The following is a 108,922-nucleotide window of genomic DNA, read 5'->3' on the forward strand; positions in this document are numbered from 1 at the left end:
CTATGAGGTTGCAGGAACGAGGGCCTGTGGCTTTAGTCATGACAGGTGAGGCCATGGTGCACCAGCTACAGATATGGTGGATTGAAGGGGCTTGCTGGTGCCAAGTAGCCACCAAGACAGGAACAACCTCTCTTCCTAAGATGGTCAACATCTAACCTCTCCCTCAGAAAGGTTTGAATTTCCAGAGACAAAATGTCCTCCTGACCCTCAATTTCATGCCTTCTCCCTGATGAAATTTTCTAATGTTTAAAATGGTTGTTGAGGGCCTATTTGTGTAGAAATCTCCTGAGATTAAGACCTTTTATCACCAAGGAAAGCTCATTAAGATACGGGATGTCAAAAAGGAGGCAAAACAAGAGAATATTCTCATCTGAGGTGAAAGGTCTCAGTAAATCCCTGAAGCTGACCACATCTGCTAGGACACTCCCTCCCCAGACAGCTCGAACCTGCAAGGTCTGCTGAGAGATATTTAGACAAGCTGAGTTGAGACAAGCTCAAACCACTTGAGCTATTTGAAGGAGACAGTCTTCCACGTGTTAAGCTGCCTGCAAATTGTGAGCCATCACCTATGTGGGGGTGGCTTTTTGATGACGTTATCTTTGAGGCATTTTTACTGCTGTAAGTAGCCCCTCACCCATTCTCCTGTAAGTGATCCCAATAAAGCCCACTGGGTCACCAAGTTGGACTATGGTGGTAACCTTACTTTGGTCTGTCACTGTTTTTTTTTTTTTTTTTTTTTAATCTGGGATGAGTAGACATTTGATTACATTCCCCTGGGAATACTGTAGGCCTTGGGTATACCTCAGTCATAGTATCTTTGCCAGGCCTGTGTGAGGGGCTGGGTTGCATTCCCAGCCCTGCAAAAGTAAGGAATAATTGCTTTGCAATAGCCACATCCTAACTGTTCTTCTGAGAGTTCGTAAGCTGAAAGTGCAATACCATGGATTGCATATATTTACTTACAAATTTAAATTGTAGTGAGAAGAAATCATGGAGCTAATGACTGACATTTTGGAGACTAAATTTCATTATTGTTGTCATAGTGCTGGGGCCCAAAGTTGTGTGTAGTTTCTGTGGAAGCTCAAATAGATAAGTTGGTGTACCCATGTGAAATGGCTCATGGATTCACTTTGCACTGTAGTATCACAGAATTCTGTGTTATTTCCATGTAGTATCTCACTTCATGTAATCCTCCCCTATTTAGGAACAGCATCTTGTTTCAATTTGACATGATGCTCTGCATGCCAGAATTGGAGGACAAAATTACAAATTGGATTACATATTATGAAAATGTTTTTATTTTCCTCTCTCTCTCTCTCTCTCTCTCTCTCTCTCTCTCTCTCTCTCTCTCTCTGTGTGTGTGTGTGTGTGTGTGTGTGTGTGTGTGTGTGTGTGTGTGTACCCTCAGCCTCAGGGGACAGAGAGTGTGTTAGAGCCCCTGGAGCTGGAGTTACCGAGAGTTGTGAGCCCCTGATGTGATGTGGTTACTGAGAACTGAATTCTGGTTCCCTGGAAAATCAGCCAGTCCTTAAGTTTATTTGTTTTTAAACAAATGCCTATAGTCATTAAGTGCTGGGCTCGAAAACACTGGTGAAGATGGCTAAAGTTAAGATCCTCATTCAGTTAAATGTTTAGTGGGAAACTGACAAATAAGTTGGTAATTGAAGTTGGAGAAATGCTTACAGCCAAGAGCACCCCGTTCTTCCAGAGGACCATCAACAGCCAACACCCATGTCAGGGGCTTACAACTGTAACTACAGCTCCATGAGGGCCAATGCCTGTGCCTTCTACAGACAATTGCACTCACTTGCATATATAATTAAAAATCAAATCTCTTTAAAAGATCGATTTTAAACAGGCAATGGGAACACTCTAGGAAAGGAGGCTCCTAAACCAAACTGCATGTGTGGTGAGAGGAGGACCACACATTCTCAAAATAAGAAGTGTGTCCACGTTGTGGTAATAATGGACACTTCATAGGAAAGTATTTGGAAGTATGCAGAGGCAAGGCTGAAGCAAAAGTACATTAAAGTATGTGGGCTTTTGTATGTGTGTGTGTGTGTGTTATTGAAGCAAAGCCCTACTACATAGTTCTGATTGGCCTCAAACCCACAGACATCTCCTGGGATTAAATGTGTGCATCACTACACCCAGTCAAACTTGTTTATAAGAGCAACAGAGCCACTGAAAGATTTTCAGTATAGGAGCATCTTAAAGGGCAATTCTTTTTTTTTTTGTTTTGTTTTTTGTTTTGTTTTTTGTTTTTTTTTTTAATTTATTTACTTATTATATGTAAGTACACTGTAGCTGTCTTCAGACACACCAGAAGAGGGAGTCAGATCTCGTTACAGATGGTTGTGAGCCACCATGTGGTTGCTGGGATTTGAACTCTGGACCTTCGGAAGAGCAGTCGGGTGCTCTTACCCACTGAGCCATCTCACCAGCCCCAGGGCAATTCTTTTTAAAAATTATTTATTTATTAATATATGCGACTACACTGTAGCTGTCTTCAGACACACCAGAAGAGGGCATTGGATCACATTCCAGATGGTTATGAGCCTCCATGTGGTTGCTGGGATTTGAACTCAGGGCCTTCAGAAGAACAGTCAGTGTTCCTAACCGCTGAGCCATCTCTCCAGCCCTAAAAGGCAATTCTTTTTCTTTCTTTTTTCTTTTTCTTTTTCTTTTTCTTTTTTTCTTTTTTCTTTTCTTTTTTTTTTTTTTTTTTTTTTTTTGATTTTTTTCGAGACAGGGTTTCTCTGGGTAGCCCTGGCTGTCCTGGAACTCACTCTGTAGACCAGGCTGGCCTCGAACTCAGAAATCCGACTGCCTCTGCCTCCCAAGTGCTGGGATTAAAGGCATGTGCCACCACGCCCGGCTTAAAAGGCAATTTTTAACTGCATTAATCAGAGTGTTTTCTTGTCTGTGAATATTTCCACAAGACTCAGTTGTAATTCAACTGAAGATTTCCAAATGTACTCCAGTTGTAATTAAATGCTATCATGGAATAATGATCTAGTCATGCCACAATTTTATCAGATATTGCTACATAGATTATCTAAAAAATTAGAGGTTTGAAATAACAGTTCCCTGGGGTCAGGATGTTGGGAATGGCTTAACTGATTTCCTCTTGGAGAATTTTGGAGGTAATGAGGGTGCTGAGGCCTTCCATCATGGCTTAGCTATATGGCTGGCAAGTAGGCACAGGCTCTTGGCAGGGGTCTTAGTTCCTTGTCGTGCGTACTTTTTGAAGGGCTGTTGGACTTCTCTGAATGAGTGAGTGACCTGAAAGAGCAAGATGGAAGCCAACGTGTTCTTTTTGATCAAGCCTCAGAAGTCACACACTGTCATTTCTCTAGTACCCCACTGAGAGCTTGAGATCAGCTCTACTCAGTGTGAGACTGTCAATCATCGGATAAGAAGATGAGGAAGGTGAGAATCAGGGAGGGCACTATCCATGCTAGCTAATACTGGATTGGTAATGTTTGTCTTCACTATGAGTTCATCTTACATTTAACTTTGCACTACTCACACTTACAGGAACCCATTCCAAGGAACCACAAGTCAGTGCTCCCTCTCAGTGACCTAAGGACCTCCCACAGGACACCATCTTTAAGAAGATTGTTATGATTATTATAGTATGGAAAGATATGGGGGGGTTGGGAGATGACTCATCTTTAAAATTCTTGTTATGCTTGTTAGTGTGAGGATTCTCTCTTTCCACCTTAACAGAGGGGTCCAGAGATGGAAATCAGACCCTCGGCTTGTGGAGCAACATCTTTACGCACTAAACCATTTTGGCAACTTCTGAAAAGTTTCCTGAATGACACTGCTTTATTTTTACTTTTTAATTATTATCTTTATTTTATGTGTATGGGTGTTGTGATGGCTATTCTTGGTTGTCAACTTGACTATATCTGAAATGAACCACAATCCAGAAGTGGAGGACACACCTGTGAGAGATTCTCTCCTTGGTTTGAAGAGGGTGAATCCACTTCCAGTCTGGACCTTTGAGGTAGGAAAGCATTTGGTCATTTTGTTTGTTTGCTTGGTTTTTTATTTTTATTTTTCAGGACAGGGTTGCTCTGTGTAGCTCTGGCTGTCCTGTAACTTGCTCTGTAGACCATGGCTTTAAACTCAGAGATCACCTGCCTCTGCCTCCCAAGTGCTGGGATTAAAGACGTGCCACCACTGCCCAGCTCACTGGGCTGGGCACAAGCTTTTAAAATTCAGATCTTGAGGCAGGAAGACTCATATCTTTAATCTAAATCTTAGGGCAGGAAGACATATCTTTAATATGGATCATACCTTCTTCTAGATGTCTATATAAAGTCTTTATAGAAGGAGGAAGCTTTTCTTTTTTTCTTTTATTTATTTATTTATTTATTTATTTATTTATTTATTATTTGGTTTTTGGAGACAGGGTTTCTCTTTTAGCCCTGGCTGTCCTGGAACTCACTCTGTAGACCAGGCTGGCCTCGAACTCAGAGATCTGCCTGCCTCTGCTTCCCAAGTGCTGGGATTAAAGGTGTTCCCCACCACCGCCCGGCTCTTTTCTCTTTTTAAGATTTATTTATTTATTTTATGTATATGAGTACACGGTAGCTGTACAGATGATTGTGAGCCACCACGTGGTTGCTGGGAATTGAACTCAGGACCTCTAGAAGAGCAGTCAGTGCTCTTAACTTCTGAGCCCCATCTCTTTAGCCCGAAGCTTTTCCTTTTTTTTTTTTTTTTTTTTTTTTTTTTTGGTTTTTTGAGACAGGGTTTCTCTGTGTAGCTCTGGCTGTCCTGGAACTCACTCTGTAGACCAGGCTGGCCTCGAACTCAGAAATCCGCCTGCCTCTGCCTCCCAAGTGCTGGGATTAAAGGCGTGCACCACCACGTCCAGTTAGCTTTTCCTTTTTAACCAGAATTATAAAGTTAACAAGAAATAAAGTACTTTCATTTTGTTATATTTTGATTTTCTTTTTTGTCCTGTCTTCTAGATTATAAAGACAGTCAAGTCACAAAATGTATAAACCCAGTTGAAATTTCAAAGATAGTTATTGAATGATTACATGTTAGTCAAGATCCCTGAAATATTTGTCAGATACATGTTACAACATGTATATTAAGACATTTTTAAAGATTTTTTTTTGAGACATAGTCTATGTGGTTTTGGCTGGCCTGGAACTTGCTATATAGACCAGATTGGCTTTGAACTCACAGAGGTCAGCATGTCTCAACCTCCCAAGTGCTAGGATTAAAGACATGTACCACCATGGCCAGCAATTGAAGCACTTAAAAACACTGCTCCTCCTAGGCCTACAAGGTGGGAATGCCTGAAGATGATTTATAAGCACCACAAAACTTGTAAGAGAAAGAGTGAGTGGCTGAATTAGTTTGTTGAAGAGGCTTGGCTCAGTGAACTGTGGGTCATATTGCTTGGGAGATAATAATTATGCAGCATGGAAGAAGCTAAACCAAACCAAAGTAAGTGCACATTGTAGGAAACTTCAGCTAGTCCATCCAAAGTCCATCTACAGACACAAAGCAGGCTCGTGCAGTTGGGTCACCTTATACCTGGGTTCTAGGTTGACTCAACCAAAGAAGGAAAATAATTGGAAATAAAATTATACCTATACTAAACATTTATTAATCTAAAGAAATACACATTTGTATTTTGTTAGGTTTTGCATGTATTGATTTAATGTATACTTAAAGATGTATATATCGCCGGGCGGTGGTGGCGCACGCCTTTAATCCCAGCACTTGGGAGGCAGAGGCAGGTGGATTTCTGAGTTCGAGGCCAGCCTGGTCTACAAAGTGAGTTCCAGGACAGCCAGGGCTACACAGAAAAACCCTGTCTTGAAAAAACCAAAACAAACAAACAAACAAACAAAACAAAACAACAAAAAAAGATGTATATATCATGGGAATGGAGAGTCTTGGAACCAATTCCCTACAGAGATCTAGAGACATCTGCAGTGTGAATGTTGGTTCTCAACCTGTGGGCTGGATATCAGATATCCTGCATATCAGATACCTACAGTAACAATATTACAGTTGTGAAGTAGCAATGAAAATAATTTTATGGTTGGGGGGGGTCACCATAATATGATGAGCTGTGTTAAAGCAATGCAGCATTAGGAAGGTTGAGAACCACTGAGTTAGAGAGATTCAATCTGTACACACAGGAAGTGCTTAGCAAGGGTGCCAGGAATTTGGTATTTATGAATATGTTCATAGTCTTGATAGGTAGTGATTTCATGTCCAAGTTTATCAAGTTGTACACTTAAATGTGTCAGTCATTCATCAGTGAATCTGGTGGAATTTTGTGTTTTTTGGGGGTGGGGGGAGTTGTTTTATTGAGACAGCATCTCACTATGTATCTCTGGCAGACCTGGAAGTTGGCCTCCAACTCACAGAGATTCGCCTGCCTCTGCCTTCTGGGATTACAGACATTTGCCACCCTGAACGTTTTTTTTTATACCAGTAGTGGTACATGCCTGTAATCCAGCACTCAGAAAGCTAAGGCAGGAGGATTACAGTAAATTCGAGATTAGCCAGAGTTAAAAGAGGAAAGATAGAGGCAGAACAGCCCTTCAGGCAGAGGAGCCTTAAAACTTGTAAGAAAAAATGTCTCTAGGTCTCTGTAGGGAATTGGTTCCAAGACTCTTCATACCCATAATATACATATAGAAAGATGATGTGTCAAAAGCAGGTTTGGTTTTGTGTTTTTAAGATGGTGTCATTCTAATCCTCAATAGCCTGGAATTTACTGCAGTCCTCTTGCCTTAGCCTTCTGAGTGCTGGGATTACAGGCATGTGCCACTATTCCTGGTCTAAAAAAAAAAAAAAAAAAAAAAAAGAACTTTCAGGATGGCAAAAGCCGGCAATCCCAGCACTGTGGGGTTAAAGGCAGAATCCATAGTTCAAGGTCATTTTAGGCCAGGCGCCTGGGCTACAAAGGGACTCAAATAACACTAAATGTCTGAAATTCCAGTTCTGGAGGATCTAGCGCGGCCTTCTGAGGACACTGCACACATGTGGTACACAGACATACATGAGGCAAAACACACATACACCTAAAATAAGTCACTAATAATCGCAGTGTTGATAAAAAAACGGATTGCACCCTTGATGGGAAAGGATAACGTCCGGGAAGAGATCGCTAATAACCAACATAGACCGATGCGATAGCAAAAGAAACAGACAAGCGTGCGCGACCAGGAGCTAAGTTTTGGCGAAGCCGGGGATCTGGTCATTAAAGCGGAACAAGTTCTCATGGACAGAGGCAGGGGAAGCCGAAGACAGCAACACCACGGAAAGCAGCAGCTCGGCGCTTCCCGGCCGGCGGCTGGGCGGAGCTTAGGGGCAGGCCGCAGTAAGCGCGCCCTTCACGTGACACGCCCTCCGCGCGACGCACTCGACGGCCCCGTCACGTGGCTGCCGCGGCCCCGTCTCCGGCGGAGGCGGGCGCGGGCGCGTCCCTGTGGCCAGTCACCCGGCGGAGCTGGTCGCACAATTATGAAAGACTCGACTTCTGCTGCTAGCGCTGGAGCTGAGTTAGTTCTGAGAAGGTTTCCCGGGGCTGTCCTTGTTCGGTGGCCCGTGCCACCGCCTCCGGAGACGCTTTCCGATAGATGGCTGCAGGCCGCGGAGGTGGAGGAGGAGCCGCTGCCCTTCCGGAGTCCGCCCCGTGAGGAGAATGGTACGGAGCCGGGCCTGGCGCGGGCGGGCCTCGCGGGAGCTTGGGCGGCGCTCCGGGGAGCTCCGTGACCCTCCGGGCGCCACCGCTCGCAGCGGAGCCGTCACGGAAAGGGAGGGAGGGCTGGGGTGGTAGGGAAAGGAGAAGGGCGCGGGTTCCGAGCTGTGACTTGGTGGCTGTGCCGCAGACACTCTACAGGTACATTTTCTACTGTTATTTTGTTTAATAGAACGGGAGCGATTTTGACGGTGTAGACTGCGATGTGGTTCGGGGTTTTCTTTAGCAGGCGACAGGGAAGGGACAATTCCTGGGAGGCTGAGACCGTGCGTTGCCAGGTCTGCGTCGAACTACCTCATCTGTTGTCCCAGACAGTTTGAAGCCAGTGTGCAGACTGGAGGGAGTCGGTGTGTTGCAGCGTTGGCTAGAGCTTTTGTTGTTAAGGCCAGGAACCGGATTTGGAGAGTTCTTACAAAGAAAGCCATTTAGATCTAGGATCTGAACAGGAAAGGCATTCCCGCTCAGTAGTTTAACTTGATAGGCTTTATGCAAACTGGTGTTTCTCTGCCGAAGTCAGACAGGTTTAGTTTTCTGCCTTTTCTTTATTTTTGAGACAAGGTCTCGCTTGTGACCCTGGCTGGCTTGGAACTCACTGTGTAGACAGACCAGGTTGGCCTTAAACTCAGAGATCCGCTTACCTCTACCTCCCAAGATTAAAGACGTGCGCCACCATGTCGGGCTAGGGCTAGGTTTAGAAGTGTCTTACTTATACAGTACATGTGAATAAATACTGCATTTCTCACTTTCGTTTGTAAAGTTATTGAAGACTACTTTTTTTTTTAAGATTTATTTATTTATTATATGTAAGTACACTGCAGCTAGCTGTTTTAAGACACTCCAGAAGAGGGAGTCAGATCTTGTTAGGGATGGTTGTGAGCCACCATGTGGTTGCTGAGATTTGAACTCGGGACTTTCAGAAAAACAGTCGGTGCTCTTAACCGCCGAGCCATCTCTCCAGCCGCTGAAGACTCCTTTTATTTGAGACTGGATTACATACAGCCTAGGCTGGCCTCAAATCCCGAGTCTGTCTGTCATTGAGTTCCGTATCCTCTTGCCTCCGTCTCCTGAGCTCTGGAATTACAGGTGTCTGTCGCCTGGCTTTTCCTAGTTTCTGAAAGGAAAGTTTAAGTCCCACTGTCTCTGCTAAATCATTTCATTTAAATACTTGTGGCTTTGATTTAAGGGACTCTACTGGAGGGTGAGTTGAATCCAAGTGCCTTGCAAGCCGTTAAGCACTGACTATTCAGTGATATATCTAGTTTTTCATTTTAGATGGTAAACAGCATACATTTGAACATACTGGTTAAATATTTTTTTAAAACGTTTTCATTAACAGATGAAAGATCCCCACCTCCCCAAAAAACAATAGCTTTAGTTTTGTAAGTAATTCACCGTATATGGCACATAGTATTGTTTGGACATGCATAAACTTGTTGATTCTGTAAGGAGAACAGTCTCACTTTAGAATTAAAAATGTTAATTTTATTTTTTTCCCTGCTTAATTCCTGATTAATAGTGAGTTGAGTGGTTTATATTACACTATGCGTCTGAGTTATAGTAAAACCTTAGGATAGCTTAAAATGTGTTTTTTAAATTTGTGTTTTGCTTTTCTTCCCTCCCTCTTCCTCCTCCTTCCTCATCGTCATCTTTTTTCCTTTTTTTCTTTTTTCAAGACAAGGCTAACTTCTAACTCAGAGATTTTTCTTAATTCATTCACACAATACTTAGATGATTTTTCCATTAATAATGATAGAATCTTGCTTTCTTTTTAGGAACTTTCAACATTGAGTATGCTGCACATGTGTTTTGTTTTCTCTATTAAAAGTGTTTTAACTTTGATATCTGAAAATAAATTTCAGAGTAGTTAAGATTAGGTTAGAATACAAACATCATGAGGATTTGAGCTCCCCATTTATGTGAGTATATCAAAATTTACATGAATATCACTTTTTAAAAAATTTATTAGTGCAGGTGCCTGCAAAGGCTGAGCTAGAGTCCCCTGAAATTGGAGTTATAGGCAGTTGTGAACTGTCTGATTGGGAATCAATTTTTGACCCTCTGGAAGAACAGTGTGTGTTCTTTACTGCTGAGCCATCCCTCCAGTACCAGGGGTTACTTGTTTTTTAAATGGGATATCACTGAATAAATGTGTAGCCTGGAACTTGCTGTGTAGATCAGACTGGCTTCAAACTGACAGATACTCATCTGCCTCCTGATTGCTGGTACTAAAAAGGGTGCACCACCACACCTGGCTCAGTGTCACCTTTAAATGGTATTTTGCAATTATTAAACTAGTTCTAATGGCTCATGTATACAAGTGAATTGGAGAACGGAACCTTTCTCTTTATTTTCAAAAGATAAAAAGATAATCTAATTTGAAGTAGATTAGTACTTTCAGAGATTTATTCTGGTTTGGTTCAGTTTGGATTTAGAAAATGGTTCTCCATCTATACATCATGTTTTTGGGTAATATGCTCAGTTCTCTGAGGATTTAGATTTTTATTTTGCCTTGTTTTTTGAGACAGGGATTCTTTGTGTAGTCCTGGCTGGCCTGGAACTGGCTCTGTAGTCCAGGCTGGCCTAGAACTCAGAAAGCAGTCTGCTTCTGCCTCCCAAATGGTGAGCTTAAAGGCATGCGCTACCATCTCCCAGCTTTAGAATTTTTAGAAACCATTAAGTGTTGCTGTGGGAAGGTGAGAAGTTCTTCTGGTAGACGTGGCTCTTACTGAATTATCTTTATATGTTTATCTTATATGTTCTTCTTTTTAAGAATGGGTTTAGCTATATTGCCCATACTGGTTTCCTAAGGGCCTAAGGGATGGATCCTCATGTCTCCACCTTCTGGATAACTAACTAGTTGTATGTTGCTTCACCTGGTTTAATGTCATATGATAGCCTGCTATCATTAACTTCTAAAGGTAGATGGTCCTTTTTTTCTATTTGACGTCAGGAGCTATGTTAGGATTAAAGTCTGTGAAGTACTTTTTGTCTCTCCTACCATTATTTAAACACACTAATAACCTAATACCTCAGCTATCTAAATTCCAGACAGCCAGAAACCTCAACCTTTTTCTTTACTCATGGAAAGAAAAAAGCCTCATAAGCCATGCCATATCAAGAACTTAGTAACCTTGACAGAATTTATTTACTGTAAATGTACAGAGTGAAATTGAACAGACTCAGTTACGCACTTTCTTTGGACAGTTTTGTAGTGTGCCGAAAGCGATAGAAGAGAAGGTAGCCAAGAAGTAGTTACTATGAGGAGGAGCTTGGAAAAGCTCTTTTTTTAGAGAGCTTCACCTTATCTTTAGCATGTGAATAAAGTCTTTGTGGTCTTTAAGAATATAAATTTCCTATAACAGACACAGGATATTCTTGTAAGTGTCAAATAGGTTTGAAACAAAATTTGATGATTAGCTAGTAGATATTAGCATTTAGATATGGCTGCCATTCTAAATGTTTTACATATGCTAATTATGTACTGTTCACTCAAAAAACTATGAAGTATACACTTGTCTATTAATTGAACAATCACTTATTAAAGATCCTCAAGTTAAACCTGCTGGTGGTGGCAGCAGCTGCATAAGCCTTTAATCCCTTCACTCAGGAGGTGGAGGCTGAGCCAGGTGGAATCAAGGTTTAAGGCCAGCTGGTGTAGAGTGAGTTCAAGGACAGCCAGGGCTACACAGAGAAACTCAAACTAAACAGAGCATCCCAAAGTTACTAATCGGTAGGTAGATGTTGATCTGCCAAACCAGGCTTGTTATGTAAGGAGATGCATACTTGTCAGCTCTTAGGTGAAATGTGTTAATGTTATAAGGGTTTTTTTGTTGTTGTTGTTTTAAAGTAAAATTGGAAGCTGAAGATGAGCAGAGTATGGCTCCTAGCATCTACATTGGGAGACCCATAACCAACTGTAATTCCAGCTCCAGGGGATCTAACACCCTCTTGGCGTCAGAGAGTATCAACAAGCACATGGCACACACTCACAGACATACACATAATCTTTGTTTTTAAAAATAAAGTCATTTAAAAATTGATAAGAAAATTTTTATTAGAATACTATATTTTCTTCCAGTGACATGAAACTAGTAGAATTTCCTTTATTGCTAAGTTCCTTACATATAGACAGGTTATATGCAACTCCATTTTATGTACTACTTTGACAGAGTATGTGAGGGGGTTCTTGGGAGATTGGAAAAGTTATCTACTAAACCAAATAGATTTCTTTGAGAGGAAATTCTGTATTAAGGACTGAGAAGCATATATGTATTAATAAAGAACTGTTAAAATATTCAGAGACAGTGTATTAATAGCATTTGTTCACAGAGTAAAACCCAGGCTTTCTAGTCCCTAGTACTTCTTTAGGTATCCTCTTTTCAGATTAGTTTCTGTCATATATCCAAATATTATCATTGGCTATAGATGGGTGGGTCCATTTATTTGATGTATCCACTGCATTGTTAGGGAAAAAGTCACTTTATTGAGAGAGTCTACCTCCAAAGCATCTGCTTTGAGTGAGCTGTGAGGGGATTAAAGGCTTATGCAGCTGCTGCCACCACCAGCAGGTTTAACTTGAGGTTTCGGTGGTGCAGCTTTGCTGAAAAAAGTTTATCATTAGGGGTGGGCTTTGGGATGAACAAGTCTAGCCTACTTCCAGTTCTTTCTCTGCTACATAGTTATAGTGAAGGCCCTGAGCTCATGCTGTTTCCCTGCCATGATGGACTCTTAACCCTCTAGAATTCTAAGTCCCAATAAATTCTTGTATAATTTGCCATATTCTTGGAATTTTATCACAGCAACAGGAAGGTAACTAATATAAGCTATATGCACTATTAACTGTAAGCTGTCTCTCAAGCCCAGCGGCTGTCTGGCAAACCTCTATTTCCAAAAATACTTCCATTGTGTATCAGTAGCAAAATTACAGTTATGAAGTAGTAATGAAAATAATTTATGGTTGGGATTCACCACAAATGAAGAGCAACACTAAAGGGTAGCAGCATTAGGAAGGTTGAGAATTACTGTTTTGTGGGGGGTTTTGTTTATTTTGTTTTTGTTTTTGGAGACAGGATTTCTCTATGTAGCCCTAGCTGTCCTGGCACTCATACTGTAGACCCAGCTGGCCTTGACTCAGAGCCACTTGCTTCTGCCTCAAAGTGCTAAACGCTGAGATTAAAGGCACGTACCATCACTGCCTGACACCCTTATAGTTTTTAATATTCTTAAAGTATATGTGTGTGTGTATGACACCCCTCTCAACCTCCTCACCCATATGCTCCAGGGCCACTTGGATTTACTTTGAGCAGCACTGTAGGAATGGATCTGGCTCAGAACTGTGACATTTTTAACCTGACTAAAATACTTGATAGCCAAGAAAGATAGCTAGTTCCTGACGCCCATCCCAGTGTTTCATCCTGGACCCACTGACTCTCACTCTTGTGAGCCTGCCTCAGTTACTGACTCATCTCAAAGCTTCTGTGTTCCTCTTCAGTCTCAGACCTTGTTTGTTGTTCCAGAGCCAATAGGGTGCCAAAAGAGGCACTCTTTATGTTTTCAGCAACCTCACCTTTTCCCATGACCTTCCTCCTTCTGCTACTTGGAATGTTTTAAGACTGGAATTGTGATAGTGGATTAGCAAAAGGAACCTTTAGTTAACTGAGGCCCACCTATCCTTTGGGATTTTTTATTACCTATTGTCACAAAAATTAATGAGTTTCTGATAGCTATAAGAAATGCTACTGATGGGGGCTGGCGAGATGGCTCAGTGGTTAAGAGCACCGACTGCTCTTCCTAAGGTCCAGAGTTCAAATCCTAGCAACACATGGTGGCTCACAACCATCCGTAACGAAATCTGATGCCCTCTTCTGGAATGTCTGAAATTCAGCTACAGTGTACTTACATATAATAAATAAATAAATAAATCTAAACAAACAAACAAACAAACAAAAAATGCTACTGATTTCCTTGTCTAGCTAGCTGTTTTAAGGGTGCTTGTTAGACTTTTTTTTGTTACTAAATGTACTGGCTGATTTTGTGTGTCAACTTGACACAAACTGGAGTTATCACAGAGAAAGGAGCCTCAGGTGAGGAAATGCCTCCATTAGATCCAGCTGTAAGGCATTTTCTCAATTAATGATCAAGTGGGGAGGGCTCCTTGTGGGTGGTACTATCCCTGGGCTGGTAGTCTTGGGTTCTATAAGAAGCAAGCTGAGCAAGCCAGGGGAAGCAAGCCAGTAAGGAACATCCCTCCATGGCCTCTGCATCAGCTCCTGCTTCCTGACCTGCTTGAGTTCCAGTCCTGACTTCCTTTGGTGATGAACTGCAGTGTGGAAGTGTAAGTTGAATAAACCCTTTCCTCCCCAACTTGCTTCTTGATGTTTGTGCAGGAATAGAAAGCCTGACTAAGACACTAAATTTTGTTTTAAGGTAACTAAATATTTCACAAATAACACATGTGAATGTATGTATTGTAGTTAGGGTTTTTATTAACTGAAAGCATGTGGATTCTAAATTGTGAAAAACAGGCATCTAGGACAGTGGTTACCAGGAGTAGGGTGGTAGTGTATCAGAAGAATAGAGACTGGAAGCCCTTTCCTACCTGGTCTTCATACAACAAATGGAAGAAAGATGCTCTAGAAGAGTCTGTGGGGGTAGATAAGCAAGGTAGGTGCTATATGAAGGGTCACATGCTCTGTGTAGCTCAGCAATTTTCGGGCTTTTTCCCTCAGCTCACTATCCCATTTTCTCAGGAGTGCTTTCCCTTTCTGAAGGAAACCATCTGAAAACTGTCTGTTAGTTTTGGTCTACTTCTTTGCTGTGAGGCATAAGAACCTAATACTTAGCAGGAGCCTCTAGACTCAGAGCCACACTTCTACCATTGGGAGAGAAGCAAGGAATAATGGTTAAAGTGTTTAAATTTAGTCATAAGAGCAATACAAACTGAAAACTTAACTGACATGGTGAATAATACTAATGTTTTGTACTTGAAATCTGCTGAAAGTATATTTGGATGATATATTAATCACAATCACTTCACAGAGTGGATAGAAACATCAGATTGTAAACCTTCAAGATACACTATTTTTCTACTGTTTTGAAACTGGATCTAGCTTGCAACCCTGTTAGATTGGAGTTCTCTGTGTAGCACAGTTTCCATTCGTCCTGCTTCCATTTTCAAAGTGCTGGGATTATAGGCATCACCACCAACTCCAGATAATGCATACAGTTCTTATGAGTCAGTTGCAGATCAGTAAAGAAATGGTCCTCCCACTGAGGGCCAAAGACCTCAAAGATCTATTTGCTCTATGGTTGATCTAAGAACAGTCATCAACAAAGAACCGTTGATGCTGACTTGTTGATAATTTGAAACCTTTTTTAAAAATTTCATTTGATTCATTTTATGTAATACATGTTTTGCCTGCATGTATGTGTGCCATGTGTGCGCAGTGATAGTTACGGATAGAAAAGGGACTCAGACTCACTAAAACTGGAGTTCTAGATTGTTGTGAGTCACAGTGTAAGTGCTGGCTATTGAACTTGGGTTCTCTGGAAGAAACATCCAGTGCTTGTAACCAAGGAGCTATCTATCCAGCACTGTCTGGAGTTTTGAACTTTTTATCTTTGGTTGAGTCCAAAAAGATTCCTTGGTAAATGTCGTAGTTATTTTTCTGTTGTGACTTAGGGAGCCAGGGGCTTGGGGGGACTTATAGAGGGAGAGAGCCCATTATGGTGGGGAAGGCCTGACAGCAGGAGCAAGAGGTCTACCTGACAGTCAGGAAGCAGAGAGATCAAATTTTATCTGCACATAGGAAGCAAAGAAAGCACAAGAAGTTGGGCCAGCAAATTATAAAAACTATCCATAGGTATTTTGCATCCAAAACCAATGTAAACTTCAAGGTTTAATATAACTTATAATAGTTCATGGCTATGAGTGGTTTGAATATGTTTGGCCCATGGGAAATGGCACTTGTTGGAATAGGTGTGGCCTTGTTGGAGGATGTGTGTCTCTGTATAGTCAGGCTTTGAGGTTTCCTAGTGCTCAAACTCTGTCCAGTGTGGAAGAGATCCTCCTCCTAGCTGCCTGAAGAAGATAGTCTCCTCTTGGTTGCCTTTGGATCAAAGTGTAGAATTCTAAGTTCCTCCAGCACTATGTCTGCCTGCATTCTGACATGGTTCCTGCCATAATGGTAATGGACTGAACCTCTGAAACTGTAAGCCAGCCCCAATTTGCCTTGGTCATAGTGTCTCTTCAGAGCAGTGTAAACTCTTACTAAGATAGGATACTTCTGATAAATTATATTTTTGTTTAAGTAATTTTGTTTTTTAGTTTTGTAATTTGAAGTTTCATTAGTAACTCTCTTAGTCAGGGGCTGGAGAGATGGCTCGGTGGTTAAGAGCACTGGCTGCTCTTCCAGAGGACCCAGGTTCAATTGCTAGCACCCACATACCATCTCATTGTCTATAACTCAAGTTCCAGGGAATCTTACTTCCATATATATATATATATATATATATATATATATATATATATATATATATGCAAGCAGAACACCAGTGACATAAAATGAAAATAAATAATTTTTTAAAAAAGTATTTTAGTGTTTTTATTGCTATATAAAACACTACTACCAAAAACAACTTGGGAAGAAAGGGCTTTATTCATCTATAAATCAGGTCATACTCCATCATGGAAGAAAGTAATTCAGGGCAGGAACTTGGGAGGAAGGAACTGAAGCAGAGACTTGGGAGCAATGCTGCCTACTGGCTTGCTCCTCGTGACTTGCTCTGCCTTCTTTATACAACTCAGGATCAGCTGCCCAGGGATAACAGTACCCACAGTAAACTGTGGGCTCCAAAGTCAATCATTAATCAAGAAAATGCCTTTTAGACTTGGAATTTGAAGGCATTTTCTGAGATTCCTCTTCCCAGATATGACTCTGGCTTGTATTAAGTTGACATAACAATCAGGACAGCTGACTTCTTGTCAACTTGACACCACTACATTGCTATTAAACTGTAACTCTCATTTTCTTGTTTGAACATTCCAACTTTTAAAAAATTCAATGTTTTTTAAAAATTAAAACACTTTAAAAATTCAAAGTCTAAAATAGCGAAGGTCTGATAACTGGGTTCCTATAAAATATAAAAATAAGTTAAATTCTTTCTTATCTAAAAAGGGAAGAACCAGGACATAGTTATATTCAAATCAAAGCAAAACCAAAGTCCATCAGTAAAGCCGAGAGTCAGACGTGGGATTAACGATCTGGGTTCAAAGGGCATGAGTATGAGAAGCTCCTCTGTCTCTTCACATAGCATGTTTCATAGGCTCAGCCCAGCTTCGTTTTTACAACTGTTGTTGACTTTGATGGTTGTTCCATGATAACTGGCATCTCCAAAATTCTGGAGTCTCTCCTGCAACTAGTCTGCACTTTAACCAGTAGCCTCCCCTGCGCTCCCTATTCTGGGACTCTGACCCTGTCACATGAAGACACATGTCACATGGAAAGCCTCAACTTTCCTCCATGGCCTCTTCATTCCTGAACCTTCTGCAACTGAGGCTGCTCCATTACACTGGCCTCTCATAGTGCCAAGCCCCAGCTGCTCCCCTTGACCATTTCATGCTTTCAGAATCACTCTTACACATGACCAAGTTTGGCTGCCAACTTGAGGTACAGCCTTGATTCCCTCTGGACCACAGCTTCTTGTGTACTGACCCTCAGGGGACACTTCCCAGAAGATTTTGCCTTGGTGATGCTATTTTCTTCCTCCTCTTCATTTTTTTCAAGGTCTGGTCATTTATTACTTTTTTGGGGGGGTGGGGGTAATTGTTTTGTTTTTCAAGATAGGGTTTCTCTGCATAACCCTGGCACTCCTAAAACTCATGCTGTAAAATAAAACAGACTGGCCTTGAATTCAGAGATCCTCTTGCCTCTGCCACACAAGTGCTAGAATTAAAGGGGTAAAGGGGTGTGCCAGCACGCCTGGGTTATTTGTTATGGACTTAGATTTAGAAGTAGAAATTCACAGACAGCCCTATGTCTCTTGGCAATCGGTTTCTGGCATATTTCTTTGGCTTCCTTTATTCTCTTGGCTAAAGTTTGGCATGTTTTGAAATCTTGTTTTTCTTCTTGTTTCTTCAGAGTAATATATTGACATTTGTGTTGTAGGACATGTGGAGTAACAAGATGCACAGTCTTAGGTGCTTTGGTCTTGAGTTCCTTATATTCTTTGTTCAAGGACTATCTGACAGCAAATTGATGGACATCATCATCTTTAAAGATAGAGAACTTTCAGACTCTGAACTCTTTTGGGCCCCGGTGATTGAAACTCAGTTGTATCTATTAGTCCAGGAATAATCTCTCTCATTCTCTGTACCTGTCTCTCTTTCAGTCCCCTCCCCCAACCCCATGCACATGCCCCTCTTTCTCATCTTTCTCTTCCTCTCTCTCTGTCACCCTCACCCTCTCCCCACCCTCTCTTTCTCATAACAGTACCCAAGTTGAGCCTGCTCGGATTGGCATCTAAAATTTCTCCCACAATAGAGTTATGCTTCCTTTCCCCAGTTTCCCTTGGTCTATAACAACCCATACTCAACAGCAGGTGTGCTCTTCTGTGGGTCAAGGCATTTTGCTTCATGGGAAAACCTTGTTTGTTGTTCCCACTGATGATTCTGATCACATAACCCTTCTACTTTTTACTCAGAAGCAGCAGCAGCTACTTCTATGGCCATGCGCTTCTCATAGAAAGTACAAAGCCTACGTTCATTGCCTATACCTACTTCAATGAGTTTCTGACAGCTGATGGCTAGAAAGGATATATTCATCTTGATGTGGCTGACCACTTAAGAGATGACACAAAAAAAGAGCTGTTCATTATTCTTCTACTCCAGCTGACCAGTAGGGTTGTTCTTGCAAAGCAAAGATTTCACTTTTCATGTCACTGGTCTCCTCTTAGTGAAAGCTGATTCTTCTGCACCACCTGACCATAATCACAGATTCTTCATTCAGTATATGGAACTGCCCCCATATAGTCTTTTAAGGGACTCTTAAACTGTCCCTTGAAACTACACAAGCCAGGCCTCTATTATCTGCTTTGTTTTCAGCATTATATTTTGAGTTCCTACAGCAGCTCATGAAGCTCTGAACACCCAATGGGTTTTCCAGCCCATAGTTCTAATATTCTTCCATGGTCACCTCCAAAACATGATCAGTTCTGTCATAGTAACATCCTACAAATCTAAGTACCAATTTCTGTCTTAGGATTTCTATTGTGAAGAAACACCATGACCAAAAGCATCTTGTTTATCTTTTTTTCTCTTTTCTCTTTTCTTTTCTTTTCTTTCTTTCTTTTTTTTTTAAGACAGGGTTTCTCTGTGTAGCCCTGGCTGTCCTGGAACTCACTCTGTAGACCAGGCTGGCTTCAAACTCAGAAAATCATCTGGTTCTGCCTCCCTCCCAAGTTCTGGGATTAAAGGCATGTGCTACCACTGCCAGGCTGACCAAAAGCAAATTGAATAGGAAAGGATTTATTTTAGTGTATAACTTTCAGGTCATACTCTACCATTCACTATGGGAAGTCAGAGCAGGAATTTGCAGGAAGCAGAAATCATGGAGGAAAACCTATTTACTGACTTGGTCCTTATATATAAACCAGGATCTGCTGCACATGGATGGCAGTGGCCCCAGTATATTGGGCCATCCTATATGAAACAATCAAGACATGTATGCACAGTCTTCCCTAGAGGTAATCTGATAGAGGCATTTTAGGTGTAGTTTTCTTTTTTATAATTTTGCTAGGCTTCTGGGCGTGATGGCACTTGATTGGAGTTTCTGCATTTTTGGGAGCTGTGATAATTTCAGTTACTCCAATATTAAGAAAATTAATTTGCCTTTTACTAAGTTGGGCAAAACTGCATAAAGAGTGAGTTCAGTTTTAAGTTTAAAATGACTTTTAGGTATCAGAAGAGCTGAATGCCAAACAGTTGACATGTGACATGATTTTGGGATTGAAATGCAGTTTGTTTTGTTTGTTTTTTTTTTTTTTGAGAGAGATCTTTCAGTAGACTAGGCTGGCCTTAAACTCATTCTCAAGTGTTGGGATTAAAGGTGTGTGCCACCACACCTGGCCTGCAATTTTTTTTTTTCCCCCAATGTTGGGCTGGAATGTAGAAATAGAAATTAGTGAGTTATCCAGTGTATAGTGAGCTAGCTATGAACATAACAGGAAAATAGAGTTGGAAAAAAAAAGAAATCTGATATCTGATTTTTTTAAAAAATGAAGTATACCAGTCTTTAAAAGATTGAGAAGGAAGGTTGGGCATAGGGGTACACCCCTTTAATCCCAAGGGAGCAGAGGCAGGTAGATCTCTGTGAGTTTGAGACCAGCCTGTTCCATCCCAAGTCCCAGGCTATTCAGGTCTACTTAGTGAGAGTTGTCTTTAAAAAAAGAATAAGCAAAAAGAAAAGAAAAACAATCAGAGCAGGGCTCTGGAGGGTGTAGTGGTAGAACATGTCACTAGTTATGGGCATGTTCCTAAATTCTATCAGTAGCAATCCCCCACCCACCCCTGAAATGGGGAAGAGAATGAATCTGCAAGGAATTGAAGAGTGGACCATGCAGTAACAGTCAATAATTATCCAATTTATTGAGTGCTTCTATTTTATAAGTGAGAACAAAGTATGAGAATTAACCTGGAGATCTAAAGAATATCAGTTGGTAGCCTGTCAAACTTATTTCTTTTTTTTTTTTTTTTAAAGATTTATTTATTCATTACATGTAAGTACACTGTAGCTGTCCTCAGACACTCCAGAAGAGGACGCCAGATCTCGTTACGGATGGTTGTGAGCCACCATGTGGTTGCTGGGATTAGAACTCTGGACCTTCGGAAGAGCAGTCGGGTGCTCTTACCCACTGAGCCATCTCACCAGCCCCCAAACTTATTTCACATCTTCAATTTCAGCACTCTAGAATCAGAGGCAGTTGGAATCTGAGTTGGAGGCCAGCCTGATCTTCATAGTTCCAGATCAGCCAGGTCTACACAGGGGAATATCCTGCTTCAATAACAGTGGAGCTTACTTGAGGAGGGTTGACTGGAAAATCTGACCTTTTTTAAAGTAGGTTTTAGAAAGTATTGGAAATGTTGAGAGTTAAAAAAAAAAACCCAACAACATTTTTTCCCCTAGTGTTGTTTGTGCTATTCAGGTCTGGGCAGAAACATGCACTGGGTAGCTTGAGGGAAACATGCACTGGGCAGCTTGAGGGAAACATGCACTGGGTAGCTTGAGGGAAACATGCACTGGGCAGCTTGAGGGAAACATGCACTGGGCAGCTTGAGGGAAACATGCACTGGGTAGCTTGAGGGAAACATGCACTGGGCAGCTTGAGGGAAACATGCACTGGGCAGCTTGAGGGAAACATGCACTGGGCAGCTTGAGGGAAACATGCACTGGGCAGCTTGAGGGAAACATGCACTGGGCAGCTTGAGGGAAACATGCACTGGGCAGCTTGAGGGAAACATGCACTGGGCAGCTTGAGGGAAACATGCACTGGGCAGCTTGAGGGAAACATGCACTGGGCAGCTTGAGGGAAACATGCACTGGGCAGCTTGAGGGAAACATGCACTGGGCAGCTTGAGGGAAACATGCACTGGGCAGCTTGAGGGAAACATGCACTGGGCAGCTTGAGGGAAACATGCACTGGGCAGCTTGAGGGAAACATGCACTGGGCAGCTTGAGGGAAACATGCACTGGGCAGCTTGAGGGAAACATGCACTGGGCAGCTTGAGGGAAACATGCACTGGGCAGCTTGAGGGAAACATGCACTGGGCAGCTTGAGGGAAACATGCACTGGGCAGCTTGAGGGAAACATGCACTGGGCAGCTTGAGGGAAACATGCACTGGGCAGCTTGAGGGAAACATGCACTGGGCAGCTTGAGGGAAACATGCACTGGGCAGCTTGAGGGAAACATGCACTGGGCAGCTTGAGGGAAACATGCACTGGGCAGCTTGAGGGAAACATGCACTGGGCAGCTTGAGGGAAACATGCACTGGGCAGCTTGAGGGAAACATGCACTGGGCAGCTTGAGGGAAACATGCACTGGGCAGCTTGAGGGAAACATGCACTGGGCAGCTTGAGGGAAACATGCACTGGGCAGCTTGAGGGAAACATGCACTGGGCAGCTTGAGGGAAACATGCACTGGGCAGCTTGAGGGAAACATGCACTGGGCAGCTTGAGGGAAACATGCACTGGGCAGCTTGAGGGAAACATGCACTGGGCAGCTTGAGGGAAACATGCACTGGGCAGCTTGAGGGAAACATGCACTGGGCAGCTTGAGGGAAACATGCACTGGGCAGCTTGAGGGAAACATGCACTGGGCAGCTTGAGGGAAACATGCACTGGGCAGCTTGAGGGAAACATGCACTGGGCAGCTTGAGGGAAACATGCACTGGGCAGCTTGAGGGAAACATGCACTGGGCAGCTTGAGGGAAACATGCACTGGGCAGCTTGAGGGAAACATGCACTGGGCAGCTTGAGGGAGAAGTGGGTCCAGAAAGGGTTTGTGTTCTTTCTTTAAAGACTTGGAGAATATTCTGAATTCTCATGGGAATGAGTCAGTTAATATAAGGGAAAAAACTAGAAAATTGGTGAAGAATGTCCCTGATGTAGAACGTATGGACTTAGGGTCCAGTGGTTGTATTTGAATGGTAGCACAGTTGTCAGAAGGAAAAGTGAATATTGATAAGAGTAGGAGTAGCTGTCTTCAGACACACCAGAGAGGGCGGGCTGCAGATCAAGGGTTAGGAGGGTAATTTTGTGGTTTTGGGTTCTTTTGTTTTTGTTGAGACATGGTCTGTGTAGCCCAAGCTGGTCACAAACTCAGTGTTCCTCTGCCTTTTTCCAGGGATTGAACTCAGTTTACTAGGTTTGTGCTACAAGTACTTTTGCTCTCTAAGCTACCTTGAGAGCAGCTCTTACAGGAGTTTGCTGCTGTTTTGTTCTGGTTGCTTCCATTTCTTTTTTCTCAGTAGTGGGATAAGAAACCGAGAATGATAGAGGGTAGTTGAGAAGGAAATGCAGGTATACCTAAGAAGAAGAAAAAACAAAAACAAACAAACAAACAAAAAACCCCAAACTAGCAGAGTTTTAAGTATTATAAAGACTGCCAGGGTAGTGAAGCGACAAGTTTTTTCCTGAGCAATAGAAACATAGTCTTTAGAAAACAACCAGATTTTAGTTTACAAAGAAGGTTCTGGAAGCACTATGCAAACGGGCTTTGTCACGTAAGAAATGTTTATAAAAGGCCCTAAGATCCTTAGGGCCTCACTTGTGACTTTGTTGGCTGAAGATCATGGTGTTCATGGTGTAATTTTTGTCTAAGTAAGCACATTCAAAGGAACTTTTTACTAAGTAAATGGAGATTTTTTAAAAAAGATTTATTTATTTTATGCATATGAGTACACTGTAGCTGTACAGATGTTGTGAGCCATCATGTGGTTGCTGGGAATTGAACTCAGAATCTCTGCTCGCTCCGACCCCTCTAGCTCCAGCCCTAAAATTTATTTAATATTATACATAAGCACACTGTAGCTGTCTTCAGACACACCAGAAGAGGGCGTCAGATCTCATTAAGGATGGTTATGAGCCACCATGTGGTTACTGGGATTTGAACCTCAGGACCTTCAGAAGAAAGTCAGTGCTCTTAGCTGCTGAGCCATCTCTCCAGCCCTGTAAATGGAGATTTTTGAATGAGGTCAGAATGATTGAATTTCAGAAACAGAAATGAGATTAATTAAAATTTATCATTAGAGTGTTTGAACTTCACTCCTAATATTTTCTTATATAGGTTTCCTTTAGAAATGAGTTCTGTGCCATCTACATGTATGTATATATAACTTACTTTTATTATTATTTTATTTATTTATTTTATTTTTTTTTTTGCAGTGAGTGGTGGCACATACCTTTAATCCCGGCACTTGGGAGTTTGAGGCCAGCCTGGTCTACAGAATGAGTTCCAGGATGGCTAGAGACATACAGAGAATTCCTGTCTTGAAATCCCCCACCTCAAAAAAAATTTTTTTTTATGCAGTGTCAGGAATTGAACCCAGATATGACATATGCTAAGAATTACTCTGCTGCTGAGCTATGGTCTCTACAATCCTTAATTACTTAGTATTAGAGAATTCTAACTTAACCTCCTATCCTTGTTCTCCTTCCTGTTGTTTGCACCCATGTGAAGGTCAGAAGATAGCATTTGGGAGTCAGCTCTCTCTTCCCATATGTGGCTTCAGGAATCAGGTTCAAGTTAACTCCTTTACCTTCTGAACTATCAAACTAGCCCATTGTTACTTTTTGTTATTTTGTTTTTTATTTCATTGATTTTGTTTTTAATTTTATTGTTTTCTTTCTTGAAGTGAGAGCATATGTTCTGAAACAGGGTCTTACTTGGTAGCCCAAGCTTGTCTAGATCTCAGTGCTCCATCCTCTTGTCTGCCAAGTACTGGGATTACATGTGTGCTTGGCTTAACAGAAACTGTGACTATTATTATTATTATTTTTTATTTATGTGTATGAGCCAGTGCCACTTGTGCACTGCTGTCATAGGCCAGAAGAGTGCACCAGTTCCTCTGGAGTGGGAATTACGGTCAGTTGTAAACCACCTGATGTGAATGCTGGGAACTGAGCTCAGGTGCTCTTCAAGAAGGCCAAGACTTTCAACTGCAAAGCAATCCCTTAGCCCTCATTATGTTTTTTTTATTTTGGGCATTTAGCTAGTCTTTCATTAGCTTCCCCATTTTTCCCTGCATCCATTCCCTCAGGCTATACTTTCACTTCACACAATTTAGACTATATTTATAGTCTCAGTTGTCAACTTTATACATCTCTGAAAAGGAAACCTCAACTAAATTCCTTTCTTCAGATTGGCCTATGGGCATATCTGTGAGGCATATTCTTAATGGGTACTTAATGCAGGAGGGCCCAGACTACTGTGGATGGTTCTGTGTCCCTAGATGGACCTAGGCTGTATAAGAAAGTAGCTATGCAAAACTGTAAGCAGCATTTCTCTATAATCTCTGCTTCAGTTTCTGCCTTTACTTTCCTCAGTGATGAACTGTGAGTTGGAAGTGTAAGATGAAATAAACCTTTTTTCCTTGAGTTGTTTTTGGTCACTACAAGAAACAAGAAAGCAAACTAGAACAGAATATGTGACACTTTATTCACATCTAAGAACTTTAGATACTTGTGTTTGTTTGCTTGTTTGTTTGTTTGTTTGTTTGGTTTTTCAGGTCAGTATTTTTCTCTGTGTAGCCCTGGCTGTCCTGGAATTCTTATCTGTAGACCGGGTAGGCCTTAAACTCACAGATATCTATCTGCCTGCCTCCCAAGGATTCAAAGGCCCAACTTGATACTTAAGACTTTTTTTTTTAATACATATTTTTAAAGATTTATTTATTATATGTAAGTACACTGTAGCTGTCTTCAGACACTCCAGAAGAGGGCGCCAGATCTCGTTACAGATGGTTGTGAGCCACCATATGGTTGCTGGGATTTGAACTCTGGACCTTTGGAAGAGCAGTCGGGTGCTCTTACCCACTGAGCCATCTCACCAGCCCATTAATATTTTTATTAGGTATTTTCCTCATTTACATTTCCAATGCTATCCCAAAAGTCCCCCATACCCTCCCCCCCACTCCCCTACCCACCCATTCCCACTTTATGGCCCTGGCGTTCCCCTGTACTGGAGCATATAAAGTTTGCAAGTCCAATGGGCCTCTCTTTCCAGCGATGGCCGACTAGGCCATCTTTTGATACATATGCAGCTAGAGTCAAGAGTTCCGGGGTACTGGTTAGTTCATAATGTTGTTCCACCTATAGGGTTGCAGATCCCTTTAGCTCCTTGGGTCCTTTCTCTAGCTCCTCCATTGGGGGCCCTGTGATCCATCCAATAGCTGACTGTGAGCATCCACTTCTGTGTTTGCTAGGCCCTGGCATAGTCTCACAAGAGAGAGCTATATCTGGGTCCTTTCAGCAAAATCTTGCTAGTGTATGCAATGGTGTCAGCGTTTGGAAGCTGATTATGGGATGGATCCCTGCATATGGCAGTCTCTAGATGGTCCATCCTTTCATCACAGCTCCAAAGGAGTTACAGATACTTAAGACTATTATTTTGATTCCCAAGTACTTAAAAGTATGAGGACTAATTTGATTTAGTAGTTACAGTGTTATCAGTCTTATATTTTATAAGTATACATTGAATGTTTGTTGAGTCATCCTTATAGGTAAATATACCACCTCTTTTTGTGAGTTTCCTACCTGTGTCTGAAGAAAGTAAATGCATCTTTTTTTTTTTTTATGTGGGAGCAGAAATGGGTACATATTTATCAAAATGAACTTGTTAATTGTGTTTTAAACTTTTTATATACCTTTCCTTATTAGAGAGAAGTGTGTTTAAACTTATGTGATCTAGAGTTGTTGAAATTTTCCTTATTGAGTTTTTGCTTTTTTTTTTAAACAGTCTGATTGTGGTTGATCATAAGAGTAACACATGAATTTGGTAGATTAGGTGTTTGAAATTATTTAATAATTTACTGTTTCTCCCATCCAGGCACTTAAGAACTCAGCCTTGTTTAGCCTATAGGATCAGATGAGATAGGCTGCTGTCTGTGTGGATCATAAATTGCTCAATTTCTGTTGATGCTTAACAGTTTTTCCTGATATCTTTCCTTTGACTAGAATTTTGCTTGCTGCCCTATGTATCACAGTACCATTAGCCAATATGTGCCTTTAAGCTTTCTAGAAATACCTGATAGCTTAGGCTGGGCTTTCTCTAAGTTAAATGTGGCCGTTACTTTTGACTCTTAAATGGTTCAGGATGGCATTAATTCTTGAGGTTTATGCCTTATTCGGAGACTCTCATGCTTGGTTTTTTTCCTTTGGCACAGCACCATTAAATCATGTTGGATTCGAGTGGAATTATCTTAATGATTTAGGTGTACCTCACTGAGGATAATATATCACACCTACTTAGTAGAATAAAGATAAAATAAATACTACACATGTTCTTGTGTCTCTATTGTAAAATTACTTCCAAAGATTAGCAGGCTGTAAATTTGTAAACTATCTTTGAACTCTGTTTTAGTCCCAGAAATCCTGGATAGAGAGCACTTTGACCAAGAGGGAGTGTGTATATATTATACCAAGCTCCAAAGACCCTCACAGGTAAGCATACATTGATTTCTTCTAAAAATTTTGATATAAATTTATTGTTGTTTATATTTAGCAAATGAATGCACATAATAATTTGAGGTTACTATTTTTCTTTTGAGAATGGGAAAAGAGACTCTCACTGGTACCTTAGCAAGGTACCAGTGCTCTAGAATTTCTTTTCTCAAACTTTCTCTGAACCCTAATTGTCTAAGCTTACATGTAGCAGCCATCCATCTTTTGAAACAATTCACTAAGTGGCCAAGCTGGCTGATCTACAAAGCATTAGGGAGCTGTCTTAGGGTTTTACTGCTGTGAACAGACACCAAGGCCAAGGCAGCTCTTATAAGGAAAACATTTAATTGGGGCTGGCTTACAGGTTCAGATGTTCAGTCCATTATCATCAAGGCATCATCCAGGCAAGCATGGTACAGGAGGAGCTGAGAATTCTACATCTTCACCTGAAGGCTGATAGCAGAATACTGACTTCCAGACCGCTAGGATGAGGGTCTTAAAGCCCACACCCACAGTGACACACCTATTTCAACAAGGCCACACCTCCAAATAGTGCCAGTCCCTGGGCTAAGTATATTCAAACCCTGAAAGGAGCTCTCCCTGTCTGCCCTCCAGGGTTATAGGCACACACTATTCTGTTTAGCCCTTCCTCCTTTCTCATTTGTAGATTTTGATACTGGGAGTCTAGACTCAGGTGTTTATGTGTGAGTGACAAGAAGTATACTCACTGAGGCAACTTCCCAGACCCTGCAAAGGTTTTTAATTCTTTCAGTCATTAGATAGCCTTAATAATGTCCCTGAAATATTTAAATTCTGTGATTTTTTTTTTTTTCTAATATAGCTTACTAAAGATAGGGTTTTTCTGTTACATTACAGGTAACACAATATCGTATTCCTAACACTGGGGTTAATATATAGGGTCCTAGTTCTAAGACATCATTTTCTCCCAGAAAAGCGTGATTTTTTTTTTCTTTATTAAAAACAATAGATTCAGAACCAGGGTTGGTAGCACTTGCCTTTAGCCCCAGCACTCCAGAAGCAGGAGTGGGAGCATCAGGCTAGACTGGTCTACAGAATGAGTTCCAACATAGCCAAGGCTACATGGGGAAACTGAAAAAAAACAAAACAAACAGAAAACCCACCAAAACACCACTATCATCAACAAAATCCAGTAGATGTGATGAGTTGTGGTGATGCAAGCCTTTATTTAATCTTAGCATATGGGAGACAGAGATGTGGGTTTCCAAGTTAGAGGCCAACTTGGTCTATATAATCAGTTTCCAGTCTATCCAAGACGACTACATAATGAGACCCTTTGCCCCAAAACAAAAACAATAGATTGCATTAGTGACGAGGAGTCTGTTTCTTGTGCTTTTGTTAATTTTACTCTGCAGTAGAAATAAGCACTCACCAAACATTAAAGAAACAACCTATTACAAATATTTTAAGTGAAAGTCTTTTTTTCTACCTCCACTCTTTGGCCATAACTTCACAAAATATTCTGGTAGTATTCATTCCTTGACATAACTTCCAGAGAGACCTGGATAAAGTACAGTTCAGCTCTCTAGCATTCATCTAATAGCTAAGTGTGGTATCATGTGCCTGTATTCTTAGTGTTGTGGTATGCAGAAATGGGTACATCCAGGGACCATACTGACCAGCTAGTCTAGCTAAAAAAGCAACCTCCAGGTTCAGTGAAAGAGACCCTGTATCAAAAACAAAACAAAAACCAAACCAACTAGCCAAGCAAACAAAAACAGTGTGGAAGGCTGGAGAGATAGATCCCTGATTAAAAGCACTGACTGCTCTTCTGGAGGATCCAGGTTTAAATTCCAGCTTCCACCTGTCAGCTCACACTGATTTACAACTCCAGTACCAAATGATCTAGTTTCCTTTTCTGGCTTCCAAGGGCGTTATATACATGTGGTCCCCAGACATACATTCAGGCAAAACACCTCTACATATAAAATAAATCTTAAAAATAAGAAGTTGGAGAAGTGATCAGGGAAACCTTTGGCTTTCAATCTTGCATAGTTGTGTGCATATACCTATCCCCCATACCTTCTAGACAGAGTCTTTGCATGTCCAAGCAGGTGTGAGTGTGTGTGTGTGTATGTATGTATGTATGTATGTATGTACACACACACACACATATAAATAAATATCCTTCTCCCCAACTTTAAAGTTCACACTGTTTAATCTGTTATGTATATTATTTATCCTGGAGACCATTGCTTCATTCTTTTTGTCTGTTTTCTTTTTGAGATAGGGTCTTACTGTATAGCCTTCACTGGCCTGACACCTGGTTATGTAGACCAGGCCGACCTAGAACTTACAGGCAACTTTCTGTCTCCCACGTGCACTATCATACCTGCCGCATGCACACACACACACACACACTCTCTCTATACCTTTTTAGTGGTATTAGGGATAGAACTCTTAGCCTTACACATGCTAGGCATGTACTCTACCACTGACCTTTATCTCCAGCTTAGTAATTTATATTCATTTGTTGCATGTTATAAGTTATATGTCTAAATCATTTATGTTAATACAGTAGTATCTTATTGACGTACATTTTAGTTATATTCTGTTTTTCTCTGTTAGAAATGCTATAATGTATTGCCTTATAATTTTCATTTTTTTACATAGACTTCAGATACTTTTGACAGACTTTACCACATACTTTTCAAATGCTGTTTGGTTATCAGTGCTGAGGCGTTGAACCCAGAGTTTTATGCCTTTTAGACAGGTGCTTTATCACTGAGCTACAGACCTGCCCATACTTTTAGAATTTGGATTAGAGTGTGAGGAATTGATACTTTTTAATTATGACAAGTATTATCAAATTGTTGTCCATAAAAATATTAATATATATTTCACCAGCAGGTAAGACTTTCCTGTTTTCACGAAACTATTTAAATACTTTTTTAAATTTTCCTAATTGAGTCTTTCATATATATGTTTTTACTGTGAACTCTTCATATTTTTCCATTTTTATGTTGGATTTTAACATTGATTTGAGGAAACTAATAGGGAAACCAACTTTTAAAAGATTTATTTATTTATTATTTTATGTACATAAAATAATACACAGTAGATGAACAGATGGTTGTGAGCCTTCAGGTGGTTGTTGGAAATTGAATTTTTAGGACCTTTGCTCACTCCGGTCAACCCACTCCCTCTGGCCCAAAGATTTATTTATTATTATACATAAGTACACTGTAGGTGTCTTCAGATGCACCAGAAGAGGGCGTCAGATCTCATTATGGGTGGTTGTAAGCCACCACAAGGTTGCTGGGATTTGAACTCAGGACCTTTGGAAGAGCAGTCTGTGCTCTTATCCGCTGAGCCATCTTACCAGCCCCTAACTTTCTTTTTAAAATTTGTGTTTATGTCTTATTAATTGCAGATTTTTCCTACATGAAAGTGTGATTTTGCATATTTGTCATTTTACTCTGTTGTTTCTTGGTTTATTTCAAAATTAATAATACTTAAAACATAATTCTATGCAAATCTAAAAGGTTAGTTGAATATATAAACCAAGGTGTGCATGATCTATGGTATTTATTTTATATATATATATGTGTGTGTGTGTGTTTCTTATGTTTTATACCTCTTAATGAACTTAATATTATTTACTTTAAAATAAATGTTTTTTCTTTAGCTAATAACTTACCTTTCTATATTTTATAGATGTCTTCCAGGATGTCAGATTTGTCAGCAACTTGTCAGGTGAGTTTATTACATTGCAGAAATTTTGAAAAATAAACTTAACTAATAGATTAGAAACACAAGGTATAGCACAGTGTGATACAATTGATGTTATTATATTTGAAGGACATATTACTCAAATCTTTGACAGTACTGTTTCAGACCTAAAGCTACCAGAGTAGGGTTCTGAGAGTGAGAGTTGGTTGAACAAAGAGGGAAGGGACAAGCAAAACAGGCTATAGGAAGATCTGACAGTTAAAGACCCTGTGGTCCAATCAGGAAACTACAGTGTAAGAAATAGAATGTGGTTGGTAGGCTGGACTACCAGCTTTCAGGAGTCAAAGGCAGGCAGATCTCTATGAGCTCAAGACTAGCCAGTTCACATATTGTGAACTCCCACCAAGCTAGGGTTACACAGTAATTCCTCGTTTCCCCCTTTCTTAAAAAAAAAAAAAGTTAGAAATGAGTAGGGACTATGTCATTTATGCTTTAATATGTAGTATATCTTACTTCTGATTTTCTATTAAAAGGGGTTAGTTGCAAACACGAGAGATGACTCACTGGCTGTTCTTTAAGAGGACCTAACTTTGAGTCCAAGCAGCTGAATGGCAACTTAGTACTGTCTTTAGTTCTAGTTCCAGGGGATCCAGTGTCTGTTCTAGCATTCTTTGCACTGCTTGCATGTGGTGCACATACATAATTCAGATAAACACTCATACACATAAAATTAACGTGCTAGATATTCTTCTCCCCTCTCTTTGCAGCCATCATTCTTTTTCGTGTTTGTTGTCTCAGTTGGAGACAGGATCTCATGTAGTCGATGCTGGCTTAAAACACCTGTACCGAGGCTGATTGTGAGTTCCTACTCTTGCCTCCATTTCCCAAGTGTTGGGGTTACACCTTGCCAGATCTGTCAATTTTTTCTTCTTCTTTTCTTTTTTCTTGGTTAGGTTTTATTCTAGCTTGTTTTAAGACTTCTTTCCTTCATCATTAGCTTTCAGCAGCATCCTAGTTTTGTTTCGAGACAAGTTCTCTTTGTGTATCTCTGGCTATTCCGGAACTCACAGAGATCTGCCTGCCTCTGACTCCTAAGTGTTGGGATTAAAGATATGTACCACCACTCCTGTCGGTAGTATGGTTTTGTTTATGTCTGGTTTATTTGTTGAACTACTGAGATACATGGATTCAAGAATTTTGGAATTCTTTTTCTTCAGTGTGTTTTCTAAGTTTTTATTCCCATTTCTTTTTAACATTTGAATTATATGTGTTGAACTATTTGTTGTTCTAGCTTTTGAGGTGTCTTTCTGTTCTCCTTCCTTGTGTTCACATTTCCTCAACTCTCTGGGGCATATTTTTAATATTTGGACCTTATTTCTAGATTCATTTATTGATTTATTTTATGTATATGAGTGCAGTGTTGCTTTCTTCAACATATCAGAAGAGGACTTGGACCCCATTACAGATGGTTGTGAGCCACCATGTGGTTGCTGGGAATTGAACTGAGGCCCTCTGGAAGAGCAGTCAGTGCTTTTAACTGCTGAGCAATCGCTCCAGCCCCTGAACTTTATTTCTAATACTTGTTTTATATTATCTGTCATTTTGGATTTTATTTAATGACATTTATTTCCTTTAATAATACTTTTTACTTCATTACATGCCTAGTATAAACATTTTTTTCAGTTTTGTTGCTGTTTATTTTTGTTTTTGTTTTTGTTTTTTTCTTGGTTTTTCAAGACACAGGGTTTCCCTGTGTAGTCCTGGATGTCCCGGAACTCACTTTGTAGACCAGGCTGGCCTCGAACTCAGAAATCTGCCTGCCTCTGCCTCCCGAGTGCTGGGATTAAAGGCGTGTGCCACCATGCCCGGCTGTTGCTGTTTATTTTATGATCGGTTTTATTGCATATACCCTACCTCAAACATGATCATCTTTCCTTATTCTCCCAAGTACTTGTGGGTCAGCATGTGTGGCTTCATGCTGATCAATTTTGATGAGTACTGTACATAGTGAATTTTAAGATTTGAAGGGTTTACATTTTGTTGTATTACATTGTAGAATTTTGGACTTAAATTAAGTAGCAGTTGGTGAAATTTGGTTCAGGTTGGTCCTTTGAAGTTTTGTTCTTCATTTTAGGACTTGTACTATCTAAGTGTAATTTAGGTTCATTAGACAGAATTCTTCTGACAAGCCTGCATTAGGACTTATGTATCAGAAGGCTGTTTGTTCATTCTAGGTATGCAAACTGTTCTGTGCCCTAGAATTTCAGGATTGTTCTACACAGATGGTCCGTCTGCAGGCATTTAGAACTCTTCCTGGGATCACCTTCCTGTTATTGCTTCATCAGTTTTAAACTCTTGTGGTTTTCATATTCTGTCAGATCAGTTGAACTGAACAGTTCTGGTTTTTTTGTTTCTTGGAATTATGGTCCAATAGGTACTTTTATGTTACACACCATCACTCTTTGTACTCCTAGCCTCAGGCAGTGATTTGTCACTCTTTGGTGACTCAGTAGGTTAGTTTGTGTTTTCTTGAATTCTGTAATTCTGGAGTCATTGTGGTGTTTGGTGTAGGACACAGACAACATGAGTTTCATCTGTTACTGTGTCTACTCAAATTTCATCTCATTCTGTAGCTGAACACTACTTCTCTTATGTAGGTGTGCCACATTTTACTGATGGCTTGCATTACAGTTTTCATTATTACACACCAATGTATGTAGTCTATTCCAAACTCTGCCAAAGTATTGACTTTTAGATACCCTAAAATCAAAATGTCAAGCTGTTTTTATGTTCATTCATTTTAATTCAATTTTCAATAACTTAATTTTAAAATTTACTTTCAAATTAGCTTACAAATTAGCAAGTTTCCTTGCAGCATTGACATTCACCCATAGTTTGGATTGAGCCCCTCTCCCCCCATCCTCCTCTTCTTACATCCCTGTTTCCCATTCCTCCCGGCTTGAAGCCCTTTTGTTGCAGTCTTTCCTTGTTAGTTTTTCCCTGTTACTTTCACATCACAGGTGTTCTATTACCCTTCCTACCTACTTTCCTTTCACTCTTAATTTTTTTTAAAGATCTCTATAAACTCTTGCTTTTTCCCTTTAGATGTTTCTGTGGTCGTTTGGTCAAGCAACATGCATGCTTTACTGCAAGTCTTGCCATGAAATACTCAGATGTGAAATTGGGTGAACACTTTAACCAGGCAATAGAAGAATGGTCTGTGGAAAAGCACACGGAGCAGAGCCCAACAGATGCTTATGGAGTCATCAATTTTCAAGGGGGTTCTCATTCCTACAGAGCTAAGGTATGCCACTTATTACATTCATTTTTTATTTCATTTATTTCGTAATATATGTAGTATCAAAACAGAGTAAGGTACAGTGCAGAAACTAAAGTTCTTAACGTGGGTTGACATAAATACAGAATTATTGTATTTTTGTGGATCATATCATCTTTATAAAAAGTCTTAATTTTATGTTTATTGTCAGAATCTGTTTTCTGAAAGGAATGTTATATCTCCTTTCCTTTCTTTTTTAACATTTTCTAAAGGTAAAAGGCCTCATTTTTTTTAGGCATTGTGACATATGCCTGACATTCCAGCTACTTGAGAAGCCTAAGTACAAGGATTATTTGAACCCCACTTTTGGGATCAGGCTATGTAGTATGGGAAACCTTGTGTGCTAAAGAAAATCAAATCCCCCAAAGAATCCTTTTAGTGGCCTGGATGGACGTCCTTTTAAAGGCCAGTGTTTGCATTTGAGTTTAAGTTCAACCATTGTAGTATTAGCTATCTACTTGTCTTCCTTTTTTTTCTGTATTCACTTGTCTTATATTATTTTGATTGGCTTCCTTTTATTCACATATTATTCTTCTTTAGTGTGATCTAGTAATAAAATACAGTTTTAAACAAAATAAAATAAAATACAGTGTTAAAATTTATCTTCCTCATTTTTATTACTCAACAGTGTAAGAACTTTTAGAACATCTATAAGTCTGTTATTTCTCTTGTGATGTATGTGCATTTGTTGGCAAACATTTAAATTCTGTGCATTTTAAAGTTCTGTAATGTAATTGTTAATCATTTTATAACCTTTGCATCTTCCTCCTTGTCTTCAGGCATCATGCTCATTTCCAAGTTTTCTTATGTTTATAAGTTCTTACTGCTTATGTACCTAACTGATTCCAAGAAACACATGCTATTTGTCCTAACTCCTCCTACTCTTGGTGTATTCATAGTTTAACAGGGCAATAAATGTTATGAATGAGTTAATTGATAATTGAGTATAAATAGGCAAATTGAGACATGTATCCTTATTTTGGTGAGTACTATAATGTATGCTAGTACTATAAATATAAGAATTTTTCCAAATTATAAAGCCATTTGCTATTTTATATTTCTAGGAGTGTAAATATTTTGAAAATGGCCCATGAAAACTTTTTTTTACATGATCTAACAAGTATTTTTTTTTATTATTAGATAATGTTGCATTATTAAATCTGCGAACATAGTTATTTTGGCCCTTTGTTTGTTTTAGTATGTGAGACTATCATATGATACCAAACCTGAAATCATTCTGCAACTTCTGCTTAAAGAATGGCAAATGGAGTTACCCAAACTTGTTATTTCTGTACATGGAGGCATGCAGAAATTTGAACTTCATCCAAGAATCAAGCAGTTGCTTGGAAAGGGTCTTATTAAAGCTGCAGTTACAACCGGAGCTTGGATTTTAACCGGAGGAGTCAATACAGGTAATATGAACACTTACCAGTTTTATTTAATGTTTGCCAATCTTTCATATCTGTTTGGCATTTGAAATAATAAATTAGTTTAAATATTTGATTTTTCTGTTAATCTATAATCTTTGGTAATTTAATTGATAAAAATAACTTAATCTTTTTGGTTGTCATTTAGGCCTTTAAAATATACACTTTAAGTTCACAGAGTTGACCTGTATGCCAGATCCATTAGGTAGTTTTTATACTTAGGAATAAAGATTAATTTGAACATAGCCACATTCATTTGTCTATACTTGTAGCAAAGACTAGTAAGTACATACTGTACACAGCCCAATTGTTAATGCTTGTCTAAAACATTTGCTGACTCAACTGTAAGGTATTGTCAGTTCTGACTACTGATAAACTGGTACAAGAGTAGTAGTCTGCTCCTTTGAGAGTGGCAAAGGCCTGGCCTTTGGGGACTAGAGAGATGGCTCAGCAGAGAAGAGCACTGGCTGTTCCCGTAGAGGACATGAGTTTTGTTTCCAACATTGACATGGTATCTCACAACTATCTGTAACTCCAGTTCCAGGAAACCTGATACTTTTTTCTGGCTGTCTCAGGCCTTAAGGACATATGTGATTCACATACATGCAGACATGTATACACATAAAAATAAAATTGTAAAAAAGAAAAGTGGCCAGGCTGTGGTGGCCCACGTCATCTTTAAATCCCAGCACTTGGGAGGCAGAGGCAGGTGGATTTCTGAGTTCAAGACCAGCCTGGTCTACAAAGTGAGTTCCAGGACACCCAAGGCTACACAGAGAAACCCTGTCTCGAAAAACAAAAAACAAAACAAAAACAAAAACAAAAAATGATATGTTACAAGAAGCAAATTATACATCAGTTTGTCAGTACTAGACTTACCAGTGTGATAGGACTCAGTTTACATGGGTTTTGGACAGTTGCAATGGGTTTGATACTGTGTGGTTTTGTTAATCTGCTTGGTTATCTTACAGTTTTTATAAGCTTGGCTTTGGATCCTACAGCCTTAGAATCTTTTTTTAAACAAATGTCATAAATTGTAATGTTAGAAACTACTGGGTTTTTCTAATGGTAATTAAATTTTGTATAAACAGGTGTGGCAAAACATGTTGGTGATGCCCTCAAAGAACATGCTTCCAGATCGTCTCGAAAAATTTGCACTATTGGAATAGCTCCATGGGGAGTGATAGAAAACAGAAATGATCTTGTTGGAAGAGATGTAAGAAAGGTTTTTTTCTAATGTCTTAGATTTGAGCTTGTATATAAACAGAAATAACGCTAGCCAATTTGATAGACTATATCATACTTTCACACTAAGTTTAAAACAAAATTTCCAGTGGTCTTTTTTGATCCTTTGGAAAATGTCTATCAATATAAATGCTTATAATAGTGTTGGTCCTTTTGTTTTCTATCTTTAATGTAGAATGTTATTTTAACATGTTTTCCATATTAGTATTTGTAATTGATTCTTTTCTTTTCTTTTCTTTTCTTTTCTTTGTTTTTGTTTTTGTTTTTTCAAGACAGAGTTTGTCTGTGTAACTGTTGCTGTTCTGGAACTTGCTCTATAGACCAAGGCCAGGCTAGCCTTGAACTCAGAGATCGAACTGGTTATTATGTTAGGGATTAATCTTGTCACCAAGAGTTGGAATCAAATGCTAGTGCTTTATTCGAATAGATTGAAGATGTGAACCTGTTTATGAATATTCATCAGGAGCCTATTAAAGAAAAACTGACTGGGCATGATGGTGCAGTGGGGACTTACCTGCCTGAGGGTCTTAGGTTCACTGCTGATAGGGCACCTGCAGAAGAGATGAGTCACCAAAGGAAGGGAGTCACTCAATGGTCAGGGGAATTTAGCAGCTCTGACTCTCAAGTACTTCTTTATACAAGTTTCACAGAACAAAGACAAACTAATGATTATCTCAAGTGGTACAGGATATATTTTGATTTTTCATTACATGTCCATGGTTATAAGTTTAGTTACAATTAGAAAATACAAACATTTTTTTATTAGCTCTATAACTCCCATTTAAAGAATATAAAGAATGTCTCGCCTGAAGCAAACACATTTATTATATGACAGCCTGCTTTTAGACACTCTAGGCAAACAGAAAATATCTGAACCACTCTTTTTATGAATAGCAAATACTAATACCTAACTATGTGTTTCATCATTTACACTGTAAAGTAGGAAAAGTTTATTTTAGTCAATCTATCTTATTTACTGAATTGTATTCCTTCAGATATATACACTGTACAACCTCCTATCTTCATATTTTCAGAGAGCTCTAAGCCTTTAATAAAAAGAGAACTTGTATCTGTAACCTATTCTCCTGGCTAGTCAGTTTGTCAGTTGACTCTGTTTACCCTGTACCAGTTATGCTGTTTGAAGTTGCTCAGGGGCAGAGACCCCAAGAACATATCTGGAGTAATGGCCTCATCTAGCCATATGCACATCTGTACTTAATGATGTCCAGGGCTTAAGGAAAACTTGCACATAGTGGCCAGATAAAGTTAATTTTAAGATTTTCCTAAAAAACTAAGATATAATTTTTCTCAGTAAAAGAAATAAAATTAATCATAATGCAGAAAGTCCCCAAAAATATAACACAGAGAGACCAAAACCTAAAAGTTAGAGGTAGAAGCACAGAAGTTGTAACAATGTGCTCAGCTTTGCTGGAGCTCTATCAAGCAACTGTGCTGGCGCTGTGACTCTCGGTGTTCCCAGTGGATATTGCTGTGCCATTGCAGGCCTTTAATTCCAGCACGCAGCACATAGAGGCAGAAGCAGACCAGTTTCTGCGTTTCAGTCAAAGCCAGCTTGATCTACATAGCAAAGTTCCAGGCTACTGGGGCTATATAATGCAATCCTGTCTTTAAAAAGTAACCAAAAGGAAAAAAAAAATCTAAATTGTGGCAATCATTTTCAAATGGTACTGAATTTCTAATCTCTGTTTTAAAAGGCTATATTTATGCTTTGGAAAAAAACACATTCACATTTTGCTGCTTTTTTATTATCTTCTGAATTGGACTTTACTCATTTCAATAAATTTATAATTAGCACTGTATATTTTACTGTTCCTTTTGTATGCAATGATAAAAAACATAGCTCAATTTATTATTGATCTTCAAATATTTAAAAGCTTATTCTTTTTCTTTAAATATGAATGAAAATAGAATTGTACCTTTTATCCCTGGATGGCTTCAGGATTTATCTTACACTATGTTACATTCAGCTCCCTTCCATTGACTCTTGTTTTGGTTATTGTTTAGGTGGTTGCTCCTTATCAAACACTATTGAATCCCTTGAGCAAACTGAATGTTCTGAATAATCTACACTCCCATTTCATCTTGGTGGATGATGGCACTGTTGGAAAGTATGGGGCAGAAGTAAGACTGAGAAGAGAACTTGAAAAAACCATTAATCAGCAAAGAATTCATGCTAGTAAGGGAGTTCATAGATTTTTTTTTTTTACTATTAAATTATTCAAAGGTGTATTAATAGCCAGCAGCATGCTTGAAAAGTAGCATGTTCTTTGAAGTAAGTACACTTCTTTACTTACCAAGAGAACCTACAAAGCAACCAAAAATGGCCAATCTTAAACAAAATATTAAGACCTAGGAAAAGACATCCTAAGCCAAGTTCCATATTTATGTTTCCAATCCAAGTCCAAAAAGAAAAGAGTTTTGTTGCTGTTTCATTGTGTTTCAAACAAAACAAAAAAAACTATGATATTGTAAACCACTGTAGTTCAAGGTACTTATTAACAGTCGTGATGTTTGTAGTCATTCTAATACCTGACTTTGACAGTCAAGATAGTGTTACAAAAGGAGCAGCATCACTTTGTTAAGAATGAGCTTCCTTAAACTTTATAATGTAAGTCTGTATTGCTGTTGGCAAGTGGGTTTTAAAAGTTAATGTTCTTGGAACAGATTTTTCTTTCCAACTGTGGCTGAACTTTATCCTTCAACATCTATATTTTGTTACAATCTGAAGTAATTCTGTAACCCAGTATACTGAGAAGGTGAACTCTGATGAAGTGATATGGAAATATAAAATAACAGAAGAGCACACATAATAGTCACACTGTTTGTGAAATTGAGTAGTTTAAAGAAATATATTTGGGGGCTGGAGAAATGACACAGTGGCTGCGTGTGCTTGTTACTCTTGCAGAGGTTTTGCGTTCAGTTCCCAGCACCCATTCAGTGTCTCACACCATTTGCATTTCTATTCCTGGGGGAGACAGTGTATTCTTCTGATTTCCCTTTCTAAGATTTATCTTTATTTATATAAATACCGTAGTTGTCTTCACACACCAGAAGAGGGCGTCTGATCCCGTTACAGATGGTAGTGAGCCATCATGTGGTTTCTGGGAACCTCTGGAAGAGCAGTCAGTGCTTTTAACCACTGAGCCATCTCTCCAGCCCAAGACTTTAAATAATATCACAGCTCTTAAGGGGCCGAGACTAGAGGCATCCTTGGGTTATACATATAAGACTTTCAAAAAGAAGAAAAAGCAAAAGCTAGACATACTAAGCCACAAATTAATCCTAACATATCTTGTCAGAAAGTCAATTAGTAAATACACAAAGGTTTATCTTCGGTTAATATGCACATTCTAGTTGAAATTCACTGAAATATATTTCAGTGAATAAATGTTGAGAGCTCTTGTTATTGGTGCTCGGTTTTTTTATAAATATACTGGCTATTGCTAACATTCAGTGTTCAAGGTAAAGCCAACTGTCTCACATGTAATTTTATTTTAATTTTTTTATTTAAAGTAAGATTAATTTACTGAGTTTTCTCATATTTACTAATTAAACTTTTACCCTTTTCAGGAATTGGGCAAGGAGTTCCTGTGGTGGCTTTGATATTTGAAGGCGGGCCAAATGTCATCCTTACAGTTCTGGAGTACCTTCAGGAAAGCCCCCCAGTTCCAGTTGTTGTGTGTGAAGGGACAGGCAGAGCTGCAGATTTACTAGCGTATATCCATAAACAGACAGAGGAAGGAGGGTGAGTGTAGAGTATAGCAGACTTTACAATATAGAGTGTTATAGCTTATCCAGTACTGAATTCCTTTGTTTATTTAATGAGAATGAAAATCTCAGATTCAATAAAATGCTTTGTTCAGACTTAAGGCAGTAGCTTGTCTCATACATTATTGGAATGAAAGTATAATCATCTTTTTTATTTTTTTTTTATTCAAAAGATTATTTTGATCAAAACATACCTTTGACCTGATAGTTTAATTTCACATAATAGTTTCTACAAGTAAATACTTGTATAAAGTTTTTGTTGTAGGGTTATTTGTACAAGATAAAGACATAGAACATCTACCAAAAGAGGTCTAAATAAGTTATGGCATGTCTATACAGTGGAATGATTGAGGCTCAGGAAGGATGGGACCTGTGTATTAAGTCACTCTACTCCCCTGTGGCAGCACACACACACACACACACACACACACACACACACACACACACACGATGCAGAGTAGTGTAGCTCTTTTGCAAGGATGACATGCAAACTTGTGAAGCATTCCTTCCTTGTTTTTTTAAAGATTTATTTACTTATTTTATGCATATGAGTACACTGTAGCTGTACAGATGGTTATGAGCCTTCATGTGGTTGTTGGGAATTGAATTTAGGACCTCTGCTTGCTCCGGTCAACCCCGCTTGCTCTCGTCCAAAGGTTTATTTTTTATTATACATAAGTACACTGTAGCTGTCTTCAGACACACCAGAAGAGGGCGTCAGATCTCATTATGGGTGGTTGTGAGCCACCATGTTGTTGCTGGGATTTGAACTCAGGACCTTTGGAAGAGCAGTCAGTGCTCTTACCCACTTAGCCATCTCGCCAGCCCACATTCCTTACTTTTAAGAAGAGTTAAGAAAATTACTTACATTACTAAACAAGATCTCAGAGCATCATAGAGGCTAACAGTGCTTGCTGGAAAGAGCTGAAGTGTAGAAGGCAAAGAGAATAGGAAAGGAGATTCTGATCATGAACTGCTGCATTGTGATACTCTGATGCATTATCGTGTCCATGTTTAAGATAACTTGGGAATTTATTTTATAAGCCATAGTATAGAATTACCCTTATGATACCTTGTAATATCCGAGTACTAGTACTACATCACTTGCTTTTTTAAAGCATTCACAAAATCATTCAAAATGAAAACACTCTTACTCTTCTTATGCCAAAGATTTAATAGTAGGTATCTCAGAAAATTATTATTGAATAATTGGTACAGAATCTCTAGAAACCTCGCTTGGGTCTACCTGTGTTTCCTTTTCATCTTACGGAGAAGATGAAATGAAGTGAATTGATTTTCTTCTTTTACCAGAAATCTTCCTGATGCAGCAGAGCCTGATATTATATCAACTATCAAGAAAACATTTAACTTTGGCCAGAGTGAAGCAGTTCATTTATTTCAAACAATGATGGAGTGTATGAAAAAGAAAGAGCTTGTGAGTAGATTTCAGCAGAATAAGTCTCTTATTTATTCTAATTTATACATTATTTCATCTTTGTGGGGTTGGTTTGTTTTGGTTTTTTTGGGGTTTTTTTTTTTTTCTTTTTTTTTTTTTTTTTTTTGGTTTTTCGATTTTTCGAGACAGGGTTTCTCTGTGTAGCCCTGGCTGTCATGGAGCTCACTTTGTAGACCAGGCTGGCCTCAAACTCAGAAATCCGCCTGTCTCTGGCTCCCAAGCGCTGGGATTAAAGGCGTGCGCCACCACCGCCCAGCTAAAAAGGCTAATTTTCAAATTGTATTAAGACTATATTCTTTTAAAGGAAGTTTTATAAGTGAATCTGAACTGACTGTGCCTAGTATTTAAGAAGAATGCAAAAAAACAAGCAACATGGCTCCATGGCCACTGGTGCTTGCCACCAAATCTGATGACCTGAGTTTGATCCCTGAAAGTCAACTGGTGTAAGGAGAGAACCAACTCTCACACATTGCCTTTGACTTGTGGATGCTGTGTGCAAATCTCTCTCTGTCTCTGTCTCTCCCTCCATTCCCCACCCCCAACAAGGGGACGGGGTTATAGTTGCTAGTGACTTCCAGTAAAATGTCTGTGAAAGTATTTTAAGACTACAAGATTAAAAGTCTATACTGCTTAATTTTACACGTGTGAACACAGGCTTATGTTTTCAGAGAGAAAATGTACAGCTCTGTCAATACATAGAAACATGGATTTGTTGTCACTCCTTGGCCTTTGTGCCTTGATGAGATGCTGATTTTGACTTTCATTGCAAGCTTTGTCCTCCATGAAATGAAGTTGAACTTTTACTAGTGTAGTGTTCGCCTTTTACTTTCTGAAAAGTACCTAGATAAAAGCTTCCTAAACAGTTTTATATTTCACTTGGTTACACTCCTCAGCACTATGCTGCAAGGTGTAGTGGTGCACACCTGTGCTCTAGTACCTGGAAGCTGAGACTGGAGGGCTGAGTCAACTTCGTAATAATTTTTCTTTAAAAAGGGGTGGGGGGATATATTTATCACTGGAATAAGTGTTCACTCTGTAAAAAGAACAGCAATATTTACTCTAATAGTAATCTTTTGCCTCTACCCACAAATTGATTGTATCAGCAAACAGACATAAGATAGGGTAAAAAGAAGTGACTCTGATATGGTAAAAAGAAGTGACTCTGATATGGAACAAACAAGCCGCATGCCTTTAGTTAGTCTAGGCACACAGGAGGAAGAAGATGGACAGGGCTACTTAGGGAAACCAGTCTCAACATAACAGAACATAAAAGGGAAAAGAAGATACTGGTTTTGGATATGTCTGCTAATGTGTTGTAAGTAATGAAGTCAAAATTTTCTGTTTTGTTTTTAGGGTTGAACTGATATTAGATCAGTTAGGTCTATAGATTTACAGGTCTGTATAATTACAGAGATATGTAAGTGACTACATGTTAAGAAAATCATTTTGCGTGTGTGGTTGTGTGGGCGTGCATGCACAGAGGTCACTTTTTGGAGTCCGTTCTTTCCTTCCACCTTTAATGACTTCTGGAGATTGAACTTGGTTGTCAGGTTTGTGTGGTGTCTTTTTTGTTTGTTTGTTTGTTTGTTTTTGTTTTTTCGAGGCAGGGTTTCTCTGTATAGTCCTGGCTGTCCTGGCACTCACTTTGTAGACCAGGCTGGCCTCGAACTCAGAAATCCGCCTGCCTCTGCCTCCCGAGTGCTGGGATTAAAGGTGTGCGCCACCACGCCCGGCTTTGTGTGGTGTCTTAGTTACTTTTCTGTTGCTGTGAAAAGGCACCATGACCAAGGCAACTTAATAAAAGAGCATTTAATGAGCTCATAATTTCAGAAGTGAGTTCACGATCATCATAGTCCCATGGTAACAGGCAGGCATGGAGCAGTAGCAGTGCTGAGAACTTACAAGACAGGGAAGCTACCTTCTGGAATGAAGACTTTTGAAACCTAGAAGCCCCGTGCCCAGTAACAAACCTTCTCCAATAAGGCGCACTATCTTCTAACCCTTCTCCAGCAGTCATACCAATGGGGATCAAAGCATTCAATCATGTGAGCCTACAGTGGCCATTCTCAGTCAAATTGTAATATATGGCAAATACTCTTACCCACGTTGCCATCTTGCCAGACCTATACATATCTGTTTCTATACAAATCTACATATGAACATTTCTCTTTATGTTGTTTGAAATTGTTATGTAATATCTTAAGCTTTAAAAGTAAAGATATTAATATATTTTTAAATAGATCACTGTTTTTCACATTGGATCAGAGGATCATCAAGATATAGATGTGGCCATACTTACTGCACTGCTAAAAGGTAAGGGTTCTTTAATTTTGTTATGAAGCAGGATCTTTACATAGCCCTGGCAGTCCTGGAACTCACATAGATCCTCCTGCATCTACCTCCTAAGCAATGAGATTAAGGTATGAGCCATAATGCTTAACTAAAAAGCTAAGATTCTAAAAATATGTTATCTTTAAAGTATGTCCTATTTATATAAATAGGAATTTTTTTTGTCAAGGTCAGAGAAGTTGATTTTTAAATAGTTTTTCTTCTTCTTCTTTGGGTTTTTCTGTGTAGCCCTGGCTGTCCTGGAACTCACTCTGTAGACCAGGCTGGCCTCAAACTCAGAAATGTGCCACCACTGCCTGGCTTAAATAGTTTTTCTTTATGAAAGACACAGGTTAATTTTAAGTTGTCAACAAATTAGATATGTAGACTTAGAGTTTGGTGTCTTGTAGATTTAACTGGATGGATGGATTTATTCATTCATTCATTCATTCATTCATTCATTCATGTGTTTTTTACATACACACACATGAAATGGGATGTATTTTAAAAAATGACTTTAAAGATAATCAAGTATTTAGCTGATAGATATAAAAGAGATTACTTAAATATACTAATTTCTTTTGAAGAAAATATGAACTAATGTGGTCTTTCCAAATACTACAGATACCCACTGGTTTAAAAAAATGTCATAGTGCTAAGTATTTTCAAAAACAAGAAATGAAAATTGTGTTCTATTGGGAAGCCACATATTTGGAGATAGGGTAGGAACAAGGGTCTTATTATCCATTAAAGTGTCCCAGATATTAGATTACAACAAATTACCACTATGTTTTTAAACATAATATAATTAAGTATAAATCATCTTGGATCAGGAGATGCTTAAGTGGTCAGGAACCGTAGACATAGTAAGAAAGAGAGATGACATAAATATCACAACATGTCCTTGTTTTATCCTTCCAGTGGTTCTACATGGCCTGTTTTCTTTGTCTTTTCTTCATCTTACAAAGGAAGAGGGATCTAATGAATCAAATGACAAAGTCAAGGAATTTTAAAATCACCTATATTTATAAACCATTAAGATGGCTTCGTGGATCAGACCACTTGCCACATGAGCCTGACAGCTCTAGTTTTGTTCCTGGAATCCATAGTGGAAGGAGAGAATCAATTTGTACACGTTGCCCTCTGAGCTACATGATTGCTGTGTTGTGCACGCACCCAGACAGACAGACAGACACACACACACTAATGTAAAGGCTATAACTTAAAGAAAAATTGAATATCTTATAGAAAAAAAAATGAAAATTTGAAGAATCCAAAATCTTAGATAATGAATTTATATTCCGTTATTATGTAAAAGTAGAAATAAGACATTCTGTGTCCTAGCCTAGTCTAATAAATGTAGCTCTCAATTCTTATCAAAGAAGTTTGTTTTTACATGAGTTAGGAACCTTTACCCAAAGCTACAGCTACTTAAAATGTAGAGACTAACAGACAGTGGGATACCTAATCCCAATTGCTACATTTACAACCTAACCTGTAAAACTAAGACTGAGAACATTTTGAAAGAAGCCAGAGAACTAGGAAGTCATCTGTGATACTGTATCTTCTAGATGAGACAGTGTTACCACATGAAATCTCAGTAATATTGCTATCTAAACAAGATGTAAACAGTGACAACACCATTGACATTTGAATTTTACAAGCCCTACACCTGGATGAAGAGCTACAGGCAGCTAACTACTGCTGAGCCATGGAGACTCAGTCTTCACCAGGAAGAAGTGCCACAGTTGGTTATGCAACACTGGGTAGTCATCCCTAGACACGAATCTCATTTTTTAAAAAATCATAAAGTAGAAATGAATTGTAAATAAGTGCTATTGCCTCCCTTCCCAAACAGAAAATTGCAGATCTTCTGCCTTAGGTAAGTGGTGCAAGCACTGAAGCATGCTTTGGATGTATCAGAAACCTTAAAGTGATATTCTTATATCCTTAAATAATCAAATATGGACTAAAATATACCTGAAAACTTCAGAGTAACCGAAACATCTGTGTATTGAAATGCTAAACTATTTCATGTTTAAAAAAGATTAATACATACAAAATAAAATTTTATATATATTTTTTTTCTATTTTTCTTTTTTGGTTTTTTTTGAGACAGGGTTTCTCTGTGTAGCTATGGCTGTCCTGGAACTCACTCTGTAGACCAGGCTGGCCTCAAACTCAGAAATCTGTCTGCCTCTGCCTCCCAAGTGCTGGGATTAAAGGCTCGCACTGCCACACCCGGCTTAAAATGATATATATATTTTTAAAAGCCATGTATAATAAATAGTCTCATGGCAGCTACTACACTTGTGTTTTTAATCATATTTGCTCTGTAGATTTTACCTGGCTTTAAACTCATGATATTCCTGCTCGTGCAGCCTCCCCAGAGCAAGGACAACAGCTGTTACATATCATGGTCCTCTGTTATCCCACCTCTCTCTCTCTCTCTGTGTCTCTCTCTCTCTCTCTCTCTCTCTCTCTCTCTCTGTGTGTGTGTGTGTGTGTGTGTACGTACAGTGTGCGGCCACACACACTCACACAGGATTCAGCTGCCACCTTTAGTCTCTGAACTTGGAGCTCACAGATCCACTGAGACTGGTTGAGAAGCAAGCTCCAGGAACCCACTTGTCTTTCTCCTTCCTAGCCCCATTCTAAGCCATAGGGTCACAGATATGTCACCGTATCTTCTTGTTTGTTTGTTTTTTAATGCAAATGTGGTGGGGATCTGAACACAGGTTCTCATGTTCTCATAGCAAATCTTTTATCCAATCTGCCATAAGTAACATGAATTTATCTGTGGTGTGTGCACATTTGAGCATGCTGTGATGCATGTGTAGAAGTTGAAAAACAACTTGAGTTGGATTTCTCCTTTCACCATGTGAAACCAGAATATGGAGCTTAAGTTGTTGGGCTTTGGCAGTGGGTGCCTGTACCATCATTAGATCCCACTTAATGCAGAGAATACCCCTTTCTTAATAATTTAAAATATATGGCTATACTTATATATGTGCAGAAAAATACTCAAAAATTTTTTTTTCAAAGTTCTTAAAAGTATTGAGTATTGTGTTTGTGATGGAAACAAATCATCTTTGCTTTCTCAGTTTCTGCATTCTGATTTTCTTTTCTACTGAGGCAAGTTGTTTCCCTCTTTCTGGGGTGTTTGTTTGTTTTTTGAAACAGGGTTAACTTACTCTGTAGACCAAGCTCTTCTCAACCTTCCTCTGCACCTCCTGACTGCTGAGATTAAAGGTGTGCATCACCTTTGGCTAGGCAATATAGTTTTTATACTTACACATAATTTTTAACAGTAACGTCTCATGATGGTGTATACAATCTGTATAAATTTAAGAGTTCTAGGGGGAGTTTGTAAGTGCTTAGAGGTTGATGGAGATACACTTACCAACTGTTTTTTTCTTTATTCAATTAGGTACTAATGCATCTGCATTTGACCAGCTTATCCTTACACTGGCCTGGGACAGAGTTGATATTGCCAAAAATCATGTATTTGTTTATGGACAACAGTGGCTGGTATGTAGATAATCTAAATACACACAGTTTATTTAATGCAGCTAACCACAGTAGACCCTTAATATTAGCCACAGGTTTTATATCCATGGATTTAAATAACCACAGAACGAGTACTCTGTAGTCAAGTCTACTGAACATGTACACGTTTCCTTTCTTATTCAGTAATCAATACAGTTTTAATTGCTCCTATTAAACTTAAGTATCTTGAGTAATCTAGAGGTGGGATATTTGATACCACAGACAGCACATACCATTTTGTTAAAAGTTGAGCATCTGAATTTGGGTCTCTGAAGAGGATCCTTGAAATGGTCCCCACCACAAAAAGGAGTGATTGTAATAAAAAGTATTTATAAGGACTGTGTTTCCACTCATATTTTACTGTCTTACCCAAGTATAAATATTAGTAAGTCATATTTCCTTAACAACTTTGTTTTTTAATAAGGTATGAATATCTGTAAAAATTCAACAGTTGTCTTGGAACTCTTGTTCTGTGTACAGAATTCATTATAACATGCCATGATGTTAGTTTAATTCCTATATAGTCCCTCCTATTTACTATTTATTGATAATTTATCTTTCTGCTCCTAGAAAATTTTGTGAGTTCAAGAGTATTTTTTAATTGTGTGCTGTCCCCCGCCCCTTTACACACACACACACACACACACACACACACACACACACACACACACAGTATGTTTATTGCCTGTAAGATGTCTGGCTAGTTTCTGTTATATGTCTGAATCCCTAGAGAGACAGGGCAAATTTGTAATTTATCAAAGAATCAAAGTAAAAATAACATAGGTTAGAATGTAAATATTATAAGAATAAATAATAGTTTGCATGTGATGAGAGAAAATAATCATATATAAAAATGGGAATAATATCTATAATAAATTATAGGCTATTAATTTGTAGAAAATTCATTCTTTTAAGGTTTTTTTTGAGTGTAACATCAAAATATTTTTCTTGTCAGAGAACACAATAGTGAAAAATATTTTTTTTAAAAAGCATGCTTCTGTCTTAATTTCATCATGTGCAGCTAATATGTGTGGTTACTTGGTAAATACATGTACATTAAAGTCCATACCCTCCTGTAGGTAAGGAAAATAGGATGAATTGGAGATGGTGATATAAGATACTGTAGGGAAATTGTGGAGTTGTATGGCAAACCTCTGGGGACAGAATCAGAATATTTAAATTAGTTATTTACAAAATAATTTTTTGTTACAAAGAGGTTTTCTTTTTTTTAACATCTAATGCTGAAGTATTGGAAGTATAGCTGGGATGTAGTTTAGTATGTCAAGTGTAATAGTTTAGTTTGTCTAGTATGTGGGAAACCCTGAGTTCCATACCCAGCGTGGCATAGACTGGGTGTTGCAAACGCTTCTGTAACTCCAGTACTAGAGGTGGAGGCTGGAAGCAGAGACGTTTACCTTCTGAGCCATCCTGGACCTGATTCTCAGGTTGTTAATTGATGGTGGAACTTTGTAGCTCCTTTCTGCTATGCCTACTTAAACATTTGTTGTCTTACAGATAGAACATTTGTGTAATGGTATTTAGGGAGTGCTGTGAAAGATAGGCCTTTTTCTCTATTCTCTAGTTACTGTAGGTCACTGTTTGCATTGTTCTAATCCTGTTCCCAAATTATTTGAGAATATATAGGTATAAATTATGAGGACTTATATTTAAGTAACTGATAGTTGAAAGATGTGAAATCTCTTTATTAATTTGATAATCTAGGTTGGATCCTTGGAACAGGCTATGCTTGATGCTCTTGTAATGGACAGAGTTTCATTTGTAAAACTTCTTATTGAAAACGGAGTAAGCATGCATAAATTCCTTACCATTCCCAGACTGGAAGAACTTTATAACACTGTAAGTCTCATATTTCTTTTGTTCACTGTTTTATTGTCTTTTAAATGCCATGTTCCCTAAAATGCATATGCTTATTAATAAAGTTTTCAGTGTCTTAGCTGTTATGGGGAGGAGAAATGCTCTATTCTGATAATGGTTATTGTGTGACAGTCTGAAACCACCATCCTGTTTTAGAGGCCCTTCTCTATTAACATATCATACAGTTTGTTTTTGTTTTTGACTCTTGTTTATTGGAAAATGTACACTATATTTTTCTTCTTGTTTCTTTTTTTTAAAAAAGATTTTATTTTATGTATAAGAGTACAGTATCGCTTTCTTCAGACACACTAGAAGAAGGCATCGGATCCCATTACAGATGGTTGTGAACCACCATGTGGTTGTTGGGAATTGAGCTCAAAACCTCTGGTAGAGCAGTCAGTACTCTTAACCACCGAGATATCTCTCTAATCCTTTCTTCTTGTTTCTTAAATTCAGTATTGTTGACCTTCTGGTATTTCTTTTGGTGTGCCATTTTTCACTTTTCTTGTAAAAATTTAATATTTTTATTTCATATTTCATGTCAGTACTACTGAGGAGGGTAAACATTTCATGGTTTTCTTTGGAGCCAGTGTAAATTTAATTGAGCTCTGCTGTGAAGAATACTAAACAAAGCCAAGGTTTATAATTTCTTTAAAAACTATATATTAATTCATCAATCTTTACTGCATTTTTATTCCTGGTATCTTTTTATTTCTACGTGGTCATTTCTGATTGACTTTACTACCACTGTTTTTGTTTGCTTTTTGAGACAAGGTTTCTCTGTGTAGCCCTGGCTGTCCTGAAACTCACTCTGTAGACCAGGCTGGCCTCGAACTCAGAAATCCACCTGCCTCTGCCTCCCAAGTGCTGGGATTAAAGGCGTGCACCACCATTGCCAGCTCTACCACTGTTAAGCATTTTAATTTTTTTATCTATATCTTTTAAATTTCTTTCCTTGATCAAAAATTTTTAATAACATATTTTAATGTCTTTCTGTAGTTTAGAAATCTTTGTGTCTGTACCATATTGCTTGATTGAGGTAGATAATTTGATTATTTTAAAATTCTGAGACAGAGTCTCACTATATAGACATGGCTTGCCTATAACTCTCAATGCAGATCAAGCCTACCTGGAACTCAAAAGTTGGGCTGCTTCTGCCTCTATAGAGTGCTGGGATTAAAGGCCTGTGTCACTATGCTGGATGAATGGTAGCCACATTTATACCCCACCTGTTTTCCTCACTCCATCTTTTTATTCAGTACCTCAATCTCAGAAACTGTTGTGTTCTCAGTATATTTTCTCCTATTTTCTAAACACACAAGCTTTTTAGAAAAACATTGATTACTTGATTATGCTGGCCTGCCTTTTTTTAATCTAGCCTTCATTTATTGAAATTTTATTCTCTGATGATACTGCTATTTTGGTTTTATTTGTTAATACTATCTAGTATAATCTTCCTGATCCTTATATGTGTCCTGTCTCATGTTAACTAATGTAAAAATTAAAAGGATTGCTTACTGTTGATATGGAGTTTTATCTCTGAAATAGAAATCAAATATAAAACAATAAAAACAAAAATTGATCCTTTTAGCAGAGAAGTTCAAGAGGCTCTTTTTAAGTCCCATAATTAACAAAAAGGGAGATTGTTTATTTTAGACTAAATTTAATAGTTTCCTCATGTTTTTCCCTAAAGAAACAAGGTCCAACCAATCCAATGTTGTTCCATCTCATTCGGGATGTCAAGCAGGTAAGAGACTGTCTTTTTATAGTAAAACCTTATCTTTTAGTCTTTTTGTACTTTATTTTTGCTTCCAAAGCACCTAAGTGCATTTTAAAAGTGTCCTTAGAAACAATAGCTTTTTGTACAAGGTAAAATAACTATTTTTGTCATAAGAGCTTTGGGGCTGAAGAGATGGCTCAGGTGAAAGACAGAACCCAGATTCTATTCCCAGCACCCACTGAGAGCTAATAACAGTCTGGTACTCTAGTTTCCCAGGATCTGGTGCCCTCTTCTGGCTTCTGGGTACCAAGCACATGTGTGGTCCACAGACACACATGCACATGAAATAATCATACACATAAATTAAGCAAAAGCTTATGGTTAAAGAAAAAAAGCTTATGAAATTAATACCAATTTCCTAAGTCTCTAGTCATAGCAGATAGAACATGATACATTTTATGATATTAAATGGTCCAGAAAAGGAAGATCAGTGATTGAATATGTCTTCTTTTATCAGAAATATCTTCCTAGACAATTGTCTAACTGTAAAGGAGAGTGAGTGAGTGATAAGGCTGAAATGTGCTGCCCTTCCTTAGCAATAGTCACAGTGGAGTGTGCAGTACCTGAATAGATAAAGGAAGCATGACACCTCTTTTCTCCTCTTGGTGTACTGTGAATTGCTTATTTTAACCATTTCTTAACCAATTTTAGAGTCTTTTAAATTACTGCTGTCAAATACAACTTTTTTCTTTTTGTTTGTGAGATCCACCTGCCTGATTCCCAAGCACAACCACACCAGGCAGTAATTCAAATATTTGAAGATTTCTAAAACCAAAATACTTTGTCTTGTTTTATTTTGGTTTGAGACAAGGTCTTACTCTCTAGCTCTGGCTGTCTTGGAAATCATATAGATCTGCCTGCTTCTGCCTCCTGAGTGCTGGGACTAAAGGCTATGCCACTTTGCCTGGCTTAAAGTACTTTCAAAAATTTATTTTGTAAAAACTTTTATGTATTACTGTGAGTATACTATTAATAAGCCCACCCCTACCTTCCCCTTTTTTTGAGACAGTGTTTCTTTACGTAGACCTAGCTGTCCTGGATCTCACTATGTAGACAAGGATGACCTTGAAATCTCAGAAATATGTCTGCTTTTACCTTATGATTGCTAGGATTCTAGGGGTATGCCACTGCCACCTGGCAATAAACCAAGCCTAGTAAACTTTACATTTTTGTGGCTTTAGGTTTTTTGTGTGTGGTTTTTTTTTTTTTTTTTTTGTAATACAGAACAAACTTAAGAAGTGGGTAGCTTATTATGATTTAGAGAGTTGAGAGTTATGAACTTAAACATTTAAAAAAACATGGTAGGAAAATGATATTGATGTGAAGGCAGAATTAGTTATTAATAAATAGCATTTAGCCAGGAAGTGGTAGCTCATGCCTTTAATCCCAGCACTTGGGAGGCAGAGGCAGGTGAATTTCTGAGTTCGAGGTCAGCCTGGTCTACAGAGTGAGTTCCAGGACAGCCAGGGATATACAGAGAAACCCTGTCTTAGGGAAAGGTGGGGGTGGGGGGGGATAAAAATAAATAAATAGCATTCATCTGGTAGATTTTAATATTTAATAAAAATTTTAAATTCTGTAGTGTGTACCCTACATTTCATAAATGACTTATATTCTAAAAGTTCATTTGTATGTTAATTTATTCTACAAAAATAAAATTGCAAGTGATAGTTAAATCCTGGACAAGGATATAAAAATTTCTGCAGCTATGAGAATGTCTGTTTAAAAAGAGAACGTCTGTTTAAAAAGTGAATATTTCTGGGCTAGTCTAGAAACATAATACATTTTTGTAGAAATTGCAGTTTGTGAGATAATATATTTAGCTTTAATAGTTTATAGCCTCTGTGTGTGGAATCTTGGAAGATAATAATCATATCTAAGATCTCAAAAAAATGTCATCTCCTCATGAATCTTTTCTCTCTCTCTTTTAAAAAAACAAATTCATGTATATGAGCACACTAGCTATCTTCAGACACACCAGAAGAGGGCATCTGATCCCATTACAGGTGGTTGTGAGCTACTATGTGGTTGCTGGGATTTGAATTCAGGACCTCCAGAAGAGCAGTCAGTCCTCTTAACCACTGAGCCACCTCTCCAGCCCCCTTCTTATCTCATATAAGGAGAAACAGTCATTCATTCCTTTTGTAACGATAACTGTTGGCAACACAACTTTTTATAGCAAATAAATACTTGCTAATTTGACAGATTATGTCTATTTCTAGGCATGGCAAAGTAATAATGAGTAATATTATTCTGTCTGTTTATTATTTGTTTCCAGGGTAATCTCCCCCCGGGGTACAAGATCACTTTAATTGATATAGGACTTGTGATTGAGTATCTCATGGGAGGAACCTACAGATGCACATACACACGAAAACGTTTTCGATTGATATATAATAGTCTTGGTGGAAATAACCGGGTATGTATAATTTTGGTGGTTAAATGTTAAGAATTAGTTACAGGAGCTGAGTTTGATGGCATCCCTATAATCTCTGTATTTGAGAGGCAGGCGGTGATGCAGGAGAATGGCTGCCAGCCAGGTTTACATAATGAGTTACAGGTTAGCCAGAACTGCTGGTAAAACCCTGTCTCAAACCAAAATAAAATTAAGGGTATAGAAGTATTTCCAAGGTTGAATGATTCCCTAGTTTGTGTTGGTCAGTCTTTAAATTAGATGCCCAGCATCAACTGGTCTTCAGAGTGACTTCCAGGACAGCCAAGGTTATACAGAGAGACCCTGTCTCAAAAAAAAAAAAAAAACAACAACAACAACAAAAATAAAACAAAAAACAAAATAAAACATAAAGAATAGTGACAGTGATATTGTCTTCAAATGTGAGAGGACCTCTGAGTTCAATGCTAGCCTGGTCCACAAGCCTTTTAGACCAGTCAGGGCTACATAAACTCACTCACGCACACACACCCCTACCTAATCTTTAAAGTAATTAAAAACATTTTGGATTGCAGCATGTACGTGCATGTAATTCCAGTTCCTTTGGTGGTTCAGCTAGGTCAGTTCCTTGAGAATGTCAGTTTAATTACAACCAGGCTTGGCAACATAGAGATCCGTCACAGATAGAAGGAAAAACCACAGCTAGAGACTAGATAGGTGCAGTCATCATGATACATATGAAATCATTGGCCCTTGGTGGCAGAAGCAAGTTCAAGGCCAGCTTGGGCTACAAGTGAGATGATACTTCAAAAGAAAAAGAAAAAAATGCTAGTCATTGACAAAGATTTACAAAGATTTATGAATTAACCTGGAATTTTTTATAATATTTCAGCATATTTTAACTTTAAAAAAAATAATAAGCTCTCATTTTCAGAGGTCAGGTCGAAATACCTCCAGCAGCACCCCTCAGTTGCGAAAGAGTCATGAAACTTTTGGCAATAGAGCTGATAAAAAGGAAAAAATGAGACACAATCATTTCATTAAAACAGCCCAACCCTACAGACCAAAGGTACGTTTTTATTTTGTTAAAAAAAAAAAAAAAGGTTTATTCTGCTTATTAAAGATGGAAATATTATCTTTTCTAAAGTATTTCTATGTGAAAACTTTGATTTAGTGAGAATTGATCTTCTTTTTGTTTGTTTGGTTTGTTTGTTTGTTTGTTTGTTTGTTTGTTTTATAAGACAGGATTTCTTGGTGAAGCCCTGGGTGTCCTAGAACTCTATAGATTAGGCTGGCCAAGTGCTCAAAAGATCTGCCTGCTCCCCCCCCTTAAACCCCCCCCCCAAAAAAAGAATTCTGCCACCACATATGGCTTGAGAATTATCGTTTTGGTTTGGGATATTTTTATATCTTTAATGCTTCATTTTTCCATAAAGAAAGATAATCATAAATTAATGATTCTATCAATGTTGTTCAGTTATAGCCATGATAATAACCAGATTCAAAAATTTTTGACTAGTTTTATTCTGTATAAAAAACAAAAGTATTATCTAAACTTTAAATTTGCATTTTATCAGATATTAGTTCAGCTATTATGGCTATAACTCAGCATTTTTGTTGAAAAGGCATTTTATAAAATGAATAAATTATAATAAAAAGTAATGTTTTTGAAATTTACTTTATCTTGCATTTTAAAGTTAATAGAGGATATTTTTATTAAGAAGTTTATTAATTAATTGTCATAAGGCCTTGTTATTACTGTTACTAGTGGTGTAAGATGCTGGAGGTGAGATCCCAGCCCCTTCACATTACTAAGCAGCCTATGCTGGGCAATCAATGTCTCCAGCCCTCGTATGGCCCTACTGTGAGTCTTACAGTATTTGTTTCCTTTGAAGATGGATGCATCTATGGAAGAAGGAAAGAAGAAAAGAACCAAAGATGAAATTGTAGATATAGATGATCCAGAAACCAAGCGCTTTCCTTATCCTCTTAATGAATTATTAATTTGGGCTTGCCTTATGAAGAGGCAGGTCATGGCCCGCTTTTTATGGCAGCATGGTGAAGAATCAATGGCTAAAGCATTAGTTGCCTGTAAAATCTATCGTTCAATGGCTTATGAGGCAAAGCAGAGTGACCTGGTAGATGATACTTCAGAGGAACTGAAGCAGTATTCCAAGTAAGTGACATTTTAACACATGATAGTGTTTGCCTGGGTATTGTGGTAATGACCTTAAGAGGGCTATGTATCAGGGGTTGGTGGAAGTATAGAGTTTATTGGTGTAACTAAGACATGATGTTTTAGTTTTATTAGGTAATTTTTTAAAATTGGAAAGAAACTGGTTTTGCTTTTTAATATGTTAAGCATTTCAGAAAGCAATAAAGAAATGGGAGAAGTTAAATATAGGAATGAAGTAGCAATTATATTAAGAATTCTGAGCCGGGCGTGGTGGCGCACGCCTTTAATCCCAGCACTTGGGAGGCAGAGGCAGGCGGATTTCTGAGTTCGAGGCCAGCCTGGTCTACAAAGTGAGTGCCAGGACAGCCAGGGCTACACAGAGAAACCCTGTTTCGAAAAACCGAAAAAAAAAAAAAAAAAGAATTCTGTTTGGGGGCTGGAGAGATGGCTCAGTGGTTAAGAGCACTGACTGCTCTTTCCAGAGGTCCTGAGCTCAATTCCCAGCAACCACATGGTGGCTCACAACCATCTGTAATGAGATCTGATGCCCTCTTCTGGTGTATCTGAAGACAGCAACAGTGTACATATATGTGTGTGTGTGTGTGTGTGTGTGTGTGTGTGTGTGTGTGTGTGTGCACACACACCTCTGGAAGAGCAGTCAGCGCTCTTAACCGCTGAACCATCTCTCCAGCCCCTAAAAGAATGTTTTTGAGGTGTGTTTTTAAGTAATAAACTGATTTTAAGCTGGGAGGACATTCTAAGCAATGGAATTACAAATACTAAAGAGTAAAATGGTTCACAGGTTTTATAATTTGCTTAGGGAGATACGGTGTTCATCTTAGTCTGAAGATGTATTTTTTGGAAGTTTTATAATAGGTATTTAGCTCTTCCTTTCTCTTAGCTCTAAGGAAGCCAAATTTGGGAGCGATTTGGTTGTTGCTGAAAGCCACACTGATAAGGATTCAATTTCTGCTCAGTGAGAATGTATAATTTATTTTTCATGAGTAAGTTAGTCCCTGGATACATTGTTCTTGTTTCAATGTTTGAAATACAATGTAAAATGACTAGAGAGGTGCTAGAGCACTGGCTGTTCTTCCAGAGGACCTGGGTTGAATTCCCAGCACCCACATGGCTGCTTACAACTGTCTGTAAATTTCAGTTCCAGGGATACTGACAGCCTCATACAGACATACACAGAGGCAAAATACCAATGAACATAAAATAAAAATAAATTAAAAAAAATTTTTTTAAAGAGTAACGTAGAGTACTTTGAACAGAATATTGTATCACTGTTAACTTTGCTTTCATGTAAAACCATGTGATTTTGTTTATAAGACCAGGAGAAAATGCTCTGGTCACCTAGTAACATTTATATTTGATATGATGTATTTTAGTATTTTCTGATTTCCATATAGATACAAATACCGGCTAGAGTTACCATAATTCTAGTGCCTCACAGTTCCATAAGTGAAAAATATTAAAAAACAATAAAGTTGGGCTAGAAAGATGTCTCATTGTATAAAAGCACTTACTGCTCTTGCAAAAGATCTGGTCAATTCTTAGCACCCACACAATGACTGAAAAATCCCTGTACCTCCAATTCAGAGAATCTGGTGCTTTCTTCTGACCTTTGTGTGTTCTGTACACTTGTAATGCACATACATTGAGGCACACACAGTAACCATAACAGTGTAAAAGTAAATATTAAAGGAAACAACAAAACTATAAAATAATTTAATTTGTAATATTTATGCATATGGGTATTCTGCTTCCATGTATATTATTGTACCTATGTGTGTGTGACACCCAAGGAGGACAGAAGAGGGCGTCATGTCTCCTGGGACAGAGGTACTGGCAATTGTGAGCTCCATGGTTGCTGGGAATCATACCCAGGAGATCTGGACGAGCAGCTTGTGCTCTCAACTACAAAGCCATCTCTGGTTTTTAATTACATTTTATTTATTCTATTATTTGCGAAGGGTAGTAGAATATCTGTCTAACATGCTTTTAAAGATACCTGATTCTCAGCAGAAAACAAAACAACTCTACAATTTCTTTATCTGTGTATACTTTAGGGGTGTTTGTTTGCTTGTTTTTTAGTGATTTTGGCCAACTGGCAGTTGAATTACTGGAACAGTCCTTCAGACAGGATGAAACGATGGCTATGAAATTACTCACTTATGAACTCAAAAACTGGAGTAATTCAACCTGCCTCAAGTTAGCAGTTTCTTCAAGACTTAGACCTTTTGTAGCTCACACTTGTACACAGATGTTGTTATCTGATATGTGGATGGGACGGCTGAATATGAGAAAAAATTCCTGGTATAAGGTATATCTTAAAAATTAAAGTATTTAATGAAATACAGAGTATAAGCAAATTAGCATACACATATGTAGTAAAATGATTTGCAAGGTTAATAAAAATTAGACGACGAGGAAATGGGTGATTGACATTTCATCCCAAGTGGGATAATGTATACTTTTCTCAACCTCTTAACTATTGAATATTTTGTAATTTGTGTATGATTATTGCTATTCTGAGCTAAAAGTATGAAGACAGTAAATAGGAAATGTCGACATTTATTCTCCAATTAGCCCTGTAGAGTTACTGGCTTTTAAAAGGATTTTTAATTTCTAAAATTCCACACATATCATCTACTAACTTACTGTATTACTTCTAGTTAGTGCTGAGTGAATGTATCCATGTGCCTAGTAGTCTATCAACGTATGCAGAGTTTTATGTAGAAAAATTTGGGTAAAATGGCAAGTTCTTTCAGTATTGTCATTGTGAAAGAATACTATTTTAAATAATTCCTTTTTACTTTTATTATAGTACAAAATTAGAGGGCAGAGATTTTGTGGTATGTAAAGTTTAGAAGTAAACTTTTTGTTTATAACTATATGATGAGTTCTCGTGCTATAGTATGTCTCAGGTAAAATAACAGCACCTTCATAATACTTGAGTTTTGTCTAAACATATTTTTTTAACAAATTGTTAAAATAACAAATTTTATTCAAAAGATAAGTCTGTACTGATTATTAAATTCATGCTGTCACTATTATAATAGTATAATATGTAAAGAAAAAAATGATCTTTAGTTTTCCCAACAGATGTAGGGTAAAATGAGTAGCATTCACAAGATACATAATACATAACTTACTGTTTCATTCTCTATTTATTGATTTACTGTATTTACAAAGATCATTGATTTTAAAATGCAAACTCTTATGTTTTTAAATTTTAGGTCATATTAAGCATTTTAGTTCCACCTGCCATATTAATGCTAGAGTATAAAACCAAGGCTGAAATGTCCCATATCCCACAATCTCAAGATGCTCATCAAATGACCATGGAGGATAGTGAAAACAATTTTCACAACATAACAGAAGAGATACCCATGGTAAGGATGAAAGACTTCAGAGCATATATAAATTTGTTATGCACTAAATAAAAACTAAACACATATTTTTAATTTTAGGAAGTATTTAAAGAAGTAAAGATTTTGGACAGCAGTGATGGAAAGAATGAAATGGAGATACATATTAAATCAAAAAAGCTTCCAATCACACGAAAATTTTATGCCTTTTATCATGCACCAATTGTAAAGTTCTGGTTTAACACAGTAAGTTTTTAAATTGCTTTTCATGGTTTGGTCTGGTGGTGGTGTTTTATTTGTTATTTAATTCTGGGAGAGAGCATAGTGTTTTTTTAAAAAGTTGCACAGATAACTTTTAGTCTGAAATCCATATTAATCTTCATTTAATTTACATTACTGAAATATATTGCTTAATAAAAGAGCAATAATTTTGGCTTACTTTCATCTGAGCTGCCAGTATCTAGAATAATCAAATTTTAGATCTGATTCGATGTAGTATGTGCCTTTCTAAAAGGTAAAAAATATTAGCTAGGTGTGAGGGCACATGACTCACAAGTCTCGGGAGGCCGAGTCATGTGAGACCTCTGGAAGTTCAAGGACAGCTTGGTCTGAGTTTGAGGACAGCCAAAACTACATGCTAGACATTTGAAGTACAAACAAACCAAACCACAAATAAAAGGTTACAAATTTAAATTAAAAAATAAAATTGTGAGCTGTGCAGAGTAGAATAAAAGTGTGGGTGGTGTGCACTCTTTGATCCCAGCTTGGGAGGCAGTCAGGTCACTGTGAAATCCAGCCATTTCTTTAGTTATGTGCTCCATTGCTTTCTTGCATTAGCCTTTCTCCTTTTCTGTGGGATTGACAAAAGCATAAATCCATAGAAGAATGTATTCATATATTGAAATGTTGTTTTTATTCCTTTTTGATACTCTAAAAATATCTGGTTGGCTGTCTTGATGAATGTATCCTTTAGGCAGGAACATACCTGAAGAAACACTTGAAATTAGCCCTCCTTTAAAACATTGGCTTCAGTCCGGCATGGTGGTGCATGCACACCTTTAGTCCCATCACTCTGGAGGCAGAGGCATGCAGATTTTTTAGTTCGAGGCCAGCCTGGTCTACAAAGTGAGTTCCAGGACAGCCAGGGCTACACAGAGAAACCCTGTCTCGAAAAACCAAAATAGATAGATAGATAGATAGATAGATAGATAGATAGATAGATAGATAGAGAAACCCTGTCTCGAAAAACCAAAATAGATAGATAGATAGATAGATAGATAGATAGATAGATAGATAGATAGATAAAATATTGGCTTCATCTGACATGGTTTTTGGTCATTTAAAAAAAGGGTTTCATGTAGCCAGTCTGGTCCGGAACTTGCTATGTAAGCCATGCTGGTCTTGAACTCTTGACCCTCCTGCCTCTACCCCACATGTGCTGGGAATAGAAGGCATGTGCCACCATACCTGGCTTGAGAGAATGAATCTTTATTCTCTTTCCCAGGAAAACAAAGTAATGTTGCCTGTTCCTTTTCATCAGTATTAGACAGTTGCCAAAGATGACAAGTGGTTATATGTTAGAATGGGTATTTCACAGTTTGTTCCTTTAATCCTTGCTCTCTCACTCACACTCACATTTATTACTTTGGGATTGATTTAGAGTTCTCAGTCCTAGATGCAGATAATGCAAACCTGTTATCTGCTACCTAAACTCTGCCCCACTAATGTAAATAATGAATGTTGCCTTCATTTGCATGTTAACTAGCCTACCATAGCTCACGCTAAATTTTGTGTTTACTTTAAATGTCCATAATATATTTTACAGTGTAATTGACTTTATTCGTGTAACTTTTGTTTCTTTTTTTATTAGTTGGCATATTTAGGATTTCTGATGCTTTATACATTTGTAGTTCTTGTAAAAATGGAACAGTTACCTTCAGTTCAAGAATGGATTGTTATCGCTTATATTTTCACCTATGCTATTGAAAAAGTCCGTGAGGTATGTCTATAGTTTTTTTTACCAGTAAGTTATGTGTATGTGCAGAATTCTTTCAATTTTGCTGTAGGTGTTGGTATATTACTGTCATTTCAATGGGTGATACGTAGAAGTATGGAACATGTTTGTTTTTCTATTCTGAAAACCATGTTTTTTGTTTTGTTTTAAATATTTTTGGTTAAGCTGGTCATGGTAGTATACATCTTTAATCTTAGCACTTGCGAGGCAGAGGCAGGTGAATTTCTTGAGTTCAAGACCAGCCTAGTCTCCAGAGCAAGTTTCAGGACAGCTGAGGTTAAACTGTCTCAAGAAACCAAAACAATAGTTATTAATAAATTATGTTCATTTTGCACACTATTACAAATATAATTAGTCTGTGAAAGCAAAGATTTACTCATTACACATGATCTGACATTCTTTAGAAATACTAAATATGCAGGTAGATAGTCAAGAAATTGAAAGATAGATGTTTTTCCACTTTTAAAAAAATCTTCAATTGTATAACACCCTAATTTTTTGAGGGGGGAATTTTTTTTTTCTCTTCCTTAAAGAAATGCTTATGGTAGTAGACATCTCTAATTCCAGCATTGGAAGGCAGTTTGGGATCATCTATCTGCTATACAGTGGAGATTTGAGACTTGCCTGGGCTGTATGAAATCCTGTTTCAAAAGTAAAAAACAAACTATTTAAGTTTATGTGCATGGGTGTTTTAACTTACTTGTATGTCTGTGTACCATGTGTGTACCTGTTGCCCACAGAAGCCAGAAAAGGACATCAGATCTCCTAGATGAGTTATGATCTGCCATGTAGGTGCTGGCAGTCAAACTGGGGTCCTTTTGAAGTGTATTCATAGCAGCTTTTGCATGTACTTATGAGAATGGTATTAATTGTATCTGCCTTTAGTGGAGAGGAAGATTGCCTGAGAGAGAAAAGCAAAAGTAGGCTTACAATTGGGAAACATTCTTATTTTGTAGCTTGTAAATATATTTCTAAAATGTTAAATTTTTAAAAAATTACTCAGGGTTACTATAATAAGTTAGATATATACAGATATTTAAATCATTTAATTACTTTGTACAAATAAGGCATCTTTGGAATGTGCTACCAATGTGTTCAGAATTGCTTTAACTTGAAATAAAACCTTTCAAACTTATCAAATAAAATCTCAGGTACTTTGAAAGATTAAAATATAACTAAAATTATCCTGCGAAGTTATAATCAGCTCCTATATGTGATTTAATAGAAAGGATTTGATTCAAGGCTTTTTTCTTCTTAAACCTTTAGGTCTTTATGTCTGAAGCTGGGAAAATCAGCCAGAAGATTAAAGTATGGTTTAGTGACTACTTCAATGTCAGTGACACAATTGCCATAATTTCTTTCTTTGTTGGATTTGGACTAAGATTTGGAGCAAAATGGAACTTTATTAATGCATATGATAATCATGTTTTTGTGGCTGGAAGATTAATTTACTGTCTTAATATAATATTTTGGTATGTGCGTTTGCTAGACTTTCTAGCCGTAAATCAACAGGCAGGACCTTATGTAATGATGATTGGAAAAATGGTAAGTTGAAATGTCTACTAATATGCATGATTGCTTCTTAAAATCATAAAATATATTTTTTCAGATAGCTTTCCCTGGCCCCACAAATTTCTGTTGATTCATATTTATTTGCCTCATACTCTGAACCTACGATTTCTTAAGAATATTTCCTAAGGATATCAGTGTATGTGCTTGTGTGGACTGTGTTTATGGTGTTTTCATGTGTGTGAGGGTGCATATGCACGCATGCAGTGGACAGAAGTGGTGTTGGATGTCTTCTGTCAACCTTCATCTTATTCCTGTAGACCAGGGCTTTCACTGACACACTAGCTTTGTTTACTTGCCTTCTTTCCCTTCCTTTACTCTCTCTTTTGAGTCCTGTCTTTTCTCTTTTGCCCCCCTTATTTTTGTTTTGAGATAATTTTAGATTCATATGGAGCTGTAAGAAGTAATCAAAAGGTTACATTTCCATTCTTTTAAGCTTTATCTCACATGTTCTTAGACTTTTAGCTGTGGTGATCTCACAAAGGCCTTTTGCATGGTGGTACATGTCTCTAGTCCAGCTTCTATGAAGTAAGCAGAGTATAGATGTGTGAGAACAGGTAGAGGAAAGTCTGCATTTCCATTGCTAGTTGACAAAATATGAGAATTGGCACTTACTGGAATTAGGTCTCCCAAGTTTGCCCTTGTAACTATAGTTGTGGTTTTGTCTTATATTTGCAAGGCATAGGCTGTATTTTTGAACCATTGATGTAGTTTATTACAGAGACAATCTCCTTCATAAGGCTTATGCAATGATAGCATTTTTCTGAATGCTATTATTAGCAATAAATGGAAACTCAAATATTTTACTTACCTATTACAACATTAGAAACACTCTTTAGGATAAATTTTGTTGTAGGAATTAAATTCTCTTGTTTCTTAACACATTTCTTTTTCTTTTCTTTTTTAAAAACAGGTGGCCAATATGTTCTACATTGTAGTGATAATGGCTCTTGTATTACTTAGTTTTGGTGTTCCCAGAAAAGCAATACTTTATCCACATGAAGAACCATCTTGGTCTCTTGCTAAAGATATAGTTTTTCATCCATACTGGATGATTTTCGGTGAAGTTTATGCATATGAAATTGATGGTAAGGATTTATGTTTGCAAAATCATCTTTTGGTTATTTTATAAAGTCAGTTTTGCATTCTAAAAATACCGCATATTTTCCAATCAAACTTACAACCTAAATATCCCCACAATGCGTTACCATTAAAAAAACAAAACAAGGATCAAAAAGAGGTGTCTTGAGCATTGTTTAACCGTGTGCATTAGAAGTATGTTCTAATTATCTTAGACAGTGTAGATGTTTACTCACTCACATAACAAAAACTTCAATTTGGTTACAAAGCCACTTCAAGGAGTAATGGTAGTGGTAGTGATTATGGTGATGATAACTTTGCTAATGTGCACACTTTAAAATAATGACTAAATATTAACTGTAAGTGTATATAAGAATTGTCTCATGATAGTTTGTATCCCTTCCCTACTCCAACAAATCTGATATTATTCCTTGTAATTGTGGGGTGGATATTAAAACTCTTCCCTTTCTTGTTTGTGTTTGGCTATGTTCTAGCTTCAAAAGGTTTCAAGCATGAGTAATGAATCCCAAGGAATTCAAATCTAGGGATTTAAAAAAATACATGTTTATTTTCAGTTATGTTTCTATTCATATGTCTGTGTGTGGGTTTGCGCACCTAAGTGCAGGTGCCTATGGAAGCCAGAAAGAAGCATGGGACCTACCTAAAGCTGCAGTTGCGTGGATGGTTCTAAGCTACCTAAATAAAGTAAATGTGTGCTAAAGTAAATTCCGTTTCTCACTTTTAACCATTTAGCCATCTCTGCAAACCCCAAATTTAGTAATTTTCTATTTAAATTGCATTTTAGTCCTCTTTGTGAATATAAAAAAAGTCTGTACCTTCATAGGTTTATTATGAATCTGTCATGTACTTTTTAGATTGAGGTACTTTTCTTACATAAATGTTACATTTTCCCAGTATCCAGTGAGTTTTGTCTACCTTTACCTGCCTACCATGATCTAACTTATGATACTGGTGCTTGCCTGCAGTACAGGGGTGAGGCAGAACAGAAAGCCCCACAGCCCTCAGTGTCTGTCGGAGGTTTCATAAGGCAGCACTCCCAAGGCTAGCCACCTCTCAAAGATCCTTTTCTTTTAAATTCTTAAGCAGATTTCCATGTGCTCAAATTTTCAGTTAGGATAAGAAACTTGTATATTAAACCTTGTATATAAAACAACCAAATTCTTTTCTCTCTTCCCAAAGTGTGCGCAAATGACTCCACTCTCCCGACAATCTGTGGTCCTGGAACTTGGTTGACTCCATTTCTTCAAGCAGTCTACCTCTTTGTACAGTATATCATTATGGTTAATCTCCTTATCGCATTTTTCAAGTAAGAATTTTATTTACTTAATATATTTTATACATTTCTCATTTTGAATAAGATTCACTTTCTCACTTTAAATTCTCAATTTTAATGGAGTATTATATTATCTTTGAAAAAATTACAAATAAGACATGATTTTTTATATCAAAGGAATTTTAAATGTTTGGTTTTGTTATTTTCAACATAAAAAGTATGTATTAACTAAGTATATGCTCCGTATGTAGCAGATGTGCAGTTTGGTCTTCATGTGGGTCCTGAACAACTTGGAGTGGGGACTATCCCAGAATCTGTTGCCTGTCTGTGGGATATGTTCTACCTGGGCTGCCTTGTCTGGCCTCAGTGGGAGAGGATGTTCCTAGCTTCACAGAGACTTGATGTGCCAAGGTGGGGGGGATACCCAGCAAAGATCCTACCCACTCAGAGGAGGAGGGGATGGGGTGTGGGAGGTATTGTCTAAGGAGGTGATTGGGAGCGGGGCAGTGAGCATGATGTAAAGTGAATAAGTAAAAAATAATAATAATTTCAGAAAACAAGAAATAAGTATGTACTCATCTATGTGCATGCCGATGTGTGTTAAATGAAATTAGGAGGTAAGTGTTGGGTGTCCTTGGTGATCATGCTCCACCTTTATCTTAAAATTTATTTTTTATTTTATATGTTTGGGGTTTTTTTGCCTGCTTGCATGTTTGTTCTACATTGGTTCAATATCCATGATGGCCAGAAAAGGGTGTCAGATCCCACGAAACTGAGTTGCAGACTGTTTTGAGCTTCCATGTGGGTGTTGCAAATCAAACTCTATTAATGAGCACCCAGAGCTGTTAACTGCTAAGCCATCTGTCTAGCCCTCCAACTTATTTTACGTTTATTTCACTGAACCTGGAGATTATCAGTCTGGATAAGCTGCCTAGCCAGTGAGCCTGTGTAGACTGCCTATCTCACTGTGCCTCAACATGTAGTTTGCTTATAAAAACAATCTCTTGAAAAACAAACAAAAGGGCTGGTGAAATGAGTTGGTAAGGATACTTATCGACAAGTCAGATGACTTCTGTTTGATTCCCCAGGACCTACATGGTGAAGAGAGTTCTGCACATAACCTGTACATGAAACTTGTAAGGAAGAAAGATATTTTTTACATTTTTAATCTTTATCAGCAAATTTTCCTAGGTTGCTAGGGAATTACAGAAAAACAAAGAACACATGTAATTTTACTTTGTTTTTATGTGACATTCATGTATCATTTTTGTGAATATAGAAATTGTAGGGCTGGAGAGATGGTTCAGCGGTTAAGAGCACTGACTACTCTTCCAGAGGTCCTGAGCTCAATTCTTAGCAACCACATAGTGGCTTACAACCATCTGTAATGGGATCCGACACCCTCTTCCGGTGTGTCTGAAGATAGCTACAGTGTACTCACATATATAACATAAATAAATCTTTTAAAAAAAAAAAAAAAAGAGAAAGCAATTGTAGTTCTCAAAATATTCTTACAGTTTTAGTTTTCCTTTTTTTTCTTTTTTTCTTTTCTTTTTTTTTTTTCTGAGACTTTGTTTCTCTGTGTGTCCCTGGCTCTCCTGGAAGTAGCCATGTCAACCAGACTGGCCTCAAAGTCACTGACATCCGCCTGCCTCTGCCTGTTGAGCACTTGGGTTAAAGGCGTGTGCTATCACCACCCAGGTGCACTTACCAGTTTTGAATACTATGTCATTCTCCACAATTTAGACCATATTTCAAGCCAATATATTAAACTGCCCAATTAGATTATAATTTTTTGTTACAAAACATTTTTACAAAATGTTTTATTTCATCTCTAAATATTCAGAACTGTTGAGAATATGTACTTCCAGGGCTGTCTAGCTTTAAGTCAAAGCAAGGCTCTGTCCCTGACGTCTTGCTGGCACCTTTATTCACTTGATAAGTTAGGGTGTTTTTTTAGTAGCTCAGACTAAAGTTTGAGGTGGTGGTGATGGTTTGTGTGCATGTATGTGCATATATATTGGTCCATGAACACATGTAGAGAAACAGGATACAAGGTATTTTCCTCTGAAGCTCTCAGTTTTATTCTCTTGAGGCAGGGTCTCTCACTGAGCCTAAAGCTTGCCATCTCACCTAGATTGGTATCTAGGGAGCTCTTAGGATGCACTCTCTCTATCCCACAACACTGGGGTTATGTTACATGTGCAACCAGACCTGATTTATACATGTATGCTAAGCATTTAAACTCAGGTTCTCATGCTTGCATAGCAAGTACTCTTAACCACCAAGTCATCTCTCTGAGGTGTGTCTGTGTCTCTACATAGCCTTGGCTGTCCTGGAACTAGCCGTATAAACCAAGCTAGACTCGAACTCTCAGAGATATATCTGCTTCTGTCTCCAAAGTGCTAAGATTAAAGGCATTTGACACCATTCCTCTGAGGTTGAATTCTTGATCCTCCTGCATTTTCTTTTAGCGTTCCAAGTTTTGAATATGGCATGGCTTTCAGCAAGATTTTCTCTTGTTTTATCCATATACATAAATTTTTAAAACTTAAAAGTTATTCTTTTTCCTACTCAGTTTTCTTATTATGGTACAAAACAATACCAGCCATTTGGTTGCATTTTTTTTCCTAAGATTTATCTTTATTTATATGAGTACACTGTATCTGTGTTCAGACACACCAGAAGAGGACATCAGATCCCATTACAGATGGTCATGAGCCACCATGTGGTTCCTGGAAATTGAACTCAAAAGACAGTCAGTGCTCTTAGAAGCTGAACTATCTCTCTAGCCCACCTTGGTTGCATATATTTGTAATTACTTTTTTGTTATTTAAATGAAAGTATCCTTGAGTATATAGTGAAGAATTTAATAAAGTGAAATTTTTAGTATTTAAGGTGCAGGATATAATTGTTTGCTTTGTTTTTTTTTTTTTCTTCATTATTCTAGTAATGTATATTTACAAGTGAAGGCAATTTCCAATATTGTATGGAAGTATCAGCGGTATCATTTTATTATGGCTTATCATGAAAAACCAGTCCTGCCTCCTCCTCTTATCATTCTCAGCCATATAGTTTCACTGTTTTGCTGTGTATGTAAAAGAAGAAAGAAAGATAAGACTTCTGATGGGCCAAGTACGTGAAATATAGAAAATCTTTTTCTTGATTCTCAATATTATACTGAAAACTAAGTTTCAATTTTTTTTAATTACTGTGAAATTAAAATTTGCCAAAAATATAAAACAGTTTTTAGATACAAGTTGAGTATCTTCAAATAAGAGCTATGAAAACTTGAATGTTGAAAATCAGTGTTTTTCAGAATTAGATCAAGAGCATAAAGGATAGCTATGAAATTAACCTGGCCAGAAGACGACTAGAATTAAAAAATAGTAGATTATTGCGAATGCTTTAAACATCAAATGTTTAACTAGATACGGAGAGAAAATATAGCAATCTGTTTAAGTGTTTGGTAAACAGACGTGTCAAGGACATTTTGATTGATTAGCACACCTACTGCTACTTTAACTTTATTCGACCAAGCAGGGTTCTTGAGTATTTTAAGTATACTAGTCCTCTTACCTGTCACATGTAACTGTTACGTTAGCCATACAGAGACATAGAGTCATGTCTGGATCAGGATCCTGCTGTCCTGCTTAACTAAATCAGATACTATGACTAACCCATCCTAGCTATGTGGGGTTTTATACTATAATATTTGATAGTAATATATGACCCCTTCCCACATGCACAAAGTGTGATGTTTCAACCACAGGGGAACTGTGAATGAGAATTCAGAAAAGAAGCTGTGCCTGCAGAGGCAGGCTGACTGATTAACATGTCAGTCACTGTGCAGAGTGTGGAATGTTGTGGGTTATTTATCTTGGGCTATTCTTAGCCTGCTAAATAGCTGTTCCTTGCAGCCACCCCGCACTTCCCACCCTGTGTCAGACTTAACATCCTGATTACAGATAGAACATTTTAATATGTGTTGACTTTAACACCCTAGTTTTCTACCAGCCAAAAGACTTAAGTCATATCTGAGCCTTATAGCTAAGATGTCTGTTATGTGTATTTGAAAAATGCCTATCTGTTCTGGTACTATAAAATCCTCATGAAATTGCTTTTATGTTTGAACATGGAATTTGGGGTAATCTAAATCTCTGTTTTGGGGCCATAATTCATATTTGGCCTCAGAGTAAACGATTGTTCATTAAACAAAAGCAAAGTAATACAATACATACAAAAGTCAATTTAGATTTAACTTCTTTTGGAGAATGGTGCTTAAGGGTTATTGTTGTTGTTGGGAAATGGTATCTAAGGGTTTTGTTGTTTAAATGGTAATGTAAGCTATATCATTTAACCTGTTGTAGAAGCCATTCTTAACATTCTGTTTAAAAAAAAAAAAAGAGTGCATCTTTATACTACTTGGGGGTAAATCACCATGTCAGTTGTACTTACATTGTCCATGGTTTTCTTTCTCTGATAAGATATGTGACAAGAGAGCTGAGAGAAATAGAAAAGGTCTATAGTAAGAAAAGTGGAATTAAAAAAATATGTAAAACTTGGTGGGCATGGTGGTACTAGCCTGTCACCCCAGTTTTGGGAGGCAGAAACAAAGGGGTGTCCATGAGTTCCAGGCTAGTTTAGTCTACATAGTGAGCTAGGACAGCCAGGCTTTGTAGAAAGACCCTGTCTATTGGATGGATGAATAAATGGATGGATGGATAAGCTGTGTAGAGGGCCCCTGTTCAAATAGATAAATAAAAAGGCAACCCTGAAGTCTGGAAACCTGGTAGAGGTAGCCTTTTATGTTTTGTGTTCTAATTTCTTTCTGGGCTTCTCCTTAGAACTTTTCTTAACAGAAGAAGATCAAAAGAAACTCCATGATTTTGAAGAGCAGTGTGTTGAGATGTATTTTGATGAGAAAGATGACAAATTCAATTCTGGGAGTGAAGAGAGAATCCGTGTCACTTTTGAAAGGTTTGTATGCTCTTTAATTATTTTTGACTGTTATGTCAGAATGAATCCTGTTAGTTGATACATGTTCACTGTTCAGTTTATTTTAAGAAGTAAGAAGTTTCATATTTACACCTTGAGAAAACAGGTCTACTGCATTTAAACCCAGTAGATAAATTTTATTTTAATTTTCATAAATATATTTTTAAACTTTATTTTTATTTTATATGAATGGGTACTTTGCCTACGGGTTTGTGTGTGTGTATGTGTATGCACATGCACATACATACATCTTTCTCTTGGAGGTCAGAAGAAGGCATTGGATCCCCTGGAACTGGTGTTATAGACAATTGTGAGCCACCATGAGCATGGTGTATGAAAGACCAGCAAGTGCTCTTAAGCACTCAGCCACTGTTTAACCCATAGTGGTGCTGAGGGTCAATTCCAGGCCTCACTCTTGGTTAGGAAGTGTACCTCTGAGTCTGGCACTTAGCATTAGTGCTCTTATTTTTTGACTATAGTTGCAAAGGAGAGAAGAGTTGGAGTTCTTAATTATTTGAGAAGAGAAAATAAAACTGTCATTACTATTTTAAAGCTTTTATTTCCTTGCATTTTTTTATTTCATAGTATAAGCATATGGTGTTTGTGTATGACACTGATGGTGGTCCTTTGTATATGTAGATGTATATAGATTTTGTGAATAGACTCAATAGCTTATGAAACAAAATTTGTTTTTAAATTTTGTGTTTTAAGCCAGGTAGTGGTGGTGCACACCTTTAATCCCATCGTTCAGAGACAGAGCTAGGCAGATCTCTTGAGTTCCATAAATGAGGCCTTCCGAGTCTAGAGTGCAAGTTCCAGGACAGCCAGAGAAACCCTGTCTCCAAAACAAAACCCTTTGTGTTTTAAGTATGATAGCATTAGCACTGCATCCTTCTGAAATACAAGGTGTAATTTATACAAATTCATAACCATACTTTATTTTTGCAATGTATTTGTTAAAAAGTAAGATTTCTCTTACTCCACTATCATCCATTTAGACTATAAAATATAATTTATTTTATTTATAAAAAATTATTGTACCTGTGTATGGATGATGTGGGGCTCATGCCTTGGTGCAAGTGTACACATTAGAGCACAACCTTGCAGAGATGTTCTTTCCTTATGCACCTATGTGGATTCCTAAGCTCTCAAACTCTGCTCTCCACTGAGCCATCTACATTATCCCATCTACATTAATTTTAACATCTGTAAAATGCCCTTTTTATCCCCCTACAGAGTGGAGCAGATGAGCATTCAGATTAAAGAAGTTGGAGATCGTGTCAACTACATAAAAAGATCATTACAGTCTTTAGATTCTCAAATTGGTCATCTGCAAGATCTCTCAGCCCTAACAGTAGATACATTAAAAACACTTACAGCCCAGAAAGCTTCAGAAGCTAGTAAAGTGCACAATGAGATCACACGAGAATTGAGTATTTCCAAACACTTGGCTCAGAATCTTATTGATGATGTTCCTGTAAGACCTTTGTGGAAGAAGCCTAGTGTTGTAAACACACTGAGTTCTTCTCTTCCTCAAGGTGATCGGGAAAGTAATAATCCTTTTCTTTGTAATATTTTTATGAAAGATGAAAAAGACCCCCAATATAATCTGTTTGGACAAGATTTGCCCGTGATACCCCAGAGAAAAGAATTCAACATTCCAGAGGCTGGTTCCTCCTGTGGTGCCTTATTCCCAAGTGCTGTTTCTCCCCCAGAATTACGACAGAGACGACATGGGGTAGAAATGTTAAAAATATTTAATAAAAATCAAAAATTAGGCAGTTCACCTAATAGTTCACCACATATGTCCTCCCCACCAACCAAATTTTCTGTGAGTACCCCATCCCAGCCAAGTTGCAAAAGCCACTTGGAATCCACAACCAAAGATCAAGAACCCATTTTCTATAAAGCTGCAGAAGGGGATAACATAGAATTTGGAGCATTTGTGGGTAAGTGTGGCAAACTCTTACTGCATATTAGTGTTGCTTTTCATGTCAGAACTACTACCTTAGAAAAGTAATTAGCTAACTAATAAAAATGTATATAGACAGGATCAGAAATATTAAACAATCAGTTGAATTGGGCTGAAGAAGTATATTGCTACGTACGTGCTTGGTGCCATTAACTATAGTAAACTTATTTAGACTCTGTCTTTTGAATTTAAACATGCCTTTAATTGGGTTTGTCAGTTATTGGAGGTATCTGACTGAAAGTAGGGGGCTCTTGGGAGGTTAGAAGCTGACACCAGTATGAATAGTGTATGATTTCATATACAAGCCAGGAAAGTGTTGAAAGTGAAAGGTGCACTGCAGATCACTATGTTAGGACTTACGTGGGCAGCACACTCATTCATTACTTAACAGTGATGCACTAGGCAGCATGATCATATGAATAACTTTAATAAAACAGAAAAGAAGTGGTTTGCCTAATAGCAAATTTTATTTCCCTACCAATCAAACATAGGTCTGTATGTATCTACTCAATTATGGATCTAAAGATGAAAGCATGGGTTGTTTTTAAATATCTTTATGCACATGAGTTTTTGCCTGTATATATGTCTGTGCACCATGAGTGTGCCTGTTGCCCATGGATGTATCAGGTCTCCTGAAAGTTGAGATATGGATGAGTAAGTTGTAAGCCACCATGTGGGTGCTGGGAACTGAACCTGGATCCTTTTCAAGATGAACAAGTTCTCTTAACCACTGAGACATCCCTCCAGCTCCCTTTCCTACTTTTATCAGCTATCTTGCACACTACAGAATCGGGAGGTACCTTTATATTCCCCCCACCTTTTACACAACGTTCCCTGAGCATTGGCTAGTGGGAACGTCTCATTTAAGGGTTAGTACTCCCAGTCACTTGTTCTCAGTATCTTAACCAATTTTGTGTCTATGCACTGCCTGCTGAATAACGAAGCATCCTGTACCGTGGTTGAGAGCAGCCCAGGACTGTCAGTACAAACATACATCTAGAAGGTAACTTGATTCATCATCAGTTACCAAAGCAATAGTATTGTAAGGTCTACCTTATGGCCGATGACCTTCCCCGACATGGATTTATAATATCGGGCATTGATTGATACTTTGTATAGCAGGCCTCAGATCCATTAGAAAGCAATTTACTCCACAGCAGTCATGCCACCATTAGAGCAGAGAAGACTGGCACAAAAGAAAATCTTGTCATTGTAATTGCTTAAGTAATGGCAAAATATGCCCTTTTGGCAGTAATCCTAAATTAATAACATTTGTGAAAATTATTTGGCCAGGGAACTGAAAAAGAACTAGACTATAATGAAATAAATAAATCGTGTGTGTGAAGAGAGTGTATAAAGGGTGGCTGGACAAGTCCCTGAAAAGCTTTGTTATGCTAGGAAGAAGCATTGGAACTACACTGATTTTTATACTTAGGGAGTTTTATTTGGATATTTTTGTTTTGGCTTTTTGTTTGGTTTTTAGAGGCAGGGTCTTGCTAAATAGCCCAAGTTGTCCTTGAACTTAGAATTCTCCTACCTCAGCTTCTCCAGTCCTGGCATTTATTGTAAGCACAGTCTAATCATAGTGAGCAGATTGTCTTGCATTAAATAGTAGTATAGACTAAGCATATTTAAATGCTGACCATATGCCACACAGAAGAGAATAGATAACTGAAGAGCAGTATCATACGACTAGCTGGGCTCTGTGATTTGGGAGTGTGTGGTGTTTTAAACACCTCCTGGTAGATAAGAGTATTAAAGTATTTAACTAAAGAAGTTTCTGGAATAACTTGCTCTTCTGGAGTAGTGTTCATATTATTCTAAAAGCTACCTGGGGCCTTTTGCCTTTTCATGTCTAGCTTCTCCTGTCTTTAACTGTCTTTTTAGCTTTCCCACCCTACAGATTTACCAAGTTGTGAACATTGTAATGATTAGCTGGAGAACATGTTAATAAGACTGTGTAGAGTATCCATATTAAGGCCAACCTGGCATGCTATCTAGGTACCAAACATAGTTATGTTTATTGTTAGCGTATCTGGAAAAGTGAATACCATTTCCAAGTTTTTCTTAAGCTTGTTTGGTCCTTCCTCCACTTTACAAGTGTTGGGAATACAGGTGTACACCAGCTCAGTCTATTTATACTTCATTATTAAGAGTAAAAACGTTCCCTTTCAATTCCAAGGTTTACTTGTGTGGGGTTCTCAACAGGAGATCTTTGTTGTTTGGTGTTGGATGTCTTCCTGGTAGCTATTTTCAGTATGACTCTTGTAAATGAATGAATGAATGAATGAATGAATGAATGAATGAATGAATGGAACGTTTGTAGAGACTGAAAGTTACTTGAATCATTTGTTTCTAAGATTGTACTTCAGTTAGTAGAAAAGAAAAAGTTTTCATTGCAACCTTTTTTTTTTCTTTTTTCTTTTTTTTTTTTTCCTTTTTCCCCTGTTAAGGACACAGAGATAGTATGGATTTACAGAGGTTTAAAGAAACATCAAACAAAATAAGAGAACTGTTATCTGTAAGTAGACACTTATAACAGCACAATTAAATGTAATTTCACTTTTATGTTCATTTCTTCTAAATAAAATTAAACTTTTTTTTTTCAATAAAAATTAGCTGAGATTGTCATCAGTAGAATTACCCCAGATATTTGAAATGGTTATGTTTCAAAGGGGAGAAACATGAAAAAGTTTAAAGTAGCTTGCATTTTTGTTAAATAAAATATTTAAATTTTCCTTTTTAAAAAATGCTTTTGTTTGTTTGTTTCCGAGACAGGGTTTCTCTGTGTAGACACAGTTCCTGGCTGTCCTGGAACTCACTTTGTAGACCAGGCTGGCCTTGAACTCAGAAATCCACCTGCCTCTCTCCTCCCCCAAGTGCTGGGATTAAAGGCATGCACCACCACGCCCGGCTCTGTTTCCTTTTTTTATAGAGTAATTACTGAACCTAAGTTTTCTTTCAGGTCTCAAAAGTTCATTAGAACATGATCCTAGTTCTCAAAGAACTTAGAATCTAGAAGTTAAAAGCTATATATAAAATGTACCTATGTAGACTATTAAATAAATTCTTACTAATGTTTAATGAGTATATGGAATGATTGGCAAAAAATAAATAAGTCTTTCTTGCCTGGAAATTAGTTTTTATTTCTATTGCTGTCATAAGTTACCTGTAGCCCCCATCTCCTTAAGAACAGTGATGTAGCTGCTACATCATGAGTGCCTTGAACTGCTTTAGCTATCTGTCCCTCGAATTTACATTTTAGGAATGACCAAATGACCAAAAAGCAGTGGTAAAACAAGATATTTTTTTTCTAAATATATAGCCAAGAATATAATAACTAAGAAACTTGAGTTATCCCTCCCCATATGAGCCAAATTAACTGTTTCATTGCTATCAGGCACTTTATATACTACCCTGCATGTAAAAGGCAGGCTCAGGTGCAATTTACTACTGATGGTAACATTTGTATCTATAATGACATGTATTCCCATTAAAGCATTGTACTGAAGGCCGGAGGACAGTGGTGGCGCATGCCTTTGATCCCAGCACTTGGGAAGCAGAGGCAGGCGGATTTCTGAGTTTGAGGCCAGCCTGGTCTACAGAGTGAGTTCCAGGACAGCCAGGGCTACACAGAGAAGTCCTGTCTCAAAAAAAAAAAAAAAAGCAAAACAAACAACAACAACAACAAAAAACAGCATTATGCTGAAATGATGAACATAATATCTAGTAAGTAGCTGTTGTAAATTAGAAATTTAATTGGTGAATATCTGCAAATTGGGAAGCAATGGTTTTGTGTTTCTTCCCTATTTACCTGAAAGTTTGAAAATAATTGCATGTGCATCTTCAAAGAGAAACAATAGGATGATTTATAAAACATCATGGTGCATTCAGAGGTCCCTGAATATCCAGTATCATCTCGTTAGTATGTGTGGGAGTCAGAAACTCAGTTTACATTAACATAATCTTTTAGATGGAGGAAATCAATGTAAGTTTAGTGGACCAATCAGAGACTAAGACCATTCTTTGCTCACTGTTCCTTCTTACTTACCTCTTTTAAATCTTTTGGTAATTTTGAGAATCTCATAAAGTCTATACTTGGATAGTTGGACTAGTTTGGTTTTTCTTTCTTTTTCGTTTTTGTTTGTTTGTTTGTTTTGTTGTTGTTTTGATTTTGGCTTTTGGGTTTTTTTCGAGACAGTTTCTCTGTGTAGCCCTGACTGCCCTAGAACTTGCTCTGTAGACCAGGCTGGCCTTGAACTCAGAAATCCACCTGCCTCTGCCTCCCACATGCTGGGATTAAAGGTGTGCACCACAACTGCCCAGCTTTGGGCTAGTTTCTAAGTCCTTATCTGCTTGCCTCCCAAGAACTGGGAGGCAAGCAGAACTGTCACATTCACCAAAGTATTATTAGGCCAAAATGGCAGCAGGCCTCTTAAATGTATGAATAATGCAAAACATAAGGAACCTTTCAAAGGGATTGAAATGCTATATCAGAACAGATTTAAAGGTTTTTAAAAAATATTTATTTATTTATGTAATGTAATGTAATGTATAGGACTATACCATTATTCTCTTCAGACACACCAGAAGAGGGCACCAGATTCTGTTACACATGGTTTTGAGCCACCGGGTGGTTGCTGGGAATTGAACTCAGGACCTCTGGAAGAGCAGTCAGTGTTCTTAACTGCTGAGCTTTCCAGCCCCAGATTTAAAGTTTTAAGATTTATTTATTTTATGTATATGAATACACTGTAGCTGTCTTCAGCCACACCAGAAGAGAGTATCAGATCCCATTAAGGATGATTGCTGGAAATTGAACTCAGGACCTCTGCAAGAGCAGTCAGTACTCTTAAACCACTGAACCATCTCTCCAGTACCAGAACATAGTTAAAGAGAAGTTAACAAACAGTTCATATTGAATAGTATGCAGGAAGCCACAGTGGCACTACTTCTCCTTTATCAAGTAATAATAGTTTTAGTTTCAATTTTTCCCCCCCTTTCTATATTTTCCCAAACATCTTGCTTGAGAATTTATATTAATGTAAAAAGGATTCATTCAGATGAGTAGGTAGTTTCAAGTAGTTTGTGAGTTTCACACTGAAGTAACAGATCTGTTATATATCTTTTAATGATCAAGTAGAATAAAGTATATTGAATTCAGTTCCTTTTAAAATTTATATGCACGTACAATCTATACAGAATGATACTCCTGAAAACACTCTGAAACATGTGGGTGCTGCTGGATATAGTGAATGTTGTAAGACTTCTACTTCTCTTCACTCAGTGCAAGGTGAGTGTTTTGACCTTACTATGAATTCTGTTAGCAAACATACAAAGCTTTAAGTAGATGTTTGCTAAGCACGTTATTAATAGTGTGTAATTTACTACAGTGCATGTTAACAGCATGTTCAAGCCTAAATATATCGTTTTAATAGCTGCAGAAAAGGCATTTGATAAAATTGAACCATCTGTTCATGAATTAATCTTACTTAGTAATGTATGGAGTTCTTTAATTACAATAAAAGTTATCTGTAAAAACTTAACACAAGTCGCATTTTAACAAGATATATTGAGAACTAAGATGAGAAATAAGACAGAAGTTGTATCTGTTTGTACTCTATATTCTAGTCCTGGAAATAAGGCCAGTAAAGATAGGAGTAGTTATCAAGGAAAAGGTGAGACTGTCAGATAGTTTTGATTTTTTTGAGACGGGGTTTCTCTGTGTAGCCCTGGCTGTCCTGGAACTCACTCTGTAGACCAGGCTGGCCTTAAACTCAGAAATCAGCCTGCCTCTGCCTCCCAGGTGCTGGGATTAAAGGCGTGCGCCATCACTGCCCGGCTTGTCAGGTAGTATTTTAGATAATATGTGTTTTATTTCTAAGAGTAACACAATTATTATTGCCCAATCCTCGTTTCAGTTTTAGGTCATATCTCTTAGTTTGCTGTTTCTTTATTTGTTTGTTTGTTTGTTTGTGAGACAAGGTCTTCCAATATAGCCCTGGCTGTCCCAGGACTCATCATAGATCTAGATGATGATAGGCTAACCTCAAACTCACAACCACTGTGTCCGGAAAGCTGAAATTAAAGGTGTGTCCACTGTGCCTGGCTCTTAGCTTTCTTGACTCAATGGAATCTGAACTCTCTTCCCACTGTTCCCGGATTGAACACATAACACACAGTATGTACACCTTCACCTCCTCCTGCCAGTGCAGTAATGTCACAAGTTTAGTTAAATCAGCATCCTAAATGCTCTATTTGACTAAATATTCTTTCGTTTTCAAATTATTGAAAAGGTTTTGCCCAGCATTTTGTAATATATTTGAACCTACTATTTTTTACTTTATTTTGTTTTTTTAAGATAGGGTTTTATTATGGCCCTTGACTTCAAGGCAGTCACCCTGCCTAACCCTCTTTGGTGCTGAAATTGAAGGTGTGCACCACCGTAGCTGACTTTACATTGTATACTTGGTGTTGAACTTTTTCTGAGACTTTTAATTTCTTGACATTGCCAAAAATACTTTCCATTTTAAAGTTCACTTGGGATTTTTTTTTTTTTTCTAAAAAAGCCTGTGACAACAGGATATTATCTTAAATCAAGAATAGAGGTAACAGTCTGACACTCATTATTATCATCAGAGTAAAAGATAAGGTGGGATGGCTGAGCAATGAAGGGCTGCTCTTAAGAGGATCCAGGTTTGATTCTCAGAACCCACACGGAGGCTTACAGTCATGTAATTCCAAACTAGAGAATCTAAATTAATTTAAAATCTTTAATGATAATAAGATGACAGTCAGATGGATCTATGTAAGCTGAAGGTAAGTGTTCTACATATCAGGTTCCAGGCTAACCAGGGCGACAAAGTAGGACCCTGTATAAAATGATAATGATGGGTGATGGTGGTGGTGGTGGTGGTGGTGATGATGATTGAAAGGAGGAGGAAGAAAAGAAAAAGGGGAAGGAGGAGGGAAATCCTCATCATCATCCTATGTCCTTTCATGGAACATCTCCAAGCTTAAAGTTATCAAAATAAAACCTAAACAAATCTTGTACAGTGTCAGAAACTATAGTTAGAGCTACTCAAGTGACAGAGGTGGAAAGGTCATCTTTAAGATGAAGACAACCTGGTCATCATATTATGATGTTTTTAAATTATGTTTTGTTTCTTTCTTGGTTTTTACAATAAATTGAATGATTAGATAATTTTATAGCTTGAAGGATTTATAGGCCACTTGAGTTTAGCTTTACTGGAGAGAAGAAATCTTATGAAAGTTATATTCTACCTAGGAACACTTTGTCTTATTAGTGAATACTTTAGTTATTCAACTATGTCTTTTTAATTTCTTGTAGCAGAAAGCTGTAGTAGAAGAGCGTCGACGGAAGACTCTCCGGAAGTTGATTCTAAAGCAGCTTTGTTACCGGTTTGTACATTACTTTTTTTGTTTGTTTGTTTTTTGTTTTTTGAGACAGGGTTTCTTTGTGTAGCCCTGGCTGTCCTGGAACTCACTCTGCAGACCAGGCTGGCCTCGAACTCAGAAATCCGCCTGCCTCTGCCTCCTGAGTGCTGGGATCACCACTGCCTGGCTGTTTGTACATTTCAATACACTTACTGATGAATAGATAAAATGATCGTTAATATTTGATGGGCAGATAGATCAAGCTCTTCTTAGAAAACTGACCTTGGGCTGGAGAGATGGCTCAGTGGGTAAGAGCACAGAGTGCTCTTCCAAAGGTTCTGAGTTCAAACCCCACCAATCACATGGTGGCTCACAACCACCTGTAATGAGATCTGACGCCCTCTTCTGATGTGTCTGAAGACAGCTATAGTGTACTTACGTATAATAATAAATAAATCTTTTTAAAAAAAAAAAAGAAAAAAGAAAACTGACCTCAGTACATGGTGGCAGTTAGACAAAACTCACCTCCTCCAGTGAATAGTCAGAAGTTCACACAGAAGAAAAGCAAGACCTAATGAATTGAAGCTAATTATATTAATTCATTCCAAGCCGCCTGTGTTAATGTTTTATTTTCATAAACTTCTTAAAACCAGATGGACAACCAAGACAGATAGCTCAGGTGAAAGCAGAGAAGTATCTAGAAAACAGCATTCATACAATACACTCAATAGAACAGTAGCATAGTCAGTTGTTTTACTAAAGCACTGCATCTTTGATATTCATCTACAGTCCCAGAACTATCTCAATAATCCATAGGTTGAGGCAGAAGACCTCAAACTTGAAACCAGCCTGGATTAGATAGTGAGATCATGTCTTAAAAAGCAAAGCAAAAACCCATATTATTTTTTTAAATGTTAGGAAAAGGAATTGTTAGTAGAATGTCACAGTGACACATCCTGCTCTCTAGGAATCTACTGTGAATTTGAATTGTACAGTATTGCACTAAAGTCTTATTATTTTCTTTTCTGAGACTCCACTCAACCTCTAGTAATTAAAAATAGAATAACTGATTATAAATAATAAATTGTGTTTAAAGTGATTAAAACATTAGATAAGGAAAATATACTATTCAAAAATATCAGAAATTTGAAAAATACATAGAGAAATAAGAAAAATGCCAAGCTTGGTAACACATCTTTAATCTCAGCACTTGCAAATCAGAGGCTGGTGGATCTCTGGGGGTTCAAGGTCAACCTGGTCTACGAAGCAAGTTCCAGAACAGCCAGGGTTGTACCATTAGACCCTGTCTCACAAAACCAAAAAGATAATACAAGTATTCCATGGGTGTAGAGCACATGCCTGTAATCCTAGACCCTGGGGACAGAGAAAAGAGGAGGGAGCCTATGTAAGGCCAGCCTTGCTACATAGCAGATTTCAGATCAACCTGGCTACACAGTAATATCACCAGTCCCCATAGAAAAGATTGAGGAAGACACCCACACTACTGTAGAAAATAACATTCCTGAATTTGCTTATTCCCCTTCATGGAACTAGGAAACAAGGACTTAATATTAAGTTCTCATATTAAGAAACAAATGTTAAATAGTTATCATTGATTCTATAGAAATGCTTCATCTGTATTTGTTTTTCTGTTTTTGTGTTTTGTTTTGTCTTTTTGACTAAAGGATTGGTTACGAGATAGACCATCAAACAGAGAAATGTAAGTCTTTTCTTAATGACCTGAAAAGTATCTGAGTTAATGAATACTGTCTTTGTTCTTTTCTGTCTTTCCTCTTTAATAATCTTTTTAAGATAGTTGTTATAGCATTTCTCTTCTTTACAGACATGAAATTGGAAGATCTTTATTATAATCTTCCTATATAGTTACACAGATTTTTCTTATTACTTCAGTTTTCTCTTAACTAATTTTGGTGAAAGACCTATGTGGTGTCTTACATTTGTACATGGTTAGTATTAATATATTTATCAATCATTCTAACCGAACATTATACTGCATGTGGAAAATATCTTGATTTGAGTAGTAGTAATACACAGAATATTTTAGAAAGCTTGGATACTGAATTTATCTAACAAATACAGAACCAGAAGAGTAAGCAAAAGCAGACTGATAGCAATTGTCCTTGATGAGTACAGCTGGAGAGGAATGGCCAGTTTCAGGAAATATGTATCTCAGTGTTGGGAGTCTGAAGAAGTATGAACATAGGAGGAAATAAACAGTGTTGACATAAGTAGGCAGCTCTGTTTGTGAGTTCCATCTCTAATGCCATTTGTAAGAGTTAAAACCAAAGCCTTAGGAAATAGACACAGAATACAAGTTAATTTTCTTTTTTGGTGCTGAGGGTTGAATCAAAAAAAGAGTGTCTCACCAGCATCAAGAAAGGGGATAATTCTGGATCAATGCTCCTTACAAGAAATCCTTTCCCTTACTAAAGTGAAGAGAACCTTTGGGGCCAGTTGGATTGTGGGAATCGGGAAGAGACCTTGGTGGCTCTATATCTCCAGAGTCCTCTTGGTTCTAGTTCGTGCTGTCTCAAATGAGGCTCAAAGCTGTGTATTGGGAGGACTCAGCCTGGAGTTCATCTTGGTCACACCCCACTCGCTTTTTCATTATACCTGTCTCATTTGCACAGGGATCCTTAAGATTCAAAGAACTTCGATTTGATGCTTCAGTCCTTTTCCAATCAGTGTGTTGGGATACTTCTAGAATTATATAAAATAATTTCCTAGCATTGTCACAGTACTGGAATGAGTCTTTACAAATACTGAGTATGAAATAAAAATATTATTAAGATCTAGTTGCCATCAACTTAGCACCAAAATAATGATATATACGTAGCCATATAGTGGAGGTACAAGTTGTTGGTAACATGGATACATGTAAATAAATTCATGTCTGTATATGCAGTACGGGACTGGCAAGTTTTCAGACAGATTTGAACATCTGTATTCCTTTAATTACATTTCATTAAATAATTATTATAATATTTAAAATTACAAGTTAAATTATAGTCAAAACTAAAGTTATTGCACAACTTATATTAGTTTTATATTTCTTTAGGCCATCTGAAGGAGGAACATTAAATGGTGAGTCCGTATGGTAGATTTAATTTGAAAATTAAAGGTCATAATTAAAGCATTTACCATATTATTGTAGGTAAGACATGTTAAGACTTCAAGTTTTAAAAAGCCAGGGAAGTTGGAAGACTTCCCTCATCTTTAATATAGATATTTTAGACACATGGCCCACCTATAAATTATTTTGCCCACTTTTCTGTTACCACTCCCCAGCACCCAAACCCAGAGTACTGGTAATACACTAGGCTCTCTGGCTGCGGCCTCCATCATAAATAACACAGTGACTTACTTTACGTGGGTTTGTGGTACAACATAAACAGAGCCATGCAATTATAACTGTTAAGAGATTCATCACTATTACTGTATTAGTGTAGTTTGTGGATTATTAGTATTTCATAGTATTTCCTTTTTGGAATATATTGAATTTATCCATTCTATTTGATGGACATTTCATCAGCTTCCAGTGTGTAATCATTATCCTTTCTGTTGCTATAAGCATTTTTGCTCATGTTGTTTGGTAAACTTAAACTTGCTTTTCATGGTTATATGGCTAGGGGTGGAATTGCTGGGTCATAGCTTATGCATATGTTCATGGTCAGTAGTTACTACCTGCCAGATAGATTTTCAGAGTACTTAGTCCATACTGGCTTCCTTCCTGTAGTTTACTGCTAGTCGATCTTCTACCACCAAAAGAATTTCTCTTGAAAGATTTGATCTTGCCACTCCTCTGCTTGACATTTTTCCCATTGTCATTCAGTAAAACGCAGTGTCCTTTCTTTGCATGACATATTAGGCTCTTCACAATTTGATATTGCCTGCTTCTGTAGCTTCACCTCCTTCAGGTATGCTTATGCTCTTGCTCGTTAATTTGCAATCTTGGTTGCATATTCAGATCACTGTAGAGTCATCAGTGTGATACCACAGAGCCATAGAATTAGATACTGTGGACTGAGTGTCAGTGGGTGATGGTCAAATAGCTCTACAAACTATTCTAATTTTATGTAGTCAATCATACTAAACTGCCTGGGGTTTCTCAAATGTAGCATGTACTTTAGCACTTCAGATATTCTTGTAAGTGTATCCCTAAAAATCCACTGCCTTGCAGATTGCTATTTCTCTCCCCTCTGTCCTTATTAGCCAGGCAGCCTTAGTTATCCTCCGCTGTAGTCCTCCTGATACACGTGGATGTAGATAGGTGTCTGTATGTACTATATCTCTTTATACCATTGCAGTGTTAAAAACTGTTGGCTTCTGTGTGAGAGAGCAGATTTCCTTCTTGTTTATATTCTAGAACGTAGTACCTCACAGGTCTATTGTTCTCCATCTCTTCTCCCTAAGATTCAATGTAAAATCCTCAATAAATACATACATAAAATGGAGCTGTGGAGAAGGGGATCTGGGTTATCCTTACATCCCAGCTCACTTCTCATATTAGAACACCGAAAATAGTAAGATGGTTATTGTCCCCAAACCCAAAGGGCAAGAAACAGAACAGTTTTTCTTTTCAAGTGGCAGGTGTGAAAGTGCAGTTAATGCCAAGCTGGAGAGTGGGGCCGCGTGTGTTTCTTCCCAGGTGTTTGGAGCACAGCGGCTACTGTTTTACTCAGTGAAATGTGACGTGTGATAGTAGTTTTTTTATTATCTATCTTTCTTTTTTCCCCTGATAGGATAGGTTATGAAAGAAATTTAAGATTATTATTTGATAATGTCTTAGCATAAATTTATGCTGTACAGGTACTTTTTAAAGTCTGATTTATTTACAATTTTAGGTCTTGCTTCTCCATTTAAGCCCGTTTTGGATACAAATTACTATTATTCAGGTCAGTGATACTGAAAACAAAATTTACTGATCTTTGAAGTATTAGAGATTTCATCATTTGTCTCTCATTTCAATGCAGCTGTGGAAAGAAATAACCTGATGAGGTTGTCACAGAGTATTCCCTTCGTACCTGTGCCTCCACGAGGTAAATCCCAAAATCCTAAAGTAAACTGCAATTGCTCTCTAATCTTAACTTAGAAGAATGTGGGTCAGGACAGATTGAGGAGGATTCCTGTGAAGAAATAACAGCCTTGTGCACCTTCTTAGCCTTTGAGAAGGACAGAGTGTGCTAAAATATGGGAGAGCATTAGAAACCATTCTTTGTTCTATTTCAAAACCTGGAAAGTTGACATTATGGGGTGGGTAAGACAGACGGCTCTAACCAGCAGTCTAACATTTCCCTCGGAGCTGTTTTACTTGCTTCCTAAAAGTTTATCCTCAAGAGTTAGGAAGATGAGCCAGTCAGTAAGAAGATGAGTTCTTTCCCAAAACCTTGTAAAGAAGCCAGGTGCACCAGTAAGTGTTGTCATTTCCAGCACTCTGACCAGCCGGCCTAGCCTAATTACTGGGCTTCAGACCAGTTACAGACCCTGCTCCAAAAACTAATGTGGCTGGCTGGCTGCTGAGGAATTGTAAATAGTCTAGCTGTGACGTTCCCTTCCAGCCCCTGCCTGCTTATGTGTGTCTGTACTCCCCACACAGTGGTCATTACATGCTACAGTTTTAAAAGTGCTTGTGGGGCTGGAGAGATGGCTCAGCGGTTAAGAGCAGTGACTTCTCTTCCAGAGGTCCCGAGTTCAATTCCCAGCAACCACATGGTGGCCCAAAACCATCTGTAATGGGGTCGAATGCCCTCTTCTGGTGTGTCTGAAGACAGTGACAATGTACTCATATACATAAAATAAATACATCTTTTAAAAAAAAAGAAAAGTGCTTGTCTTTAAACGTAAGCTCAATAATATTAAACTGTTTTTTAAGTTTGTTTGTAATATACATGCATAAGATGTGGTGGTGCACACAGACAGCAGAGGAGAACCCTGTATCCTGCTCTGTTACTTGGTGCCTTGTTTCTCACTGCACCTGGAACCAGGCTGGTAACTAGCAAAGCCCAGAGCTCCAAGCAGCACTGGGTTACCGTTGCCCACGTGCTGCTCTCCTCAGGTTTGCCCAACAAGCATTTTATCCAGCTAGGCACATCCCCTTCAAAGGAAGTGTATTTCTATTTTTATCACGTATCATTTTTTGTAAAATTGCAACTTTTGGGTTATCTTTTATTTTTTGTTTAATATTAACCATAGGTAATTACAAATTCTTACTCTTTGTCATTTTTTTAAAGTTATGATGTGATCTTAAACTGTTCATTTGTGTTTCAGGTGAGCCTGTCACAGTGTATCGTCTGGAGGAGAGTTCTCCCAGTATACTGAATAACAGCATGTCTTCTTGGTCTCAGCTAGGCCTTTGTGCCAAAATTGAGTTTTTAAGTAAAGAGGAAATGGGAGGCGGTTTACGAAGAGCAGTCAAAGTGCTGTGTACCTGGTCAGAGCATGATATCCTGAAGTCAGGGCATCTCTATATCATTAAGTCATTTCTTCCTGAGGTGATAAACACATGGTCAAGCATTTATAAAGAAGATACGGTTCTACATCTCTGTCTCAGAGTAAGTGTCAGTGAACTTGACTGTAAGCTGTGATCTGAGTTTCCTATTTTAACTTTGGAAGTGTGAATAAATGAAATCTTACTTACATATTGATCAAGGCCCTTCCCTTTTCTATAGGAAATACAACAACAGAGAGCAGCACAAAAGCTCACATTTGCCTTTAATCAGATGAAGCCGAAATCTATACCATATTCTCCAAGGTAAATGTTTACATTTGGTGGGGACTTAGTATTATTTAGATAGCAGTCTTTATTGGCACTCATTGTTCCAGTTGTGTATTTGTTATACATGCTACTTATCAATTAGAATCTCACTTACAATCCCCGGTGATATCTGACTTTTTTGTAAGGTTCCTTGAAGTTTTCCTGTTGTACTGCCATTCAGCAGGGCAGTGGTTCGCTGTAGAAGAGTGCATGACTGGTGAATTTAGAAAATACAACAACAATAATGGTGATGAAATCATTCCTACGAATACTCTGGAAGAGATCATGCTAGCCTTTAGCCACTGGACCTATGAATATACCAGAGGGGAGTTACTGGTACTTGACTTACAAGGTAAGTCTAATACTAATTGAATTACTGAAGTGAAGTTCTCACCTATTCACATAGTACACATGATATACAGATAATCTGCTAATTTAAAATCTTAGACTGGTAGACAGTGTAAAATGAGGAGTCATTTATAGTCATAACAGTATAGTCATTAGGGTTTTGAATAATGAGATTGGTTGTCTTAACTTTTATTGAGGTATAGTTTTACTATGCATCCCAAATTGGCCTGGTACTTGTAACTTTCCTATCTGAGTCTCCCAAGTGCAGTGACTGAAGGGATGTGCCACCACACCTAGCCTAACTTATCTTTTTCCCTTTTTTTGTTTTTTGTTTTTCGAGACAGGGTTTCTCTGTGTAGCCCTGGCTGTCCTGGAACTCACTCTGTAGACCAGGCTGGCCTCGAACTCAGAAATCTGCCTGCCTCTGCCTCCCAAGTGCTGGGATTAAAGGCGTTTGTCACCACTGTCTGGCTATAATAGTTAGGGTGATACATATTCGTATGAAATCTACTACAATACTCTTAGTTGTCTAGCTCTTAGTATTTCGTAGGTATAAAAATCATTTTTTAACCAAAGCAGTAATGAATGTCTTTGTTTTTTGTTTTATGTTATCTTTCACTAAACTATCCAAAAATAAATTAGTAGCTTATAACAACTGCTTAACTCATGGCTTCCAGAAACCCGGGGAGGTCAGAAGAGGGCAGCAGATCTCCTGGAACTGCAGTTCTTAGACTATCCCCTGAGGTTCCAGGCAGTTGTGAGCCTCCGTGTGGGTGCTGGGAAAAGCAATAAGTGCTCTTACACTCTGAGCCATTTCTTCTGCCCCATACATCCAGAATTTAGATAGACTAGATATCTCATCACTATTGTCCTTTCTGAGAGCTTGAATTGCTGAAGACATTGGATAGTTTATTTGGAATTAGATATCTCAGATCTCAGTTCACTGCTATCTTCATAACTAAAGTGGGGTTTCCTATAGTGGGATGGCTTTAGGTAGCTGGACTTAGATGGCAGCTGCTTTTTCCAAGAGACAAAGCTCAGACTCTTTCCCCACCCTGGTTTTTTGGGTTTTGAGACAGACTCACAAGGTATCCTTGTATCCTTGGCTGACCTGGAACTCGCTACATAAACCAAGCAAACTCAAACTCAAACTCACACATCCTTCTTCCTCTTCTTTGGGAGTGCTGGGATTAATGGTGTGAGCCAACCCACCTAGTGGTAAAAAGCCAAAACAAGGGCTTGTTCCAGATTCTTTCCACCTCTTCTCCCCTCCCTCACATGTGATTTCCACACCTTAGGCAGGCACTGTATGACTACTGACTACCCTTCTGTTTAACTTTGCCTTCTACATCACTAAGTCTGAGGTATTGGATACATTTGTAGCATGGAGGTACATGCTACATTGGTAGACCTTCACTCCAGTTTTAATTTTGCTTCTGTGGCCAGAGCTGTGCTGCTCTCATTTCTGTCAGTGGGCTCCTAAGTTGGCTTGAGAGATAAGTGAGATTTATTAACATTGTGATTAAGAATGATGCTATAAAATATCTCCACACTTTTATTATGTGAACATAAACTTTATATCATATTATTTGTCTTTTTTATGTATGCATTTAAAGGAGTGGGAGAAAACTTGACTGACCCATCTGTAATAAAAGCTGAAGAAAAAAGGTAATGAGATTTAACTGTTTTGTTGTGGCATAATTTGCTGTTTTCAGCTCCACATTTCCACTTCTTTAAACTTAAACTCCCTTCTTTACTCACCGATTCTGCAGATCCTGTGACATGGTTTTTGGTCCTGCCAATCTAGGAGAAGATGCAATAAAAAACTTCAGAGCCAAGCATCACTGTAATTCTTGCTGTCGAAAGCTTAAACTTCCAGGTAAAAAATTTCACTCCTTATCTGCTATGTGGTCCAAGCTAGCTTTGAATTCAAGATTTGGCTACCTTAGCCTCTGGGTTACTGGAATTATATACATTTGCTGTCTTGCTGAGCTTATAGGATTTTAATCCATATGCTGTATATGGTACTTACTATAAAAAGGCCAAAGGTACAAAGGTTTGGGTAATGGCCTGGAATTCCTGTTGTGGTGGCTCCTTCATAAACACACGTGAGCTCTTCTTCCATTACTCCAGGTCCAGAGGGTTTGGCTCCTTTTTCTGGTCTGTGAGGGCACTAGACACACGTATGATATGCATATATAAATACAAGTAAAACACTTGCACACACCTATAAAAGTAAACACAGCTTAGAGGGAGAAAATTATTTTAATTTTGCTTAAAAATAAAAAATTTTAAAATGTCAGTTTAAATATTTTTTTAAAGCCGTTAACTGTATTTTTACACTTCGATTAAATTGAGAATTTTTTTTCTCTTTGTTTCTTTAAAATGTTCATTTTGGTGGGCATAGTTATACATGCCTCTAATTACAGCATTCAGGAAACAGATTCTTGTGTATCTCTGAATTTTAAGGCCAGCCTGGACTACATAGAGAATTCTAGGTTAGCCAAGGCTAAATAAACTCTTTCTCAAAATGGGGTTGAGGGTGTATTAATTCTTTGGGAGTTCCACACACTGGCTTAATCGTATTCACTGCCTGCCATGCCTTCCTGTTCACCTGTGTGTCTTCCTTTTTTTCTCAAACCCATCAAGTCCATTTGTGCTACCCATATATTCCTGGGTGTGTTCAACTTACCAGGAATTACTTGGTTGGGGAGTTGGGGGGTGGGATCTTGCTTTGTGTATCAGGCTGGCTCTGAATTTCTAGATCTGCCTGCCTCAGCCTGGCCACACCTGACATTTTATGTGGATTCTGAGAATAAAACTCTAGTCCTTATGCTTGTGTGGCAAGTATTTTACTGACTGAGCTATCTATAGGGACATTTTTAAAGAATACTGACTTTCCTCTCCCAGGTAGTTCCTTGACTATGGTTAGAACTTACCTGTCACCTCTCCATTTTGACATTTGGTCTGCATGGGACTTGTGCTGTTAGAATCACTGTGAGTGCTTATATATGCAGCTGCTCTCCTGTGTCTGGAAGACATCCTTCCCTTGTGTTTATATACCTCTTGTGGCTCTTAATCTTCCTATCACTCCTTCCCCAGTGTGTTTTCTGTTCTCTTCATGTTTAGGGTTTTGTGTTTGTTTGTTTGTTTGTTTTGTCTGTGTGTGTATTCAAGATACTCCTCTGTCAGGTGTTTTAACTGTTAAAGATAACTCCCATTTTGTAGATTGCCTCTTCACTCAAATGATAGTAGTTTTTGCTGTACAGAAACATTTTAGTTTCATGAGGTCTGTTTATTAATTTTTGGTCTTAAATGTCTGCACGGCTAGGATCCTGTTGGGAAAGTCCTTTCTTTCGTGTACCAGTGAATTGAAGCCTATTCCCAACTGACTCTCTATCTGATCCAGCACATCAGATCTGATGTTGAGTTCCTTGATACAGTCAGAGTTGAGTTTTGTGCTGGAGGAGACATAAGTATCAGATTTCATTCTTCTATATGCAGCTACCCAGTTTGTAAAAGCACATCTGTTGAATATACCCTCTGAAAGTTTGTTGGCATCTTTCAGGTAGGAGCCTGCGAGCCCTCAGTTCTAGTCCATTGTTCAGTGGGTCTGACGTTAAAGTTACTATAGCTCTGTAGTAGCTCTTGATTTCTGGATGGTAATTTTTTTTTAATGATCATGAAAAAAAATGAGTTTTGGCTAATTTATTTGTGTTTCCATGTGAAATTTAAGATTCTTTTTCAATTTTGTCAAGAATTGTGTTGGAATTTTAATGGGATTACATTGAATCTGCAGATTGCTTTTGGTGTGATAGCCATTTTCACAATATTAACCATAACAGTGCAATGAGCATGGGGCGTTTTCCATCTGTGGTACAAGACTGTGACCCATTTGTCACAAGCATGACAAAAGCAGGGCCTTGTGCACTGTGTTCATTAATGTACTGTAAACTTACATAACTACAAAATTGTACACACCATATACACTGTCTGTTGCTATATTATCATATTTACATGATTTACTGATTTGTACTCATGTAATAATTATATAGAAATGTATGGTTATTAAGTTTGTAATTTAAGGAAATAGATCTGACACATTTAGAAGAAAATTAATGTAGAAAATGTTCTTAATTCTTCATTTGTAAGTTTCTGACTCTTTTCTTTTTTTTCCTTTTCTCTGCTGGGATTGTGAACATAGACTTGAAGAGGAATGACTACACGCCTGATAAAATTATATTTCCTCAGGATGAGTCATCAGATTTGAATCTTCAATCTGGAAACTCCACCAAAGAATCAGAAGCAACAAATTCTGTTCGTCTGATGTTATAGTGCTGAATAATTAATTGATTTTTGCCTACACTTCACAAAAGTGTAAATGTCAGTTTCCTTTCAGGGGGAATTGATGATATAGGAAGATGTGTGCAAAATGAGCTTGCTGGCCCCACACATAGTCTAGAGGTAATGTTCTCATTGAAAAACGCCTGGAAAATGCTAACTGGCAGAGAGTTAGTGCTCTCGGCTGGTGAAGGACCGGAAACTTAGCTGTTGAGAGTGGTGATTCTCTCACTTGGTGCAGTACCATTAACCAAAGTCAAGTCTTCAGATTTTATTGGCTGCTCAGTTACAGCCATTCAGCTAAGGAAACTAAATTGCGCAGCTTTTTGGTAAAATGGCTGAAGTCTTCCTCAGTTTGTGCTCTATGATAATGATGTTAGCTCTCAACTAGATGTTTGTGGCCATGGGAGAACTACTCCTTACAATTTTGCTTCACAGGCATGTTACAAAGCCTGCACTGAAAACCATTTGTCTTCCCTCTCTCCCTCCCTCTTTTCCCTGTAGTATTGAGGATCAAATCCAGGGCCTCATGAAGACCATTTTCTAAGAGACATTTTATTTAAGAATCAACTTTAGAGTCTATGTTTATGGATACAGCCAGTTTTTGTTAAACAAAACCTGAATTGTGCAAAAGGGTTTTTTAACATTTATCAATGTTAAGTAAAAGAAAGCCATGATAAATAAGAATTAACTCACTGTTCAATGGGTGTTTCCTGTAAGGAAGGTTACAGTTGTAACAGCCTGCAGTTGCATACATCTCCAAAGATTTGCAGACTTAGTGTATCAAATCAGAGTGTCATGTGAGCTCTCACATTTAAAATTCTATAGGAATGTGTCAATGTGAATTCTATTTCTGGTACTTAAGAAATCAGTTGTTGGATTATCCTTATACAGTATAGGGAGATCACAATACAACTTTATGCCAATAAAATCTAACTTAATTGCCCAGATATTTTTGCATATTTAGCAACAAGAAAAGCTTATCATTTGACTCAAGTTTTATGCTTTCTCTTTCTTTTCATTTCCTAGGTACTAATTTTAATTTTTATTTGGAAGGAGCAGTGTAAAGCTTACTTGTATTCAATAGTGTATCTCATAGATACAGACAAGGCCGCAGAGATAAGCTGTTAAATAGTGTTTGATGTTGATGTGGAGAGAAAAGGTGTATTACTTAAAAATACTATACCATATACGTTTTGTATATCATTAAATCTTTAAAAGAAATTAAATTTATTCTTGTTTACAGATGTTTGATGAGTTTACTCATTCTGAAGTGCATGGTTTGTCTGTCTGTCTGTGTGTCTGTCTGTCTGTATGGCATGCAATGGAGGTCAGAAAACAACTTCAGATGTCAGTCCTGAAGTCCATAAGAATACCATCTTGCTCGCATTTATTTTGGCTGGAAGATGTACACTTCTTGTGGTCAGAGGACTACTTTCAAGAGTCAGTTTTCTCCTTTTCCCCATGTAGGTTCCAGGGGTCAAAAATCAAGTCTTCGGGGTTGGCAGCAAGCATTACCTGCTAAGCCATCTTGCTAGCCACTTCAGCCTTGTTTTCATTGTGTCTTTCCTTCCATCTCTCCATAGCAAGCTCTGGGATTACATCCACTCCTGCAGCTGGCTTTCATGTGGGTTCTAGGCATCTAAACTCTGCTGAGCTTACAGTGCTCAGCTTTTCTCCGTCCACCGTGTGGCTCCCAGAGATGGAATTCAGGTCATTGGCTTAGTGGCAAGCACCTTTACCCATTATGCCATGTCTTTTGTTGTTTTTAATCTCTAGCTAATCAGGAAAAAAAAAAAGGTTCATGTTTAATTTTATATTATTTTTACAAAATAATTTAGAACTACTTGAGGCTGGAGTTAAGAACACTGGTTGCTCTTCCAGAGGACCCAGGTTCAATTCCCAGCACCTACATGGCAGCTCACAACTGTTCATAACTCAATTCCAGGGGATCCAACACCCTCACACATGCAGGCAAAATATCAATCAGTACAATAAAATAAATATTTTTTAAATGTCACATATTTTTAAACACTTTATGCACTTTATGCCATGTAATAGTCCTGTAAAATATGTTAGTCCATTTTATAGGTGAAATCAAGATTACTGTAGATACTTTTAATATGTAGCAGTATTAGGATTCAGACCCAGGCATGCTAGTTTTCCTGAGCTTTTAAGCAGTGTTCTATATTGACTGTCCAGCAAAGTGACAATTGATGCTTGCTTTTAATTGTCAACTTTGAGACAACTTAGAATCACTTGGAAAGAGTTTCAGTTGAAGAATTAATCTAGATCAGGTTGACCTCTGGGATTCTGTGGGATTGTCTTAAATGATGTGGGAAGTTCCAACTCAGTCCCTGGTTTGGGGTTCTGGGCTATGCAAGAGTGGGAGGGGCTGCCCGAATGCAAGGTAGTTGACTGGGGTGCTGCAGTCATTCTTTTTGTTTCACTGTGGATATAGTGACTGACTGGAGCCCCTCCTGCTTCCATAGCGTCCCTTAAATGCTGAAGGGGGACCTGCAATAGTATACCAGATAAACACCTCCTTTCCTAACTTGTATTTTGTCCAGAAATTGTATCACAGCAACAAAAATGAAACTATAAGAGGTGCCATTTCAAGCCGGGTGTAGTGGCACATGCCTTTAATCCCAGCACTCGGGAGGCAGAGGCAGGCGGATTTCTGAGTTCGAGGCCAGCCTGGTCTACAAAGTGAGTTCCAGGACAGCCTGGCTATACAGAGAAACCCTGTCTCGAAAGACAAAACAAAAAACCAAAAAAGAGGTGCCATTTCCTGAACACTTACTCAGACGTATTTCCTTTGACCTTTTTGTTGTTACTGTTGTTTATTCTGGAGAATGACCTGTAAATGACACTGTTTAATCCCAAACAAGCGTTGCCTTTGTTGAATCAAATGCCCTTTTCTGACCATCAAGGGCATCAGGCACACAAATGCTGCATATGCATACATTCAGACAAAACACTCTGTAAACTCAAAATATTTTTTAAAAAATTATCACAATACCAAATGATGATGTAGAATGTGTTTGAGCAGTCAGTTAAGGCAAGAATTCTTACAGCTGTTCATTGCTTAGAAGAATGATAGAAACTAGGCAGTGGTTGTACATGCCTTTAATTCCATCACTTGGGAGGCAGAGGCAGGTGGGTCTCTGAGTTTGAAGCCAGCCTGGTTTACAGAGTTCCAGGATGGCCAGGGCTACAGAGAAACCCTGCCTTGAACACCCTCCTTCCCCCCCCCCCCAAAAAAAAGTATAATAGATATAATAGAAAAGCTATTTGCAGTGTGGAGATTCTTTTTTTTTCTTTTTTCCTTTCTATTTACTGCAACTTAACTATTTTCACATCTTATGTTGGAAGACCCTACATTGTTGTGAGCTTTTCCTTAGAATTCCAAGCTCAGGAATGTTCTGATTGTCTGAAGCAGTTTTGGGTAAGCTTTTGTTGTGGTGTGAGGCCGGAGATTGTCTGTTAGTGTGCAGCACTCACCAGGACCAACAGGGCTTTTGTGTCTTTTTCCACCCAACAGCTAGCTCTCTTCTTTCTAGGGATTTGCATGTCACATATTGCATACACAGTATACATGTTAAAGCAGCGTAGATAACACAAGAGCAAAATCAACTGCCATGGTGGCACACACCTTTAATCCCAGCACTCGGGAGGCAGAGTCGGGCTGAACTCACTATGTAGAACACAGTGCACTTGAACTCAAAATTCATGAAGCATATTTATATTTTGAGACAGGTTACTTTCCCCCATGAATGTGTCATGGTACAGCTGCTTCCATTAGAAAAAGTATAAGCATGCACACCTAGGAGACATGTAGACCCGTGTAATGTATATCAAAGTGTTTACACTGACTCCATGTTCAGTTCCCCCCCCCCTTTTTTTTAAAGATGTATTTATTTTTATTTTATGTATATGAGTACACTGTAGGTGTACAGATGGTTGTGAGCCACCATGTGGTTGCTGGGATTTGAACCCAGGACCTTTGACAGAACAGTCAGTGCTCTTACCTGCTGAGCCATCTCGCCAGCCCCCCATTCCCCCTTTTTGAGTGTGTGTGAGTTCCTGCACATATGAATGTGTACTGTGTGTGTTCTGGGTGCTGGTGGAGGCCAGAAGAGTGTTGGATTCGATTCTCTAGAATCCAACAGGTGCTTGTGAGCTGCTCAACTTGAGTGCTGGAAACTGAACTCCAATACCCTCTGAGAGAGAAAAGCCATTGCTTTTAACCGGGTCATTTCCCCAGTCTTCCATGTTCATCTTTACACATTTTAATTTTTCTTTGTGTATGAGTGTTTTGCCTGCACCCTTGTATGCTGCTGTTCAGGGTCTGCTGTCCCATCTGCTGTGGTGTGATCAACAACAATCGCAACTGCTGGATCGTGGGAGGGCTGGGAGTGGAAGAACCTCGGGCACAGGCAGTAAGAACAGATTCGGGGGGAGGCAGCATCAGTGAAACAGCTTGTCTAGGGGAGAACAAAGGCTATGTAAACCTTTTGTAGGGTGAGTAGGGTGTGAGTGTATATCATTGGCCACAATGCTGGGGGTGCATGAGGAGAAATTCTAGATGCTGCTGGGCATGACCTTATAAGGAGAGAGGAAGTTAACCTGGCTACTGTGCTACCCGACCCCCTCTGGTGAGGAAAGGGTCGGGCACAGGGCTGTGCACAGAAACACAAAGGCCCAGAGCAGGGGAAGCCATCCTTTTCCTGCAGATCTCAGGACGAGATTTCCAGGGTTTGCACACAGCTTGGCCCCACTCTTGGCTCAGGGCCTGCTATGGGCCCCACAGCATGCCTGGCTAGAAGAGGGCTTTGGATCCCCTGAAACCAGAGTTGTTAGACATTTGTAAGCAGCAGTGCCGAGAACAAAGCCTGTGTACTCTCTCCAACCCTGACTTAGTCTTAATATTTATATATGTGGATGTACGAGTGTATGTGGAAGTCATAGGTCAGACTAAGGCATTCCCATGGGAGCTATCCACCTTGTTTCTTAAGACAGGGTCTCTCTGTGAGCTCAAGTAGACTAGATTGGCTATCCCAGAGATCAAAGATTACATGCACTTGGCACCACACCAGATCTGATTGTCTGAGAAGTACTTCACCAATTAAGCCATCTCCAAGAACTCACCATCTCTTAACATTTGAAGGCATTTATGGTTAACCTTTAAGAGTAAGACTAGGAAAAAGATTGAGTAAATTTTTGACTGGCATGCAGGAGGCCCTAGGTTCTACCCAACACAGGAAGAAAGGAGAGAATAGAAAAGACAATTTAAGTAACCATAAAAGTACCCTTATAAGAAGTGTCAGTTGCGCTGGAGCAGTGGTTCAGTGGTTAAGAGCCCTGGCTGCTGTTCCAGAGGATCAGTTTTGGTAGCCAGCACCCACATGGTGGCTCACACCCACCCATCTGTAAATCCAGACCCAGGAGGTCCTCTCCCCTCCTCTAGGCTCTACAGGCAGCATGCACACAGGTGCATACCCAGGTAAAATACTGGCACACAAACTATGCGTGTGTTTAAAAGAGAGCACCGGTTGCTCTTGCAAAGGATCCAGGGTTAGTTAGTTCCCACTCACACAGTGGCTCACAGCCACCTGTAACTCCAGTCCTAGCACATCCGACACCTGTTCTGGCTTTTGAGGACACCAAGTGTATAGATAGTGCACATACATGCATGCCAGCAAAACATTCATACATTAGAAAATACTTTTAGGGTTCTGGAGAGATGGCTCAGTGGCTAAGAACACTGACTGCTCTTCCCGAGGTCCTGAATTCAATTCCCAGCAACCACATGGTAGCTCACAACCATCTGTAATGGGATCCCTTCTTCTGGTGTGTCTGAAGACAGTGACAGTGTATTCACATAAATGAAATAAATATATAAATCTTTAAAAAAAAATCTAAAGTGAAAACAGTCTTGGGAGAAATCAAAGAAAAGTGAGAAACTAGGGAAAAACAAGTGGGAGGGGTCCCAAGAGAGAAATGAACATTGAGTTGGTTCGTTGTTTAGGGGCTTTTTATAGGATTTAGACCAGAAACTGGGCAAAGACTGAGAACCCCAGCTGGACATAGTGGCACCCGTCTTTAATAGAAGCACTTGGGAGGCAGAGTCAGGTGGAACTCTGAGTTCAAGTCCAGCCTGGTCTACAGATCAAGTTCCAGGACAGTCAAAGCTATAGAGAAACTGTCTCAAACAAACAAACAAATAAACCAGATTGAGAATCCTATTGCAAATGGTTGCTTCTCTGCACACAGGGAGCAGGGCAATGAAAGGTTTGCATACTCTGTGCACGTCCTTCTGATCCACTCAGAGAGAAGAGTGGTCCCTCTCTCAAGCACCCTGATCACCTCTGACTTGCTTTGTTGAGCTTGACTGGTTTGCCGGCTGTTAGCCTGGGCTGCCAGGGCCAGCTCGGCCAACCTTGCAAATATTGCTGCTCTGACCTAGATGGGGGTCTGTGAACTCAGGACCTCTGGAAGAGCAGTCAGTGCTCCTAACTGCTGAGCCATCTCTCCAGCCCCCTCACTTTAGATTTTTATTCATCACAATTGTGAGAGAATTCAAGAACCCCAACCTTGATTTAACTTTCACCAGCTGTTTAGTCTCTGGAAGTCTCTGGCACACAGCTGTCTGGATGGAGAAAGATCTCAGTGATCTCAAAACTGCATCATATTGAAAATTATTTTATGTATGGGTAAACCTCACTCTTCTCAATTTCGCAGTGTGGTCTCTTACCAGAGACCTTTTTCCTTTTTCCTCAGAAAAAGATCTTCTTAACTCAAAAATTGATAAATGTGGAAACTCTGATGATGGACTGAATTTTAACAAAAATCACTCAGATAGAGGAATTGCCCATTACCTTAATGAGAATTGGTCCTCTTGCGAATCTCCCGCTTCACCTATAGTCACCACTTCGGGAGGTGCTACTCATAGGGACACACAGCTAAGCGAGTTAAAACCAAAAATACTTAAGGCTCTGCCTCCCCTCCCCAAAAGATACCAAGAGCCACAGATGTGAGTTGTTATAATGCTCACGGGAGGAATCAGGTCAATGTCCACCCAAGTCAAGGTTAAAGGCCCACTCATCTATGGATGAAAAGAATCATTTGATCACCTCTGTTAAGCATTGCCTATTTAAACTTAATTAATAGGGGGGAGAGAGGTTGGAGACCTTACTGTTGTAAGAGCAAGCCCTTCACTGCCTCCCACCCAAATAAAAAAGCCAACTGGCCTTGTACTAAAGAGCTGGTCTTACCCCCTTCTCACTGTTTCCCCTGCCTGTCACCCAAAATTGCGGAGGATTATCAGCTCAGTGTTATTCTAAATTTGTTTAGTTAAACTCAGCCAAGGTTCCAACGCCCTACTTAAAATGCAAACAGGTAGCTACCTATTCAGCACTAATTAGCATTATAAAGTCAGAGCCTATTCTGTTAAGTGGTTTACTAGGATAATAAAGACAGTCTTAGCCAAATACAGTTTACCATTAGAAAAGTTAGGGAATCCCACGGAAACAGGTTTTTTCTTTAGCCCTAAGAACTCAGGCAGAACTATTGAACATAGATAATTTTTCTGCCTCAGGCCACCCCCTTTTTTATTTTTGTTTTGTTAACTAATGGGAGGAAATGTGGCCTCCCTTCCCCCAGCTTGCTCAAGGGTGGAGCTACCGGCTCATTCGTCCTGCCACGCCTACTGCTGCAACCTGCCTTTGCTGCCTGGAGGCACACACGTGTTCGTCCTGCTACTGGACCCTGAGTTACTTGGCGGGATATTGGGTTCCCTCCCCCTTCCTTTATAACTGAGTGTCTGGAAATAGTAAAATTGAGCTTTGATCAGGATGTTGTCTTAGCTCCATTCTTTCTTCCGCCCCGTCTAGATTCCTCTCTTTTCAGCGAACTGCCATTCTCAGTTGAACCGTTCGTATTGTGGACTGCGGGCAGGCCGCAACAACACACTGTCCCCAAATCCAGAGGGTGAACATCTCTGTGTGTGCTTGTGTGTGAGAAACCCAGCAATGGAGGGAGAGCTGTGATGTGGACAATTCATTCTCGGAAAGTTGATCTTTCAGAAGCATTTCAAACAAACAAGTAATGGTATCCCTTGACAACACGTTAGAACCTTGGTATGAAGGGTGACAATTGTGATGCAGGGGAGGATCCAAGAAGAATTGGGCCTGAGTCAAGTGAAATCAGACAGCAACAACACAAAGGGGTGGGGGGAGCATTCAAACTGTTCAAAACCAAAAACAAGCCAGGGGAGCAGTCCTGGAGAAATGAAGTTAAAAGGATCAAAGGTAGCTCGTGAGTAGAAGTGAAAGCCTGATGTGCTTCCATTGACATGGCGTCTCATCGGCTGGTCCCTGCAGATGACTTCGGTGCCTACTACAACCTGTGAGCCTCTATGTCCTGTGCCTTTATAGATAACCTTAGGAGTCGGGGGGCTGGGGGAGGGCTTACCTAGAGGGGGCATGGCACCTGTTGCATTTGGGAGGGCTCTGCCAGATTTGAGCCATGAAGGGCCCAGAAGAGGTAACATACATGTACTCCCTTATCAGTCAGCCCAGGGCCTCCATGACATCACTGAGTAAAAGCGAGAATGACGCACTTTTCAGACGGGTGAAACTGAACAGAGGCACTGAGTAGGCCGCTGAGCCGTGGGGCCTGAATTTCAGATTCAGTCTGTGGGAAGAAAGGTAATAAAGGACGAAGGTGGTGAGCGGCCCTACTGAATCGGTCAGATAAGAGGGGGCTGCTCAGATCAAGGAGGCCTCCTGGAGCCTGCAGTATCCCCATCTCTGCTTGCTGGGCAGATGCTCCAGTCCTGTCTCTCCACATTAAGTCATTGTATTCTTTTAAAGATTTTATTTTATGTATATGAATGTTTTGCTGACAATTTAAGCACACCAAATCAGTGCTCTTGGAGGCCAGAAGAGGGCATTAGATCCCTTGGAAATGGAGATACAAAAGATTGTGAGCCAGATCTTCTGAAAGAACAGCAGAAATGCTCTTAACTGATGAGCCATCCCTTCAGAACCCAATCTGTGTGTGTGTGTGTGTGTGTGTGTGTGTGCGCACGTATATCTGTATATGTGTGTATGTATGTGTGTATACATATATATGTATATATATGTGTGTATACATGTAAATATATGTGTATACATACTATACAGGTACATAGATGTATATGTGTATATGTATACATAGATGTATATATGTATAACCAGCTATTAGCATAGCAATGTGCATGTATGCACACATATGTATGCATATATACATGCCTGTGCCCTTAACATATGTATATGTATATGTTCCTACTATGTGTATGTATCATGCTCACTATAGCTGTCTCCAGACACCAAAAGAAGCTACAAAGGCCCAAAGTTACAGTGCTTTAAGGGCCCCATAAAGCACTTGCTGGGATTTGAACTGGGGTCATTTGAATCCATAGTCAGTGTTCTTACCCAATGAGCCACAGCTCCAACACTGTATCATGTTCTCAATATGGCACCTATAAAGTTATATTCATTCTCAGCACATGCTGTAATTCCATATAACTTAATGGACAGGTAAGGTTAGGTAAATGCCTTCATTTCTCTTGCATCACTGTGTACTTGCCCTTGGTGTACCACTATGGGCAAACGACTCACTCACATAAGCCAGTCAGTCCGCCTGTAAATGGGATTTTAGGAGGACTGTTTCTACCCAGAAGAGCTGTTGCAAATATTTAATGGGGAATGTATATTAAATGCTTAATATAGTCAGACTAAGTACAAAATGTCTATGATGTTACTGTTAAAACAGGAAAGGCTTTGGTTTTTATCAGTTGAGTTGGGATGTTTAGCCAAGCCACCCTGAGACCTGGACGGCAGGTCTACTCTATCTCTTTACTCTCTTTTTAGGGAGAAACTTTTATTTATGTCAGACATTCACACATTTATGTCATTCAGAGTTCTGGGCCTATGCTAAAATCCTTCTGTCCTTGGTAGAGAGTGAGTTTGAGAGAAAAACCCACTAAGAATCTTTCCTAGCCATCAGAGAAGTACACACTTGTTTTATTTTATTTTATTTTATTTTTGGGTTTTCAAGACAGGGTTTTTCCGAGCCCTGGCTGTCCTGGAACTCTCTTTGTAGACCAGGCCTGCCTCTGCCTCCCGAATGCTGGGATTAAAGGTGTGCTAAAGGTGTGCGCCACCACTGCCCGGCTAGAAGTACACATCTTTAATCCCAGCACGCAGGAGGCAGAGGCCGGGGGAATCTCTGTGAGTTCAAGCCCAGCCTGGTCAACGTAGCCAGTGCAGAGCCAGCCAGAGACACATGGGGAGGGCCTACCACAAAACAAAAGGAACAAAACCCTTCTTGCCAGGCTGGTGACTTCTAACTTCAGTCACTGAGGTGTGAAACAAGAGGCTTGTCAGTTCGGAGAAGGCCTAAGTTATCAGACCTTGCCTCCCAGCCACAAAAGAGCACTTTTATTTCAGAGGTTGCCAGGGTCTGAGCGGCACTAGCACTCACGCTCTCCCCTGGAAACACTCTCCTTCCATGTGGCCCACACAGTGCGAAGTGTGCAGACTATGACTCCCTGCGGGAGTCTAAGACCCAGCCACACTTCCAGGGCGTGACGGGACTGCGGAACCTGGGCAACACCTGCTACATGAACGCTATCTTGCAATGCCTCTGCAGCGTATCTCCACTGGTGGAGTACTTCCTGTCCGGAAAGTACATCACAGCTCTTAAGAAGTAAGAGGAGGTCTTCCCTAAGTCTGCCCCACCCCAGCTCCCCCAGGTGAGGTGAGGAAAGGACCCACTGGAGTCCTTGTGAAGGGCTACAAGCCCAGACATAGTAGGTCCCCAGAGAACACACATGGAGGGTGCGGAGAGCAGGGTGGACGGGGCTCTGGTGCAGGGGCGTGGACGGATCCCTTGCCAAGGAGACTGGGTCTTTTCTTTTCATTAAATCAGCAGGGAATATTTGCCCTTTGACCCGCTCTTCTTCTCAGGGACTGCAGCGAGGTTACCACCTCCTTTGCCTACCTGATGACAGACATGTGGCTTGGGGACTCAGACTGTGTCTCACCAGAGATATTTCTGTCGGCTCTTGGCAGTCTTTACCCAGCTTTTCTGAAAAAGACACAGCAAGATGCGCAGGAATTCCTAATTTACGTCCTCAACGAGCTTCACGAAGCTTTGAAAAAGGTAAGAACTAACAGTCCTGAGCTAGGAGATGTAGGCTATTATCAGAAACGCCTGCCTCTGTGTGTGTGGTGCTGGGGTCCTGAGAAAAAAGGCCAGGTTAGGATATTTGTTATTTATTGGTTGTTTTGCTTTTTTTTTTTTTTACTTAAAATTTTTAAAAATTTTTATTGTTTATGCATGTATGTCTGTTTACTACTTGTTTGCCAGGTTCCCATGGAGGCCAGAAGAGGGTGTCAGATGCCCTACATCTGGAGTTATAGACAATTTCCATCCACCATCTATGTGGGTGTTGGGAATTGAACCCAGGTCCTCTGGAAAAGAGCCAGTGTTTGTTTTTGTTTCTTTGTTTTTCCGAGACAGGGTTTCTCTGTATAGACCTGACTGTCCTAGAACTCACTCTGTAGACCAGGCTGGCCTCGAACTCAGAGATCCCCTTCCTGAGTGCTGGGATTAAAGACGTGCGCCACTACTCTCCAGTGCAGCCAGTGCTCTTAACCACTGAACCCTCTGTCCAGTTCCTAAAATTATTTTTTTAATTTACTTTTATTTTTTTCTGAAACTGATTTTACTGTGCAGCCCAGTCAGGAATCTTCCTGCCTCGGCCCTGCTCCATGTGCAGATATTATAGACGTCTGAAATTCTCACATTCCTGTGCTGAAGAGCCCAGAAGTACTCCAGATTTGCTCAGACATTCAGAGGATAATAGCCCAACTGGTTCAACAAAATCAAACAGCTCAAAGCAAAACAAAACCATTCCTCCAAGCCAACAGGAAGGCAAAAAAGCCCAGGTCCAATGCCCAGGAGAAATGCACCTGAGTTTAAAACCAAGTGTCTAAACACTGTTTCTTTTTCACAAATTCAAAGCAGCTCGGGCTGGCTGAAGCTAGAGATCAAAGTCCTCTCAGGAAAGCAGTTCAAGGCCAACCTGCTTCCAATGCCTGCCTAGCTTGTCAAACTGTTACCAATGCTTCTAAGGGTCAAAGCCTGAGCCCTCAAAGCCTTAACAAGCTAGGTCCAGCCCCTGCCTTCCTCTCTAGGACACTGGGGAGACACAGGAGGTCTGTCCAGCTTGCCCACACTGGAAGAGCCCATAAAAAAGTTGGTTCAGACCTCCTCAAGTCAAGTTTGGGGCAGTGACATGAGGTTTAGCTTTAAATAGGTGGCTAGCAGCGTAAATAACTAAGAGTCTGTTCAAAGCCAGTGCTGCGCATTCCTGAACCATCACTGTATTGGTACCCATCTCTCTTGCAAGATAGTCTGACAAGTTGTTGCAACTGTGTTTAATCTCCTCCTGGGCTCTTCCATCACCCACACCAAGCTTCATTCAGCCACGAGAGCAGCAATTCCAATCTCTTGAAGACCATTGTTTTTAGTCTTCTGATAGCTAATGGGAAAGCACAAATGTCTCCCCGTGAAATATCTGATCTCCTGCCAGGTCATTCTTCAGATCCATCCTGAAAGGGAAATAGCTGTGTTACCAGATGTCACTCATGGCTTATGCTGTCAATGTCTTAATGTTCCGCCTGAATCCAAACTAAGTGTTTTCTCGTCCATGTATCACTTGAATAGAGAAAGCCGCCATTCTGTTTCCTGTGGGGTTTTTTTTTTGTTTTTTGTTTTTTGGTTTTTTGTTTGTTTGTTTGTTTTTTGGTTTTTCGAGACAGGGTTTCTCTGTGTAGCCCTGGCTGTCCTGGAACTCACTTTGTAGACCAGGCTGGCCTCGAACTCAGAAATCCGCCTGCCTCTGCCTCCCAAGTGCTGGGATTAAAGGCCTGCGCCACCACGCCCAGCTTCCGTGGTTTTTATAAGAGGAATTTGTCCTTTTTCACAGCACTGCCGAAAAAGAGCAAATGAGAAAAGAACAGGCCAAAGCTGCTGCAGGAAGGTGCCGGCCCGGGAGACCTCCATCATCACCCGGTTGTTTGAAGGACAGCTCAGTTACAGCATCACATGTTTAAAGTGTGAGACCTGCACGCACAAGAACGAAGTTTTCACCATCCTCTCCCTCCCCATCCCATCTGACTATGAATGTTCCCTCCAGGTAGGGAGCCCCCAGCTCCTGAATATATTTCCTTGTTTTTGAGATGTGGGGGGAGGGGTGTGTGGTAGTGGTGGTTCTCTTTGTAATCCTGCCTGAGTCTCTCAGATACTGAGGATTACAGTGTCGGCTGTTATTTCCTACAGTTTTAAGTAGGAGAGGGCTGTTTTATGCCTCAAAGCCATAAATAAAGGTGGTCCATGAATGAACAGCATTTTTAAAAAGCATCCTGTGGTTATAGTTACTGTGAATTTAATTTTATTTCTAAATGTACTCAAGGCAAAGCCCCACTTAAAACTTTAAATATGGGCTGGTGAGATGGCTGAGTGGGTAAGAGCAACTGACTGCTCTTCCGAAGGTCCAGAGTTCAAATGCCAGCAACCACATGGTGGCTCACAACCATCCATAACGAGATCTGACTCCCTCTTCTGGAGTGTCTGAAGGCAGCTACAGTATACTTACATATAATAAGTAAATAAATAAATAAATAAATAAATAAACAAAAAACTTTAAATATAGGTGAGGTTTATTCAGTCTCTTGAGATGGGCAGTTTGTGATTTCTTACAATGATGTCATGGCTCCCCACCTACACTCTATAGTTTAAAGCTAGAACTAGTTATAATGGATTCTTTTTTAAAAGATTTATTTTGGGCTGGTGAGATGGCTCAGTGGGTAAGACTGCTCTTCCAAAGGTCCTGAGTTCAAATCCTAGCAACCACATGGTGGCTTAGAGCCACCAGTAACAAGATCTGACGCCTGGTCCATCTGAAGTCAGCTACACAATGTATTTATGTATAATTAATAAATAATTTTTTTAAAAAGATACATTTTTATTACACAGTGTATGCTTGTTTGCCTGCATGCATATGCGTGTACTGTGTGCTCAGTGCCCGAGAGGGCCAGTAGAGGGCGTTAGATTCCCTGGAATTGCAGTTACAGTTCTGAGCCACCAAATGGGTTCCAAACTTGGGTCCTCTGCAAGAGCAGCCAGTGAGTGCTCTTATAACTGGTTGGCCATCTCTGCAACGCCTAAGACTGCCATGCGGTCTGGATAGAAGCTGTGTACTGTGTGGAGAGAGGGGGTCTGCAGCTTAGTTTCCCTCTCTGATCGTCTTTACCACAGTGCTCAGAGTGATCTGTAAGTGAGGGGTGGGGTGTGGGAGGAGAGAGCTTGGTTAGGGACCTTTGGGAATCAGGAAACATTTTCCTTGCACAATTACACAAACCTGTCTTGTTCTTTTGAGAGTGTAAAAGCACATCTGTTGATGGGTTTTTGTGTATACAGCTGGGGAACAACAGAAGCCTGTTATGTGTTAGTTTTGTTTTCTACTTGATCAAAAGGCTAAATAAAGTTTACTAGGAAGAATGACAAGTCCTGGACTGAGGCACTGGCAGGTCTAGTGGAAACAGTCTGTTCCTTCTCCTCTAAGCCAAGATCTTGCAGAAGCAGGACCTGGCTGTAGACGTCATCTTCCTGGGTGTTGACTCAAATTCATCTGAAAAGTGTCACCCAAAACCATGAGATATGGTCATTTTTCAGGCCCCCTTGCTGAGCTGAGTCAGGGGATACATAATTATAAAAGAGCTGTCTGATTTGCTGGTAGAAATTTCAAAGTCTGTGTTTGAAAAGGTAAACCAGAAAAGGTAACGCAATAGAGTGGGAAAAGAATCTAAGCCTATCCTAGCAGTCCAGTGAAAAAGCATCACTTGTTGCTAGGTAGATTTTTACTTATTCTTTACACGGGATCTCACTGTGTAGCCCTGGCAGGCCTGGAACTTGGTATACAGACCAACCTAAGCTCCTCCTGCCTCTGGGTTAAAGGTGTGAACCACCAGCCCTGGCTCAACAAACAAAAACAGTTGCTAAGCAGATTTTAATGGGACTCAGGCCACGGGTGTTGGTAGAGTGTAATTCCTGGGTTTGTTCCTTAGAAAAATTCCCAGAAGCACATTTGCACAGCTCCTCCAAACTTCTATGGTTTGGTTGTGTGTATGAAAGACGGGCCTCCTTGAATTACACAGGCTGGTCTCAAACCAACCATTCTCCTGCCTCCACTCAACATGTAAACACCACAGAGTTCTGCTTTTTCTTCTATTGTCAGTGAGGATCCCGGGCCACCAAGTGTTCTTTCTCCCCCAACAGGACTGTCTCCAGTGTTTTTTCCAACAGGACACACTGACCTGGAGCAACCAAATCCATTGTTCCTTTTGTGAAATCAAGCAAGAGGCAGCTGTGAGGACCACGATTTCCAAGGTGCCGAAAATAATTGTTTTTCACTTAAAAAGGTATGTGGGTTTTGAAATCTTGTGGGCAGATGGTTCTCAGCAGTTTTATGAGATATGATTCACATGATAATAGTTTGTCCATTTAATATGTAGCTTGTCCTAAAATCAGCAGCAAAGTGGGTGCTTAGCTGCAAGGCCACCTGGGTTTAGTCCTCAGTGTCAAGTAAGAGAGAAGGATTCCAAGCCGGTTCAATGGCTTGGATTTCGATTTAATATCTAATTTCTTTTAAATTTTGTAATAAAAAATATGCAACATAAAATCTATCATTCTGATCATTTCAAGGGTGTAGCCATTTGTATTAATTACCTTTACAATGTTAAAGCCAGGCACCACAATTCCCAGAACATTTTAATGCCCCAGACAGAAACCCTGTCCCCATCAAGCAACACCTCCACCTTGTTCCTCTCCCTCCCTCGTTCCTCCTTCCCTAATGTCGTTTCTGTCTCGGTTGATTTACCTGTTCTTGCTCTAGAGTGGCTGTGTCAGGCTACTTTTATGTCCGTTGCACACAGCTAGAGTCATCTTAAAGGAGAAGGTTGCCTGTGTAAGATTAGTCTACAGGCCAGCCTGTAGAACATTTTCTTACTGATGGCGGAGGACCCAGTGCACTGTGGGTGGTGCCACCTCTGCGATGATGGTCTAGGGTTCCATTAGAAGGCAGGCAGAAGGAGCCAGTAAGCAGCAGCCCTCCATGACCTCTGCATCAGCCCCTGCCTCCAGGTTCCTCCTGTTTGATTGTGTTCCTGCCTGACGTCCTTTGAGGATGAATGCCTACATGGAAGGGTGAACCCTTTCCTCCCAGCATTCGAATAACCCAAGGGTACACTTTACACAGCGTATAACACATTATGCCTACCATTAATAATGATTAAAAAGAGACCAGTGTCACAGGGGTGAAATCTGAGAAGCGTTCCCACAAAGTTAGCACACAGGAGCAGTGTTTCATAGGCAGCCAAGGCTGCACTTTGTGCTGGCAGGTGAACTAGGTATGTGCAGGAGTCCTCCAGGTAGTTCTGGGTGTTGAAGGCATGAATGGGTCTCAGAGAGCAGCTGAGGCTCAGCACTGTTGAGAGGCCAGGTGCACTGTTGAAGGTGCAGCTTCAGTAACAATTGAAGCCCAAGGATTGAAGGGGTCTTGGTGAGAAGTCTGTAATATGTTTTATATTATAATATGGATGCTGGGAACAACAGGAAAGGGAAGGCCATGTTTAATATAAAGTTGATGTGATTGTAAGTTTGCAAGGGATCAATTGTGCCTTAGTTTTATGGCAACTTTTTTTTTTCTTTCTTTTTTTTTTTTTTTTTTTTTGAGACAGGGTTTCTCTGTGTAGCCCTGGCTGTCCTGGAACTCACTTTGTAGACCAGGCTGGCCTCGAACTCAGAAATCCGCCTGCCTCTGCCTCCCAAGTGCTGGGATTAAAGGCATGCGCCACCACGCCTGGCTGTTTTATGGCAACTTGACACAAGCTAGAGTCATCTGAAGGGAGGGAACCTCAATTGAGAAAATGTCTCCATAAGATCAGGCTATAAGCAAGGCTGTAGGGGATTTCCTTTCCTTTCCTTTCCTTTCCTTTCCTTTCCTTTCCTTTTCCTTTCCTTTCCTTTCCTTTCCTTTCCTTTCCTTTCCTTTCCTTTCCTTTCCTTTCCTTTCCTTTCCTTTCCTTTCCTTTCCTTTCCTTCCTTTCCTTTCCTTTCCTTTCCTTTCCTTTCTCCCTTCCTTTCCTTTCCTTTCCTTTCCTTTCCTTTCCTTTCCTTTCCCTTTCCTTTCCTTTCCTTTCCTTTCCTTTCCTTCTCCTTTCCTTTCCTTTCCTTTCTCCTTTCCTTTCCTTTCCTTTCCTTTCTCTCCCTTCCTTTCCTTTCCTTTCCTTCCTTTCCTTTCCTTTTCCTTTCCTTTCCTTTCCTTTCCTTTCCTTTCCCTTCCTTTCCTTTCCTTTCTCTTTCCTTTCCTTTCCTTTCTCCTTTCCTTTCCTTTCCTTTCCTTTCCCTTTCTCCTTTCCTTTCCTTTCCTTTCTCCTTTCCTTTCCTTTCCTTTCTCCTTTCCTTTCCTTCTCCTTTCCTTTCCTTTCCTTTCTCCTTTCCTTTCCTTTCTCCTTTCCTTTCCTTTCTCCTTTCCTTTCCTTTCCTTCCTTTCCTTTCCTTTCCTTTCCTTTCCTTTCCTTTCCTTTCCTTTCCTTTTTCCTTTCCTTTT

The 108,922-nt window shown here is 38.9% G+C and overlaps 3 protein-coding genes across 3 annotated transcripts in view; all 3 read left to right on the plus strand.

Moving 5' to 3' along the window:
• The first annotated feature begins 7,428 nt into the window (after positions 1–7,428).
• LOC110289320 (uncharacterized) lies at positions 7,429–35,412 on the plus strand. Its single transcript, XM_029474522.2, has 5 exons — positions 7,429–7,696; positions 26,887–26,966; positions 30,663–30,701; positions 33,783–33,981; positions 35,213–35,412. Exons 1-4 carry the CDS (start codon positions 7,513–7,515, stop codon positions 33,864–33,866), a joined length of 387 nt encoding a protein of 128 aa, XP_029330382.2. The 5' UTR covers positions 7,429–7,512; the 3' UTR covers positions 33,867–33,981; positions 35,213–35,412.
• Trpm7 (transient receptor potential cation channel subfamily M member 7) lies at positions 35,318–95,574 on the plus strand. Its single transcript, XM_085828249.1, has 27 exons — positions 35,318–35,426; positions 36,533–36,657; positions 38,712–38,883; positions 40,278–40,452; positions 41,787–41,910; positions 44,172–44,244; positions 47,690–47,790; positions 49,531–49,665; positions 51,377–51,430; positions 53,742–53,882; positions 54,790–54,924; positions 55,751–56,031; positions 58,132–58,360; positions 59,277–59,432; positions 59,511–59,654; positions 61,279–61,407; positions 62,689–62,754; positions 63,905–64,079; positions 70,213–70,345; positions 71,600–71,840; positions 79,687–79,757; positions 81,419–81,453; positions 84,599–84,649; positions 84,728–84,793; positions 86,022–86,177; positions 86,690–86,860; positions 95,546–95,574. The coding sequence occupies exons 1-27, from the start codon at positions 35,318–35,320 to the stop codon at positions 95,572–95,574; spliced, it is 3,477 nt and encodes a 1,158-aa protein (XP_085684375.1).
• A 3,798-nt stretch (positions 95,575–99,372) lies between these two features.
• The window catches only part of Usp50 (ubiquitin specific peptidase 50), a 19,583-nt gene continuing 10,033 nt past the window's right edge, over positions 99,373–108,922 (plus strand). Inside the window, exons 1-5 of the mRNA XM_021155825.2 lie at positions 99,373–99,606; positions 101,770–101,952; positions 102,213–102,408; positions 104,240–104,449; positions 106,591–106,733. Coding sequence (XP_021011484.1) covers positions 99,554–99,606; positions 101,770–101,952; positions 102,213–102,408; positions 104,240–104,449; positions 106,591–106,733 — 785 coding nt within the window. The 5' untranslated portion in view covers positions 99,373–99,553. The remainder of the gene's footprint in view (positions 99,607–101,769; positions 101,953–102,212; positions 102,409–104,239; positions 104,450–106,590; positions 106,734–108,922) is intronic.

Source organism: Mus caroli, unplaced genomic scaffold (assembly GCF_978045245.1).
Source record: "Mus caroli unplaced genomic scaffold, Mus_caroli_1 scaffold_2, whole genome shotgun sequence".
NCBI classification, from domain to species: Eukaryota; Metazoa; Chordata; class Mammalia; order Rodentia; family Muridae; genus Mus; species Mus caroli.

What these genes read in the sequence shown, in the direction of transcription:
- LOC110289320 (XM_029474522.2), top strand. Translation starts at nt 7,513, where the DNA reads ATGAAAGACTCGACTTCTGCTGCTAGCGCTGGAGCTGAGTTAGTTCTG. An exon ending in AGCTCCAAAGACCCTCACAG is followed by an intron (nt 26,967 to 30,662) that starts GTAAGCATACAT and finishes TATATTTTATAG; the next exon opens with ATGTCTTCCAGGATGTCAGA. An exon ending in ATTTGTCAGCAACTTGTCAG is followed by an intron (nt 30,702 to 33,782) that starts GTGAGTTTATTA and finishes TTTTCCCTTTAG; the next exon opens with ATGTTTCTGTGGTCGTTTGG.
- Trpm7 (XM_085828249.1), top strand. Translation starts at nt 35,318, where the DNA reads ATGCAGAAATTTGAACTTCATCCAAGAATCAAGCAGTTGCTTGGAAAG. An exon ending in TCAGCAAAGAATTCATGCTA is followed by an intron (nt 38,884 to 40,277) that starts GTAAGGGAGTTC and finishes TACCCTTTTCAG; the next exon opens with GAATTGGGCAAGGAGTTCCT. An exon ending in TTATGCATATGAAATTGATG is followed by an intron (nt 64,080 to 70,212) that starts GTAAGGATTTAT and finishes GCTTCTCCTTAG; the next exon opens with AACTTTTCTTAACAGAAGAA.